This window comes from Manihot esculenta, chromosome 10 (genome assembly GCF_001659605.2).
Source record: "Manihot esculenta cultivar AM560-2 chromosome 10, M.esculenta_v8, whole genome shotgun sequence".
Classification (NCBI taxonomy): Eukaryota; Viridiplantae; Streptophyta; class Magnoliopsida; order Malpighiales; family Euphorbiaceae; genus Manihot; species Manihot esculenta.
In genome coordinates, this window is record NC_035170.2 from 4993651 (window position 1) to 5137829 (window position 144179).

Consider the following 144179-nt stretch of genomic DNA (forward strand, 5'->3'; position numbering starts at 1 on the left):
CCCGGCTAGACTCCGGTATCGGAATTCCTACCGTCCGGTGGAATCTCGGATGTCGGAAGCCTCTAGTAGGGTAGAATCATGTTTTCATAAAATGTTTTAAGGTATTTCATGGTTTTAAGTATAATGGAAATGAGTTTTTGCATGAAAACAACCTTGAAGGAAAACTCAAGTTCGGCCGCCGAACCTCAAGTTCGGCCGCCGAACATGCATGCCTTCGGGAGCGCCTTTAGGCCCCCGAAAGCATAAGTGAGGAAAGTCCAGGTTCGGCCGCCGAACATGGCATGCATGCGGAGGCACGTTCGGCCCCCGAACGTGGCCTGGCCAGCCACTATAAAAGGGTCCCTTAGCCGAAAATGGGCGAGCTTTTTCCCCATTTCCGGCCAAGGTGAGTTCTCCGCCACCCCCTCACTGATTTTGAGTCTTTTCCTTCAGATCTTTCGAGTTTTTCACTAGTTTTCATCTTGTTTTGAAGATTTCCGAGTTTTAAGCAAGTTTTGGAGCTTTGAGGTTCAAGAACCCAAAAATCTCCCACCTCCGAGTTTAGGACGTCTCTCTCTCGATCTTCAAGAGGTAAGAGCCGATCTTAAGCTCATTTCATGTTTAAAGTAAGTTTTATGCAAGATCTATGGGGTAGAATGCATGTTTAGCTCTTGGTTAGGTTTATGGGTTTTATTTGAGTTTTTGGACAATGTGAGTTGCTTGTGTGTTGTGGTTGGGGTTTTGATGGTTTGATGCCCCTAGGAACTTGTATGTTTACTTGTGTATGATTGAGGAATGTTGTAGAATAGGTTTATGCATGTTTGGATGAGTTAGGAGGCATAAATGCATAGGGGAGCTGAGTTTCTGCCATTCTGGGAGAAACCAGGTTCGGCAGCCGAAGGAACTTTCGGCCGCCGAACATGCTTGTGGAGGCAGCCTTCGGCTGCCGAAGCTTGCCCCCGAAAGGAGACTTTCGCCTCTGTCTGGGAGTTTCGGCCGCCGAAGGTGCCGCCGAACCTGCCTGACTTTCGGCTCTGGAGGGACTTTCGGCCGCCGAACCTGCCGCCGAAAGTGCCCTGTCCAGCCCTTTCTTGCATGTTTTTCTATGATTATTCCATGATGTTTTAGGGGGTTTTTGGGGAATAGTTTAGAGTTATGTTCACGTATGTTTGGTCCCTCATTTGAGTCCACCTGTGTAGGTTCGGACCCGAGGAACTAAGGACCCCCGCAGTGAGTCTGTTGCCCCAGTGTCTGGTCAGAGCTATCCAGAGGTGAGTGGAATAAACCTTTACGTTTAAAGTAAATAAATTTCAAAGTTTTGAGCATTGTTCATGCATCATGAATGCCATGTGATGAATTAGGTTGCTTGCATTAGAATTCACGAATATGTTGCATTGCACATTTTGATGTTGATGTGGATGAATGTTGAATGATCCATAGCCCTCGATCTATGATATGACGATATGATATGTACGGTACGGAAAGTAAGACCAGTGGGACCCATTCTACGTTCGCTGGCACTATGTAAGGGAAAGACCATGACCCATTCTACGTTCTGGCATAGTTGGACACTGTTATGTTATGATATGTAAGGGAAAGACCAGGACCCATTCTACGTTCTGGCACAGTTGGACCATGTAGAGGGCTATTGGTGACAAGTTCATCCTTGATGTAATTAGCTGTGATGTGATGCATTCCATGTTATCATATGTTTTAAATGTTTTATTATTCTGCTCACTGGGCTCTAGTAGCTCATCCCTCTCCCCTTTTCCCCAGGATTGCAGGTACAGGGTAGACCAGGAAGTTTACAAGAGTAATAAAGTCACGTGTATGTAATAGTTAGCGTGGACATGATAGATGTATTAATGTTATGTAAAAGTACAGTTTCAGTCATGTAATGATATTGAGGATTAGATATTGTGCTTGACATTGTGTATGAGATATCCCTTTTATTACATGATCAAAAATATTTTATTATGTTCATGAAAGCCAACTCATCTTATGATGTATCGCCCATTGGGGCATTGATGAGATCCCACAGAGGGATCATGATTATGATTATGAGTATGTTCAGGTTGAGTTGGATGTATGAAAGAAAAGTTTTAAATTTTTATGTATGTTGTTGATCATGTATGGGATTATACAGGTTTACAGGTTTCATGTTAGGCTTGCTACGGGTCCCGGCGGCCTTATGCCGACCTGGATCCTAGCGCCGGTAGCGGTCCGATTTTCGGGTCGTTACAGTATAGCAGACAAGAATACCTTTGCAGCAATTATGAATTGTTGTCTTAATACTACTAAGACAATAATTTGATGGCATTTTAGAACCGTTATAAAGAAAATTTATTTTTTTACTATGTATAATAATATAATTTAATAAAAAATATTTTTTATTCGCTGCGAAAAAATAATTAAACCATTACCTTAAACTTAGCAACGGATGACTCTGTATGCTAGAATTTTATTGAGTAGGTTTTATGGGGCTTAAACTTCCCTAATAGATTTATTAATTAGGTGATGGAATACACTAGAACTCCCTGGTATTCTGTGCTGGTTAACAGTAGTATTGAGGGATTTTTTTCTAGGAAAAAATGGTTTAAGACAGGGAATACTATGTCACCTCTCCTATTTGTGATTGCTATGAAATATTAGTTCAGGTATTTGATGGAGGATCACTCTCTTCTTTTAAGTTCTATAAGAACGGTAAATGTGAGAATTTAAACCATCTATATTTTACGGATGATTTTTTTCTTGTTCAATTTTGGTGAGATGGAATCTGAGTTTTTTTGGATGTTGTACTATAATATTTTCAAAATATGTCAGGCTTACATGTTAAAGAAGATAAAAAAACCTTATTTTCTTTGCTAATATTAACGATGAGGTTAAAGCTCAAATTTTACAAATGTCAAGTTTTAGATAAGACAGTTTGCCTATTAAATACTTGGGATTGCCTCTTGTATCTACTACCATAAAAAAGTTCATTATCAGTAGTTGATGGACAAAATAATTGTAAGAATTCAATGTTGGACTACAAAGCACCTCTCATATGCAGGGAGAGCTCAACTAATTAATGTTGTGTTGAGAAGTATGTATGTTTACTGGTGCAGTGTATTCTTTTTTACCTAAACTAGTTGTTAAAGAAATTGATAAGAGATGCAGGGCGTTCTTATGATTGAGTATGACTGAGAATAAAAAGGGAGGAGTAGTTGCTTAAAAAATAAATAGTCTGTAAACCCAAAAAAGAGGGTGGAGTAGGAATAAAGGAACTTGAAACTTGGAATAAAGCGGCGGTAGGGAAGCTTATTTGGGAGTTGTTAACTTCCAAGAGCTCCTTGTGGGCTATATGGGTGAGTAGGAATAAGTTGAAATAATTGAGTTTTTGGGGGATTACTAAACTTTTGGATGCAAGCTGAGTCTGGAGACATATTGTGAAGATAGCAATGTTTTGGAGACATATTGTGAAGATAACAATGTTTTGGAGACATATTATAAAGATAGCAATGTTTTGGAGCAGTTTTATGATTACAAACTGGGAAGGGGTAACATATCTTTTTGGTTTGACCCTTGGTTAAACGGTACTAGTATTTCTGATAAATTTCCTTACTTGAATTTTGAGAATGCAGATGTGCCTAAACATGGGAGGTTTAATGACTTATGGAGGCAAGGAGATTGGAGGCTACATGATCCTAGTGACATGGTTACTGTGGCAGTTTGAGAGAGGAGCTACAGGGTTGTTGATAGCTATGATGATTCCATTTCATGAAAGCTAACTCCCTCAAATAAATTTTCTATGGCTAGTGGTTAGAAGGCAATAAGGGAGCCAAATAATAAGGTAAGCTAGTATCAGTTGATTTGGGGTAGGTTTATTGTGCCGAGGTATAGTTTTATTGCATAATTAGTTTTGATGAATAAGTTAGTTGTTAAAACTAGATTGATGAGATGGAGAGTTATTAACAAGTCTATTTGCCAGCTATGCTTAAATGGTGTTGAAATAGTTAAACATATTTTCTTTGATTGTTCTTTCTCTTAGAAGGTGTGGACCATTTTTCACAAAAATGTAATGTGAACAGATCTATTCTGCGATGGAGGAGGGAGATAAGTTGGTTTGTGAGGAGAACTAAAAGGAGAAGTGGGCTGGTTGTTTGCAAGAGAATGAAAAAATGTAATGTGAATGGATCTATTATGCGATGGAGGGGGGAGATAAGTTGGTTTGTGAGGAGAACTAAAAGGAGGAGTGGGCTGGTTGTTTGCAGGAGAATGACTTTCAATGCGGCAGTTTATTTCATTTGGATAGAAAGTAATGCTGCTATTTTTAAGTAATAACCCCATATGTAAATAAAGTTATACAAAAAATTCTTTTTACTGTTAAACTGAGATTAGGTGATACATATAGGTCTATTAACTAGTGGTATAGAGTATCTGAGTTGAATTTTGCCTAATGTGTCGCTTTATATAGAGAATATTTTGAGGAGGTATTGCTTTTAGATAGTTATATCTTATTTTACTTTAGTTTGCAATAAAATATCTTGTTTACCAAAAAAATTTAGTAACGAAAGCAGATGTAATAATTCTCAAACTGTTGCTACTGATCTTTGACTACAGTTAAAGTATATACGATAACAAATTAGGGTCGTAGCCTTAAATATGTTTTTGTGGTAATGTGATTTTGAGAAAATTTAGAAGCATTATAATTTTTTAAAAATATATTGTATCCCCTTCATTTTTCTTTCTTAATTATTCACTTTTCCTAGTGATAAATAAATAGAAAGTTATTAAAATTAAAGGAATTGAGTGAGATACAGAATAATTTAGTTAAATTAAATGGCATATTCATTACCATTTAGATAATTTAATTATTTTTATAATTACTGTGCAAAAATATTTTAAAAACATATAAAATTAGAGAAAAGGAATATGTTAATATTATTATTATTATTATTATTAGGCAAAAAGTCTCTTTAAACTCTTATAAAATAGTCAAATGTTCACTTAAGTCCTGATCAAATTTTTTTTATTCATCAACATCCTCCAAAATTTAAAAACAGTAACTCCAACTATAGTAGTCAGAGGCCATGCTAACATACTGAAGATCACAGGAGTAATCACAACGGCCACAAAGGAAACCAGAGGCTCTAATTAAAAACAAAAAGACTTCCAAATTCCAAATACATAAAACTATGTACTACAATCCCAGAACAGAAAAAAAGATACTCCACCTTCCATATATGATCCAGAGAGAATGACAAAGAAAAGAAGCTAATTATACAAAGAGCAAAGGCATATTAAAGCCTACCAATGATAAGTCAGAGGAGAGTATGAACATCCAGCAGAGAAAAACCCAGGTTTGATAGAGGTTCCTGATATGTTAATACATGGAATGATAACAGCTGAGGTCCAGTGAGAAGATGAAAAGAAGATTGGAGGAAGAAGATGAGGGTGGTAATGGGAGCCATTCATATAATATTGTCCCCTTGAAGAACTTCATTAACATATATATATATATATATGACATATACAACTTTTCCCTTCTTTTAACCTATAATCTCATATCATAAGCTCATTTTTATTACAACCTTTTAGTTCGGTTATAACCAAATAACTTAACCAATTTGATAAAATTCGGTTATTTTAATTAGGTGCGCAGTTTAAAATTGAAAAATTTAACCGAATCGAATTAATGATTTTTTATTTATTTCGGTTGGATTTAATTTTTAATTTCAAAAATTTCAGTTATTTCGGTTCGGTTTAGTTTTGATAAGAAAAAAATTAAAAAAATCGAATCGAACTGATTAGTGATAATAATATGCTATTTTTAATAATATAGAGAAATTAGATAGATTAAAATATTTTAATTAAATTTTAAAATATTCAAAATAAATTGTAAAAAATAAAAATAAAATTATTAAAAATTGAAACTGATCAAATGAAACTGAATCAAATCGAATCAGACCGATTCAGTTTGTAATTAAAATCAATTCGATTCGATTTTTATAAATATTAAAATTTTGATTTATTCAATTCAATTCGGTTTGATTTTAAACCGAACTGACCGAATACTCACCCTTATGTTAAATTTAGTTAGATTTTAGCTGTTAATGTGATTTAAAAAAAAAAGTTGATTTCAATTATTAATTCATTTATTTTTGATTTGGTAATTCAAATAACTGAATTTTTACTAATGATTATAACTTTCTTAATAATATTAAAACTGTAATTATTATTTATATTTATGAATAAAAATTATTATTATATAGTTTCTATTTAATTATATAAACTATATTTTTTATTTTATTCAATTAATTTATTATATCCCATAATTAACTAAATATTTTAGTATCTCGATTAGATTTATTTTTTTTAATTTTAATTTTAATTTGATTAATATTTTAAAAATTAATGAAAATTTCAGTTAATTGAAAGTTGGATTTAGTTAACCAAATGTTCACCTGCTATTGTGTGTGTACATATATAATTTATTTTCAATAGCTTCAATTGGATTTGAATGTGATATTTTAAAGTAATTATTTTAATTATAATTCTTTTTAAAATGAAAAATTTTTAAATTAAAAAGGTAATTATTTTATTACAAATCATAGAATTATTAAAAGCAATCAATTGAATTTTATGAAATTTTTAATTTCAAATCAGTGATAATAAATCAAATATCATTAATTATATAAACTTAGCAGTTGATTCCCTTATTGATTTTTTTTTTTTCTTATGTATGAGATTTTTAGCAGACAGAAATGGATGGGTTGTTGCTTGATTGGGCTCTTTGATAATTCTTGCAAGAGAAAGCAATACATGATAAAGAAAGATGGAGACAGAGTGGACCATCTCATATGATCTCTCTTTCCTTAGAAGCAACTCCCACTATTAATTGAATTAATTATTGCACGTTTTGGGAAAAAAATCTATCTTTTGATTTTTTCTATTAAGTTTTTATTTATCTTTTTCTTTTTAATTTTAATTTAAAATATTAACAAAATCAAGGTATGTTTATGGTTATTTTATTTTAAATAAAGTAGCCATTACTTTATTAGGTAAATTAATTATATTTCATAAAAATTTATATTTTTAAAAAATATTTTGTAAAATAATATTAATTTTTTTATTCAACCATATTCTAAATTCGCTTAACACATTTAGAAATTTGATTTCGTCTTTTTCATTTAGGTGAGCATTCAGTCGGTTTAATTTAAAATTGAATCGAATCGAATAAATTAAAAATCAAAATTTTAGTATTTATAAAAACTGAACCGAACTGATTTGATCAGAAATTAAATTTAATCAAATCAGTTTGATTTGATTCGATTTGATCAATTTGAATTTTTAATAAATTTTTTATTTTTTAATCTTTATTTTTAGTATTTTAAATTTTAATTAAAATATTTTAACTTTTAATTTAATTTCTTTAAATTATTAAAAATTATATACTATTATCACTAATTGGTTCGATTCGATTTTTTTATTTTTTATATTAAAATCATACCGAAATAACTGCAAATTTTGAAATTAAAAACTGAGTCGAACTAAAAATAAATAAAAAATGAATTGAATTTTTAAATTAATTCGATTTGATCAATTTTTTCAATTTAAACCGAATACTCATCACTCATATTTAAAATATATGAAAAAAAATTTATTAAAGGGATTAAACTTTATGATGATCTGAGATCCAATAGAATAGGGTTTTTCAAGGGTTTTGTGTTACAGAATAAGGCTTAAAACTTTCTGAGGAGGGGACTCCTCTTTTATACATTGTCTTGCTTGCTGGTGACGTGTAAAGGTCTCTCCAGGATTGGGCCACGCGTCTCTGCCATACAGATTCGGGTGTATTAGGGTATCAGCTGCCTGTTACATGCGTAACGGTCTCTGATTCTCCTCATGCGTACGTTCGAGCGGATCTGCCAGGCTGTCTGGTGAGTACTGTTCTGGACCCCGGGCTGGGCCGAGAGTTGGGCTGGACGCTGGGCCTGAGAGGGGTCTGCTGGTCAGGGATCAGGCTGGACTGAGTGAGGAAGCTTGGTCGAGCCCGGCCCGGAAGCTGGAATGAGCCAGGCTTGTTGGGGGGTATCAAGTACGTGGGCCTCTGTGTCATGGGCCTTTGGCTGTGGTCAAGCCCCTGTTCTGGGGTGAAGAAATCCAGCGGTCATCAATTGCCCCTTCACCTTCTCGGGAGTTATTGCTCCAACTGCCGAGGGGGTGAATATCAAGAACCATCATGGCCGCGCCTGTTCGTGTCCAGGTGTCTTTATAATACTCTTGCATTTTTTTATCTTTGCGCAGTTTCTGAATCCTATCTGCTCTTTCCTCTTTCGGACTTTTCTTTATTCTCCGCGTTCTCGGTTATTTTTGCTTTCCTGTCATTGTTATCTGGACATGTCTTTTCTTTCCTTTCTCATGAATATCTTTGAAGGATTCTGACAGCATTAATTGAGAATTCGGCTCTACCTTGTCCTGCAAAACATAAACTTTTGGATATATATATTAACCTCACCTCTTTACCATTCCCAGGCACTTTGTTGGAACAGAGAGATTTTCTTGTTTTATCTGTGAAGGATCCATTTGGTGCCTTCTTCAAGCGGGCGAAGGCGAGCTTGATATTACATTGCTGTGTTGCCCCAGGAATTTGTTTTAATCTTACTTTTATCATCTCGACGGAAAATTGTGCTAACTTATCTCTGTTTTGGGACTCTTTCGTAGTACCTGAGACGAAGATGAGTCAATTCAAAATTTCAGAGGAGTGGATGTTACCTCTAAGGAGTTTGAATGTTGCTTTGGGGATCCGTCTGGTAGGGCGGTTGATGGGTGGGACCATTCGGCAAGTTGCTGAAATTATTTTGCCCAGATCTTCTGGCCGACCTCCCCCGTTGCTGCCTTCTTTGGATATAAATGGAAGGGGCTCAAGTGCTCGGCTTGTTGTTTTCTTTGATGTGAAGCACCAGTATTATTAGTCTCTTTGATGTGAAGTACCAGTATTACGCGAGACTGAGATCTGCTACACTCAGTCAAGCTTCTGCTGGTACCTTCACACGTTAGCCCGGCGATCCTCCTGAGGTCGTAATCTGAAGCCCGTGTTTTTTTATGCGTGATATACACACAGCATATGACATGTGAGTTTGTCACCCGTATCACACTTGGGCAACCGAATGCCGACCTACAGAGGATCCATGGGAAACGCTTATGAGGATTAACTTCTTGGCTTTCTGCAGCTCTTTCTGCCAAACTCACATATCGAGCTGCGAGAGTTTCTCCGAACCGAAGGCCGAAGTAGTAGGATAGGTGATAACGATGTAATTGTTGATGACGATGCATGTGGCTATGTAAATCCTTTAAGGATAGTCTTTCGTCCCGTAGTGTAGGCCTTTGTAACGTGCTGTAATGTGCTTTTCTTTTAATGAAGTTCTCGTTTTCGTTCATACTTGAGTTGTTCTTTCTCTACCATGGATGGAGTACTGAAACTGCTTTTCTTCGTAGCTTTAACTGAAATTTGTTTTTTCCGAGCTGAACTAACTGTACTCGTGAGCCGGACTTCGGACCCATTTAGCCAACTGGGCTTTCATATTTCCAAACTGGGTTGTCTGACCGATCTATGAGCTCGGTCTCTACTTAGATGAATTGAGCTTTGAGTCTCCTTCATCCGGGCTCTCAGGTGCGTTGTCCGAGCTAGACTAGCCGACCTGAGAGCTTTGTCTTTCGCTTAGTGAAATGAGCTCTGGGTTAGCTGGCCGGGCTCTCAGGTCATGTTGTCCGAGCTGGACTATTCCGACCTATGAGCTCGGCTTCTGATAAGTCGAACTCTAAGCTCTTAGCTCAGTATAGATCCGAGGTACCCTTGTTTTAACAAGTCAAATCTTATATATTCTATGTGATGAGTAGGTCTAACCTTTATCATGCTTTCATCTGCTTGCATCTTTGAGTTTTTCTTTCCATTTCCTTGATACTTGCCATGGATGTGGTGAAGTGATGAATCTTGTGGGTTACGTTGTCTTGGCTGGAGATCAGGTCTGAACAAGTTGGGCTTGCCTGGGCCTTTAAGTGATGGGCTATCATTGTGGACCTGGCCCTTGATAGATGTAGACAAGCCCAGCGATCATCCTTTTGCCCCTTTACCTTCTCTCCGGTTATTACTTAACCGTTGAGAGGGTAAACTTCGAGAGCAATTAATGATCGCGCCGCTCCAAGAAAAAACTGTTCAGATCAACGTTCCGTCTCATCATTGCCTTTCATTTCGAATTCCTTCTGTCTTCCGAAGAAATTAGCTCTCTTCTGCTCTCTGGCTTCCTGCGACTCCTTTTGCGTTTTTCACCTTATTGTGTTCTCAGGTACGCTCCCTTGTTCTTCAATGGCAAGTTCAAAGCTTCCTGATGTTGTTAACCTTGAGTCACGTATTACGTCTTCCAATATAACTGATCACATCTCCCGGAGGCTTCTAGATACTCCGTTGTATTTTATTCGAGCACCTCGTCCAAATGAGAGGATAGTTCTTCCCTACCCTCCCCCTCCTGGTTTAGTGGATCCCCAAGAGGGTCGTAGCATAGTGTTTTTCCTAAAGCAGAGAGAATTTGGTCTACCATTTCCTTTTTCCCCTTTCTTTGTTGAGGTCTTTGAATACTTTGGGGTAACTCCTCGAATGTTATCCCCAAATTCCATTTTATTTATGTCCTGTTTCGAGTCTATCTGTCTGTGTTGGGGTTTCACACCTACGGCCTGTCTGTTTGTTACTTTTTTCCGCCTGGTTAGGGCGAAGCAAAACTTCTATTACTTTTCCCCCCGCAATGGGCTATCTCTTCTTACGGGCTACAAGGATTCTATAAAGGGGTGGATAGAGAATTTCCTTGTGGCGGAGCTGAAACTAGGGTCCTGCCGATCGTGGGATGTGGGCCTAAGTTGGGGGGAGATCTTTCCGGGCTGTAATGATCTGCCCGAATTAAGTCTTATTGAGCAGGTTGGGCTGCTTCGACTGACTTCCGTTGAGAGGAAGTATGATGTCGAGAAGTGTATGTTTGCGGCCAACCTTAGGGATATCCAGGACACGGGTATAGTGCTTTGTCCGGCTATTCTGTTTCTTCGTTGTTAAGAATATCAGATAATATGCTGATTCTGTATAATTTCTTATTTTTTGCAGCTTCTGAGGTTAAAATGGACGGCATCAAATTCCCCAAGAACCTTGACCTGTCTCGGGAGAACATGCACGCAATTTTTGACGCCTTTGGGGATGGGCGTTCTGTAACTGAGATTGCTATAGAGCTAGCTCAGGTCGCTTCCTCCGAGAAGGTCAGCCGGCCTTCTGGTAAAGCTTCTTCTCGAGCTTCCAAGCCGAGCTCTCACAGCACTAAATCAGCTCAGCCATCTAGCCGTGGTGGGTTGAGCTCAAAGTCTACTGAACAAGTGGGACAGGGTGCTGCCCATTCTACTGAGGAGGTGTCAAGGGGAAAGTTTAAGTCCCCTGCTGAAGACAAGGAGACCTCTGGGACGGGGATGGAGATCATCCTCCTAGGGGGTCAAAGTCTAGAGGTTTCTGGTGAAAGTGCCCCTGCCCCTGTGAGGACTGAACCTGAGGGTTCTGAGGGCATTCCAGCAAAGATCGGAGGCAAGCGCCCAGCCTCTTCTGGAAAATCTGCCTCTTCTCCTGTCCGGAAGAAGTCCAGGGTTGCAACAGGATCTTCTCCAGCTCTTCCTCCCATTGGGAAAGGGAAAGGTGTTGCTGCTGACCCGTCATTGCCTTCTCCTGGCAATTCTCTAAAGACGTCGGGTATTACATCCGAGTCTCCGGCCAGTGCTGTTGCCGACCTTCTTAGGGAGCAAATGTTTGGTGGAGCCACAGAGGCCTCGGATCCACGCCTTCTTGCTCTGACCGGCCTTTTAGCCAGCTTTACCAAGGAGCAAGCATCCTTCCAGTCTCGCTCTCGTGAGGAGCTCGGATCGTCCATTAGGGAGATGCTTCTAATGGTAAGTCATTTTTCCCCCTCCTTTCAGTTTGCTTTGTTTCTTTTTCTTGATGGTTGCATTTTCATGTTAGGTGACGGGCCTCTTTATGGAGGTGGATATCCGTGATCGCTCCCTCCGGGAGTCCGTAGATCGCCGAATTGAAGAGGCACGTCTGGAGGAGAATATATCTGCCACCAGTGATGCGAGGGGCAATTTGGTAGCTGCTCGGGAGCAGATCCAGTCCCTCCAGGTGGAATTGCATTCTGCGTTGGAGGCCCTCAAAAAGGCTGAAGAGAAAACAGCCGAGACGGCAAAGCATACCTCGTCCTTAGAAGATGAGTTGTCTCGGACTCGCAATGTTCTCCAGGAGGCTGATGAGAGGGCAGCTACCTTGGAGGTTCGCTGTAGAGGAGTGCTAGAGCAGCTGTCCTCTATGACAGAGGCTCTCAAGGAGAGAGATGAGGCCGTTAGCCAGAAAGTTGAAGTCCAGCGCCAATTTGATGCCTTAAAGGCTGATTTCGAAGGACTTCAGACTCATCTGGAGGAAGTAAAGGCTCAGAGAGAGATGGCCTTAGCTCGGGTGCAGGTCCTTGAGCAGGAGTTGAGCACAAGCTCTGACCGTATCAGAGACTTGACTTCCTCGGCTGAAGAGTTCGACCTTCGCCAACAACAGCTGAAAAATGAAGTCAGAGTTTTGGAACGTAAATGTTTAGCCCTGCTTGAGGTGGTAAAGTATGCCGAAGAGAAGGCTCAGCGGAAGCGCGATCAGTACATAGCGGAGTATCAGGAGTCTGATGAGCTAAAGGGTAAAATTGAGCAGGCCTGTGAAGCTCATCTTCAGGACTACAAAGATTCTTCTGAGTTTGAGGAATTTGTAGCCGAGGCTTGTGAAGAACATCTTGATGAGTATAAAGCTTCTAGTGAAATGAAACAGGCTATCTTTGATAAGGCCTACCGCATGTATGTAACTGGCTACAATCGCGGTTTAAGAGAAGCTAGACAGGCTCCTGATATTCCTTTGGCCAAGCTTCGTAGGCGCGAAGTGGACTCAGATGGCGAGTCAGTGCTATACGGGGAGGATGATTTCCCTTTTCCCCGAGGAGATTGCCGGAGGGACCGAGATCGGCCAGCTGAGTCTTCTTCAGAGGGATCCGAGCTAGGGTCGGAGGAGGACGATCCTGATTCTGTGAAAGAAGGCCTTCACCCTGGGTCAGAAATTGCCCCTACTATTGAGAGCGCTGGTCCGAAGGACACCGAGCTTCCTTCAGGGGTGGCTGTAAATAGAAATAGTGAGGGTGGGTTTATTGATGTAAGTCCTTTAAGGACTATTCATCCTCCTTCCTCACCGGAGAAATAAATTGTAATAGTTATTAATGGAATATTAGTTTTCCTTTTTGTTTTTCATATTCTTTGACATTTATCTTTACTCTTCGTATGTGTGATGTAGACTTCATATGTTTATTCAGAAGCTCTAAATTAATCTTAAGTTGTGAGTTCAGCTCTTAGCTGTCGTCTGAGAGATCAAATCTCGTACCCATTTGATGGCAACTGTCATGCTAGTTTTTGACTTCTAGTCCTTCTTTCTTCGTTGTGACTTTGTATATTTATTTTAAATAAACTGATTTAGGCTTTTGATTATAGCCTTAGTATCCTCCTAAGGATTTATGAGTTCTTCTATGGAGGGAGCTCGGCCTTTGTTTTTGGCTTTCGTATCTTGATCTTTTGAAGAAATGAATCTATCCGAGCTAGGAGCTCGGTCTTGGGCTTATCGGTCCGAGCTGGGAGCTCGACCCTTTTTTTTTTTTTTTTTTTTTTTTTGGGGGGGGGGGCCCTGAAGTCCTTTACCAACTATTCTTACCTTCCGGAGGTCTTACGAGATCCTGGCTGTGCCGGGGTGACCTTGGGGCCTCACCGGCTATCCTTTATTTTGTTTTTCCGGGAGTTCTACGGGATCCCGGTCTTCTTCTTTACTGAGGTCTCTATGTCTGAGGGAGGTTTTCTTTTGCCAGGAGATCTTGGGGATCCTGGTCTTGTAATTCCGGGACGACCTTGGGGATCCCGGTCTTCTACCTCCAGGAGGTCTCTGTGTCTCAAGGAGGTCTTCTTAGTGCCAGGAGATCTTGGGGATCCTGGTCTTGCATCCGGGAGATCTTGGGGATCCCGGTCTTCTACCTCCAGGAGGTCTCTATGTCTCAAGGAGGTTTTCTTTTGCCAGGAGATCTTGGGGATCCTGGTCTTCTACCTCCAGGAGGTCTCTATGTCTCAAGGAGGTCTTCTTAGTGCCAGGAGATCTTGGGGATCCTGGTCTTGCATCCGGGAGATCTTGGGGATCCCGGTCTTCTACCTCCAGGAGGTCTCTATGTCTCAAGGAGGTCTTCTTTTGCCAGGAGATCTTGGGGATCCTGGTCTTGCATCCGGGAGATCTTGGGGATCCCGGTCTTCTAGTTTTGTTCTTTCTTTTTCAAAGAGAAGTAACATTCTTAATGGAGATAACATCATTGCGTAAAGAATGGCGTTATTTTATTTATTTGTGCCTTTCAGAGTACAATATTTTTCTTTACATATATTTCAAGGGAAGTACCTTTTTAAGTGCTGGATGTTCCAGGCGTGGGGCTCGGGGTTTCCTTGCATATCTTCAATTCGGTATACCCCGGGCTTAACCACTTTTGTCACCTTGAATGGACCTTCCCAGGTCGGTGCTAGCTTGCCTGCGGCTGCTCTTTTTCCTGTAGCTTCCAAGTTTCTTAAAGTCAGGTCTCCCACCTTTAAGCTTCTTTCTCTGACCTTTTGATTATAATATCTTGCCGCTCGTTGTTGATAAGCAGCAGTTCGGACTTGTGCTTCTTCCCTAACTTCTTCAAGAGCATCCAGGTTGCTTCTTAACTTGTCCCCATTAGTGTCTTCGCTGAGAAATTGAACTCGATGAGTGGGGATCTGTAATTCAACTGGAACTACGGCCTCTGTACCGTAAGCGAGTGCGAACGGTGTTTCCTTAGTGGGTGCTCTGGGAGTAGTTCGGAGTGCCCATAGGATACTATTGAGTTCTTCTGCCCAGTTTTCCTTTGCACCATCCAGCCGCTTTTTTAATCCTTGGAGGATTGCTCTGTTAGTGACTTCCGTTTGACCATTGGTCTGAGGATGGGCCACGGAGGAGAACTTATGCCATATGCCCACGTTCGTCGTGAAGGTTTTGAAAGTGTTGCAGTCAAATTGTCTGCCGTTGTCTGAGATAAGCACTCTGGGTATGCCAAATCTGCAGATGATATGCCCCCATACGAAATCTATCATCTTTCTGGCTGTGATTGTTGCTATTGCTTCTGCCTCTGGCCATTTCGAGAAGTATTCCACAGCTACCACTACAAATTTTCTTTGCCCCGTAGTCTTGGGGAAAGGGCCCAGGATGTCAATTCCCCATTGCGAGAAAGGCCATGGACTGGATATGCTTGCTTGAGGAGTGGCAGGGGTCCTGATGGCATTAGCAAATCTCTGACATACGTCGCACCTTCGGACAAACTCTTCTGCTTCTTTCTTAACAGTGGGCCAGTAGTATCCTTGCCTGAATATTTTGTTAGCTAATGTCTCTGCTCCCTCGTGAGCCCCACATAGGCCTCTATGTATTTCCTCCATTACCCTTGCAGCTTCTTCCGGACTTACACACCGGAGCCATGGGCTGGACTTCCCCTTTCTGTACAAAGTTCCCCTTATTACTTGGTAATTGGCAGCTCGAGCTGCTATCTTTCTGGCTTCGTCTTTATCTTCAGGGAGTTCGCCCTTCTCCAAATATTTCAGATAGGGGCTCATCCAAGTTGGGCTCTGGTCCACCTGCAGTACCGTGTTTGTCTTCTTGAAAGCAGGTGTGCGGATATGCTGTATGTATACTTCGTCAGGGAGCTGCTCTAATTCTTCTTTGGTCAATCGACTAAGCAGGTCTGCCTCCTCATTTTCATCCCGAGGTATTCTTTGAAATCTGACAATAACTCCCCGTTCTGCGAGCTCGGCTTCTATGGCTTTTACTTTATCAAGATAGTTCTGCATGATGGGGTCTCTGGCTTGATATACCCCCGTTACCTGGTTGATCACCAGTTGAGAGTCACTATTTACTTCGAGGTCGGTTACCCCTACTTCCGAGGCTACCAACATCCCATTCACCAAGGCCTCGTACTCGGCCATATTGTTAGAAGCCTTGAATTCTAACCGTAAAGCATAACACACTTTGAAGCCCTCCGGCCCCTTAAGCATTATCCCTGCGCCGCTGCCCTCAGATCCTGATGCTCCGTCTACATATAGCTTCCAGCTAAATTCTTGGGAAAGCTCTCGCTCTCCTTCCTTTCTAGGCATCTCCGAGGATGATTCTTCCTTCTCCTCGTTGAATGAGCATTCTGCTATGAAGTCAGCCAGCGCTTGAGATTTTATTGCTGTCCGAGGTCGGTATTCCAGACAGTAGGGGCTGATTTCCACGGACCATGCTAACATCCGTCCTGAAGTTTCCGGCCTACGTAGGACCTTCTTTAAGGGTTGGTTCGTCATCACAACTCCTTGGTGGCCTTCCAGATAAACTTTGAATTTCCGGACTGCTAACAACAAGGCATAAGCCAATTTTTCAATGTTCGAGTACCTGACCTCAGTGTCTCTAAGTACCTTGCTGATGTAGAAAACAGGTTTCTGCTCTCCTCCTTCTACCCTTACTAGTACCGCGCTGATTGCCTATTCTGAGGCTGCCAAATATATCAGAAGCTCTTCCCCTTTTATGGGACTGCTGAGCACGTGAGGCGAGCTAAGATATTTCTTAAGTTCCGCGAAAGCTTTTTGGCAGTCTTCCGTCCATTTGAAGTTTGGTACCTTTCTCAACTTTTTGAAGAATGGTAAACACTTTTCTGCTGACTTCGACATAAATCGGTTAAGCGCCACCACTCTCCCGGTTAATCTCTGGACGTCCCTTACGCAGGTCGGCTCTGGCATATTCAATATGGCTTCTACTTTCTCCGGATTAGGCTCAATGCCTCTTCCACTCACCATGTATCCCAAGAACTTTCCTCCCCTGATTAAAAAAGCACATTTTGCTGGGTTTAACTTCATTCTGTATTGATCTAACACCCCAAATATCTCCCTTAGATCTGCTATGTGTTGTTGAAAAGTTGAACTTTTAACCACCATGTCATCCACATACACTTCTACATTCCTGCCAATCTGGTTCTTAAAGATTTTATTCATTAATCGTTGGTAAGTTGCCCCGGCGTTTCTTAATCCGAAAGGCATAGCTTTGTAGCAGTAAGTCCCGTCTTCAGTTATAAATGAGGTTTTCTCCTCATCCGACTTCTCCATTGGGATTTGGTGATAACCAGACATAGCATCCAAAGAAGACATATAATCAAATCCGGCCGTTGAATCGACCATTTTATTAATATCGGGGAGGGGGTAACAATCTTTGGGGCAGGCTTTATTTAGGTCGGTGAAATCTATGCACATCCTGTATTTGCCATTGGCTTTTTTGACTAACACAGGATTTGCCAACCATTGTGGGTACATTACTTCCCTAATAAAGCCTGCTTCTTCTAACTTCTGCACTTCCTCCCGGGTGGCTTGCTGTTTTTCTCTTCCTACTACTCTCTTCTTTTGCTTCACTGGTCTGGCCTCGGGGAGGACATTCAATCGGTGTGTCATCACTTTGGGGTCAATTCCTGGCATGTCTGAGGGCTTCCATGCCAAGGTCGACGCGTGACCTCGGATCAGAGTCATGACTTCACCTTTTTGTTCTTTGGTGAGGTTGGCATTAAGACTGAAAATCTTGCTTGCATCTGCTTCTGATAAGGGGAAGGTCTCCAATTCTCCAACTGGCTCTGTCCGGGCTTCTTTTGTTTCATCTCTGACCTCCAGAACTTCCGAGTCGAGTGCTTCTCCAGTTGAGCTCGGTTCTGTTACTGTGGCCAAGTATACCGCCCTTGCTTCTTCCTGGCTGCCCCGAACCATTCCCACTCCTTCTTCCGTTGGAAACTTGAGTGCCAAATACCTGATGCTGGTGACAGCTTCAAAGCTAAACAACGCCGGCCTCCCTAAAATCGCATTGTAACTCAGTGGGAGTTTAACCACCAAAAACACCTCATGATGGGTGCGAGCTCTGGGTGCTTCTCCCAAGGTAAGGGCCAGCTTCACCTTCCCTTCTACAAATACCGGTGCTCCTCCGATCCCTTTGATGGGTGACTGGTCCCGAACCAGCTGTTCCTCCGGGATTCCCATCTGCTGGAAAACCCGATATGGCAATAGATTGACCTTACTCCCATCATCCACCAGAACCTTCTTCACCCGAAAATTATGAATGACTGCTTCAATAACAAGCGCGTCATCATGGGGCATCTGAATGCCCTGTGCATCTTCTGAAGAGAAAACGATGGCCATGGGTGAGTGTTCAAAGATCTGCATGACCTCGCCATTGCTGATCTCTCCTTCCCGGTTTCTCTTCTTTCCTCGACGGCTCATCCGTCCTCCAGTTCCTCCAACAATCATATTAATAGTCCCACTAGACCCATCATTCACTGGTCCAGCTCCGGTTCTCCTGGGCATCTGGGCTGCCGGACTGGGCGGAGGCCTCTGCCCCTCCGGTTTCTTCACAAAATTTTTGAGATGCCCCCTTTTTATCAATCTTTCAATCTCTGTGATTAACTGAAAACAGTTATTTGTATCGTGGCCATGTGTCCGGTGGTACTGACAATACTTGTCAGGATTCCTCTGATCTGCTTCCGACCTCATGGGTTTAGGCCACTGGAGGAACTCCTTATCCTGGACTGCCATGAGCACTTCGGCTCTGGAAGCGTTGAGGGGAGTAGGCTTCTCAGGAACCCAAGGGGGGAGCACTCGTGGTTCATGAGCCCTGGGAGGAGGGGGGGGCCTTTGATCCCTTCTTTCCCAGGCCTGCTTATATGGCTCAGGCCTCTTCCCACGCTTCTTCTCGTGTTTCTCCAGCCTTCCTTCCTCCGGGGCTTTCTCTTTTCCTGCCACCCCTTTGGCAAATCTACTCGTTACTAAGGCGTCATCCTGCCTTATGTACTTTTCCGCCCTCTTCATCAACTCGGCCAGTGAGGTCGGAGGTTTCCTGCTCAAAGAACCAAAGAACTCGGCATAGGTTGTTCCCTTTTGCATGGCCTCTACCGCCCTTCCTTCGTCGAGCTCGGGAATCTGCAGGGCCTCCGTATTGAAACGGGCGACATACTCTCTGAGAGATTCACCAGCTTTTTGCCTAACTGTTTCCAGATAGCTTGTCTTCCTATCTGCTGGCACCCCGGCTACGAACCGGCTACGAACCGGCTAATGAAGCGGAGGGCAAGGTCTCCAAAACTTTTAATGCTTCCGGCCTCCAGGCTGTTGAACCATGCCCTCGCTGGTCCCGAGAGCGTTGTTGGGAACACCTTGCACATCAGAGCATCTGACAGAGTTTGCAACTCCATGAAGGTCTTATAGTTCATGACATGTTCTCTCGGGTTTCCAGCCCCATTATAGGCCGCCATCGGCGGCATCATAAACTTTTTGGGAACGGTCTCCTGCTGCATTACCTTTGAGAAGGGAGAAGAAGTAGGCAAGGAGGTTTGACTCTGATCTTTCTTACCTAGCTCGGCTAGGAGCTGCTCCTTCAACCTTTTCAGTTTTTGGTTCATTTTCTCGTCTTCTGGGTTGGATCTTTTGCCCAAACTACATTCTTCCTCCTCTGTTTCAGTTCCCGTTTCCCTGGTTGTTTCAGCAGAATAGTCGTCCACCTCTTCATTTTCTATCATCTCTCTTGCCCTTCTCCCATGGATTCGGGCCTCCGGTTCTTCCTCTTCTCCGGCATCGTGGTTGTTAGTTTGGAGGCGGATAGAGGTGGGTCGGGGTTCATCGGTTCTGGGTTCCTCCACTACTGGGAGTGCGTTTACTGGGGTGCTAAGTCCCCTTTGTTGCATTATCTGCCCCAACCAGTGAGCAGTGGTTTGTAGCTGGAGAGCCATGGTTTGAATGTCTTGGTTAGACAGGGTCATGGTGGGAGTATTCCCTGCCAAGCCTGGCGAGGGATTAAGAGAGATGGGTGTTTGGTTATTTAACGTCGTAGGGCTAGAAAAAGAGAACTGCTGCCCCTCTTGGGCGGAGCTTAAGTCATTTGGAATATTAAGGTTACTTTCTTGGTGGTTTGCCATTGTGGATCTCAGTGGGGTTTGAAAGTGAAAACTCCGGTGATGAAAAGATCTCCTTCGTTTCCCACAGACGGCGCCAATTGATGATCTGAGATCCAATAGAATAGGGTTTTTCAAGGGTTTTGTGTTACAGAATAAGGCTTAAAACTTTCTGAGGAGGGGACTCCTCTTTTATACATTGTCTTGCTTGCTGGTGACGTGTAAAGGTCTCTCCAGGATTGGGCCACGCGTCTCTGCCATACAGATTCGGGTGTACTAGGGTATCAGCTGCCTGTTACATGCGTAACGGTCTCTGATTCTCCTCATGCGTACGTTCGAGCGGATCTGCCAGGCTGTCTGGTGAGTACTGTTCTGGACCCCGGGCTGGGCCGAGAGTTGGGCTGGACGCTGGGCCTGAGAGGGGTCTGCTGGTCAGGGATCAGGCTGGACTGAGTGAGGAAGCTTGGTCGAGCCCGGCCCGGAAGCTGGAATGAGCCAGGCTTGTTGGGGGGTATCAAGTACGTGGGCCTCTGTGTCATGGGCCTTTGGCTGTGGTCAAGCCCCTGTTCTGGGGTGAAGAAATCCAGCGGTCATCACTTTAAGTATAAAATTTTAAATTAAGAATACCTACATATAATATTTGCTAAATTTTAGAAGACATTTTATAAGAGTTCTTGAAATCAAAATTTCCCAATTTTATATGGCATTTAATTAACTACCACAAAATTAAATTCCTCCAAACTCTTCTTTTCCTTTTCTCCTAACATTTTAATTTGCAAAGCACAGAAGAAGAAGAAAAAAAAAACAGAAAGAAAGAAATAAAGAGAAAAGAAGGAAGGAAGAAGCACGTCAAAATTTAAAAAGAAATTAATAAATTAAATGCCTAACACAAAAGTAAGCTAAATTTTCTGTATTTTTATAATCTAGTCTAAATATTTAAATAAGCAGCTACATTTTGTAAAAATTATTTTCAAACTTTTTGAAAGTGTGAAATATTATTGTAAATTTGTCCAATTATTTTATTTTTTAATTGGTTTAACAATATCAATATTTTTTTAAATGAGATTAAAAAATATAATTTAAGACATCTGAAATTTATTTCGATATACTTAATATCGTGCAACAATATCAATATCTTTATCATCAATTATTTTTAAATTTTATTTTGATATTCATAATTTATTAAAATTTTTAACCATGGTTTTACTCGCATCATCTATCCTTATTAACACTAAATCTCATCACTATTTAATAGTCATTTATTATTAAAACAAAATTATGGATAAATTGATTCTCAATTTGGATGTAAAAAAGTTAAGAAAGGAAATTAAAATTTTGATTCTTTTTAATAAAATTTTAAAAATGTAAACTTTTGGATTATAACATCATAACATGAAAGGGTTGGACATATTTTTGTAATTTGACCTAAATTAAATATAATACCTACTTTTACCTAAATCAAATTTATATTTAGTAGACACTTGTGTATTGTGTGGATTTTAATTATATAATTATTAATTTTATTAATAAAATTAAAAAATAGTTTTTTATGATTAGGAGGGTATACTTTTAAATTTGTTTACAGTGATCGAAGTTATAACAATAAAAAAATTTTTTAATTTTTCTTATAAAATTCAAAATTAAAATTATCAATAAAAATACCTCCCACAAAGTTATTAAATTTTTTTACATATCCTTTATATCGAAGTTATAATAAAAACATTAAAAAAAAAAAACTTAAATTTCTCTTATAAAATTTGAAATTAAAATTTTTAGTCAAAATACCCTGCAAATTATTAAATTTTTTAACATATCCTCTATATTTATTTCGAATAATACTATAAATAAATTTTATTATTAATTAAATCACCATGATCCATATTATATTTTTAATTTCTAATATTGTGCTAATCTATAAAATATTTTTAATTTTTAATATTGTGCTAATCTATAAAAGTCAGGTTTATTTATAAAAATATATATATAATATAATTATTTTCATGACTATAAAGAGTATTAAAGGATCAAATCTGGCCGGTATGAAATCATCTAATGGTTTATTTTCTATGCTTTATCATGGAGTCCAAACAGCATCATTTTACTATTAATACTATAAAAATTAAATAGAAATTATTTTTTTATTATAATATCATATATTTTTATAAAAATAATTTATTATTCATTTATATTTATTTATTATTCTTACTTCATTATTAAATATCATATTTCAAAAAAATATGTTGTTACTTGTTTTTATATAAAAATTTATAAACTTATTTTTATATAAATAGTTTTAGAAAAATAATTTTAAAAATTAAGTAACAAAAATTAAAAAAACTATTTTTAATTTTAGATGAAATAATTTCCCACATAACGGATTTTTCTTTTAGATATCTTCAAGGTATAATGAAATTTATTTATTAAATATATAGATCTCATTTATTTATATTTTGATAATATTACCTAAAGTCTTAAGCCATTGAATGTCTAAGATTAAATCATAACTTTCTAAGGGCAAAAGCTACATGTCTGCTTGAAATGATTGCCTTTGCATCTGCCATTTGAAATTTCTATGCACATGCTTACACTTCAAGTCTTGACCATTAACGACCTCAACCCACAACCCATTAATTTCCTACACTTCCCCATTAGCTGCTTCACAGTACCTTCATTAATGAAATTATGAGTGCTGCTCGTATCTATAAGGATGTACAGTCTCATCTTCCTATAACTACCTAGTTTGGTTACTCCTAGAAGGGGTGGAGGGAGGAGCTTCCCTTTGGCAGGGCACCGACGCACTGCTGCGGCACCATCGGCTGCGCCGCTGCGGCACCTTCATCCTCCTTTAAAGCATTTTCCAGTCACCGGTACGGCACGTGCCCCCTTGCCGTACCCTCCTCCGCCCCTGCCTAGAACCCCACATTGCATTCAAAGAAAGTTGTCCTTCTTGCATAGCATCATCACTTTCTTCTATCTCTTTAACCATTGCCTCTAATTCTTCTTCTTCTTCAATAATCTCCTCCACTTGCAAGATGTATAACTACCTTTTCTTATATTTGTGGTCAGGTACATACCTTTCATCACACCAAAAATACTAATTTTTTTGCTCTTTTTTTCGTCCATCTCTTTACTAGTAAGGAAAGATTTGGTGGTTTTAGCAGTGTTGATTGGGCTGGATTTAGTACAAGTGCTTTGGTTTGGTGTTTGGTTTTTTATAATGGAGTTTTGCCTGGGTAACGTGGTAGATGTGGTTATGGTAAGTAGTCTTTGGTAGCTATTTTGAGAGTTGGGACTGTATATTGTCCTTCACTAATACCTACTTTTAGATAGATCTCATAATAGACATTCAAATAATCTTGCAAAGAATCACTCTGCTTCAAATTTCTTAACTCAGCTAATGGGTCATCAAAGGCATGACTTCCAAATCAAGCTCCCAACTGTCTCACATAAGCATCCCAAATCTGTATAAACTGCAGTTCCATGTGTCCTAATATAGCCTTAGTGTCATCGTATTGCTCTACCCTCCAAATGCATAGCTGCCATTTTCACTCTGTTTTCAGGAGCAATCTTTCCTATTTCAAAAAAATATTCACTCCTCAACAACCAGCCTTCCAATCCTTCTCCATTAAACTTTGGAAATTCTAACTTTGTGCTACTGCCCCAATGGTTTTTCCCATCTTTGTTACTTTCAACTTGAATCTGCTCTCCATCATATTATTATTCAGCAGTATGAGACCCTCCTCCTTAATGCTCTACTCTAGGATTGCTAATGATGAACTCTTTCAATGGTTAACTATCTCTTGCAACCTTGATTCCATCCTTGCCTCCCATCTCTTCTTAGATTCTAAAATTAAGTACCATTTCTTTCCTCCATTTATGCGACCTGGTTCCTTCAGCCATTTTCGAGCATTGTTAGCTCTGGTACCACACGAATAAATCACAAAAAATTTTAGGAGGTGATGACCGGTTTCTTCACCCCGATCTAAGGTCAGGCCCATTAGAGCAGCTTATAATCTGAAGGCTTCTAAGCCCCTCAAGAATCAGGCCCAGGCCCAGTCCATTCAGTTCAAAGACCGGGCTCCAGTCCGTTTCTTCAAACAGGCCGGCTTAGCTTTTCCGGCCTGATGGACAGATCCCCTCCGGGCCTAATTTTAACCTCATCCTCCGGCCCAGCTCAGAACCCGAAAGAGTTCAACCCTTTTGCCTTGTGGGACCATCCGCATGCGCGTCTGGAGAGAATCAGGGGCCGTTATGCATGGGACAGAGATCTGATTCCCTCGTACGTCCATATCAACGTAGCAGGAACAGATGGTCCAATGATACATGTTCAGTTAATATGTCACTAGCAGACAAAATGAAACATATAAAAGGAGAAATATCCTTCCTAGATCTAAGTTTTTCCAGTTTTACAAAACTCATTGCAAAATCCTATTTTCTGGATCTAGATCATCAAGAAGCACAGAGCAAGAAAATGAAGCTCTCTTGTGCAGATTCTAGTTATAGTATTCTGAATAATTCCAAATTACAAAACCAGCTCCCTATAACGTCTCTCCCAGAATCAAAACAGAATCACTCATTCTTAGGTAACAGTTATACCAGAGGCTAGTACATATGCCAATGTGAAATTTGTGCATTAATTATAGTATATATATTGAATACACAAATTTAGAAGCAAAGTTTAATCTAATAATTATTAAGTTAATTATAATATCAACACAAGCACCTCATATCTTTCCCCTCATAATTTTACGGTTGATTTGTAATTATTGTTATTTTTGTGGTGCTCCATTACTTGGAAAGGAATTTGATATTGGGGAAAAAGAGCTCATAATAACACATGCACATCTTAATCTTTTAAGACAAGCAACAAAAGACTTGACCAAATACCCTAAATTTTCTTACAAGCATAATAATTGCATGGAAAAAAAAAATAGACAATAGAGGATGAACTAACTAGGAAACCATCATAACCTTACTACAAAACCAAATATTCCATAATCCTTTAATTTCAACTCTCTCTCCTTTTCATGATTTTTAACAAACCAACCAACCAACATATGCTCTTGCTTCATCTCATTATTATTTCCTTTTGACAAAAAGTCTTCTCTTAAACAGTGGGGTTGCTCCTGAATGACCCAAGAGCCTTCACTGCACCAGCCCTCAAGATGAATTGGTGATAGAATGCTGCAATGGCTGCACCAATGAAGGGTCCAACCCAAAATATCCACTGCAAGAAAAAAACAATAATAATAATTTAAGAAGAAAATCAAGCACCCTTTTGCAAAAGTAATTAGGATAATTAATTCTTTCTAATGAAATATGGATCTGTATATGTGTACTGACTTGGTCATCCCAGGCCTTGTCCTGGTTGTAGATAACAGCAGCTCCTAGACTCCTGGCTGGATTGATGCCAGTGCCAGTGATTGGAATGGTGGCCAAGTGAACCATGAATACAGCAAATCCAATTGGAAGTGGAGCCAAAACCTAATTATATATTTAAGTAATTTGTCAATCACCAGTAGCAGCTTGAAATCGAATTAACTGATCATATCGAATCAGTTCACAAATTCAATTTGGTTTCAATTCAATTTTCATAAATATTTAAATTTTAATTTTCAATTTATTTGAGTATGTTTAATTTTAAATAAAATCTTGAATGTTCACTCCTAAGCAAACATATAGGTTTATGATGGGGACTTCATTAGATAATTAGGAATCTTCTCTTGTACATACTACTATAGCTAGCACATCTAAATCAGAAGAGCTAAGAAAAAACAATGCATCTCCATTGCAAAAAGGCCAAAAACAGTAGAATTCACTTATTGAAAGAAAGAAACAAGACGAGAAAATGGCACTGAAAAACCTTTTTGCGGCAACCACAAGCGCCAAAGGACCCACACGCATGCTTATGTTCATGTTGTTTTCTTATCTGCTTTATTATTATCTTTTCAAGTGGGTTAGAAAATTTAACTGATACCCATCTAATAATTTTTATAATATATCATCCCAATTACTTTTATTTTTCAATTTTTTCTCATTTATAAAATTTTTTGTGATTGTTGTCCTACCTTTTTCCATTATTGAAACTAATGAATGATAAAGCTTAAATCTTCTATATCTTGAATTTACATTTTAAGCATATCATCTTCTTTGTAATAATTTTTTTTTATTTGACCGGATATTCAATTCTATCTATTTTAGAATTTATAAAAGACTAATTTATTTAAATTTATAGTCGTTTCTTTCAATTATATCATTTTTAAAAGTCAAATTTAGATTTTATTTTAAAAGGTTCAACGAATTTTAAGAGTGTACGCTATCCTTATTTTTCTTTTTACATAAATTTGAATTTTGATTAAAATTAATATGTATAAGACTTTACTTTTCAGTTTTCAAATATACATTAATGGTTCCTACCCCCCTAACCCTAGAGTTCTAGTATCTTATATGAAGACTATTAGCATAATATTAACTTCTAAGCAATATTTGCAGTTACCTTGAGGCAAAGGCAAGAAATTAGGTTGTTATAACCATAAATTAAGTGGGGTCATATAGTAGAAGAATCAGTCATATTTTGCAAACAAAAATTATATTAAAAGATTTATAGATTTTTAATATTAATTCTATCGGAATCTGTCAATTAAGAATTAAATAAATGTATTTCAAAATGCTAAAATGCTTTTTAATTGGGTTTCAAAATTATATGGATGAACTAATAAATTTTTAAAAAAATTTAGGGATCTAATGATAATTCTTTCAAAATTAGGTTATTCTTGTAAATAATAAATTTTAATTTTTAACACATTAAATATAGATGTATTACTAAGTTACTGAATACATTTAAATTTAAAAAAATATATATAACTTGTTCGGGTGAAAAATTGAAGAGGTTATTAATTAGTATTTAATAGTAAAAAAAAAAAGGACAAGGGAGTTAATGAGAGATGTTTTTGTACGTACAGGCACATGGGAGTCTCTGGCACTCCTCTTGGGATCTGTGGCAGAGAACACTGTGTACACTAAAACAAAGGTCCCGATAATCTCAGCACCTAATCCAACGCCTGTGCTGTACCCATCAGCTAAAGTGTTGGCCCCACCACCATACCTCTTATAGTGGGACCTTTGGAACGCCTTCACCAATCCCACACCCGATATGGCTCCTAAGCACTGGGCCACCATGTACATCACAGCCCGTACCAACGAGACCTTTCGGGCCAGGAATAACCCGAATGTCACTGCTGGGTTAATGTGCCCTCCTGTACAGATTAGAAAAGTACGTCAGCCTCTGCTAAAATGCGCTAACAAAAGAAGAAAAGGTAAACTATCATTTGGTCCCTAGTTTTGCAACTATTTTGCTATAGTTACCAGAATATTAATGGATCAACTAAATAAATTAATAGACATGTATGTAATAAAATAAGAAAATAAATTGTAAATGTTTACCATATCTAAAAAGTAAATAATTAATTTATTCTAAAATATTAATGAAAAATAAATTAAAAAAACTTAATCATGAAAATTTGAATACTAAATTAATTTAATTTTTAAAATATAAAAACATATAAAAATTCAAATCAGCCCCTTAATTTTTTTTGTTATCAAAGTTCAAATAAACTTAATTTGATCTTTTTTTGTCAAACCTTAAACTTTATCAATAAATTCAAATAAGTCCTGATATAATAAAATATTATTTTTATAATTTTATTTACTAAGTTAAAATAAAAATTAAAATATAAAAAAAACACAAAACAAATTAGTCCTAATTTATTTGATAATTTTTATTAAACCTTAAACTTTATCTGTAAGTTCAAATAAGTCTTAATGTAATAATTTTTTTTTTTAATTTTAAAGATGAAAAGTTATTCACTATTTTTAGTTAAATAAAAATTAAAAATATAAAAGAACAGAAAAAAAAATACTGAATTATTTTAATATTTAAAATAAAAAATATTTTATCATTAAAAATAATATTTTATTATTTTAAGACTTATTTGGACGTTTAAATTTTGAACTGTAATTAAAACTTAAGGGTTAATTTGGACTTTTATCCGGTAATAAACTTCCAACAAGACAAGCTAAGGCTGTGTCCCTGTCCTTTGGCTAATGAATATAATCTCATCAACTTTTCTTGAGAAAATCTTTAAAGGGAAAATGCTTTTTGTTCTTTATTTTTTCCTTTTTTCAAGTTGAAAGGCAAATACTTTTGCTTATCTAGCTTAAGATAAACGGTTATAATATTCGTTAAAGATAGTGCAAAGTGAACCAAAGAAAATAATATTCTGTTTGTTTGTTTCCCAAGAAAATTTGATGAGATAACAAAAACTTCCAAGTACTCCTTGTTGAATACTGAATAACTAGAAAAATAATAAAAAATTCCCAAAAACCATTTTCCATTTGAAAAGAAGAGGGAAAGAAGAGGGGAAAAAAGAAGGAAAGAGAAGGAAAATCGTAGCTCACCGGAAATACCAGCAGTGCAGTAAACAAGAACAAAGATCATGCCGCCGAAAGCCCAAGCGATGCCTAGAATTCCAACTCCGCCACAAGAGTCAGAATTCTTAAGTGAAGGATCAGTCTGGCTTTTGTATCCAATCACAGTCAAAACAGTGATGTAAAGGAAGAGCAAAGTAGCTATAAATTCAGCAATCAGAGCTCTGTAAAACGACCACTGGGTGAGCTCAGCCGGATCAATCAATGGAGCCGGAGGTGGATCATGGTAATCTTTGGAAGAGAATGATCCTGGCTCTGTAATGCCCTTTGCCATGATCGATCCTTGTGCTTAAATGAGTTTCTGAGAAAACAAAATAGAAGTTCTCTGTACAGAGAGAACGCGAGAGGGAGAGGGAGAGAGAGGAGGATTGGCCTATGGACTTTGAGAGTGAGGATAGACAGGGGCAAAGCTGAAGGGGTATATATGGGAACCGGGGAGTGAGAGTTTTTTTTTTTTTTTTTTTTTCTCCCAAGAGAAAAATTATTATTTAGCGTTTGTGTAGTATAAAAAAGCTCATTCCATTGGTTTTCAAAAAATATATTAAAATATTATAATATTTTAAAAAATCATCCAATTAATATTTTTGTTAATTTTATTTTTATATATTAAAAAAATTAAAATATTTTAAATATAAAAAAACTAATTAATATAATTTTTATAAAAATTAAACATTAATTAATAAAATATTAAAATACTTAAACAATAAAACTAGTGGAAGAATTATTAGTAATTTTTTAAAAATTTTATAAATATTTTAATATATTTTTTAAATTAAAAGACTAATTAATAAATTTCTCTAATAATAAATTTTTTAATATACATGTATAATTTAATTATTTAGCTTTTTTTAGTTAAGTTAATTTTTTTATAGAAAAACTTAATTTTTTTATAAAAAAAGATTTTATATACTATAAAATCAAAATTTTTATTTTTTATAAGATTTTTATTAAAAAATTATACATAAACCCTTTAATTGTCAAATCCTAGAAAATGAAAGCAATGTAGCTTATCTGTCTATGAGCTTGACCTGATAACTTACTTTTGCAATTGAAGTAAGCTTTTACAACATGCCCTCGATTGAAGGGTAAGCTCTTTCCATGTCATATCTAAGAGAAGTTGTCATAAGCTACCAGACCTTTAAATTTTTTATTTTTAAATGAAACAAAAATTTTATTTATTAAACTCTAAATTTTTATAAAATAATAAAATTATACTCATTTAATTTTATAAATTTATAAAAATTCAAATTATAATTAATAAATTTAAAATATAAATAATAATTTGTGTAATTAATTTATATTTAGCAGCTCACAATTGGCATCCATGGGCGCAGCAGGTAAAGGTCAGCCGGTGGGCTCCACTGCTACCCACAAAGGATAAGTAAAACGATTCACAGTCACGACAGCCAGCACAGACCAATTAATGAACCCGACGTACAATTTATGAGTCCTAAAACGGTCACCTTCTCTGTTGTCAATTTTGCATGCGTGTCAACTTTTTATTGGGGTTTGACGCTGAGTCAAGTTACAGTATTTCCATGAAAATTTTCCATTTTTTCGTGAGTTGGGTTGTGATTGCGGGTTATGGGTTGTGGGGTGCAGGTATGGCTTTTCGAGTCTTTAGTGGATTGGGTTATAGTTTTTGGATTGTGAGATGTTTAATGATGATGGGTTGTCTCTTGAGATAAACTTTCTTTTTAAGCCCTTTTCACTGTTATAATTAGCTCATTTGGGCAATACATATATTTAAAAAAAAACAAAAACCAATCATTGACCTCCATTGAATAGAAAAAAGTTATTTGTAAAATTATATATATATATTTTTCATGATATTAAATATGAATTAACATATAGCAATTAATAAATAAAATATTTTCTAGAAAAAAGCTTATAATTTAATATGGATAAGAAAAGGAAAAGTAATTCTTTTTCATAGGCTAAAAGTATATATTTTTATCAATTATACCACTAACAAATAACAATTTAGAATTTTTTATACGATTATAAAGTGTATTTAAAGTATTAAATTCTCATATGAATATAAGTCTTTTAAAAATTGCAAAAAATAAATATTCTATGAATTTTCCACTATTATTATATTATCTAATACAAGATAAGACGTCCACTATTTCACGTTTTACGTTTGAAATTACAAATTTTGCAATAATTTTTTTTATTTAATTTTTTTTCTTATTTTTTCATTTAAATAAAAAATTTAAAAATTTAATTTAAAAATAATTAAAATTATACATGATTATTTGTAAAAAAAAGTCATACACATTTTTATTAAACTTCAACAAAGGGATGCACTGGCAAGTGATAGATGGTCATTCTACAGTACGCTTTGGCTACCATATTGCAAAACAGATCTGCAGGGAAACTACCAATGTGTCAGCGGCTAACCATGGTCCATATGCTCAGCTTACCTTGGAAGCCTTTTGGCAAAACATTTGGAGCATTAAACTCCCAAGCAAATCGGCTCTCAGCTATTTTGAATCCTTTAATGAAGCCAATGTATCTTGGCATATAGAGAACACCAGACCTGATTCTGCTAATTTATGGGAACCTCCCCCGTGGAGTTTTTTAAAGCCAATTTTGATGCTGCAATCCAATAGAGAGGCTCTGTAGTTATTTTTCGAGATCATAGTGGAACGATCCTGATTTGGACTTGCAAACTCTTCCCACACTAGACAGATCCCTTGATTCTGGAAGGCTTAGCTTGCAAAGAGGCTCTTATTGTTGCGCTCAACAGAGGCTTTCAGAAGGTTATATAAATTTATAACGGTCATATAAATTAGTAACGTTGTATCAGACATTCAAATTTGGTAGTTACAACCAAATACAAATAACCCATATGCCCACACCATCTAAATAATTTCCATTTCCTATAAATCTTTTTTTTTTAATTATATATATATATACTCATGTAATCACCACGTGAGCAAATAAAACTTATCCCTCCAAAGCTGTACGACATCTCCCTTTGCGTTTATAATGTTAGATCAGTATTTCTCTGTTTAATTTAAAATTAAATTAATAAATTAAAAATTAAAATTTTAATATTTATAAAAATTAAATCAAATTGATTTTAAATAAAAATTGTTTTGAATTGAATTGATTTAATTCGATTAAATAGAGTAATTTTTTTAATAAATTTTTTATTTTTTATATTTTATTTTTAATATTTTAAATTTTAATTAAAATATTTTAATATTAATTATAGTCTAATCTCTTTATATTATAAAAAATAATATATTATGATGGCACATTGATTTAGTTTGATTTTATTAATTTTTTAATTAAAATCAAAATAATTAAAATTTTTAAAATAAAAATTAAATTAAATTAAAATAAAAATAAATTAAATTAAAACTTTTAATTAATTTAATTTCATCAATTTTTTTAATTTCAATGAATACTACATCTAATTAAATGCGTTTTAAATACATTTGATTCAAATCTGTACCTCACATCTAGACCGAATGATATTCGGTTAAGATTCAAATAATTGGTCAAATTTAATTAATTTAAAAAATTAATCAGTTTAATTTTTTTTATTCGATTGTATTTTAATTTTAAAAAAACTAATGACTTTTGTTTAGTGTAGATAAAAAAAATTATATAAAATTAAATATAATTGATTAATTAGTAATATTTTATCATTTTGACAATATATAAAATTAGACATTAATTAAAATTAAAATATTTTAATAAATTTTAAAATATTAAAAAATAAAAAATAAAAAATTTAATTAATTTGATTAAATTAATTTCTCACATAATTCAATTCTATTTAAATTTTAAATTTTCAATTATTTAATTTTATTCAAAATTAAACCGAAACAATTATACACTCATTTCTAGTCATAAATTTAACACTTCAATTATATTCTCTTAAATTATAAATATAACTATTTTTGTATGGCTTTTTTCACTCGAGGCATTTAAAGCGTCCGAGCAACAGGTCAACAGAAACCAAACGAACCAGTGCACAACAGCAGCAAATGGGGGACAAAAAAACACAACAAATAAGCATGCATGTAGCAAGCAAAGCAGAAGAGCTCTCATGAGAAAACAAGAACAGAGGCAGCTCATACAAGAACTGAAGCGCACAAGCAGATGTCGCCGAGCTCTTGGCCAATCATGGGCTTGTCGGGGTGTGAATCGTTAAATCTAATGTTGCGATCTCGAGTTTCCAGAGTCACACCGATCGAACCCTCCTTGGAAGCCTAACCCTCATTAAATTTTTTTTATTAATGAATCTTTCAAATTTTTATTGGCCCCTACAACAGAACCCTCCTTGGTTTCCATCTTGAAGCTGCCAAATCCAATGACAACAGGATATCGATGAAGCCAAATGTTATTGCCGGATATGAGTTGAGTTCTAAATTTTTTGGTTGTGAATTCTTTTTGGGCATGGGTAATTTTCTGGATTAGGCTTTGTTATGTATACATATCAATATTCTTGTAATATGTTTCACATCTCTTGAATGCATGAAATTATTTGTCTTAGCAAGACCTAAAGATTGTTACTTTTTGAATGACTCAGCTGGATGTAGAATGAAGCTTCCATGTACTCCCCAAAATAACTTGCAGAGACGGTCTGTAAAAAATTTAAAATTATTTTAAAATTTTAATTTTCTTTTATCATTTTAGTTCGAATTTTAATTTTAAAATTTTATTATTTTAATTTGATTGAGTGTAATTTTAATTAAAAAAATAAAAAATTGAATCGAACTTATTATTAATCATAACAGTATATTATTAAAATTAAAATATTTTAATTAAATTTTAAAATATTTAAAATAAAATATAAAAAATAAAAAATTTATTAAAAATTTAAATCGAATCAGGTTGGTTTAATTTAATTTAATTTCTGATTAAAATCAATTTGATTTGATTTTTATAAATATTAAAATTTTAATTTTTAATTTATTGAGTTTGGTTCAATTTTGAACCGAACCGACCGAATATTCACCCTTATCTATTTGTGATAAATCTTATTTATCAAAATAATTATGTACTTGACTTTTTGTCCCGTTTGATTCGATTTAATTTTAAATCGAATTAATTGAATACGTACTCCTATCTATTTGTGATGAATGCTGCCTATCAAATCCATTTTCTATTCAGCTTTTCCTCCCATTCAATGTATTTTTTCATGTTTTTGACAAAAAAAAATGCAAAATAATGATAAAATTGATTAGTTATATGAAAGTGATTATAGAAACACTCAACCCCGGTTTCAATTTGATTCGTGTCGAAGCATTTCAATTGCTGATTTTAGTTCCAATCAATTTCGGTTTGAAAAAGTTGTGGTTCAATAATGATATGTTTCAAAGCGGATTTAGTTAGATTTTGATTTTAATATGATGATTTAATATTTTGTAAAACTATAACTACATTAAAATTTTACTTATTAGATTAAATAAATTTATAAAATCTACATTTATAATTTGTTATTTATTTATATATATAGTGTAAAAAATTAATTTAAAAGAATCAAAGATATAACATAGTGATTATTCAAAGTAAATAATGAGTTTATATTCGAAGTCAGACCAGTGTAATAAGGATTGAATCATATGTTACTCGGTCCTACTGATGAAAAAGAAGACTCGGACATAGTAGGTTTCAGCTTTTCGTAAAAAACTTGCTCTCTCAACTACAAGAGAAGACTCTACGGAAAATTAATGTTATAGAATACAATCCAACAGATATTCATTACACCTATAATCGCGGGATCCTTATATACTAGTATGTGTTAATCGATTTTTAGGAGATGTAATAACTAACTCCGTCTTCTTACAATATAAAAACTAATGATCACAAAATTTAAATTATATATTATGAGCATCTCATTACACTCGTCATTTTCTTCGGTTCAATTTATTGACTTGAGTATCGGAGTGGTTATCATATATACCAATCATCTCACTTTCTTTTTTCTTGAAGATTGACCACTCGCAATCATCTCGCTTTCTCTTTTTTTTTGCAGATTGACTACTCACAGCACATTCTCATTTCAACCACATCACGAATCAACAAATATAAACTAAAAAGGAAAAAAATATAATTTTAAATCAAGCCGATTTCAATCTTGATTCAAAATTATAAATCAAAACTGCTTTTTTAATAGATAATTTAGTTTGATTCAAGTATAGAAACTGATTGATCAATCTGGTTTTTATAGTTTAGCCAATCCGATTCGGACCATGTCTAGGACTAATCACATGTTCACATGCTAATACAGGAGAAATAATCAACCTGCTATGTAGAATAGAGCATTTACAAGGCGTTTTCAAAGTCAATTGTTAGGCAGAATACCAAGTTTCCATTACTTGCAATATTTCCAGCTATGTAGAAATAATCAACCAGGCGTTTTCAAAGTCAATTGTTAGGCAGAATACCAAGTTTCCATTACTTGCAATATTTCCAGCAGCGTGAAATCTAAAATTATTTTCTTGTGTTTTTTTTTTCTTTTTTTTTTTTTTTTCTAGTGGTTGGCTCTGATAAGCGAGAAAGTGTGTTTAGTGATGGATATTCCAAGAAACAATATCCGACTTTTGCTCAAAAAAGCTCAGCCGATCATCCTTTCAAGATTGTGTTTTTACTGCTGATTCATCTTTGAACTTTAAATCTTTGTCTCCACGACCTTGGCTGTCTTTCAGTGTCTTTGGCTCTCCTTCACCACCACTTAATTCCTATATTCCTTAAAGTGGTTTTGCATTTTTGGGCTTCATAGGTGTTTTCATGTTAAAAGAGGAGTTGAGATCAAGTAACTTTCATGGTTTATTTGGTTCAAAATCGAAAAAATCGATTGAAATAAAATGAATTTAAAAATTCAGTTTGATTTTTTATTTATTTTAATTTTATTTGGTTTTAATTTTAAAAATTTCAATTATTTCAGTTCGATTCGATTTTAATAAAAAAATCAAAAATCGAACCGATTAGTAATAATAATATATTATTTTCAATAATATATAGAGATTAAATCATATTAAAGTTAAAATATTTTAATTAAATAAAAATAAAATATAAAAAATAAAAAATTTATTAAAAATTCAAATTGATGAAACTGAATTGAATAAGATCGATTCAGTTTGATTTGATTTCTATTCAAAATCAGTTCAATTTGATTTTTATAAATACTAAAATTTTAATTTTTAATTTATTTAATTCAATTCGATTTTAAATTGAATGGACCGAATACTCACTCTTATCGATAGTTCTTGTCTGGTTCTCGAGTTTTAAAAGGGCTTGGAAAGATAAATTCGTATCCCTTCTACTGTTTTTGTATTGGGCCTTTGGGCTTGTTTATAATTGAAATCTTAATTTTCTTAGGTTTAGAAGCTTTTTGGGCCTTATACTTAGTTCTATTTTTAGGCTTGAGCTGTAGTCAATGAATTCCCATTATCTTCGAGCCAAAAAAAAATAATTTTAATGTTTCAATTTCTTAAGTTCTTATTAAAGAGAGTCTAAATGTTTCAATTTTGCAAATCTTAAAAATGAAAACTTTGAATAAAAAATTTATGCTAAATTTTTTAATTTAGTGATTTAGATGAAAAATTAAGAAATGTATTAATTTTACCCCAAAAACCAAGAAGCTTAATTTTTGTTTATTTTTTGAATTTTAGATTAAATTAAATTTAAATTGAAATTTCTTAAGTTAATGTAGGCAAAAAAAAATCAACTAAAGATTATAATAATAAATTAAATTTGGATGCAGTATGATTTGGTTAAAACTTACAAAAAAAAAACTTATGTTGTTTGACATTGTTGTTGGGTTGTTATTTGTAAAAATATTAATAAAATTAAATTTATTAAATAATAGAAAAAGTTTCACATATGAGTTTTATGAATTAATAATAATAATAGAATTAAAAATATAATGGTATTAAATTAATATTAAAAATATTTATTTTAGTATACTAATTTAATATAAATTTTATTATATTAGTACAAAAAGTAAACCATCTTATTTGTTAAATTTTAAAACTTAGTTATATTATTTTAATATTTAAATATTGTCATAAAATTATCTGATATTTTAGTATTATCTATTAATTAGATTTAAATATTTTCAAAATCATTTAATATTTGAATTAGTAATATATTTTAATATTAAATAATGTTATCTAAATTATTTTATATTTTAATACCATCTACTGATCAAATTAAATAATTTTTTTCAATTTGCTATAATTATAGTGGATATAACTAAATTGAATTTAAAAGATTTAACAATAAATTATAAATAGTCTAAAATTTTATTTCATCAATAAAATAATTTTTTAAATATATATTTTTATTATAACAATATTATTTTTATTATTGATATTATTATTTATCCCTATTCCTACTTCTATATGATATCATAGGTTATTAATAAAAATTAAAAACATAAAAAAACTTTAAAATTTAAAATTATAATATTTTATTTTATTTAGAATATTATTAATAAAAAGTAAAACTTTTAAATATAAAAAATATATACATAATTTACAATATTGAGTATAAAATTGAATGAAATATTTTAATATATATTATTTATATGTGATATTTTATATAATAGGAATTATTTATAATAAATATTTATTCAATATAATTTATTTAATATTATATATAATAAATATACAATATATTTAATTTCAATATAAAATTTAAATTAAAGAACTATATATTTTCTTAATACTATAAATTTTTAAGGACTATATGATAATTTATCATTAATTTTTCTAAATAAAATTTAGTCATTTTAACTGTAATTGTACCAAATTAAAAAAGTTTAGTTTTACAATTTTAAATATAAATGTGAATTCTTTTAAATTAAAACTTCAATTTCTAAATTTATTATAATTATAGTAATTTTTAAAATTAATTTTAATTATATTTAAATTAACTCACATAATATATTATATATTTTTATTTTTGCTATATAAATATTGATTAATTTGAATTAAATTTTAATTAAAATTTTAAAAATTTAATTATCTAAAATTTTTAATTAAAATTCTTATCTAAATATTAGAAAATTAAATATTTTATTATATAATTTAGAATTTTCATGTTTAAAATTTTAATTAAAATTTAATTTAAAATAATCAAATTATTTATGTGATAAAAATAATGATATATATATTATGTAAATTAATTTAAATTTAATTAAAATTAAGTTAAAAAATTATTATAATTATAATAAATTTAAAAATTAAATTTTTTTATTTAAAATTAAAAATTTAAACTATAAATATAAAAAATCATAAATTTATTTTCTTTTTCAACTAATAGACTTGATTAGAATATATTTTTTCTTTCGTTGAAGTACATTTTAGCCATCTATGCTAAACAATCCTCAAATGAACTGAGCCTCAAGTTGGCAAGAGCGCACGTTCGCAACACAGACCTAACTACGGTGTCGTTTCCTTAATTTCTGTGGAAACCTGCAGGACCCAAATCCATCAATCAGTTTGGAGAGTAAAGTATACTAAGTGCGATGGACCTGCGACCCACAATAACTCACCCTTATTAGCACAAGTCAAGCCAAACTGGTGTAGTCGCTTGCCATTGACATTGGACGAAGCTCTCTTCCTCCCTTCTGTCTCCCAATTCAACTCAAAATGCGAAGGAACCCCAACAATTCTTCTTCCAAATCGAAACCGTCGACCAGTCAAGAACCCGTCGGAGTTGATACAACTGCTGGTTTGATTAGTGGAAAGAAGAGAAGGTCAGGATTTGTGTGGCTGATATTGTTTGGAGTGATCATATACTCTTCATGGGCTGTTTACCATTACCAGTTCGAGAGTTTGCCTTCAGCTCTCACCGCTGAGCAGGCCGGCAAGAGGGGTTTCTCTGAGGTGGAGGCTATGAAGCATGTCCAAGCCTTGACTCAATTGGGCCCTCACCCTGTTGGGTCGGATGCTCTTGACCTTGCTTTGCAGGTAATATGGATTTGTGAGTTTGTTTTGGGAAAATGAGGCGGATTTTGTTAGTTTGGTATCCTAGTCCTTATCGTAATCCATCGTCTTAAATTGTATTATGCATCGCTACTTCGCTAGAAAATTGGATTATGAATGTGAAGTTGTGATTAGTGAATTTTGTTTTGGTAATTCTAGGTTGAAGAATTCATCTTGGACCGTGTTTAAATGAAAAAAAAGAGTCAAGTTTTCAGTGCTTCAATCTGCTAGTTAGTGTTAGTATCCATGCTGAAGCATATGTGTCACGGTTTCAGATTTTAGCAATAGCCAGGAACCGTGCGGCACTTGACTTGAACACCTTCAAGCCAAGTCAGCCTTAAGAATCACCCAATATCCTGTGAACATGAATACCCTGATTAGTCAATGTTATATAAATGAACAACGAAGCCAACAGACAGCATTCCATCAGAAGCCTCACAGTAGGTACAAAAGATAAGAACTGAATATGGAAATTCATGAACAGGCTACTTATTTTATTATAGGGGCAAAATAGTAATTATACATTATCATCGATGCAATCGTTACAATAATTCTCACCTCCCTTGTAGACAGGGGACGGTCTACAAGGAGTGAAGGCACAACTTGGATCTCCGTAGGCCTACGGTAGCCATCCCTCTGTCTGACAGGGGGGACGGTCTACAAGGAGTGAAGTCACAACTTGGATCTCCGTAGGCCTACGGTAGCCAACTGGGCCCAGCCCCAGCTGGTGGCCAACTAGTCACTCCCCCCTAAAGAGCCTTAAGAACAACTTGGCCTATGGCAGGAGGAGACATCAACATGTCTCATATGACACTCCCTAAAACAAATAAATGGAAAGGAATTACAACAAACTGTCTCGGCCATTATCTTCCTACTAATTTCTACTATTTTATCCTAATATTGCTTTCTAGGAATTCCAATGTTGGAAAATTACAGTTTTGGTCCCTGAAAACTCTATGACCCTGAAGCATATGCTTGTTATTCTCTTGCATGCATGTTGAAAATGAATGGGATAGATTTGTAACATCCTGTTTGCGTTTCAGAAGATATGTAGTGTACCATTTATCACTTCTGGAGTCTCTTGTTTAGTAATATTTCATTTTGTTTTAAATAACAGTCAGATATCAGATCATTGGTTTAAGTTTTATTCTATCATGTTGGTTTGGAAATCGGGAACAAGATAAAAGGACCTTTATGAACTGTTTCTAGTTGTTTCATGCAATCCATATGTTCGTTTTGGGCTTTCAATATGGACTCTAGTCCATAAATATTTAATGCTACTCTCTTTCCTTCTGCTTTTACTTGGTTATCAACTTTCATTATGACTTTTTAGCCATCCATTTCATGTATGATGATATGCTGACATATTCCTATAACATGCATTCCGCCACAGTATGTTTTGACAGAGGCGGAAAATATTAAGGAAACAGCTCACTGGGAGGTTGATGTTCAAGTGGAGCTTTTCCATGTAAAAGCTGGTGCAAATCGTCTGCTTGGTGGCCTCTTTAAGGGGAAAACACTTGTTTATTCTGATCTTAACCACATCATTCTAAGAATCTTGCCAAAATATGCATCTGAAGCAAGAGAAAATGCTATTCTGGTCTCTTCTCACATTGATACTGTATTCTCAACGTATGCTTTCTTTCACTTACAATCTAATAGTATCTTGACCTAACCTTTCCTTCCCTTTTCTATTAATTTTGGATGATTCTACATATATAAGCAAGAGCTTTTCTTTGAATAGTGTAGTATGATGATTATTTCTCTTGTTCTATCTCATGGTCCAAGCCTGTATGAATTTATGCAACCGCTACAAATAGTAGCATCAGACGCTGGGTTATACCATCAAATAACAAACTCTAAGAGTTCAGTTTTGAGACTAAACACTAATAATTCTTTTATGAAATTCTTGATTAGATTTGGAGGAGGTAAGAAAAATCTATGGTCTTACTAGAGGCTTCCAAATTATAACCAAGTTTGAGTTATGTATAGTCCTTGTAACTGTTGTCAAGAAGCAGAATACTGCATGATTGATTTTAAAACCTTATTTAGGTCTTAATTCAATGGATTGAAACAAATTAATATTCTATCATCATTTGTAATAAAGATTCAGGAAGAACTTGCCTTTTCTATATTAGGGATGGAGAAAATTTCTCCCAGAAAAAAGTTGTAGGAAAGCTTTCATGCTTTCTCCCTTACAATGTGCATTCAAGACATCCAGAAGTTGGCTTTTATGTAGCATCCTTGAATATCTTTGTTATGCTTTGGTTACATGATGTTTCAAGTTTGTTTTCACAGACATTTTTTTTCTTTTTTCTTTTTCCATTGCCTTCTTACTCAAATAGGTACTATGCATGTTTCAGGGAAGGGGCTGGAGATTGCAGTTCTTGCGTGGGTGTTATGTTGGAACTTGCTCGAGGGATTTCTCAGTGGGCTCATGGATTCAAGAATGCCATAATATTTTTATTTAATACCGGTGAGGAGGAGGGTCTAAATGGTGCTCATAGCTTTATAACTCAGGTGGGATGAGTTGTCAATGCTTGTACTCATTATGGTCTTTTCACCCATTTATACCTTGGTTTGTTCCTTCAGCAGCTATAAACTATTTGTTTAAAGAAAGAAAAATGTGGGTTTTTTCCCTTAATATTTTATTAGAAGCTTGCCGAACTTGGATCTTTTATATTTGATGTGCAAGATTATTTTGCAGTATTTCACCAAAAAAAAAGAATGTAAATGTTCTTTTATTATTGTTTTTAATTAACTCAAAGAATTTCTTTCTAGAAAGTACAAGATTTTATTTGTACTATAGTGAAAATTTGATTTGTTGATGCAGCATCCTTGGAGTAAAACTATTCGTATGGCTATTGATTTGGAAGCCATGGGTATTGGAGGGAAGTCTGGCATTTTTCAGGTATTCTTTTCTGAATCAATATGCTTTTGCTTTTTTCTGCTGCAATTTGATTAGACCACCTTTTTTCAATATGAATGTGGATTTCTGTGGTTTAGGATAGCAGCAAAAATTGGTTTTTCCTCCTTTTTTTTGGGTTGAATAATGTCTAAAGAGAAGGAAATGAATGTGTTTGATGTGCTATGATTCTGTTCCTTTAATTTAAAATGTATTTAGAACATTAAACCCTTTTATCTTGTATTTATCATTTTATCTAATTATGTATCATTATGCAACTGTTCTCTTCCACTTGGTTGTTCTATCATTCTCTCTGGCCTAATAAGTGTGGTTCTTGACCTGCAGGCTGGTCCTCATCCATTTGCTATAGAGAACTTTGCATTGGCAGCAAAATACCCTTCTGGTCATGTCGTAGCACAGGTTTGTGGTTTTGTTTTTAATGGTGTCTCCCATATGTCTATTTCTTTTTGATGGTTGATGTATTTGTGTTGCTTTAGTTGTGATTGTACAGGATCTTTTTTCATCCGGAGTGATTAAATCTGCCACAGATTTCCAAGTTTACAAAGAGGTTGCTGGTCTTTCAGGGCTTGACTTTGCCTACACAGATAACAGTGGTGTATATCACACTAAGGTCTTTTTATTATGTCCACACTTTTCCATTTTTTGGGGGTGTTCAGTATTCATCTGCCTGATAAGCTCCTTGTACGCTGGAGAAAGGAGTTAAATTATGGGACAACTCTTTGAGCTGTCTTGCATTACATATGATGGAACCTATATTTATGTTATCCTTATTTATCTAATCCAATGTAGTTTCAGTATCATTGAACTGAGTCTTGTAATCCACAGCCTAAAGTTTGGATTGAGCCTCAGACTTTTATTAAGAACTGAAATAATTTCTGCATAGTGGTAGACTGGCAGTGTATGTGATGACACTCTGTGGCGCACTGATGGTGTGGTTTGATGGCTGGTGGCCTTAGGAAGTATATTGTTGAATTTGCACCATTTTGATAAGGTTAACCCATGCAAGAGCTGCATGTTTGCGATGCAATGTCAAAATTGGTTTTGCAGCTAGCTTGCATTTGCTTAGATGCATGTTATTTCATATTTGCTCTATATTACTATTCAGAATATTAACTCCTCAACTGGACCTATTTTAGGTTGGGTATAGAAGAAACACATGCTCTAAAATAATCTAATTTGTCTTAAATAGGGAAGGGCATATGTAATAATTTGCTTTCAGGCTGGGATAATTTGTAATGCTAGCTTTACTGCCTTTGAAGCATGGTTACATAAATATTGATTATTATCTAGTGGCATAAATAAATAAACAAACTGCAAGGAATATATAATTATATATTTGTGTACTTGGAAATTTTGAAAAAAATTTCCTTGCAGAATGATAAATTGGAGTTCCTCAAATCCGGTTCTCTTCAGCATCTTGGGGAGAATATGCTTGCTTTTTTGCTTCAGATAGCTCCAACACCTCATCTTCCAAAAGGCAATGCAATGAGAGAAGAGGAAAAAAGTGGACAGGACACTGCTGTATTTTTTGACATTTTGGTACTTTAAGCTATTGAAACTTTAACATCATTTTGGCTTTGTGTTGAATGGTCATATAATGAACGTTTGCAGCTATTGTTTCTGATACCCTTCAATCTCAGGGAACATACATGATTGTATATAGTCAAAGGTTTGCAAGCATGCTTCACAATTCGGTGATAATGCAATCACTTCTAATATGGGTGACATCATTGCTTGTGGGTGGTTATCCAGCTGCTATTTCATTGGGCTTGTCATGTCTCAGTGCCATCCTAATGTTGATATTTTCAATGAGCTTCTCCATTCTTGTGGCCTTCATTCTACCGCAAATATCTTCATCACCAGTGCCCTATGTTGCAAACCCATGGTTAGTAATTGGGTTATTTGCCGCACCTGCACTCATTGGAGCATTGATTGGCCAACATTTTGGTTATCTTATTATTCAAATGTATTTATCAAATGTATACACCAAGAAAAAGCAGCTGTCATCTGTTATCCAAGCTGACTTGGTCAAGTTAGAGGCTGAAAGATGGCTATTTAAAGCTGGTTTTATTAAGTGGCTTGTTGTTCTGATCTTGGGACACTATTACAAAATTGGATCATCTTACATTGCACTCTTTTGGTTGGTTCCACCAGCATTTGCATGTAAGTGTACATTTAACTTTGTAACTGTGGGATAAGAAAGAAAATGAAATGGCCTTTTAATCTTTATGCCTTAGTTTTGAAATCTAAGGCAGGATTACTGTGAACAAATAGTTGCATGTGATGTACGAGAACTTTCTCACACTGGTTTGTTTCTGAATTTTGGAATGTTCAGATGGCTTGCTTGAAGCAACTCTAACCCCTGCTCGGTTTCCAAGGCCTCTCAAACTTGCAACTCTACTAATGGGTTTGGCTTTACCAATTATAATTTCTTCAGGAACTTTCATTCGGTTGGCTGTCACAATAGTTGGGATTGTGGTTCGATTTGATAGGTAAAGTTTATAATGTTACCATGTTGCTCATTTCCTCTTTAAGAGGCTATTATTTGAATTACTATCAAAAGTTAGTTTTTTGAGAACAAGAGAAGTTCTTTTTCAAACTATGTCAAATCTCTCTTAATAGTTGTGCTTGTATTGATATATTAAATGAAAGTAAAATGCCATAAAAGTAATTAAAGATATAAATTTTTATGGGGTGAATTATTCCTTTAGGTATGATGGTGATGGTTATATTAAGATGCTAGTGATGTGTAGCAACAATGATAGTTGTCGTGCTAGTATATTGCTGTAGGTTTGTTGTGACAGCATTGGCCATAATGAAGGTGCTGGGCAGTGGTGAATGGGGTGCAAGGTGGTATCCTTGTGGTATCATTATTGGTGCTGGTGGAGGTGGCAATAGCTTTTACCAATGATGGTTTGTGATACTAATGGTTTGGGGTGGTAAGTGATGTTCATTGATAATGACAATGTGGTTGTTTTGATGGCACTGGTGTAGCTAGCATACAGGAGCTGTTATCGGTGTAAAAATTATGATTGGATTTTCATAGTTTAGAACATGTGAAAAATAAATGGAGTTTTATATCGGCAAATAGTAGAAAATGAGGTTAGCTATTTTCCAACATGATATGAAGAATTGGAAATTTATAGCGTTAACAAATGGAGTTTTATATTGCTGATGGCCTGTTTTTGGTGGAAAATTTTTCTGAAGATGCATTAGTTTCTTTAAATTAATATAACCTAATTTTATAGATGGCACATGCTGAATATAGACAGACCTATTAATAAATTATATCAAACCCAAACCACCCGAGAGATAATTTATGGTGTTTTTGACCTCCATAAATAAGATATTGTTGTCTTCTACTCTTTAAATGGTTAGGATCTTCCATTTGCCAGATTATGTGCTATGTACTTTTTTAAGGTTGGGGTGGGGGAATATCTACCTATTCCCCTCGCAACATAGAGGGTAAATGCAAGCCATTGTTTCTAAATGCTGGAGTTCCATTGTTCAAAAAGTCCCAAAGGATATGATTTGGTTGCCAGTCCTGATTTGCTTGATGTCTAGAAATTGATTGGGTATGATTTATGGTTTTATACAGGAACCCAGGTGGCACTCCTGAGTGGCTGGGAAATACAATAATAGCTGTTTTCATTGCTGTTGTCATTTGTTTCACTCTGGTTTACATCCTTTCATATGCCCATCTCTCAGGTTTTTATTTATACAATTTATTTATTTAGTTGCAAGCTGAATTGAGATTTTTGTTAGACGGTGGCTCTGCTATAGGTGAAGTACTTTTGGCATCAGTAACTTAGTAGGTAATATTTGTAAAATTCACTCTAGCATAATCATGATCAATACATACTTTAGTATCCTCATCAGACATGGAATGAAGTAATGAACTGTCTCAACTGGCCATATTATATGTAGATGATTGAAGTACAAATAAAATAACCATGTTATGCTTTATTGCTAAGAATAATCTTGATTTTGTTATTAATTGCACTTATTATATTCAACTTAACTCAATGAAGCCTTAACTTAAACTAATTAGGTTGTTGAAATTTTTAAACAATTACCGTAAAAGTTGGATGATAATCCAAAATAAAGCAGTTAGTTAAACAGTTAATTCATGGTCAAAAGTTTCTGAACTCTGCTGCTATCAGCCAGTTTGGCATAGTGAATCTTAATCCTGTACGAATGTACTAATATAGTTGTGTTTAAGGTTGCTTTTTTCCCCCCTGAATATGGTTATCTAGAGCCTTCTAAAACAAGGGCAAAATTTGTAATCCTGTGAGTTTAAGGTTGCATTTTTCTGTTCATGAATATGCGCATCTAGAGCCATCTAAAACAAGGGCAGAAACGGTTCTGGCACATCATACATAATTTTTTTGTAAAACTAATTAATTCTTCTGTGGAATGTATGATAACTCATTTAACTTACACATTAAGGTTTAATGAGTATTTGATCATGAAATTAGGTGCAATTTTTTACATAAGTTATTAGGGTAGGACTTGGAATCAAATGTTACAACTGCTCTTCTTACTGTTGATGTCTAGGTGCAACAAGAACTATCATCCTTGGAACTAGTGTCCTGTTTGGACTCTCACTCATTTTAATATTATCTGGTGTGCTTCCACCTTTTACTGAAGATACTGGGAGAGCTGTCAATGTAAGCTTCCATATGTTTATTAAGTTGTGTTTTCCATGTTTTATTTCGCTTCATGTTCATTAAATTTCAATTTGATGAAATGGTTCCAAGTGTTAGTAAATTATAATTAGTAATTGTAAGTTTTCTCATTTCTGTTGACTCTGCTATTTAATAGATGAATCACCCGCTGAACTATATACCATATGAAGTTAGAGCATTTGTTGGATAGTTTTTGTGTGGCATGGGTAATGAATCCAAAATCTTCCTCTAAAACATTTAGAGAGAATAAAATAGTTTGTGGCTTCGCCACATATAGGATTGAATGGAAAGTTTTATATTCTCATTTACATCCTTAGTGATAGGGGTGTGTAGTTCGGTTCTTATACAGTTCAAGCTAAGAACCAAAGCAAGAACCGGAACCAAACCTCTGGTCAGTGATTGTTGGGAACTAGACTTAGAACTAAATTTCAATTAGGGTTTCAGTTTGGTTCTGTTAAATCCCACATCGGTTGTGGAAAGGGTAATGTGCCTCTGAGCGTGAGAGGGAGTGTTGGATTTCACATCGGTTGTGAAAGGAGTAATGTGCCCTTATATGGGCCATAGGCACTCCTCCCCCTTGAGCTGACTCTTGGGTGAGTTAGGCCGGCCTGGTCCAAATTTAACTTGGTATCAATCCTCCCATCCGATGCTGGACCTCCCATAAATATGTCACGCACCAGTAAAATTCTGGGCATGAGGGGTGTGTTGAATTCCACATCGGTTGTGACAAGGGTAATGTGCCTCTGGGCGTGAGGGGTGTGTTGAATTCCACATCGGGTTGTGGAAAGGGATGTGCCCCTTATATGGGCCATAGTCAGCTAGCTCTTAGGTGAGTTAGGCCCTGTTCCAAATTTAACAGATTATAAACAATTTTGGTACCTGTTTTAGAGAAAATAAAGATGGCAATAAAAAAATAATACAATGGCACAGGTGGTTAGGACATCTTTTTTTTTTTTGTCTTAGAAAAACTTTATCCTAATCTGTTTGCCAGAACTCAGTCTGGTTCTTTATTTTGTGATACTTGTGAGTATGCTAAGCATACTAGAACCTTCTATCATTTGAGTCCTCATAAAAACCAAATTCCTTTTGTGACTATTCATTTTGATGTTCGGGACCTATTCAAACTGTCTCATTATCTGATACTCGATGGTTTATCACTTTTATTGATTATTGCACTCGGATCACTTGAGTATATTTGATTAAAGCTAAAAGTGATGTCTTTTCTTGTTTTAAATCCTTTTACAAGATGATTTATACTCGATTTGATATTAAGGTGAAAATTTTAAGAACTGACAATGGAAGAGAATATATGGATAGTAGGTTTTTTGCTTATTTGGAGTCCAATGGGATAGTATACCAAACAAGTTGTCCTTATACTAGTGCACACTTATTTTATCAATTAAATGCCCCTCAAGGTCCTTGACTTTATGAGTTCTTTGGAGGTTCTACAAGGAAAGAATTTATACATTGTTCCAACAAAAGTATTTGGGTACAAAAGTATTTGAGTGTGTTTGCTTTGTCCATACTAGGACGGCGAGAAAGTTGGATCTCAAGACTCTTAAATTTGTGTTTGTTGGGTATTTTCTGACACAGAAGGATACAAGTGTTATCACCCTCATACTTTGTCAGTGTGGATGTTACCTTCAGAGAAACTGAATCTTACTTCAGTACCGTCCACTCACCTCTTCAGCGGGAGAATAATGAGTAAGAAGCAGTGATTTTTAATTTCGTGATTTTGAATGATCTGGTTCAAAGGGAGAGTTCTAGTAGACAAAAAGAGACATCTAATCAGGAGGTGAGAATTGAATGTTTGGATAAGCCGGATTTGCAGAGATATTCGAGGAGAGATAAGGCAAAAGAAGCTATTATGCAGCCTACTCATAATCAAGAATCTTTGATGAGTTATCCTCGATTCTTGAATGTTCCAATGATTTAGATAAACCTATTGTAAAAAGAAAAGGTGTGATCTTGTACCAAACATCTTATTTCTAACTTTGTTTCTTATGAATCCTTGTTACCCTCCTATAGAGTCTGTGTCTATTCCACATGATTGGAAAGAAGCTCTCTGAGATTCTAAATGGAAGAGAGTAATGATTGAAGAGATGAAAGTACTGGCAAAAAGTGAGACATGAGAGCTTGTCTCTCTCCCACCTGGGAAGAAACTAGTTGGCTATAAGTGGGTATTCACAGTAAAATATAAAGCTGATGGTACAATTAAACATATTAAGGTCAGATTGGTTGCTAAAACTTTCACCCAAACCTATGGAGTGGATTATCAAAAGACATTTGTCCCGGTTGCAAAAATAAACTCGATCAGAGTTCTGTTATCTTGTGCAGCCGTGCAGCCAACTTGAACGGGGACTTACTGCAGTTTGATGTGAAGAATGCGTTCCTCCATAGAGATTTAGAGGAAGAGGTGTTCATGAAAATTCCTCCTGGTTTGTTGATGAAAAGACACAAAGAAATGTGTGCAAATTGAAAAAGGCTCTCTATGGTCTAAAACAATCTTTCAAAGCTTGGTTTGACAAATTTAGCAGAGTCATGATGTCCTTTGATTACCAACGGAGTAATGCTGATCACACTCTTTAATATTTCCTAGGTATTGAGGTGGCCAGATCAAGAAAAGAGATTTTTATCTCTCAAAGAAAGTATATTTTGTTTCTTTTGGAAGAAACTGGTATGTTGGGGTGTAAACTAATAGAATTTCTCATTGAAATTAATCACAAGATGCTAGCAGGAATGAGTGAGTTTCTGGATATTGGAAGATACCAGAAATTGGTAGGAAGGTTAATTTATCTCTCACACACTCGACCGAATATAGCCTATTCTGTTAGCTTAATCAATCAATTCATGCATGACTTTTGCGAGACTCATATGCAGACTATCTTTTGCATTTTAAGATACCTAAAGTCTGCGCCAGAGAAAGGGTTTCTTTACTCCAAACATAGTCACCTCCGACTTGAAGCTTTACGGATGCAGATTGAGCAGGATCTCTCGATGACAGGAGATCAATCTCTGGTTACTGCACAGTTGTGGGAGGGAACCTCCTCACCTTGAGGAACAAAACAAAGTATTGTTGTTCGGTTAAATGCTGAACCAAAATATAGAGCAATGGCCTAAGGCGTGTGTGAACTTTTGTGGTTGCAGAAGTTATTGGAGGAGCTGAGGTTGATCGAGAGAAACAATATAACTTTGTATTGTGGTAACAAAGCTAACATCAGTATAGCACATAATTCAGTTCAAAATGATCGAATGAAGCACATTGAGATTAATCGGCACATTAAAGAAAAATCAACAGACGGTGTCTTGAGCCTAGTTCACGTAGCTTTTACCGGATAGCTTGCGGATGTGTTTACTAAATGGCTCAACAATAGAACCTACCGTAATCTGGATTTACAAATTGGGCATGTGTGACATTTATGCACCAACTCGAGAGAGATCGTTGACTTATTTGTTGATTTTTAGTGATATGATTTGATTATGGATTCTGGGCACAAATTAAGTCCTTAATCATCTTTATAATTATTTGATTATTTGCTTTCTTTTTAGTCGTAATTCTTTGTGTATAAATAGTAATATAAATCACTTGTAAAGATCAAAAGTGAAATATAAAAATACTATAAAATTCTCCAAAATTCTTCAACTTTAATATTGTGATGTTCTTATTTTGCAATGTGAGTAAGATTTTTTATACTGTTATTAGAACAAGATGAGTAACAATCTATATATTTCTGGGTAGAATCATTTTCAGTTGTAAAGGTACAAATAGATGTATGCTGTGTGTGTTTAACAGTAAAGCTAAAATAGTTTGTCGTGTTATAAATGCTAATATTAATCTTCAAATTTTGTTAAAATAGTTTTCTTTTGTTTTTATTTTTTGTTAGTTTATTTTCTCTGTGAAATGAGGGGGAATTGGGAGGGAAATTTTAGGAGTGGTATTTATTTTTTATTATTCAATGTATTTAGTAATGCATGTGTAGTGTTTGATGAAATACCTCAAAAAGAATGCAACTTTTGGTGGGTTTGAGAGGTTGATGGTGAGTGGTAGTTATTTAGAAATTTCTAAAGCTATTCAAGGGTTTTAGGTCATTTCATACTTTATTAATGGTAATTTTAACAAAGCAACTTTCAATTTGGACAGTAAAAAACTTAGGACTAAAGTTTTTGGTTCTAAAATAGAGGGACACATCTGTCAAGTAATTCCATATCTCTGGGATGAGAAGGTAATTTTCCCATATTTAAAAGTGTATTGTATAAACAATATGTTATCCATTCATATAATTAAGAATTATAAAGTAATTTAGTACATTTATGACAAGTTATTTTTAAAAATATAAAAATAAAAGATAATATTAAATTATGTACATTTATACTTAAAGATAACTTTTTTTTGATACTTAAAGATAACTTAATTATATATTTTTGTGCAATTTTAATTATGTATAAGTGTGTGTAATTTATTAAAATGATAAACATATCAATAATATAAATACATCTAAAACAAATGTACAAAATCACTTCTTTAGTTCGGCATGGTTTCAGGACGACTCCGATTCGATTCCTTATAAAGAACCAGAATCGAATCAGAACAGTAAATGTAAGTTTGGTTCGGTTCTTACAGTAGCCATTTTCTTTTGGTTCCGGTACTGTTTAGGACATTAGGAACTATGGATGGCCCTACTCAGTGAGACCAAATTAAGGAAATATGAACTGAGTCCATAAGTTTGGTCGTGGTTGAGTTGCCTGATATAGCATCTAAGGCATGTAGATTACATTTGTTTGAGGAAGCAAATCCTCATTCAGTACTTCAAAATGTTATGCTGTAGTGAATCCATTATCTCGTATGTGAAGTAGCCGCTGCTCTGCCTCTGCCAGTGAAGAACTTGAGATGAGATTTAAAAGAGTACTGATTTGTAATGCGTGAAATTAGGTTGCAGCCTGCAGGCATCTGCTTGTACCAAAAAAAAAAATGTTTGATCTTCTAATGTTGTTATGCTACAAGTAAAGTTATTTAGGCTCATAATTCCTTTGCTTGTTGCCTGTAAAATTTTCATTCATTCAGTTCCATTTTTTTTTTCTTTGGGAGGGGGTGAATGTTGCAATCGCTTTTTTATGTTTTGGACATTACTTCTTAACAGTGAATTCATGCTCCCAATTGTTATTATATGATTAGCAATTTCAAACGTGGTCCTCAGGTTGTGCACATTGTAGATACAACAGGAAGCTATGGTAATAAGCAACATCCTAGCTCGTATGTATCTCTATTTTCCACGACACCTGGAACTTTGATAGAGGAGGTTGAACAGATTAAAGAAGGATTCTCTTGTGGAAGAGACAATGTTGTTGATTTAGTTACCTTTTCTGTCAAGTATGGTTGTTGGGCCCACGAGGACACTAAAGGCGGATGGAGTGATGCAGATATTCCTACACTTCGAGTTAATAGTGATACCATAGGAGATGAAAGAATAACACAAGTTTCAATTGACACACAAGTTTCTATACGTTGGTCTCTAGCAATTAATACCAAGGAAGTGGAAGATTTCATCTTGACAGGTATGCAAAATTTAATCCTTGTGCAATTTAGGTTCTTTTTGTTTTCGGAAAATATCCACATTTTCTTATGTCTGTGTTACTTAGAAAATTTAGATAACAGAAAATTTTTTCAGAGTCAAAAGGAAAAATTAAGTCATTTTTTTCAAAAGAGTAAGTCATTTTGTATACTTTGAGTATCTTACTAAGATATTTATATATAAATTTATTAATGTATGTTGTTTTCTAAATTAAAATCAAACAATGAAAAATATAAAATAAAAAAATATTTTTCATGGAAAACATTTTTTATGAAATATTTTTCACAGAAAACATTTTCTAAATACAAGTTATTTCCCCTAAACAAACGGAGCTTTAATTTAATATTATGTTTGTTCCACTGAAAGTAATCCTCCACCATTCTATCTTCTCTTTCTCAAATTTTCAACTCGGAGTGCAGGGAATTCGGATGAATTAGTTCCATTTGGCAACAAGAGCAGCACAGATGGATGGCATATAATTCAGTTTTCAGGAGGAAAAGAAGCTCCTAGAAAGTTTGAGCTAACACTTTTCTGGGTGAAGAAACCCATGAAGTCTGCTCACAGTGTGGATGAACAAACGACGGAGGAGCAACAGCCGCTGTTAAAGCTAAGAACAGATGTTGACCGATTAACGCCAAAAGCTGAAAGAGTTCTGAAGAAGCTCCCTGAATGGTGTTCCCAGTTTGGGAAGTCCACATCTCCCTACAATCTAGCATTTTTGAGCAGTCTTCCTGTTGATTTTTAGGTAACTAATGTGAAGGAGCCTAATTTAAATGGTGTGTTATTCTCCTGTTTCTTGGATATTATACACTCAATATGTGGAGATAAAATAGGAAGGAAACAGAAAAACTCGAAATGTGTATTGTTTGAAGAGTAGAAAGTTAATAAAGAGATTTATGATTTTTTTTTTGGACAAAACATAATGGATTGGTCTGTGCTTGTGTTGTGTGTATTTATTACTAGCACTTTGTCTGGAGGTCTCATATTTCCTGTATGCATGAGATTTTGCAGTCTTGTTATGCATTTTTTTCATAATTTGGCCGATAAATTTAGTTATTATTCCTTTATTTTCTTAACAGTGGAAGAAGCTTTGTCTAAAATCAATCAAACACGTTTTCTTTGTCCATTGCCAATAAGAGTTTGTGAGAATCGGAAACGGAGTACATGGATGGACTCAAAAGACTTTGATAGAGGCATTTATGGGAGGCCTTAAGTCAGAGATAGCAGACAAGATTCGAATGTTTAGACCCGAATCATTGTAATGCCAAAAGAAAAGCAGCGAGAATGGCTAGCCGATTCCTTTCTGAATCTTCTTCGCTAGTAAAAAACCAAGCTCCACCCTCGAAGAGACACACTTTGAATGAAATACAGAAAAGGACCATGGGGTTGTATTTCAACTGCGATAAAAAATTTATTCCTAGACACCGATATCAAATGCCTCAATTGTTAGTTTTGGAAGGCGGTGATGAGTACTTCAAACGGAGATGAAGTGGAAGAAACTGTCAAAGTCCAGCTAGAAATTTCACTCGGAATTTCTATCCATGATAGAAGATGGAGAATTGCTCATGGAACCAGAGGAGGTGTTGGACACCTGTTGGGTCAAAAGAGGCTCAAGTTTGTAGAGCAAACATTGGTTAAGTGGAAGAAGCTGTTGTCCGAGGATGCGACTTGGGAAAATTCACAAACACTAACTCTCTATTTAGAATTAAAGAAATTCAATTCAATTAATTTTTTAAAATAATTCTTTCATTGAAAATAAAAAAATTTAATTCATTCTAATTTAAAAATATTTCATTTAAAAAAAATTAAATCCTTATAAAAATTCATAAAAATTTATTTAAATTATTTTCTTACAAAATGGATCATATGCCATATGCCATGCAACAAATATGGAAACTGCCTACAGATGCAACATTTATGACATGTAACTCGTTTACATTTCTTTTATTGTCAGACATGATCTTATTTTAGAAAGAGTATGGGCAGAAAAGTAGGAGTAATTATTAAAACTTTATTACATTTAAATCCTTTATGTTATGAATAAAGAGCAAGCTCATTATTCTCGAATCAAATTGTAGTCCATTCTCATCTTAAAAAAAGAATTTTATTTTCAGAAAACAATTTATAATTTTGACTGAGACGTATAAAGTTATATATAATATATGATTTAGATACTATCCAATTAGGATCAAATATTTAGATATTATAATGAAATCAAAATTTTAATTACAAAATTAAATGTGAATAATATTAAAAAATCTTAGATTGTAATAAATGATAAAATTAAGGGAAAAAAGATTTAAGTCGTACTTGTAAGATTTGACTTGAGAGATAAGTGTTAGATAATTATGAATTTAGAAGATTGATTTAAAAGATAGTTTTAAGAAAAAAAATTGTCGCCTAAAACATGAAATAAGAAAAAGACAATGATATTCTATTATTTTAGAAAATTTGAATTCAGAGGGATTAATGGTTAAAACTGTTTTTCTAAAAAATCTTAAAGCACATACGATCAAATATAAAACGGCATCGTTTCATTAAACCATTAAACGCATAGTTTTAGCGTTAGTAAAAATTAAACTTCGTTGTTTTGAACAAAAATAATTTTTTGTATGATTTCAAAACTTAAAAATAAATAGAATTTTAGCAATCTGATTTTAATAAAAATAGAATAGAAAATATGGTCATGGTCAATTTAATCAAAACAACAAATAATTTCCATATATTCAATTCATTTACATCATTCAAGATCAATCATTCCTAATTCTCTTCTTATCTTACAAAATGTATCTTAAGGGTTTTGTAAAGATATCAACAAACTGTTTTTTTCTAGGAGCAAATTCTAATTCTATATCTCCATTTTGCATAAAATCTCTTATGAAATGATATTTGATTTTTATGTGTTTTGTCCTTAAACGTTGGATAAGATTTTTAGTTAGGTTGATAGCACTGGTATTATCATATTTTATGAATACATGATCAACCTTTATATCATAGTCATTAAGTTGTTGCTTCATTCAGATAATTTGAGTAACATAGCTTTTAGCAGCTATATACTCAGTCTCGGTTGTGAATAGATGTATAGAAGTCTATTTCTTTCTAAACCAAGAGACTAAGGCATGACCAAGAAATTGACATGTTATAGAGGTACTCTTCCTATCTAATCTACTTTCAGCAAAATCAGAATCACGGTATCTAATAAGATTAAAATTTTCACATTTAGAATACCAAAAGCCAACAGATGATGCATTTATTAGATATCTAAAAATTATTTTAACAGTAATTAGATGAGATTCTTTAAGACTAGACTGTAATCTAGCACACAAACATACACTGAAATGAATGTCAGGTGTTGATGTAGTAAGGTAGAGAAAAGAACTAATCATACCTCAATATAGTTTCTGATCTACATCATTACCTTTTTCGTTCTTTTCTAATTTGATACCTGTATTCATTGGAGTTTCAATTCCTTTTAGCTCATTCATTTTTAATTTCTTCAGCATGTCTCTGATGGTACTTTAATTGATTTATGAAAATTCCATCCGCTGCTTGTTTGATTTGCAATCCAAGGAAGAATATAATTCACCCATTAAGTTTATCTCGAATTCATTTTGCATTAATTTAGAAAAATTATTGCACAAAAAATCATTAGTAGCACTGAAAATTAGGTCATTAACATAAATTTGGACAACTAAAATATCATTTTTTTTTTAAATTTTTGGTGAACAAAGTAGTATTAACTTTTTTCTCTTGTAAAACCATTTTCTAATAAAAATTTAGTCGTTCATACCAAGCTCTTGAACCTTGTTTCAATCCGTAAAGTGCTTTTGAGAGTTTGAAAACATAGTTTGGAAAAATTGAATCTCTAGAACAAAGGGGTTGTGCTACATAAACTTCTTCATCTATATATCCATTTAAAAATGCACTCTTAACATCCATTTAAAATAGTATGAAATTTTTTAAAATATGCAAAAGTACAAAGCATCTAATAGCTTTAATTCTAGCAACCAGAATAAAGGTTTCATCAAAATCTATTCTTTCATCTTGGTTATATCATTTAGCTACTAATCTAGTTTTGTTTCTAATTATATTTCCATTTCCATTTATTTTGTTTTTGAAAATCCATTTAATTCTAATAATGGATTGATTTTTAAGTTTAGAAACAAGTTGTCAAACTTTACTCTTTTCAAACTAATTTAGTTCTTCTTACATTGTAAAAATCTAACTTTTATCATTTTGAGCTTCTTCATAAGATTTAGGCTCCAATTTTAAAATGAAAGTAACATTACTGAAATATCTTCTCAATTGACCTTTGTCACCATTTTTTGATTTGGGCTATCAATAATATCTTCTTTTGAATAATATTTGTGATATTTTCAATTTTATGGAAGGTCTTCATGAATTTTATAATTGATTTGCAAATTTTCCACGTTCAGTTGTTGTTCCTCACTTCTTTGATCTTCATCATTTGGAATTTCTCCATGATCAATTTGAGTAGTATCCATTTGCTCATCTATGATTTTCTCACTTGTTTTCTCTTTGCTAAAAATCTGTTCAAGATTAGCTTCACAAATATCTTTTTTTAAAAAATAAAATTAGATTCATTAAATACCACATTAATGGATTCCTCAAACACCAAGCTTTTTCTATTAAAAACTCTATAAGCTTTGCTTATAGAAGAATATTCAAGAAAAATACCTTCAAAAACTTTACCATCAAACTTACCAAGATACTCTTTGTTTTTCAAAATATATAGCATTTGCATCAAAAGACATGAAAATATGTTATATTTGGTTTCTTAACTTTTCATAACTCGTATGTTGTTTTCTTTATGAATACTCTAGTTGTAACTCTATTGACAATGTAACATAATATATTAATGGCTTCAGCTCAAAAATATTTTGAAAGAGGATTTTTATTTAACATAGCTCTACTCATTTCTTGCAATGTTCTTTTTTTTTTTCAACTACTCCATTTTATTGTGGAGTTTTTAGAGCAGAAAAATAACGAATATGCCATGGTTTGAACAAAAGTTGTTAAACATGTGGTTTTCAAATTTTTTTCATGGTCACTTTTTAAAAATGTAATATAGTAACATTTCTCACTTTGAACATGTTTATAAAAAGTTTTAAAAATATTAAACATTTTATCTTTATATGCGAAGAACAAAACCCAAGAAAATCTTGAATAATCATCAACAATAAAAAAATATATGATTTTCCACCACAACTTTAGGAGTTATTAGTTCAAATAAATCAAGATACAATAAGTCTAAGGATCTTAATGTTGAAATTTCATTTTTGGTTTAAAACGGACTCTTATTTGTTTTCTCATTGAACACGTTTTACATGGATGATCTTTTTCAAAATTTAGTTTTAGTAAACCTCTAATGAAATTTTTCTTTAAAAGTTTTATAATCAAATGCATACTTGTATGACCTAATTTTCTGTCACAACTAGCTATTATTATCAAAACTAGCTAAGTATTTTTCTTCACTACTTTTAAAGCATTCAAGATCAAACATATGAATATTATCTATTCTAGATGCTATAAACAAGACATTATCATTCAAATCAAGAATTTCATAATGTGTAATTAGAAAATGTTACCTTAAATCCTTTATTACAAAGTTGACTTACATTTATTAAGTTATATTTCAAACTTTGAACAAGTGCTACATTTTCAATACATAGTTTCAGTCCAATCATTCCATTTCTAATAATTTACGCTCTACCTTTATCTATAAATCTCACAAATTCTTTTGTTTTCATCATCAGCTTACTAAATAGGGTTTTGTCACCAGTCATATGACATGAACATCCACTGTCAATATGCTTTTTATTTATTTTCTCTTTATGCTTTAGACAGACCTAAAATCAGATATCTAATTTAGGTATCCAAATTTTTTTGGGTTCTTTTCATATTAGCAATAGCAGGGGCTGTACCTTTTGGTAAATAGAATTTATTTACTTTTGTATTTCTTCTTCTTATAGGACATGAATGAACTATATAACCTTTTTTATTATAGTAAAAACATGTAATACTAAGAAAAGAAGATGATGAGGATTTCACAAAATAATTTATGTATTTATTATTATGATTTGTAAAGTCATTGTATCCAATTTTAGATTTCTCTCTGAACATTCTTTGTGAACCAAGCAGTAGTAGATCAAGAGATTATTTTCCTTTTATAAATTTTGCTAGATCATTTATTAAAGATTATGTTTTAATTTCAAGAATTTTATTTTTCTCTAAAAGCTTTTCATAATTTTATTTTGAAATTTCTAACTCTTTTTTCAGATTATTGAACAAAATTATTTGAACTTTGTAAAATTCATTTTCTTTCAGAACCATATTCAGAGAAATATTTTTAGACCTCAATGATATATTTTCAAGTTTTAATGATGCACATTTTCTTTTATATATCTTATATTCATCATAAACTTTAGCAAAAACAAGTTCTAACTCTTCTATATTAGATTGTTCAGATTTGATTACCTCAATGTCTTCTTCTTTTGAAGATTCAACAACTTCTTCTTCAAGAGCCATACAATAGAGATCAATTTCATTGTTCATCACTTGAACTTTCATTAGTTGCGTCCCAAACTGCAACCATAACTTTCTTTCCTTTATCTTCATTTTTCTTCTTTTTGATTTTTGGACAATTGGGTCTGATATGACCGGATTTGTTATACTCATAGCAAATAACTTCTTTTGGATCTTTGTGAAGATGTGATTGAGAATCATCCTTTGCCCATACTTTTTTATAAATCTTTTGTACTTGTTTTCGCCTTTTCTGAAAACTCTTTTAAATTTTCTTGTCAACATAGTTATCTCCTCTTCATCATTGAATATGCTAGAGAACTCACTTGTGTCTATCTTTAAAGTAATATATTTCTTTTTACCGTCTGTCAGCTTTTCTGATTTCAAAGCTATGCCTTTTTCTTTTTCTATGATCTCCTTTTTGAATATCATTTCATGGATAATTAATGATCTAATCAGCTCATCATAGGAGTACCTTGTAAATTCTTTTATATCAAATATGACTATGCTTTTTGCTTTCCAAGACTTCAGCAGAGATCTCAAAATCTTTTTCACTAACTCAGCTTCTTCAAAACTTTTTCCTAGTACTTTTAGAATATTGACTAGATCAGTAAATCTAATACTCATTTTAGCAATGGTTTCACCTGGTTTCATCTCAAACAGTTCAAAGTCACGAACCAGTAAGTTTGCTTTTAATTCTTTTACTTTATTTGTGCCTTCATAAGTCACTTCAACCTTGTCCCATACTGCTTTAGCAGACTCGCAATCTAAAACACGATTGTACTCAGTTACATCTAATACACAATGAACTATATTTATAGTTTTAGCATTTGAAAAGATCTTTTTCCAATCCGCATTAGTATATTCTTCTTCGGTTTTCTTTCTAATTCCTTCTGCAACCATAGGAAATTCAAGACCTTTTAGAATTTGTTACTGATAAGCGATTGTCGAAGCCGTAAAAAATAAACCTATTATCAATCAACAAATAAATTTGTAGATAGTGGCAATAGGGTCGAACCACAGGGATTTGACACCAAATATCTTCCTACTAATGACTAAGGCAAGTAAATAGCAAAAATAAAAAGGGGGTTTTGTTTTGAAGATGTACTAAAGCTAATTAACAATAGAAAGCAAATAATTTAAAGATGAGTAAATCAATAAGAGAAAAACTTCTAGTTGAAGTATGGATCTATTTTAGATTGTTTAGAATTGATCATTGATTCTTTAACACTCCTATTTATTTCAATAAATTAGTTTAGGATGTGAAAGACGCTTCTCACAATTCAAATTCCTCCTTAGTTCTAGTTTGATTAGGAAACGTTCGCTAATCAAACACTAGTTAACAAGTTGCCAAGGAACGTCCTTGGGGCTTTTAGCATCGAACAACTGTTAACTGCATTAAGACTTAGAGAAACCTAATTCTAACCTTGCCAACCGCGTGGTCAAGTTTAGATTATGCAACTTGATTAAATGAGTGTTCAAATAATCTAAGCAATTACGGACCTAAATTATTCAAACAATTGTTACTCAAACAATTAAAAGCAATAGGCCTAAATTGATTCTAAAAGCAAAGCAACAATTATAGAAAGATCAAATTGCATAAATATTGAAAGTAAATAGAAGTTTAACAATGGAGATTTAAATCTCCCAATTCATCACAAATCTGAATTTTCCAACTTCAACTAGAAAATAAAGTGTTTAGCCACTCATGGTGGACAAAATCACAAAAGAAAAGAAGAAGAAAAGAAGAAGACAAGCTGCTGTATTTTTCTGCAGAATTGCTGAAGATGAGATGCCCTTTGCTGGTTTGGAGGCTGCTCTTTTATAGCTGAAGAATTCCATCCATCTAGGGTTTTGAAATCCCTTCTTGATTAGGTTTTTTATTCCTCTTTTGATGTTGAATTTAATTGCAAATGGAATTCCTTAGGTGAGAAACTCTTTCGTGGCTCTTGGAATTGTGTTGACAGTGATTGAGTTGGATTTGGGCTTCTCAAAATTTGAAATTCTGTTTTCTGAACAATTTCCCGCTCTGCTGTCAATTTTTGCTGTCAGTGTGATCGGGGCGGTGATTTGGGCAGATCACTGCCCCAATCGCTTCCTGTGAATCAGTCCAGTTTTCAGCTTTCTGTCTCTGCTTCCTCCGCTTGATTTGGGCAGTGATTTGGGCAAGTTACTGACCCAATCACTTTTCTGTCATTTTCTGCACTTTTTCTCCAGTTTTCCAATTTCTTTCTTTTCTGTAAAAACAAGATAAAAATCATAAATTAAGCTAAAAAATGTGTAAATAAGCAATGATAAATATAATAAAAATGTGGCTAAATTATGCTTGATCAGTTACCATGCTTCTATATCAACAGATTGTATAAAATTTTTCATTCTAACTTTATAGAAAGAGTAATTTGTGCCATTAAAAAGAGATGGTTGTGTGATTGAATAGCCTTAGGCTAAAGGTGCAGGCATGCCAGCAAAATTAGAAGAGTTGGCCATTCTAGGATCTCTCTAACATATTTGAACCTCAAGCAAGAGAGTACAATTCTGATATCAATTTATTATCCTAAGATAAGTGATTATAAGGGGGTGAATGGGTCACTTTATCAATTTTTTAACCCTTACTCTAAGCTTTAATGAAAACTTATGGCTACTAATTCTAAGTGTGAAAAAGTGATTGCTTGAAACGTATATTTCAAAACAATTTCTTGAAGGATTTTGAGAAACAGCTAAACACAAATAAACACGTACTAAACTGATGCAGATAATGCAAAGTAGAAATTAAATTAGCAAGCTAATTTTATCATATTCTATCATCATTGATTTAAACTTATAAACACATATCTCATGTTAATAATGAAAGCTAAAAGAAAAGAGACTAGGGATAAGAAAATCAAACACAGAGATTTTATACCGATTCGGCAAACACAGCCTACATCCACTCTCTCAAGGTCCTTCCTTGAATCTTTACTTTACTAAACCTCTTTTACTAGGCAAAAAAATAACCTTACATACAATAACAAGCTTTCCAAGTGCTTGTAGACCTTTACAAGTTTGATTTAGTGCTCAAACTTCTATCTAAATTTCAATAGGTACTTAAAACTTCTATCAAGTGAATATACACTTGATTAATCTTATATAAGTTTTGATTTAGAATGAAACACTCTTAACAACTATCAACAATTACAATACAATGCTATTAAGATGAGAGAGAGAAAATTTGCAAATGAAGATCAGAAATTTAAATGAAAAGCTTTTAACACAAGAGGTTTTGAATGCTCTTAGAAAATCAGAGCTCTCATTACTCATTTATGAAGAGATTCAGTCTCTTAAATTGGTGTCTGAAAAAATTTTTCTTAGCTGCAGAGGTAGTTAACGGTAATAAATTTTGAAAACACTAGCCGTTAAAACATTGAGAATCGTGTAGACTAAAATTAGTTAAATTTGCAGACTGAAAATAGTTAGCTAAAATAAATACAGATAAAATTTAGATATCTAAATTTAAATTATATCTAAAAAATTAGATGTCTAAATTTAGTTTTCTAAAATTTTAATAAACTAAAACAGTAACTTTCAAATTCTTGCTTTTTGAAATAAAATTCTTCTTTCAGAGAATATAGAACGTGAATAAAATATTTTATCATTAGCATATCAACTCACTCTTTTACAATGAATCTTAAAGATTTATTTCTTCACTTTTTTCCTTTAATTCATCTTGTATTTTTATAAAAATCTTCTTCCTTTTTTATGTAGAGAATTCTTTTGATTTTTCAATACTTTCCATATACTCTATTTTTGATATTAAAGATTGTTAGATAAAACACAATTCATTAAATTTTAGTATCATCAAAATCAAGCTCTTTCAAAACGTATGAGACCAATAACATATATTACTTTATTTTTAAACCCCAAATAGTTGACCTTCTGCATTTTGACTTTTTCAATTTGAAAGTCTATTCATGGAAACATTATTTTTTTATTTAATCATAAAAAAATTTATTCTTTATAAATTTTTATTATCGTACCCTATACTAATTTAATTATTAGTTAAACTCTAAACTTACTCTATCGTTACTTTTCTTATTAGAAACTAATGAAATTGTCATACCATCTAGCCATTTATTGCCACGACATTCTACTATATCAATAAAATTCAGAGTACAATTCATAAAAATTTAAAAAAAATTCAGAGCACAATTCATAAAATTTTAAAAATTTATTTTTAATTGGTAAATTTTTAAAGTTCATGGTGAAATTATAATTTTTTTTAAATTTTAGTATTTTTTTATTATTTTTTCTAAAATTAAATTTATAATATTAAATAATAATTTTTAATATTATTATATTTATTTAATTTTATCAATAGTATATTAATTTATATTAATTTAATTTTGAATTAACTCACCTCCTAATTTTTTTTTTAAATTCACTCTAATTATTTTAATTAAAAAATATATAATTAACGTTATAATTGAAAGTAAAAAAAAATTATTTAAAAAATATTAAAAGAAAAATAATTATTTTTATTATTTTATATTCTTAAAACTAAATGATGTGAAATATCATTTTAGACAATATGTTTTAATATTTTATAATTAATATATATATATAATTAATTTATAAATTATAGTACTTGCCGTTGAGTTCAGGAACAGCAGATTGAAATTTAAATTAGAAATCTCTCGAGTTTCAGCGTATACTTATATAAAATATAATAAAATATATTTATATAGTTTTTTTTTTTTTAAGTTAGATGTAAATAGTTTTTTTATCTATTTTTATTGTAAAATTCTTCACTATAAATAAATAAAAATTCATAAGTATGTTTAATTATAATTTAATTACTATTATAACTCATTTCATAATATTCAAAATTTTTTAATTAAAATAATATTTTAAATAAATAAAAATATTTATGTTAATATAGTTACTATTATTATTTATATAAGTAAAATAATATAAAATATTAATGATGTAAAGTCACGCGAGTGTGTGGTCGGGTTTAACTAATTGGATAAACAATAGAGATACTTTAACTAAATTTCTTTTAACTTTTTCGAATTCTATTTTATTTAAAATTTGTGATTTGCTATTAATAAATTACTAGTTAATATATAATATTTTAAAATTCACAAAATAGTATTACGGTGATGTGTAAATTTAGTCAGAAAAGAATATATTTTTTTTTATTTTTTTTTTTTGTTTATTAGTGAAATCTAACCGTTTTTCTATTATAGTATTATTTGTTTCTGTTACTCAGATCTATACGTACGGAGACGTCAGATCCCTCTCTATGTCAGACGACTATTTAATTCTCCCGGCGCACATGCGAATAGAATTGCAAAGTGATTGGACTAGTTATTCTCTCTCACATCACATCACTAGATTGAATTACTTCCTGTTGGATCCATACTCATGATGGATATGACTTGCCCCATGTATCCGGATTAGAGCTTGCAGTGTTGGGTGTTGAATCGGTCTGCTTGCTTAATAGGTTTTGAGTTTGTAATTTTTTTTAGAACCCGACCTTGTCTCTAGATATATTGTATTTTTTTTATTGAGGTTAAGTAAATTGAGTTAATTCGGATACCAAACACAATTATATCTACTTTTCGGTAAATTAATTCTTTAGAAGTGTACTTTCTGAAAAATATATTTCCCAAAAAGTAGAATGTTTTAAACCAAACAAAGTCCTAAAGTTATCTATCTAAATTTATTTTAATTGATTTAAGATAACTCCAATCGAGCAACATTTTAGTTCATTTTTAAGTTTTTTTCAAATTATTTTATTTTTTTTCCTAGAAATGATTCATTTAAAATAAATTACATGATTTTTTTAAATCTTACATCATTTTAATTTTTTAATAAATTTTATAAATTAAAAAAAATAAATTCTTCTATTATAAATAAAATAATAATAATAAATAAATCAACTAAATTAAATTTATTCAAATAGAGGATTTAACTTTCTATTTAATCTCAATTTCGTTTAAAATGAATATTTTTAGGCTATATTTCTCAATTTATTAATTTTAGCCGAAAATTTAAGAAATTTAATTTCTTATTTTTCTTATTTTTGAATTAATTGAACTTAAATTCTAAGCTAATTTAGAAAAAAAATGTACTTGTGTATGAAATTGAATTTCCTAAAAAATACAGGAGTAAAATAATATATATAGACTATAATCGCTTATAAATTTATTTATGTATATTTTTAATGATTAATGTCATTTTTTCATGAACGTTAATTTTTTATAAAAAAAAATCACTAAAAATAAGATTTTCATTACATTGAGCAATTTCCACACTACTTAAAACGATAAAAGTTTATTTAAACATTTAATTAAATAAACTTAAAAATTATGTTTAAAAAGTGAAAAATGAGTTCTCAAAAAGATAAAATGAAAAATGAGTTTTTTAATGTCTAATTTATTTAATCCACTTGCTATTTGATAATAACCCGTGAGTTGTTTATTTAGGGAAAAAGTTAAAAGAAAATACCTTCTAATTTTACTCATTTTAATTTTAAAATTTATTATTTAATTTATATTAAAATAATACTTGTAATATCTGTGATATCATATTATTAATAAATAGCGATAATTTTTTAACTCTGTTAAAGATAATTAAAATATAATTATTAATTAAAAATTAAAAATATAAAAAATATATAATAGTTTCATTAAATTATATTTTTATTTTAGAATTTATAATTTAAATTGTATTAAATTAATACCTATGATTTTTATATTAATATATTTGATATATCTAAATATTACCGTTTTTTATTAAATATGTGATATTTTATATCTTAATTTAATATAAATTAAATCATATACTAAAGTAAAAAATCAAGTCACTTTTTTATTTTTTTATAATTTTATCAGTAATTAAATAATAATATAATATTTATTTTTTAATTTATGGAAAAATTATTAAATATGTTAAGATTTTAAAATAAACATTTTAGTTTAAAAAATTATATATAACTTTATTTATAGTTTAAAAAACTTTAACTTAATTGAATTTGTTTTATGAATTTTATACAGGCTAAAGAATATTAACTTAAACTTGATTGGTCCATTAAATGAATTTTTAATATAGATTGTAGATTTATTTTTTAAAAAAATTAAATGTTATAGTTGGCTGTGATTATAAAATTTCATATATTTTAATTATAAAAATATGAAACAATAAAATAATTCAAAATACCATATATTTTTGTCATATAGAATTGTCTTGTGATAACTATTCACGATTTGCTTTAAGCGATTGTTATATTCAGATAAGTTTTATTAAATTTTTTAAATTAAATTTTAAAATAAAATAATTGAAATTTTTAAAAATTAAAATTAAAATAAATAAAAAATAATATAAAATTAAATTAAATTTCTTAATCGATTAAATTCGAACAATTATTTTTCGATCGATTATTTTAACTTGTATCAAATAATACTTACTTTAGATAGCACATATTTTTTATATTATAAATAGAGATTTCAAATTTAAATTATGAGTTATAAAGTGTTTTTAATTTTAGATTTTACCTTCTTAATATACTTATATAGAGCAAATAAGTTAACCAGAAGCATACATATAAAATTTGTGAATAATTTACATGAATATTATATGTTTGATCCAATTTGTATTAAGAATTACCTTTTAAAACTTAAATGGTAAATAATTTAAGATATAATTTTTTTCATGAAAAAATTACATAAATTAATTTAGAAACTTAGAACTGAATTGAAAATATATTAAACTGAATCGGAATTTAAGAACCGCAAATCATTCTGTTTCAGATTCTAGTAGACCCGGATCAGAACTGAACCAAAATCACATATCTCCTATTTATAAGTCAAACCAACTGGTGTAGCGGCTCATCATTGGCACAACTCTCCTCTTCCCTTGTGTCTGTATCAAAGTCATTTCACAATGCGAAGCAACCTCAACTACTGTTCTTCCATATCGAAACCGTCGACCACAGGAAGCTCCAATATTGTGGAAGATGATGGTTTGATTAGTGGAAAGAAGAGAAGGTCAGGATTTGTGTTGCTGGTGTTGTTTGGAGTATTTATATACTCATGGGCTGTTTTCCGTTACCGGTTCCAGAGATTGCCGTCGCCTCTCACAGCTGAGCAGGCCGGCGAGAGTGGCTTTTCTGAAGTGGAGGCTAGGAAGCATGTCCAAGCCTTGACTCAATTGGGCCCTCACCCTGTTGGGTCTGATACTCTTGACCTTCCTTGGCAGGTACTGTGGATTTATGAGTTTGTTTAAAAAACGAAATATATATATATATATATATAAGATTAGTACTCAAAAATATTAAATTTTATTTTTATAAATTATCATAAACCTGTGTTTTTTTATGAAATTATTTAGTTTATTTTTATTTTAAAATTATTTAATTAAAATATTATTTATTTTATAAAATATTGATTTTTTAATCCTCTTAATTTAAACCGTCTTTTTAACTAACATTAAAATAGTTGGTTAATGATGTTTTTGATAAAAAAAATTTAAAAAAATCATTTTATTTTAATTAAATGATTTTAAAATATAAATGAATTAATTATTTTTTAAAAAATTCATAACATAAAATATGATAATCTCTAAATTTATTATTTTTTAATTTATATAAAATATTTTATTAATTTATATTAAATATTTTTTTCAATTTAACTTTTATAAAAATTTATGTAACTTTTTAAATTATATTAACACTTAAAATAAGTTATCGATAACATTATACAAAAATATTTATTGCTATGAAAAGTGAAATAATTTAATTCTTAAAATTTTATTCAGAATAATTTCATTAAAATTCAGTTTTTACAATAATAATTTAATCATTTAAATTTTATTTTCTTATAAAAATTTAATTTTTAAATTTTAAAAAATATATATATATTTAAGTATTAAAAAAATATTTAATATTAGGCTGCAATAAAATTTGTTGATATAAAATAAAGCTCTATGTCTATGATGAGACAATAGCCCCTCCACTTATGTTGGCTTGCCACTCCTTTTCACCGAGATTTCTTTTTTTGTCTATCGATAAGAGCGTCTTTCCTTTTAATGAAGTATGGACTTTATTAGAATTGAAATAAAAAAAATTGAGTATTTATTATGTAAATTATATTCACGATTTATTTTCATATTTAAATAAATAAAAAAATTAATAAATTAAAAATTAAGATTCGGGTTTATATAATGAAAAAATATTTAATATAAAATTATTATAAATATTTTAATATAAATTAAAAATTAAAAATTAAAAATTTAAATTAAAAAATTTTGTAAGAATTCAATTGTTCTTTTTTTTGAAAATTCTTGTTTGGATTAAAAACGAGGGAATTATGTATTGCTACTTCCGCGAGAAAATTGGATTGGGGGTTGTGATTACTTAACTTTAATACACGAAATTGGTTGAAAGAATTTATCTTGTCCCTGTGCTTGTTATTCTCTTGCTTGCACGTTGAAAATGAAGGGGACAGATTTGTTTGTAACATCCTGTTTGTGTTTCAGAAGATATAGAATGTACCATTTATCACTTCTGGAATCTCTTGTTTACTGATACTTCATTTTGTTGTTTATTTTGTTTTAAATAACAATCAGATATCAGATAATTCATTAAGCTCTATTTTATCATATGGGTTTGGGAATTGGGAACAAGATAACAAAACCTGTATAAACTGTTTCTAGTTTGTTACATCCAATCCTCCTGTTGAATCCCATGTTGATTTGGATAGGGTAATCTGCCCATTATAAGGTATTGGACACTTCAACCCATGCGCTAGCTTTTGGTGGTGAGTTAGGCTTGGCCCATTTTCTTGAGACCTCCTGTTTGGTTTCAGACTTTCATTCTGGAGTCTAGACCATGCATATTTAATACTACTCTCTTTTCCTGTTACTCGGCTATCATCCTTCATAATAACCTTTTAGCTATCCATTTCATGTACAGCCATATGTTGATACATTTATATAACTTGCATTATATGTTGATACATTCATGTAACTTGTATTCCACCACAGCACGTTTTGACAGCAGCAGAAAATATTAGGAAAACAGCTCACAGGGGTGTTGCTGTCCAAGTGGAGCATTTCCATGCAAAAGCTGGCGCAAATCGTCTGGACAGTGGCTTCTCTAAGGGGAAAACACTTGTTTATTCAGATCTTAAGCACGTAATTATAAGAATCTTGCCAAAAAGTACATCTGAAGCAGGAGAAAATGGTATTGCATCTGAAGCAGCAGAGAATGCTATTCTCGTCTCTGCTCACATTGATACTGTAATCGCAGGGTATGCTATCTTTCACTTCCTAACGACAATCTAATATTTATCTTGAGCAAACCTTTTCTTCCCATTTCTATTAGCTTTGATGAGTCCACATATATAAGCAAGTGCTTTTCTTTGCATAGTGTAGTGTATGATGATTATTTCTCTTGCTCTGTCTCATGGGTCCAAGCATGTATAAATTTATGCAACCACTATAAATAGATTATAGCATGAAGTAACAAGCTCTAAGAGTTCGGTTTTAAGACTAAACTCTATTAATTCTTTCATGAATTTCATGATTAGATTTGCAGAATGTAAGAAAAAGCTATGATCTTACTAGAGAGTAGAGACTTCCAAGTTATAGTATAATTGAGTTACGTATGGTCATTGTACCTTTTGTCAAGAAGCAGAGTACTGCATGATTTGAGTATAAATCCTTAGTTAGATCTTAATTGAATGAATTGAAATAACTGTACATTTTATAATCAGATGTAATAAAGATTAAGGAAGAACCTGCCTTTTCCATTGTCTTATTGGATGGAGGAATTTCTCCCAGAAAAAAAAAATTGTAGGAAATTTTCATGCTTTCTCCCATACACTGTACATTCAAGACATCCACAAGTTGGCCTTTATGGCGCATCCTTGAATATCTTTCATATGCTATGATGCTTCAAGTTTGTTTTCACAACCATGTTGTTTTCTGTTGCCTTCTTACTCAAATAAGGACCATGCATGTTTCAGGGAAGGGGCTGGAGATGACAGTTCTTCTGTGGCTGTTATGTTGGAACTTGCTCGGGGGATTTCTCAGGAGGCTCATGGTTTCAAGAATGGCGTAATATTTTTATTTAATACTGGCGAAGAGGAGGGTCTAAATGGTGCTCATAGCTTTATAACTCAGGTTGAATGCATTGTCAATGCTTGCACTCATTATGGTCATCTTCCCCAATGATACCTTGAGTTTTTTCTCCAGCAGTTATAAACTATTTGTTCAAAGAAAGAAAAGTGAGCTTTTTTTTCTGAATTTTTTATTAGAAGCTTGCTGAAGTTGGCCTCTTGCATATTTGATGTGCATGATTATTTTGCAGTAATTGCTCAGGAAAAAAAAAAAGAATGTAGATGATTTTTTTTTTATTAACTCAAAGGAATTTCTTTCAAGAAAGAATAAGATTTTATTTGTAGTACATTGAAAATGTTTTGTCGATGCAGCATCCGTGGAGTAAAACTATTCGTATGGCTATTGATTTGGAAGCCATGGGTGTTGGAGGAAAGTCTGGCATTTTTCAGGTATAATTTTCTGAATCAATATGCTTCTACATTTTTTGTGCTGCAATTTGATTTGGCACCTTGTTACGATATGAATGTGGAATTCTGTGGTTTAGGATTCCTGTAAAAATAGGTTTTTCCTCTCTTTTTTTTTTTCTTTTTTGGTTGAATAATAGCTAAAGAGAAGGAAATGAATGTGTTTGATGTGCTATGATTCTATTCCTTTAATATATTATGTATTTAGAATATTGAACCTTATATCCTTCTTCTCCACTTGGTTGTTTTATCATTCTCTATGGCCTACCAAGTAACTATGTTCCCTTTGTTGTTTATTTGTGGTTCTTCACCTACAGGCTGGTCCGAATCCATTTGCTATAGAGAACTTTGCATTGGCAGCAAAATACCCATCTGGTGATATTGTAGAACAGGTTTGTGGTTTTGTTTTCAATGGCATCTCCCATATATCTATTTCTTTTTTATAGTTGATATATTTGTGTTTTAGTTCTGATTGTACAGGATCTTTTTGCAACCGGATTCAGTTCTGCTACAGATTTCCAAGTTTACCGAGAGGTTGCTGGTCTTTCAGGGCTTGACTTTGCCTTCATAGATAACACTGCTGTATATCACACTAAGGTCTTTCCAATGTGTCCATACTTTTTCATTTTTTGGTTTTGGTATTCATTTGCTTGATAAGCTCCTTGTACTTTGGAGAAAGGAGTGAAATTATGACACAACTCTTTGAGCTGACTTACATCGCATATGATGGAACCTGTATTTCTGTTGTACTTATTTATCTGATCTCTTTTGTCTTAAATAGAGAAGGGAAACTTATATAATAATTTGGTTTGAAGCTAGGCTAGTTTGTCATGCTTTGCCGTCTTTGAAGCTTTGACTACATAAATATTGATTATTAGCTAGTGGCATAAATAAATAAACAAACTGCAAGGATTATATAATTGTATGTCTGTTTAATTAGAAATTATGGAAAAAAAATTCCTGGCAGAATGATAAATTGGAGTTCCTCAAACCTGGATCTCTTCAGCATCTTGGGGAGAACATGCTTGCTTTTTTGCTTCAGATAGGTCCAACATCTCATCTTCCGAAAGGCAACACAATGAAAGAAGAGGAAAAAAGTGGACAGGACACTGCTGTATTTTTTGACATTTTGGTACTTTTAGCTGCTGAAACTTTAACATCAATTTTGTTTTTGCATTGAATGGTCATTGAGCATGTCCTATACCTATAATGAAGTTTGTAGCTGATTTTTATGATTTACATCAATCTCAGGGGACATACATGATTGTATACAGGCAAAGTTTTGCAAGCGTGCTTCACAATTTGGTGATAGCGATATCACTTATAATATGGAATGCATCATTGCTTTTGGGTGGTTATCCAGCTGCTATTTCATTTGGCTTGTCAATTCTCAGTGTTATCCTTATGTTGATATTTTCAATAAGTTTCTCTGTTCTTGTGGCCTTCATTCTACTGCTAATATCTTCATCACCAGTGCCCTATGTTGCAAGCCCATGGTTATTAGTTGGGCTATTTGCCGCACCCGCACTCATAGGAGCAATGACTGGCCAACATTTTGGTTACCATCTTCTTCAAATATATTTGTCAAATGTATACCCCAAGAAAAAGCAGCTTTCATCTGTTAACCAAGCTGACTGGGCCAAGTTAGAGGCTGAAAGATGGTTGTTTAAGGCTGGTTTTATTCTGTGGCTTGTTGTTCTGAGCTTGGGAAACTATTACAAAATCGGATCATCTTACATTGCACTCTTTTGGTTGGTTCTACCAGCATTTGCATGTAAGGTTACATTTAGCTTTGTAACTGTGGGATAAGAAAGAAAATGAAATGGCTTTATAATTTTTTCATGCCTCAGATTTGAAATCAAAGATGTGATGTACAAGATAACAAGATTGTCTCACTGGTCTGTTTCTGAATTTTGGAATGTTCAGACCTCTTGGTTGAAGCAACTCCAACCCCTGCTCCTTCTCCAATGCCTCTCAGACTTGCAACTTTATTGATGGGTTTGCCTTTACCAATTACAATTGCTGCAGGAACGATTATTCGGTTGGCTGCCACAATAATTGGGAATCTGATTCGATCTGATAGGTAAAGTTTATAATGTTGTTACCATGTTGCTCATTTTCTACTTAGAAAGCCATTATTTAAATTAATTTCTTGTTTTCCATCAAAAGTAAGTTTTTTGAGAACAAGATGTTTTTGAACTCTTTCAAATCTCTCTTAATAGGTTGTGCTTGTATCGAGATATTAAATGACAGTAAAATGCTGGAGTTCCATCATTCAAATTGTCCCAAAAGATATGATTTGGTAGCCACTCCTGATTTGCTTGATGTTTAGAAATTGATTGGATATGATCTATGGTTTTACAGGAACCCAGGTGGCAGTCCAGAGTGGCTAGGAAGTGTAAAACTTGCCGTTTTTGTTGCTGTTGTCATATGCTTCACCATGGTTTATGTGTTATCATACGTCCATCTTTCAGGTTTTTATTTTTTGCGATTGCTTTTTTCAGTTGCGTGCCGAAATGGGATTTTTGTTAGATGATGGCTCTGCCATTAGATGAAGTGTGCATTTGGCATCAATAACTTCATAGGTGACATTGGTAAAATTTACTTTGGTATAGTGAATCATAATCCTATACTCATGCACTAATGGAGTTGTGAGTTTAAGTTTGCAATATTTTCTTGAATTTGGATCTCTAGAGCCTTCTAAAATAAAGGCAAATCATATATAAGTTATTTTTCTGCGGATTGAATATTAACCCGTTGAACTTAGAAATTAAGACTTCAATGAGTATTTGATGATGAATGTAGGTTCCATTTTTTTAAACAATTTATTGTAGTAGGACTTGGAATGAAAATGTTATAACTTCATTTGTGTACTACTGATGTCTAGGTGCAATAAGAACAATCATCCTTGGAACTAGTATCCTGTTCGGATTCTCACTCATTTTAGTATTATCTGGTGCCACTCCTCCTTTTACCGAAGACACTGTGAGAACTCTCAATGTAAGTTCCCATTTGCACATTAACTACAGTTGCGTTTTCCGTGCTTTACGTGGCTTCATATGATTACAAATTTCAAACATGGTTTCTCAGGTTGTGCACATTGTGAATACAACAGGAAGCTATGGTAATAAGCAACATCATAACTCATATGTGTCTCTATTTTCCGGGACACCTGGAAAGTTGACAAAGGAGGTTAAATACATTGGAGAAGGATTCTCTTGTGGGGGAGACAAGGTCGTTGATTTTGTTAATTTTTTTGCGAAATATAGTTGTTGGAGCCATGAGGACACTGAAGGTGGATGGGATGACTCAGATATTCCTACATTGCATGTTCATAGTGATACAAATGGAGATGAACGAAAAACTAAAGTTTCAATTGATACGAAAGTTTCTAAACGCTGGTCTCTTGCAATTAATACTAATGAAGTAGAAGATTTTACTTTGAAAGGTATGTTGAAACGCTTATTTCTATAGAAAATATTTTTCATATGCAAGTTATTTTTCGCATGGTTTATTATTTAGTCTAATATTATGGAAAAACTCATTAATTGGTCCCTCTTTACTATTTAGTCTGTATGTTATGAAAAAATTCACTTGTTGGTCCCTCTATTTTGAAAAATACACTAAAATATCAGAAAGTCTATTAATTGGTGTCTCTCTGTTAATTTTAGCGATTAAGTATTGCAAAAAAGTTTAAAATACTCCTAATATGGAGAGATTAATTAGTAGATTTTTTAAAAATCTGTGGGACCAGCTAATGAGTTTTTCAAAACTATTTAACGGCTAAAATTAACGAATGGACTAACTAGTAGACTTTTTAAAATATTTTTAATGTATTTTTTAAAACTGAGAAACTAACTAATGAATTTTTTCATACCATAGGGACTAAATAGTAACTTTTCCTTGATACTATTGCTAGTTCCACTTGAAAACAATTCTCCTCCATCCTATTCACTTTCTCAAACTTTTAACCTGGAGTGCAGCAAATTCAAAAGAATTAGTTCCATTTGGCAACAAGAGCAGCGTAGATGGATGGCATATAATTCAGTTTTCAGGAGGAAAAAGATCTCCTAGAAAGTTTAAGCTAACCCTTTTCTGGGCAAAGAAACCTACGAAGTCTGCTCACAGTGTGGATGAACAAGCAACAGAGAAGCAGCAGCCTTTGTTAAAGCTCAGAACAGATGTTAACAGATTAACTCCAAAAGCTGAAAGAGTTCTGAGGAAATTCCCTAAATGGTGTTCTCAGTTTGGGAAGTCCACATCTCCCTACAATCTAGCATTTTTTACCAGTCTTCCTGTTATGAATCATGGCAGCAGAATCGCTTGGGCCGATAGACAACCTGGTTCTTCCAAGGTTTATGTTAGGAGAAAGGATGAGTCAGCAAAAGAAGCTTCTGATGCCTCCAGGTCAGCAATGCCGTCGGAAAGGAGATGGAGTAGTTACTGAAAATTAAGACAGTATATATAGATAGTGAATAATTGGCAAGGCATACCTTTGATGTGCGAGTTATTCGGCTGTGCAGGCTGCAGCTGACCAAGTATTGTGTCTTGGTTATTGTCTTGTATTGATGAGAATTGTTGAGAATAATAAAGTAGTTTTGAGTTCTTCTGCTGTAAATTCAAGTTTCATTAATACAATCTAATAGCTTCTTCTATTTTTTTCTCTCTTTTTTTTTTTTTTTTTGGAACAATTGGCTTTGACTTAAATTTGTAGTCAATACCTTTCAGACTTGAAAACGACTTCGGTATTAATAAAATAAAATCTATTAATTATTTTCTTCTCTAAAATGTATTTTTGCGATGCTAGATAAAGATACTTTATATAACTAATCATTAATTAATATGTATGTTTAAAAATTTTATATTATTTTTTATCTTGTAGAGAATGGTAAAACATAATCTTATTTGTCAAAAAATAAAAAATAAATCCATCCAGTGTTGATTGACAAGATTTTTTTTTATTATTATTAACCAGATAATTTTCATCAACGATCTTTTATTTTTTTTATTGTATTTTCAATTTCATCACTCAATTTAAATTTATTTTTTAAAATTCTTTCAACTTTGATTTTAGTAAAAAAATAAAAAAAATATATTTTTTTCAATAATTTTTGTTTAATTTTTTTCTCTCTTTCAAAAAATACATATTAATAAGTTTTACATAAAATATTTTTCAATTTTAAATTTAAATACTATTTATTAAATATATTATTAATTTAAATAATAATAATAATAATATTAATTATTATTATTATTATTATTATTATTATTGAGAGATTTATTCATTCTGGTATTTCGGTTATTCTCTAATCATACTGTCAATCTTTAATAAAGTATACAAATTTAAAAAAAAAAAGCAAAAAAAAGTTAGGGTATTGAATTAATTTATTTTTTATTTTTTATTTTTTATTATATTATATTATTTTTATTTATTTGATTTTAAATAGCAATTTTCAATAAATATTTTAACTAGATGAAATATTTAAATTATTTTAACAATAGTAACTTATAATAATTATAATGTTAAAATAATAATAGCATTTAATAAATTAAAATTAATAATATTTATAGTAATATTTAAATTTATGAATTACGACAATTTAATTAATATTTGAATATTTATTTATTATTTAATTTCATGAAAAAAATAGAAGAGTAAAAAAAATTAATTTATCTAAAAGAATTAAAAAATTATATTTAATAATTAGAACCAACAAAAATTAATTTTATACATGATTTATACATGATTTTATTAGTGTAAATATATTATTGTTAGTAAAAATATCTAAAATTTATTAAATTTTATTAAAAAAAGATTAGATAAAAAATAAGTAAGGAGAAATAATATTTCAATTGCATAATTTGAAAACCTATAAGCTAAGAAAAAGTTTCATAGTATTTAATCAAAGTTGAAGGATTTTTGAAAAAAAAAATAAAATTAATTAAATTTTATATATATTGGGAGTAATTCTGAAGATACAATAAAAAGATGGGTATGTAATTTTCAAGAATCGTCGGTCAAATCTTAAGGATTAAAAAACAATTTCCTTTAAGCCTAGTTCTTCGTATAAAATATCTCTTAAAACTATTTCTAAATTTTGAGATAAAAATTAATTAACATAAAATATTCAGAAAATAATTTTCTCAAAGTTATTTTTTACTTTTTAAAAACGTTATTAACACTGCAATATATAAATTTAGAAAATATTTTTTATAGAAAATAATCTAAATTATAATTCTCATTCCCATGTGAACATCCAAAACCTGGACTTAGAATCCAATTTCAAGCATAGCTTCCACGGCTAAACTAGGATCTCATATCCATGTGAAGAATCAGCAGCCTGAGGCTCTTCTACTGCTCTGCAATCTGTTCTGTTGATGTTACTATTACAAAAACATGACTATTCAAAATTACCTTTAACATATTTTAATGATAAGAATACCAAAATAACAAAACAGACTTCTCAAACTGTTCATTAATTGCGTCTAAAATTGCACATTTTTTCGAACGAAACTCTAAATGGCTCCAAATCAACTCGTACACCATGCAGAACCAAAAATGCAATGTTTTTTATTATGGAAAAAGATGTGATTCTCTATATTTTCAATCTGGAACATTCACATTGTGACATTGTAGCACCATTGGCAAAACCAGAGCTAAGAAGACAAACTTCCTCGATGTCTAAATTGCCAAACATATCAGCCATGCTAAAACCCAGGAGGCTTGCACTTATGATGGCTGGATAAATTTGTCCAAGGCAGATGTATCAATAGCAGCAAACTCCTTGACTGCAGAAGCAACAGAAAGTCCAAGTTTCACGGCGTCCTCATTGCTCGGTGCCTACGTTTGGAATTACTTTTAGTTGCTATATATTCAATTGTTGTCACATTTCATGCAGAAAATGAAAGTGCTCTATACCTCAATGTTAAGGGGAAGCACAGGATCATGAAGCGACAGTCTCAGAAGGAACCACCCGCCGTAACCAGAAACTCTTACCTAGTTTAACAAGAAAAAGGGGGGAAAATGAGGATATTTGTTGAGACACCTTGGAAAAACCATACGTAAAATGGTTCCCAACATTATTACTGATCTGTGTCAAACTCACCCCTTCATAGTTAACAGGAGCTTTCTGAAGCTTTGGGTCTAAATCCACAGAGTTCTCCAAGTGGTTTAGCACTGCCTCTCCATATTCCCGGAAAGATCTGGATATTCTAATTGATCAGCAACTTCAGAGCCACAAAATTATACATGCATGTCTATTGCATAACCATATAAAAAGCCGTACCCTCCTTTAAGATCTGGATGATTCTGATTGATTTTCAGTCTCAACTCTACAGCAACTGCCGGTTCCTGTAGACCCTCTATTAGATTGGTCAATACTTTGCTGCCACCACCAACTCCTGAAGCTCTGGCTGAAGCTAGTTTATTCAAAAGTTTGACCTGCATTAGCAAACAGATGATCAAAAGAAGCAAATAAAGTAATCAATGGACAAAATATTACGCTCGAAGAATGCATAGTGTTATTTATAAACCTACCATGAGGTAAGCACCATCATCTAGCCAGTGATTTTCCTTGAGAGCTCCATGCCCGCTTGTTTCAATAGCCAGATGTGACTCCTCACCAATTGAGTTCTGTGGGCAATATCATGACCTTAGTTTCACAATTTATGAAGCAAACGATGTTATCACTTCAGTTTGTAAAAATTGTACGGAACTGAAAACTTGAAACACAAAAAGAAAGAAATTCTATTTTAGCAGCAATAACTATAGATGAAATGAGAAATGGCTGAAGTAGACACGTAGGAAAATCAGGATGAAAATGTTACAACCAGAAACGGACCAAGAATAGCTATTATATTAAACTCTGAATTAATCATGAAATTTTCAATATCAGTTTCAACTTTCAACTTAAGACAGTAGCAAGTCTAAGAAAGATGAAAAAGGCTTGCAGTACTGATCGATCAAAATCTTAAGCAACTCAAAAGCCATTAAATTAAGTCCTACAAGCCAAAAGGATTGTTATAAGTTATAGAAAGTAAATATGTTAATATAGGAAGTAAATATTGATAGATGGATCAGTTGCTTAATCTTAGGGATTGTATAATTATAGGCTTGATTTTCCTTCCTGTTTAGTTACTGTCTCTCATGTATAAATAGGTTGTAATCTCTATTGTGATATATAACAATAAATATTATCTTTCTACATGGTATCAGAGCCTTTCTCATAGAGATTTTTTTTCTCTTTTCTCTCTCGTAAAGTTTTAAAATTTTTTTTGGAGACTTAGGGCTTCATTCATTTGGGTTATCCATAAAGGGTAATATTTGGATCTCACCATCGCTGGAGTCACCACACCGACTCCTTGTCAGATTTGAGGTTTGTTTGCCGTTCGGGTGTTGGGTGGAGGTGTTTTATTTGGTACTGTTCATCGGCACTGTTCACGGTACTGTTCATCGGCACTGTTCACGTGGTACTGTTTATCGGTACTGTTCACGCCGGGTACTGTTTTCTGATTCTGTGTTTCTTTTGTTGCTATCGTTTTTGGGTTGGTTGTCCTTATGGCTGGAGTTAAAACCACCACCGTAACTGATGTGATTCCTATGATGACTAAAATCACGGAACACAAATTGAATGGAACTTCCGATCAGGGAATTTTGATATCTGCAGATGAGTATGCACAATTCATCCAATACCAGGCATCTATAAAATCTTCTAATTCCTCCTCTATCACTGCAATTGCCGAGTCAGGTAACTCTACTGCATGTCTTGTGTCTTCATCCTCCAAATGGGTTATTGATTCTGGTGCTACCGATCATATGTCAGGTAATTCAACCCTTTTGTCCAATCTTGAGTCTCATACATCGCCTTCTTATGTTACTCTTGCTGATGGCACTAAATCGTCTGTCATGGATTCTGGTCATGTCAACTTAACCCCTTCTCTTTCTGTATCCTCTGTGTTATGTCTCCCTAAGTTCGCATTTAATTTGCTTTCCGTGAGTAAACTCACTCGTGCATTGAATTGTTGTGTCTCATTCTTTCCTGATCATTGTGTTTTTCAGGATCTTTCGACGAAGCAGATTATTGGTAGAGAAAGTGAGTCAGAGGGTCTTTACGTCTTGGATCAGCAACTACCTCGATCTCCTCGATCTCTGGTATGCTCCACGCGTTTAACACCTTTTGATGTTCATTGTCGTTTAGGGCATCCTTCTCTCTCGGTTTTGAAGAAGTTATATCCACAGTTTCATTCTTTGTCTATTCTAGATTGTGAGTCTTGTCAATTTGCCAAACATCATCGTTTACCTACACTGTCTCAAGTCAATAAACGAGCTTTGTCTCCCTTTGAGTTAGTCCATTCAGATGTTTGGGGTCCTTGTCCTGTTGTGTCTAAGTCTGACTTTAAGTATTTTGTTACTTTTGTTGATGATTTCTCTCGTACTACTTGGTTATTTTTAATGAAGAGTCGTTCAGAATTATTCTCTATTTTTTGTGCATTTTATGCTGAAATCCAAACCCAATTCAATACTTCCATCCGTATATTGCAAAGTGATAATGCTAAAGAGTATCTCTCTGGGGAATTTCAATCTTATTTGTTACAAAAAGGGATTCTTCATCAGTCCTCTTGTGTTGCCACTCCTTCAAAAAATGGAGTTGCTGAAAGAAAAAATCGACATCTTCTTGAAGTAGCCAGAGCCCTCTTATTCCAAATGAAGGTACCTAAATGTTTTTGGGCTGATGCTGTATCCACTGCTTGTTTTTTGATCAATCGCATGCCTTCCTTCGTCCTTCATGGTGATATCCCTTATAACATTTTATTTCCCACTAAATCTTTGTTTCCTATTGAGCCACGTCTTTTTGGTTGTACTTGTTTTGTTCGTGATGTTCGTCCACAGGTTACTAAATTGTATCCCAAATCACTCAAATGTGTCTTCCTTGGCTACTCTCGACGTCAGAAAGGGTATCGTTGTTTTTCTCCTGATCTGAATCGGTATCTTGTGTCTGCGGATGTAACATTCTTTGAGTCCACTCCGTTTTTTCCGCCATCATCTGTTTATAACACCCAGGAGGAGGAAGATGACCTCTTGTTATACATTGTTCGCTCTTCGTCTCCTCAGACTACTCCTACACCTTTCGCTCATGTGCCAGGTCGCCCTCCCATCTTTCATGTGTATTCCAGACGCTTAGAGGACTCTGACTCCGTTCTGCTACCCGCTTCTTCGTCGACCGATCCTGCTCCTACTGATCCTTCATTGTCTGATTTGGATTTGCCCATTGCTCTTCGCAAAAGTAAACGTACTTGCACTTATCCTATTTCATCTTGTGTCTCTTATGATCAATTATCCTCCTCTTCTCGTTGTTTTGTCACTGCTTTAGATTCTATTTCAATTCCCAAAACTGTTATTGAGGCTTTGTCCCATCCTGGTTGGCGTGCTGCAATGGAAGAGGAAATGATGGCCCTTGACACTAATGGTACTTGGGAGTTGATGTCCTTGCCCCCAGGAAAGCAGGCTATTGGGTGCAAATGGGTGTTTGCAGTGAAAGTAAATCCTGATGAATCTATTGCTCGCCTCAAGGCCCGTTTAGTGGCCAAAGGTTATGCACAAACTTATGGAGTTGACTATTCTGATACATTCTCCCCAGTTGCCAAGCTCGCATCTGTCCGATTGTTTATTTCCTTGGCGGCTACTCATGATTGGCCTTTGCATCAACTGGATATTAAAAATGTTTTTCTTCATGGTGATCTTCAGGAGGAGGTTTATATTGAGCAACCACCTGGTTTTGTTGCTCAGGGGGAGTCAGGTAAGGTTTGTAAACTTCGAAAATCGCTTTATGGCTTGAAACAGAGTCCTCGGGCATGGTTTGGTAGGTTTAGTGAGGTGGTCCAACAGTTTGGAATGAAGATGAGTAAGTGTGATCACTCAGTGTTTTATAGAAATTCTGATAGTGGAGTAATTCTGCTTGTAGTATATGTGAATAATATCGTTATCACAGGAAGTGACATTGCTGGCATCACATCCCTAAAAGAATTTCTTAAAACACAGTTTCATACAAAGGATTTGGGTTCCTTGAAATATTTTTTGAGAATCGAAGTTATGCGGTGTAAGAAAGGCATCTTCTTGTCTCAAAGAAAATATGTTCTTGATTTGTTGGCAGAAACAGGAAAATTGGGTGCTAAGCCTTGTAGTGCCCCAATGACCCCTAACCTTCAACTTACCACAGAAGACAGTGAGCCATTTGCAGATCCTGGAAGGTATAGAAGATTAGTTGGCAAACTGAATTATTTGACGGTGACTCGTCCTGATATTGCATATTCAGTGAGTGTGGTAAGTCAGTTTATATCTTCTCCTACTGTTGCCCAGTGGGATGCTCTGGGACAGATTCTTTGTTACCTTAAAGGGCCCCAGGGCGAGGCCTATTCTATGGTAACCATGGGCACTCAAATATTGAATGCTTTTGTGATGCTGATTGGGGAGGCTTGAAAGTTGATAGGAGGTCAATTACTGGGTATTGTGTTTTTGTGGGAGGTAACTTGGTCTCATGGAAAAGTAAGAAGCAAAATATGGTCTCCCGTTCTAGTGCTGAATCTGAATATCGAGCTATGGCACAAGCCGTTTGTGAAATCTTGTGGGTACGTCAACTGTTGGAAGAAGTTGGGTTCACAAATTCGGTGCCTGCTAAGTTGTGTGATAATCATGCAGCTATCCACATTGCCTCCAATCCAGTATTTCACGAGAGGACTAAACACATCGAAATTGATTGTCATTTTGTTCGTGAAAAGGTCCAACAAAAGATAATATCAACAGAATATATCCGAACTGGAGAACAATTAGGAGATATTTTCACTAAAGCTCTAAATGGGACTCGAGTTGATTATATATGTAACAAGTTGGGCATGATTAACATTTATGATCCAACTTGAGGGGGAGTGTTATAAGTTATAGAAAGCAAATATGTTAATATAGGGAGTAAATATTGATAGATGGATCAGTTGCTTAATCTTAGGGATTGTATAATTATAGGCTTGATTTTCCTTCCTGTTTAGTTACCGTCTCTTATGTATAAATAGGTTGTAATCTCTATTGTGATATATAACAATAAATATTATCTTTCTACAAGGATCAATGGCAATTGCTCAAGGCTAATCTTTTTTCCAAGGTGCATCTATCCTTCAGAATTTGCTACCATAGCCGCTTTGTCTTTCCTTCTCCCCTTTAACTATCTCCCTCCCTCATTTTATATATTTTCTTCCAATAAAAATTCTTGCAACATTGATTTTCATTCTCTTCATCCTCTCACTCTTAATAGTCCCAGTTATCACTAACACACGGTCCTCTTAAGTATGTATGCCCTTGACTACTTGCTTATATTAAAGAACTGCAACAGCAAGTTTCATTACAGAAATGTTAAATCTAACAATTAAGGGGATGTTTGGTTTATAAGTTGGTTAAACCTATTTTTAAGTAAAAATTTACAAGTAATCAATTAGTGTTTGGTTTGGCTTACAAGTTAAAAAGCTTTATGGCTTATTTATATATTTTAAAACTACTTTTTGACCAAGTAAGAGACTATATTATCCTAATATTTTTCTAAAAGAAAAAAATCAACATTATCCTTATTTTAACAACTGTAACACTCGATGCATATTGTTTTTGTTCATTTTAATAAATTAAGTTACTTTCAAAACCCCTTTTAATAAAATACTTAAACTACTTAACAGTTAATTTTTCAAGTAATTTTACAAAAAGAAAAATTGCTTATTTTTAAATTGATAATATATTTAAGCCGAAAGCTAAAAGTAAGTAGTCAATCCAAACACCCTTTAAATAGTCAAAATTTAATCCACTTCAAAATGATAAATAGTTCATGCAACACGTAGATCTACCATACATGCACAAGAATGTAGCTTATGACAATAGCAACAATCGATCATGCCATTTAACAACTCAGCCAAGTCAAACAAGCACATACTCATATTGCAAGTCCAGATGAGCCAAGACTAGTATTAATAGCTTGCAAGCATCTTGGCTTATTGGCAGCCTATGCAAAAGGGCTACAACAACTTCAACCAATTGAGATGGAGTGATTATTCAATTTTCCTCAAGTGAACAAGGACAAGAAAAATGTCATTTCTGCTCATGACAAAGTTAAGGAAATGCTTACATGCCGAGATTAGGAGCATAAGAAAACATTTCAAGAAAACAACACATCTACTTTATTATTACCAGTCCAATATTCCACTTCCAATTCATTGCATAAGGGTCAAGCTCATGGAATGAACATCATATTGTATGCTTTCTTGACCATGCAATTGTCCCAAAATTTACTAAATTCAGATATTTTGGAAGTTAAACTTACCAAACGAATAGCTTCATCAATGACATTTTTATAGCCTCTTTTGAAGCGATGGTGCTTTCCCCCTATAAGAGATTGTAGATTATAAACAAATTCAAGTACAAGGAACAAAGAATGTGGCAGTTCTGTTTTCATATACCAAGTTTCTTTTCAATAAATGTAGTCAGGCCATCTGAAGTCACACTGTCTGTAACAATAGTTGTTCCTGGATGCTAAAGAGATGAAAAGAGCAAAGCAAATTGAAAAACCCACAACAAGACAAAAGAAACATCTCTTAAGACAGCGAAAAGAGGGAGTTCTTACTTCCTCCAGAACTATTGCAGATATCAATGCGATAAGACGATTCCGGTTGAACTCACGACCAGTAGAGTCCACAGCAGCAGATCTAAAACAAATAATTACGTATTTTAAGTAAAAATTAAAAAAAAAATACCGAACTATGTTAAACAAGTGCACAGACCTGATGATGATTACCTGTCAACATCAGTATCAAATATGATGCCCAGATCAGCCTTGTTTTGAAGGACTGCTTGGGTGATAGCTTTCATCGCTGCCTTATCTTCCGGGTTGGGAATATGATAAGGAAATAATCCTGTTTTCAAATATGCTCTTAATAACAAGTTCATATATCAATACCAATAACAGAAATTTTGAGATTTCAAATTACCATCCGGTTCCAAGAACTGACTGCCAGAAGTGATAGCCCCTAAAGGCTCAAGAACTTTTGCCTATGAAAAATTCAAACAAAGTACTAATTATCACATGGCAGACTTCAGAACAGTAAATGTAGAAATTCTGTCAATGAATAATGCCTCTTCCTAATATCCTAACATAACCAGCTTTTCTTAGTGCATGGCTGATGAGATAAACAACGTCCAACACAAGAATCACAGCAACACATCTTCAAGTAGAGAGCCTTCAGCCAAAGAGCAGCTTTATACAAAAAGGATAATTTTACCACATAAGATGCAGAGTTTTTGCACTTTAAGAATTTTATGTTGCATAGTTTATCATGTGAATGTAAGAAAGAAAATGTAAATACCAATTAGATGGGAAATTAGATCATGCAAGTGATAATACACACATCCTTGTGTTAATTGAAGATTGAAACTTAATGCAAATAAAGCCAGTTTACAATTTGCAATGCTTCATATAAACTATCTTTGGGCCAATCTTCTCTTGTCAGTTTTCACAGGATAAAGGATGGAACCTTTAATAATAAGCACATATGTAAAATGCAGACAACAGTTTTCTTAATAGCTTGAAAGGCTAAGCCTATTAATTGTTTAATATTAAGGTGCCATTAGATGTGCATTTCAGTGCTACAAATATGTAAATGAGGGCCAAATCAATCTCAATACAAGAATGAGAATTGAACTTACAGCGAAAAATCCTCCTGCTCCATTTCCTGCATCAACAATTATATGGAACCCCTCCAATGGCTTCTCTAAGAATTTAACAATGCCAATCAACAATTAGAGAAGGGGATCTCACCTTAATAGAAAAATAAAAAAAAGTAAAGCAAAGGAAAGCCATACTGGTAAATGACATTAAACAAATTTTTATGATGGAAACAACAAACTAGAACTACAGAACTCAAATTTTCACAGAGGATATACCCATCCATATTGCATATTATACGGTGGAAACAGAGTTGTTAATCTGTGAGTGCACTTTTCATTTTTGTAACTGTTTCAAAGAGTTATTACCAATATTTCCTGCAGCTTTACGGACTGCTTTCACAAGATCAGCTGTGTATACAGTCATGTAATCTACTTTCTTTACTGATTCAGAAGCCAGTCTTTTTGACTTTGTTAAACTTTCATCTGTGAATTTATTATATACATCTGCAGCCCGCTCCAAAATCTCTTTAATGTCAGCCTTCCCAAGCCCTCCAGCATTGGTGAAGAATTTGAAACCATTCCGATTGTAAGGAAGATGGCTAGCTATTTCCACCAAAAACAAATTCAAAAAATCAAGTGTCAGTTATGTAAGTTGAAAATAATACTAAATCAAGAAACTCTACTCACATATAAAAAGAAAATACAAATTTACTCAGAAGCTCATAGAAGGGAAAAAGGGTAACCAAAAGCATTGTTCCAAAGGCCATTATCATAGCTGATGAAAGTTTGTAACTACCAGAACAATGACTTCAACAAATACCTGTTATCATTATAGCCCCATCAACTGGACACAAAAAAGCTTCATCTTCAGTGAGAGTGCTATTAAACATTGCTGGGGTGGATGCCAATCTACAAGGCATAGGTTATTTATAAAGCTAAGAAACAGAAAATTGAGAGAGAAAAATCATTGAATTTGTCACATATTCTAGAAGGAAGAAGAAGGGGGTTAATAAGTGACAGTTATTAGTAGAGTTTTGAAGGGAAATAAGTTGACTCAAGTATTGGGGGAAATAAGTACAGTTACATTCAGATTCTTGTATAAAAGGAATTGTACCAGAAAGGCATTAAATAATAAATAAACAACTGCTTTCCCTCTCAACGCTTCTACTTCTCTTCTCACCTCTTTCTAGATTCTCTTCTCATCTCAACTGATCTATTCTTTCTCCTTCTCATCCCAAATTCTGTCAGTCCAGAATTTTTATCACTTGACAGAATCACAGCTACAGTTTGAATGTAACACCCATCCATTTGTGGGATAAGCTCACATTTCAAAGCTTAGAAAGCGAAATGTAGACATCAGAAGAAGTGAAAAGCCAACATTTCAACAAATATAAAGGCCCATAATCTATGCAAAAGATCAACCAACTATAGTTTCCCCGTCATATAACATGTCTGTTTTGAATGGATCATTACAACTCAAGTTTCTGCAATCCAATGACTCAACACTTCAACCATATCAAACAGGCACCATATAAAGTCATTTGGGTTCAAAACTACTGAACTCTTATGACCTCAATAGACAAAATGTCTCACCAACATACCATCAATAAAAAAGAAAGGAAAAAGTATCCACCCACCCATACTGAACAACATCCAGACCTGCACCTGCAATTCCTCGAGAAACAGCATCCTGCAAGTTAAAACATCAAGTTCTGAGTGATTCAGATGTTCATTTCTGATGAAATTCTAGAACATAATAGCTCTAACTATGTTGGTATCTGTCATAGAAATACAAGGACAACAGTGATGAGAAGAGAGATCTATTAATATAAATTTTTTCCGGAGGTCGAATTATGTGCTTCCGAAATATTTTTGAAATTACACTGCTAAAATTAGTGTGTTTTCCACAAAGAAAGAAGAAGAGTTAATAACAAAAACTTTTAGCATAAAACTCCTAGCCAACACAAAGAAAATAAGCTGAACAAAATCATGAAGAAGTGTGATTAACATGGTTGGAATTGTTATGCTTATAAGAATCTGTATTGCGTTGCCAAGAGGCATGTGGTCATTGATGATTTAGGCCCAAAACTACCAAAGTGCATCATGATGCCAATTGCCAACAGAACAAGCAACAAATGTATTCAAGAAAGACCAATAAGAAGCGTGCCAATTCAGAATACACAAGGAAAAATTCATAGTATCAGATAAAGGGAACAAGGAATATGCACCTGTAGCATTTGTGCAGATATTCGGGAATCATGACCAATAGAAACTCTCAAAGTCTTAGACGCATCAGCCTTTTTCTTTTCCAGTAACCACGCTGCAAAGCCAGCTGCAATTGCCTCAGTAACAGGTTCAGTAAGGGTAACAGGTTCGCCCTCAACACCAGCAACAGCCACACCTCGAATATCACTGTGTTTTCATCAGGAGATTTTTTAAAAAGAAAAAGATAAACCTCCATACAGAAAGTTTACCTAAAATGTCTAAGTGTTGTTCAATTTATGCTTTTGAATTCTGTTATCAAAGATAATACTTGGACATCTTGACTAATAAAAGAAGAAAGCACTCTTTGTGGAACTTGGGGAGAAAAAATAAAGCACCTCTTTTCAGTATGTGTTAGTTTAGTACATAGTTTAGATATCCACCAAATTAGCCCTTACCAAAGGTTCATTCAAGTAAAGTGGCATAAATTAACAATGAAAGTAATCAGCTGAAATTTCATATGAATGAGAGAAAAGAATTAAGGGAATAACACTATATATATAGGTTGTAAAGCACTTATTTACATATCTAACTTCCTTTATGTCTTGCCAGAATAAATCCACACTGAAATAGCATAGCCAACTTATAGCAACTCTTACAAGTTATACATCAGAAACTACCTGCAGAAAATCTCTGCACTCCTAACCATTCCCTCATATAGGAAATTTCAGTAGCAATCCTTAGATTAGGGTTCCCACTGAGGAAAAGAGAGAAATTATAGAAGAAGAGGGAAGAATATTAGGGAGAAGATAGAAGAGACGAGATAAGAAGTAGAGAGAGAGAGAAGTAGCTGATTGTTATTGGATTCTTGAATGAATTCCCTGTTACAAGTATTCTCCTACTTATACTCTCAGCTACAATAACGGCCACCAATAACTGTCACTCCCAGAAGCTCTAGCAACACCTCTTACTAATTTCCCTCCAAAACTAATCAATCCTTTTCCCTCCAATTATTTCCTTCCAGATCCATCTCCCCTCCTTTTCCACTTCCCCTTCTATAGGTGACAAAAACTTCAGAGGATTGTCATGTGGACAATGTGAGAACCACATGGAAAACATTCATGGATAATCCACATATTAATCATAGGATGAAAGACAAAGAAGAAAATATATAAACCAGGAACATAAGCACAGAGTGATAAGCAAATTACAAAATTTATAAGTTCGCGTACGCAATGGACACAGTTTCCTCACCTGCCATTCTGAAGCTTCAGGAAATCAACTTTGTCTAGATGTGGTATTGCAGTTGTGGACGAAGCAGCTGCAAGAAGAGTCCCAAAAGAATGATTTAAGTGCAAAATATAGAAATATGAAAACCTTATGACTTTCAAAATTAAAAACTAGAGTGAGTGCCACTCCACATCTATGTCTGTCATGACAACTAGAAAAATATATGCACAAGCATAGATTGAATACAGAAATATGTTGATGAATCATGACGATCAAAGAAACTGGAATGTATTCATAGGAGTTCAAAATGCAATTACTACTCTTTATATCAACCTGGATAATAAGAGTCTAGAACAGACCATTGCAGTAAACATTTCCACGGTTAACAAAACCCCTCTGATATTGTGGTAATTTGTGCATTTGCATGGAAGATATGCTAGTCCATGCCAACTTGCCTCCACAAAAGGGAAGCGAGTTGCAGGTATAAGGGGCACATAAGTCCCTTCGGTATTGGGTCCCGGACAGCCTATTCTGAGCTACAAAAATATTTTGAACAATCTTCCCTGACATTGCTGCATAAGAATTTGGAATTTTATTAGATCCCATATCCGTAAATTCCTTATTCAATATGTTGGAACCATGTGTTGTTAATGTTGCAGATTTTCCTAGCAATGCTAACTTTTTCCATTCTTCATTACATATAAATAAAGAGAATAAATTGATTAAAAAAATAAACACAGCCCATATAGAAAAGGTTATCATTCTTCCTTTAAATTGAATACTTGATTCCAAATTATGCAATCCTTAATCCTTACACCAATAAATTAAAAAAGAAGAATTACACAGGAAGAAGCTAAAAAGAAAATCACATCAAAAAAGCTTATCTTCGCATAACAAATATCAAAAAGTCAACAAACAGTTCAAATCAAAACTAAACCAACTCGTGTGCCATGGATTTACAGCAAAGAGAAGCTAAACCTTTCAACTAACATATAGGATTATAGAGTAGCCAGTGAAAAGGATAATTTGAAATCAACTCGGTAATTGAATTTGAAACGGTGAACGGAACTAGAAAAGAAAAATAATGAAAAGAAAATGCAGAGTAATGAAAATTACAAGCACCTGCCATTTGTTGGCTGCAAAATTAGTACACCAAAAGGGGATTTCGTCGACGAGAATTGCGAGAGAGACGGCGAGAGAGAGACAGCGAGAGCGAGTGAGGTAGGCGGAGAACTGATTAGAAAAGAACGCTAATGGAAGGGTAGGTGGCGGTGCTCCTCAATATTCTATTCCACAGAGCTCTGGGTTTTTGTACCATGAGGATGCTCACATTCTTGTTCTTCCACGTGTTGCTCTTGGATATTAGATTTTCTTTTAGAGGATGGACATTAGATTTTTTTTTTCTTTCTTAACAATAGGCATAACTGGAAAATAAAAATAAAAATTAAAAATTTTGAATTTAAGGAAGTTTTTATTTGAGAAAAAAAATAATTTAGTTTTTATAAAAAAATTCATGGTTGATTTCTTTATTTTAAAAAACATATTAAAATGAATATTTAAAAAATTTATTAATTAATCTTTCTATTAATTTTAACAATTAATTATTTTGAGTTTTTATAAAGTTTATTAATTAATTCATTCATATTAGAGATAATTTTATATTTTTTTACTATATTTAATATTAAAAAATTAATAAATAGATTAATTAATAGACTTTTAAAATATTAAAACATTTTAATATATTTTTTAAAATTTAAAGACTAATTAATAGATTTTTTCATATTAAAAAACCTAAATAATAATTTTTTATTTTATTTATTAATAAATTCTACTTTAGTTTTTCTTTAGTGCTTAACTAGATATACTTTTAGTTTTTTCTTATCGAAAGTAGGAACTCATATTAATTGAAATAGATATACAAGTATATAAAATTAATGGGGCAAGCATGAGGCATACTAAATATAATTTTAAAGTTTTAAGTCAATAGGCTTTAACATAGTACAAGTCAAAAGTTCGTAAAGAAAATTCCAATCTCATAAAATCGAAATAATCTCTAAAAGAATAATTATCAGTGAAATCAGGTAGAAGAGTAGCGGCTAAAAGAAGAGTAGATGAGTCTTTTAGTCTTTTCAAAAGGAAACTTTTGCTAAAAGACGAATAGAAGACACTTAACTAGCTTTAAGGATGTATATTCATCTTTTCATAACCACCGTCGAAGGCAGAAACTAGAAGGAATTCTCATAACCACCATCGAAGGCAGAAACTCGAAGGGATAAAGGTAGTACTCATTGGCATTATTGGTCAACGATTTTCAAAAGAAAACTTTCGCAAGAGACGAAAAAAAATACCTAATTAGTTCAAAGACTGATAACTCATCTTTCAATAATCACCATCGAAGGTAGAAATTAGAGGGAATGAAGGTAGTGCTCATTGGCATTATTTGTTATTAAAAATCAATTATCATGTTTCGACTCTATGATCATTGAGATACCTATATTAATATAACATATTTCCTCTCTCCAAGAACGATACCTTTAAAACCAAATGCAAATGAAAATACAATCACATAAGTAAAAATATATAAAATAGCTACTATCTATTTGTGCAGAATCAAATTCACTCGAATCAAAGAAAACTCTATCTAAAAATATATATTTTTTATAAAAAAAACAGACACGTTAACGGTATATCTTACTCGGATATGAGGAGGGAGAGACTTACTCTCTGGTCAAGAAAGGAAACTCTTAGCATATTAGAATGATGAATGAGAGCTCTAAAAACCAAAAAAAAAAAAGAAAATTACAATTTTATGTATAACAATGAAAACCATAAATCTTTATTTATATAAAGTTTCTCTTAACCTCTTAACCTCAAGAATATAAGTGGTAAATCATAAAAATGCATAAATATACTTTACCTTTTTTATTAGATTTGTAATTCATAACTTATTTTTTTTAATTAAAGTGGGAGAGTTATTCTCAATAGATAGAAATTTAAATAGGATAAATATATTTATTTATTATTCATAAATTAAATAAATTTTTAAATTAAATAAATTTTTTAATTAAATTAAAATTTAACCGTCTAACACTATAAATAGCAATATGATTGGTTTATTACGTGGCTTTTGGATTTACTTAATTATAGAGAAGGCTTTATATCTATTGTGGTGAAGAATTTTAACCTAATTGTGAAGAAGGCCTCTTATTTATATTATAGAGAAAGACTTTTATATAGTGTAGTATAGTCTCATAAATACTAAATATTCAATTTTACTTTCAACTTTTAATTTAACTTATTTTTATTTTGTTATCCTAATTAAATCATAAATTTCAATCAACATCTATTTTTCGTAAAAAAAATAAAATTTTGCTAAATTTTTTTGATTTATTCAAAAATTAAGAAGCTAAAAAAACAAAGAAACTTAATTTCTTGATATTTTTTTATTCCCTGATATATTACACTTAAATTGAAACTACTGAATTAATATAGATATTTTTTTTAATTATTTAGATGCACGCATTGAAATTTATATCACAATTTTTATTTGCCTTTTTATTTGTTATCATGCATATTTATGTTTTTTAATCTTTCTAATAAATTTGATTTGATTTGAAAAGTTTGTTTTAATTTAATTTATTATAATCAATTAAATAATATGATAAATTAAATATTAATGAATTTGTATTAAAATGTTTTAAGATTTTTTTTTAAAAAAAAAAAAACATTATCATGCAGTCATTGCAGCATATTGAAAATTTGGAAAGTGGATTAAATAGTTTTGAGATTTTTTTTTTTAAAATGGGGATTGGAGATGTAAAATCTAATATCAGATTTACTCGTATATATTTATTTAGCCCGTAAAAAATATAGAGATTTATTTAAACTTATTTCTATTATATTTTATGATATGTTTTTTCACCTACTGAATTTTAATGATATTTTTATATGTTTTTGTTTGAAATGCCAAATTTTGATGGTATTCAAAAGAAATGAATTTTTTTTAAAAAAAAATTTGTATTTGGCAAAATCAATAGTCTCTTGAATTCTTGTATAATTGATTTTGAATTAAAAGTAAATTTTGTCAAAAATTGGCTAGAATTTTGCAAGAAATGATTAGGTTATTTACACTAAAATTACTTAATTAGCTCTTGAAAATTTTTTATATTTTTTATTTTAATTTTAAGTTTATTTATTATTTTAAATTAATAATTGCACTTTATAAAAATTATTTTAATTTAATATTCACTATTAATACTTAATACATTTATAATTAATATTAAAAATTTATTATGTTATTTTTATTAAAAAAATAATTTTTATATTTTTAATGGTAAAAAATTATGTAAAATTCAAATTGTAAATGTTACAAAAATATTAATAATTTTTTTTCATGAATATGATAATAATTGTTAATAATAAGAATAAATATTTATGCACTCACAATAAAAAATATAAATCTATATCGGTTGAATTTTATATCTATTTAAAATAAAAATAATATATCTTTTATTTTTAAATATTTATTTTTTTAAATTAATTTTTTTTAAATAAATTAAATTTAATATATCAAAATTTTTTATAAATTTATTATATTTCAATATAAATAATAAAAAATCAATGTAATTCTCTCGTCCCACGAAAATAACCCATCAATCACTTGTTAAATTCAATGCTTTTTGGTCTGTTATCACATGTTCCCAATATAAATTTGTACTATGTTTGGATATTTTGTGATGAGAGCAAGAAAAATAAAAGAAAGGAAATATTTTTATTTTTTTTTATTTTGAATTTAATTTGGTGAAAAAAATAAACAAAGAAAAATAAGTTTATATTATTTTCTTTTCTCCTTTTATTCCCTTTTCTTTCCCAAACAAAGAAAATCCACCCATTATTTTCCTTTTCCTTTACTTTCCTCCTATCCAAACAGAGGCTTAGAGTATATTTTATTATTAAAGTACCCTTATAGAAAAAATTAAATTTAATTTTAAAATAATTAAAAAAATAAATAAAAGTTATGAGATGAGACAGGTAAAAATAATAATAATGGTTGGATAGGGTTGACTAATTGAAGCCCTAATTTTATCTCTGAAAAAATTTCTCGGGATCGATTAAAATTTTGTTTAATATAAAGCTGATAAATAACTGGTTATGGAAATTGACACGTGCAAATAAACGTAACTCTTGGATCTTGCACCACTACTTGGTAATATAAAAAAATTTATTAATTAATTATTTTAATAGAAAAGTTTAATAATTATTTAGGAGTTGACACATGTGCATTTCTTTCGTTCGTGCGATGGAACGCGGTCTCTTTAAATTCATATTTTAATATATTTGATAAAATATTTATTTTAAAAATATTAGTGAATACTAAAATAATCTCTTAATTTTTTTTAAATAAAACTTTTAATTATTAAAATAAAATTTAAATTTTTTTAAAATAGCTCAAATATGGCGTAAGATTATAAATAGCCTTCAAATTTTAAAATGAAATAAATAAATCATTTTAACTTTTTGAGATAAATGAAGTAATAGAATTTGCTTCAATTTACATCTAGATAAAAACCTTTTAGGAAAATTTTTCTAATGCATGAGATTTTTATTAATTATTTTATATACTCGATATATGTAATATTATAATGGGATTATGGTATATCACAAATTGATAATTTACTTTTTATTTAATTGTTTAAAAAATTTGAATGACTTATATATATATATTTTTTTTAAAGACTTATGTACTCTACGAGCGTAATTGATTTATTAGGGGTGAGTATTCGGTCAGTTCAGTTCAAAATCGAGCTGAACTGAATAAATAAAAATTGAAATTTTAGTGTTTATGAAAATCGAACCGAACTGATTTTAGTCAGAAACCAAATCGAACCGAACCGATCTGATTCAGTTCGATTCAGTTCGATTTGATCGGTTTCATTTTTAATAATTTTTTTATTTTTTACACTTTATTTTTAATATTTTAAAATTTAATTAAAATATTTTAATTTTAATATGATTTAATTTCTCTATATTATTGAAAAAATATATTATTATTACTAATCGGTTCGATTCGATTTTTTCAGTTTTTTTCTGATTAAAATCGAACCGAACCGAAATAATCAAAATTTTTGAAATTAAAAACTAAACCGAATCAAAATGTATAAAAAATCAAACCAAAATTTTAAATCGATTCGATTCGGTCAGTTTGAACCGAATACTCCTCACCTCTATGATCTACCATTCAAATTTAAATGTTTTATTTTATTTATTTTGATAGTTAAAAGGTTTATTTGAACCTAAGATTTTCTAAAAAGTTATATTAAATGCGCTAAAATACTTTTTGTCATTTATTATAAAAATTTAAGGGTAATTATAATATAATTTTTGAGATTTCATAAAACTCACAATTTAACTTTTATCATTTTAATTATAAATTATTGAGTTTTTAAGGTTTCATTTTATTAATAAAATAATCATTCTCATAGAATAGCTCTATTAAAATTCACTATTAAATTATAATAACTTAATTTTTTTTATTAATTTAATCCCTTTAATTTTAATAAATTATAATAATTTAGTTCTAATAGTTTTAATATTTATAATAATTTATTCCCATTACTTTAAGTTGACTTTTTCAATTTACTAACTGATAATTAATAGAATGATTATTTTATTAATAGAATTAAAATTTAAAAATTAAATTATTTATTATTAAAAATGTAAGAATTAAATTGTAGATTTAGTTAAATATTATGGACTATATTATAAATTATTTAAAATTTAATGGAAATAAGTTCAATTAAATTTTTTTATTTTTGTTCAAAGGCTAAATAAATCTAATATAAAATTTTAGATCAATTAAGCCCATATATTTTTATTAAGCGTTAAATAGATTTTAATATAAAATAATATTATTTTTTAATAATAAAATATTTTTTAATAATATATTATTTTTATAATTTAAAAAATAAAAAATATAATATATTAATTATCATAACAAATTTTAAAAATATATAATATAATAAATAATTTTTAAGATTATAAAAATAAATTTTATCATATAAAAAATATTTTATTATTAAAAATAATTTTTTTATTAAATGATGACTTATTTAGCTATTAAATAATAATATATAGAAATGATTAATTTAAAATTTAAAATTAAATTTATTTAATTTTTTAATAAAAATATAAAAATTCAATTGAAATTATACCTAAAATTTAATTATGACGAAGTAAAACGCTAAATAAAAAAATCGGCACATCACGTGCGGGTAGATATGAAGAATGTGTCTTGTCTGTTATGTACGTGGGTTGCCTTTTCCTCATCTGGGAGTTTTAATCGCCGCTGTTTCTCATCTTCATTCAAAGCCTCATGTCACCTTTATGTGTTTGTTGACTTTATGTTTTTTTTTTTTTTTTAACTTAAAAAATTAATATTTTATATTTTAATTGAATAATAGATAAATTACATATTTCTTACGTAAAGTAACGTTCCATTTCTTGGCATCCCAAGAAAATACAGCAAAGACAAAGGTAGTAATTAAAAATATTAGAGATATTTTATTAAAAAAAAATAGAGATATTACAAGTTAATAGTATATTTAAAAATTAAAAAATATAAATTATATAACATAAATAAGACAAGACAGTGTATGACACTTATAAATTTAGTCTGGTGTTAAATACATCTAAAATAGACTGAGTCTGATAGTAAGTATATCTGAATAAATCTGAAATTTTTCAGTAAGTATATCTGAATAAATCTGAAATATTTCAGATTTTACTCCTCCAACCCTTAACCTCCATTTCATAAAAAAGAAAAAAACAGGGCAAGGTATGGCTATCATGCCATTCCATGACTTATGAATCTTTGTCTGCTTCAAGTAAAACTTGCAAGCCCTTAATCTTGATGATGATAATACATAGTTGCTTTTTCTCAAATTTTCAATGCTTGGAAATAAAATGTCACCACAGATGCTTGTAGACACAAGGCAGACATCTGAAGGGATTTACAATACAAGTTTGGAAATCTTTTCAACAAAGGGTCCATGTTTCTAGCTTGTGTAATTTTATAAGCAAGAAGAAAATGATTCATAAAAGCTTTGCGCAGTGAAATCAAGCTTCACCAATTGATATAAAACTTATTTCATAAGAAAGCAAGTTAAAGAGTTCTGCTAAGGATGTGAACTACAATATTCCAAAATTGGATGAAGTGGGCTTCTCCCACAGCTCCCAATAAACAAAATAAGTTCAAAGTTACAACTAAAAGAAAGGGTTCACAAACTGTACATTTTTAACTTAAAGTTGCTCATTCTCTATCTTCCTATGTTGTCGCTGCTTGAATCTGTAAGAATGGTTAACCTCCTTGCTGTCTTCAAAAACTCACTGCCATAACAATTAGAAATAAGATGTCTTAGCCACGCTTATAACAAAGAAACAACCCAAAAAGTTAAGGACTAAAATGAAAATTTACAAGAAATTACCTAAAGGGCTCATCTCCTGTGTGTTTTACGGCACCTGCTGCATCCCGGTAAAGCACGCTGCTCAGCGTATCTGAATTCTCAATGCTGAACATGTTCGCCAACTTTTTATACAGCTCTTCATATGAACCGAGTACTGAGAGGTCAAGCGTTCGACCCACATCTTCTGATTCCATGAACACCTTGCAATGACCAGTATCCAAGCTAAGATCAGTTTTCTGGTGATCTTTGTACCGGGGAGACCCTTCATCTGAAGAATTTTCCAGCAGACCAGTCTGATGAAATACAGAACCATCAGAAAGATTTGCCATCTTCTCAGGATTTCCATCGGATGAACTATTTCCATTTGTATCACCAGAGCAGCTTTGAGAACTCTGCTGGTCAGGGAGAATGAGTTGACCGAACAACATTATGTGTGGTACCTTAGTTTCACTGTTTCCCTTCAAGCTCAGTGTGGGATTCCCCATTGTTAACAAGCAAGAAATTTTCTCTTTGTTTTCAGCAATGCCCATGAAGTTGCGATTAGGGATTCTAGAAGTTGGTGCAGCATGATCAAGATGCTTAATACCAGCTGGAAAAAGAGTTGACTGCAGCTTTTGGAAGTGGAAATCTGCTGAAGATAGTTCAAATTGAGCATGCCTGGCTCCCTGTATGCCTGCAGGAATGTTATCTGAGACACTGCATAAGGGAATGTTTGAACCGAGAGGATTGCCGGTAAGTGATGGCAGTGGAAGCTGGCCAATTAAGGAAAAGTCGGGGGATTGTGGAAGTCTCAACTTTTTCATTGGAGGTGCGAAGGGTGAGAGATGAACAGAGGGCATGTTCGATACCAATTCAACCAGCCATGGACTAACTCGTTTCACATTCTGGAGTAAATCTGGCTCATCCCATGCAACCTGAAAGGCAAAATTTATTACAAAATGATGTTTAGAAAGAAAATTACTTTCAGAATCAAGTAACTTAAAAATTGCAAAACATTGGAGTGGAGGATTCATTAATCATGAAAATGATCAGCTCAACTCGACAGGGCAAATATTGTATGTCAAGTCCAGTGCTGCAAGTCAATATTCTCATAATTTATACAATTCAGTGATCTGACAAAAAAATTCAACAAAAATCTGAATCATGCATTTGATGGCAATATCCTTGGAAGCACATCTCTCTAATGATGGTTAGATTCTTGAACCATTCTCAGGCTGCATACTTGTGATCAGTTATTAAGATGCTTCAATATAAACAGCTGTGCAATGACAATAATTATCAAGAACTGGTACTGTTTGAGAAGTCATATGAACGATATGGACATTCACGTCAACAATCCACCCTAAAAATAAAAATTGTGCTGAAGTTGAGTAACAGTGCTAGGTTTTCATGAGCACAAAGATTTCATCAAAAGAACATCTTAGCATGTATTACCAAAGAAACACACTAATAAAAAATTTCAGGAAACTTAACATTTTTGAAACAATGAGCAGTATTCATGTTTTCTGATGAAAATGCAGATCAAAACAACATCAAGGAGTAATGGATTTGTCCATTATACAGAAATATGCAGTTCTCCTAGACAAAATATATTGAGTGAGGAAGATGTTAAAAAGCAAGGAGATCCAAGAAATAAAAGATCTGCAAATATTAGAATCTCTCAATGCTAAATCAGAGGATATAAATTACCTGTAGGAGTCTCCATGGAGAACTAGGCCACCGGATGCGATCAGCAACCTGCACAGAAGATATAGTTCCCATGAACCAGCTAATCCTAGATGAATCCTCTGTTTCAAAAGCCATTTTGAATCTCATCCCTAAACACCATTGAATCTGCATTGAAGCCCTCACAGCAGACGCCCTAACACAAAATTCTGGAGTACTTGCTCTTGGATAGTAAACAACCTCAAAAGGCTGCCCATTAGCAGCAAGAGTTGCAGCCTGAATAACAGACTCAGGCCTCAATTTCCCCTTCATATCACCATTAACATTCCTCCTCATCAATTTACTCTCATCTTCCCTCAGAAATCCAGAATACCCACCAAATGAATTCCACCCAGATGGACACTCATTTCCACCACCAACTCCTCTCTTGGCACGCCGGATTCCCACACAGAGATCCCCATTTTCTGCCCTTAGAAACACAATAGAATCCCCAGCTACAAGTTTCTTCTGGTTCACAAAATTACTCCACCCAGTAGTCAACAAATGGCGACGGGGAGTCCCTCTATAGATATGCCTAAACTTCCAAGTCTCACCATGAACATCCTTGGCAATAATAGTCTGCACAGGAGGCTCAGCACTGTAATCCAACCTTGGAAATATAGTTTCAGCACAATAACGAGGCACAGAGAACCCACCACCATTATTAGCATCAGATTGTGTCAATGTCTTGGCAAAAGAAGCAGGCTTCTCTTGTTGAGGAGTTCCATCAAACAAAACATCATCACTGCCATCCTCCATGAACTCCACATCTCTATCACTCAAAGGGATTAATCTAATTTTAGCAAAAACTTCATCAGTTTCAGGATCTGCCAAGTACTTAATGGCAGATACCTTGCAAGCGATCATTGCAGGAATCTTGCAATTAGCAAAATCTACATTTCCTTGGGCGTGTTCGGCATGCCCCTGAGGAAAATAGAACACTTTCGAGTTCACAGGAGGCACTTGAACCATTCCACCAGCACAAGCATGCCATAATTGTGAATCTAAGCATTTCTCTGCAACTCTTTGTGATTTCATAACTCCAAAGTCTCTAATCATTTGCCTAATTTACAAATTATGGAATTAGAAGAATACCTGCAAACAAATAAATTAAAACCCACAAAACAAAATTTCAGATTGAGTAATAATTCTTCAAAAACAAAAATCTAGGAGAAAACCCAGGAACAAAATAGGCACCTTTGGTTAAGCTTTAAGACCTCGTAGAAGAACCCAAGAAAGTTTGGAAATTGAAAATCCTTGGAGGCAAGCAAAAAAGCTAAGAGGAAGAAACAGGAGAGGGAAAGGAAAGGGGAAAATGGAAAGACAGAGAAAGTGAGAGATGAGAAAAGAGGTTGAAGGAAGAGGAAAGGGGTAGGTTTTTGAAGAGGGAGGAGTGTGGATGTGTTATTCTTCCATGGCTATGGGTCACAAGTCCACCCACCACTGCCAAATACTCAGGTGAATTTGATCCAATCAATGATCTCATTTATTCTCTCTTTTTCCTAATTTTTCAATAATTCATTTTCCACTCTTAGTTTTTTTATTCTTTTAGCTACTCACACTTACCCTCTTACAATAAAAGGATTTTAAAATTTTAATTCGATATTTTTCTATAAATTTTTATTTTTTAATTGAAAAATATTTTTAAAAAATAAAATTACATATAATTTTATAAAAATGTATTTAGATTTTTTTATATTAAATAGAGAATTATTGAAAATAACAATATTAATAGTTTATACATTAAAATATATAAATTTATAAAAATTATATTTATGAATAATATATTTTTAAAAAATAAAAAAAATTAAATCGGACCGATTTTCACAAAAAATCAATAATTTAAACTGGTGAAATAGTTGAAATAGAGATAAAAATAGCCCCTAATATATGATTCCGATTTGGATTAAAAAAATGAGATCATTTAATCTTTTAGGTTTCAAATTTATCTGATTTGGTTCAATGTTCGAATCGAATCGGCCTAAACATCCAACTGCAGCACAGTTGCTTTAGGGGGGTTAAGTAAATTAACCATGGTACTTGGTCAACATCAACACCCTTTCTTGTCACTGGTTGTTGAGTGTGCGATTTTTTGGTCGGATGGACACGATTTGATCACAGTAATTGTAGGGATAAGAAAACGACACATATATTGAAATGACTCATTTACCCTTCAAAGATTAGGGTTAATTAATCCTAATTAATTAATTAATTAATTAATTAAGCTTTTGGGTCTTAGTCTTTAGTGGGGACATGGTCGTTAATTTTGTCATGACTTGGACAATGAACCAATGTTATAAATTAAGTTTAAGGGAATTTAGTTGGTGATTAAGACGGTGACGTTTGGATTAATGACAAATTAATAATGATGATTATATGAGTTGCATGAAAAGCCAAATCATCCGGCAATTTATCACCATCTCGGTCGGTCTAATTATATCACGATATTAATTCTACAATGCTAATTTTCAAATAAAACTAATTGTTAGACTTTAAGATGAAATTCAATTTCTTCTGGAAAATGTTTAATTATGATTCCATAGTAAATATTGAAAACAAAAAAATAAAAAAGTCATACTTTATATATAAAACTTATTATTAAAATATAAGAAAATTTAGTAATTAATCTAAAAAAATAAATTAAAATATTTTTAAAAATTTTATAATTAACTACTCTATCAATTTTCTTTATTTTTATAAAATTGAGAAATTAGCCAATAATTTTTTATATAATAAAAATTAAATAATAAAAAATTTAACGATTAAAATTAATAAAATAATTAATTAATAAATTTTTTAAAAATTTAAAAATATTTTTATATATATTTTAAAATTAAAATACAAACTAATTAGTCTGCATAATATAACAACTAAAATTTTCATATATACAATATAAATTTAAAACCATACCATAAATTTAAAACTATAAGGTTCAAAATATCTAAATTTATTAATTTAATGACAGACCAATAGAGGTAGGAAGAGCAATTATTTCTAAAATTTTATTTTTTTTTAAGGAATAATTATTTTTTAGTCTTTGAGGTTTAACGTAATTAACACTTCTGTCCCTCTATTTTGGCGACCCAACACTTAAGTCCCTCACTTTATTTTCTATCCAAATTCATAGTCCTTCCGTCCAAAATAGCCGTTTGGAACACGTGAATTGACAAAATTAACCCTCACTAAACCCAAACCCAAATGCCTCTTCTTCTTCTTCTTCTTCTTCTTCTTCTTCTTCTTCTTCTTCTTCTTCTTCTTCTTCTTCTTCTTCTTCTTCTTCTTCTTCTTCTTCTTCTTCTTCCTACCCTTTCTGCAACTTCTTCTTCTTCTTCTTCTTCTTTTTCTTCTTCTTCTTCTTCTTCCTACCCTTTCTGCAACTTTTCTTTTTCTTCTTCTTTCTTCTTTTTCTTACCCTTTCTTTTTCTTCTTCTTCTTCTTCTTCCTACCCTTCTACAACTTCTTTTTCTTCTCTTCCTACCCTTTCTGCAACTGGAGAAAACATGAAAGAGAAAAAAAAATAAAAATTTCACATTGAGAGAAGTGTATTTTTTAAAAAAATTATCATCTCTCACCTTTGCCTTTTTGACCAAACGGTTTAAATGGACGGAATTACTATGAATTTGGACGGAAGAGAAAGTAATGGACTTAAGTGTTGGGTCGCCAAAATAGAAGGACAGAAATGTTAATTACGTTAAATCTCAGAGACTAAAAAGTAATTTTCCATTTTTTTTTAATTAAGAATAAATTTAAAATGAGAACGTTTTAAAAAAATTCTAAAAAATAAACAAAAACAAAATTTCAACAAATAAATAAAATGTTAATTTGACAAACTTAAATAAAAATACTAATAATTTATATTCTAAAATTTTCAAAAAAAGATTATTAGCCAATTAAATTAGAAGTTAATAACTTACATTTTCAACAACCAAAAAAAAAACTTAATAACTCATATTTTTATTTTTTTTAAATAAAAATTTTAATTATAAGTAAATACAATGAAAATACTATTTTTTTTTAATTTAAATGATGCATAAAAATTGAGTACGAATCGAGAAAGAACAATAATAGTGAATATCTCAAAATAAGTAAATGAAGAAATTTGAAATTTTATGGATGGAAAATTTATTTGAAATCTCATTCATTTTCTAAATAAATATTAATTTATTTATTTTTAATTAATTAGTATAAAAATTTAAATTTAAAATTCTAAGAAATGATATGAATTTTTTTATTTTTAATTATAGGACTTAAGTTTTGATTTTAGTATGGAGCAACTTTAAAATTAAAAAAAAATGTTTTGCTCTCATAAATCTAATTAAGGTGAATTAAATTAATCAAATTAGTAAATTTCATATATGAAATGGTATATAAAAAATTTAAATTTAAACTGGAATGGTAAAAGTATTTTTATGTTAAATCTTTGTCAAAGAATTAATTGTTATGACATAGACATTGCACCAATCAGGCAAAAAGAGCAATGAATTGAGCGGAGACCACTTGTTTTTAAAGAGAAATTATGCCATTTTATAGCTCAAGTAATCTTTTAAATCATGACTTTTATCTTCCATTATTAGTATCCAAGCTTAGGCAATTAAAATTTTCTTGGAAGAAAAATAAAATAACAAGAAAATAAATTATAATTTTTATTATTATTTTTCTTTTATCTTATTTAGATAAAAAAATAAAATATCAATTAAAGAAAAATAAAATATCAAAGTCTGGGTCTCATGAATACGGTATACTGAGCGAGTACGTTCAGCTTTTATGGGGAAAGGAATTCATGTAGGTGGATAAAATATATCCCACATCGAAAAGAGATTAAAAGGGAGAGGGTCTTATAAGTCTATGTCTAAGATACTCCAATAAATGTGTTTTGGGAAGACTAAATTCCTTGACCCAGAAACAGAAGACAATATTTCAATTCCTTTGATAAAAAACGGACAATATTTACTGTAGATAGAAAAAAGTTTATAATTTTACCTACACATTTACAATTTTTTTAATAAATTAATTGTGTTTAATCTGATTTAGTTTAATAATTATCACTCAGATTTAAATTTTAATTCACATGCTTCAGTTTCCTACTGTAAAAAAACAAATAAATAAAATTAATAGGATTAACAAGAATAACCAGCAAGTAAATATTTAATTAAAATATTTATATATTTTATAAAAATCAAATTCATTAGTTTTTTTATTAATAATTAAGAATCTATTTTTTTAAAAAAAAAAATCTTGAAAGAGACCCTTTAACCAGACATATAAGCTACAAACAGTAGGAAGTGAAACCAACATTGATAAGGACATAAACAATTTGGTCTTCACCATCCAATTATTTATTTATTTATTTAAATTATTATGTGACCTCTCAACAAGGTTTGTTGGGGTCATTTCCAACCTTTTCAAGCTCTTGCTTAGTCTTCACAACACCCAACTTACTCTACCCTAACCCCATTAATAATATAAATTTGTTTTAAAAAATTTCTCAAATAAAATCAAATTTTATTTATTTTTATTTATATTCGTACTATTTATAGTATTATCTAAATTAATGATTTAATTAAAATATAGGATAAATTGTTTGTACAGATATTTTAAATTTCTCATTTATTTCTTTTTTCTTTAAAGTGTACATTTATTTCTTCTTATTATTTAAAATTTAATTGATATAATATAATAGCTTCACATAATTCATTTGTTGACGCTCAAAAATAGGAATATGTGACAATATTTTAATTGCATAATGTTCCGTTTTATAGATATTTTTTTATTAAATTTCACCGTTCAATCCAAGATTTTATAAAAAGTTATCATTAATGGATATTATATATTAAATCTCTATTACACCAATGATACGAAATCTCATTTTAATTAGTCGATACTAACTAAATTTTGAGGAGATATAATAATTTATTCTATCTTCTTAAATTATAAAAACTAATAATCGCAAAAACTAAAATATACAGTTTTACATAATTATTTTTAAATTATAAATAATTTTTTCTATTCGCTCTTTGTTCAGTTCACTGAGTATTATAGTGATTGTCATAAATACTAATTACCTCACATCTTTTTTTTATAAAATAATTAATTAGAATACAATTTTATTTATACCAATTTCACAATTTAATTTCTCCATTAAATTAAAATTTATTCTGTCTTATTTTTTTATTAATTATTTTTAAAATGACTAATATACTCATATATATATATATATATATTATTTAGACCAATTTTACAATTTAATTTCTCCGTTAAATTAAAATTTATCTAATATACTCATATATATATATATATATATCTATATATATATACCTCACATCTTTTTTTTATAAAATAACTAATTGAAATACAATTTTATTTAGACCAATTTCACAATTTAATTTCTCCGTTAAATTAAAATTTATTCCATCTTATTTTTTTATTAATTATTTTTAAAATGACTAATATACTCATATATATATATATATAGTTTTTTAATGTTTTAATTATGTAAAAATTAATATTTATATCCCTCAAATTCTCAAAATAAATAATTTAGTCTTTATATTTTAATTTTATTAAATTGATTTCATTTTTCATGAAAGGATCTTTAATTTGATATAGTTAAAATATATGATTAAAATATTAGATTTTAAATATAAAAATATGGGTGTTAATTTTGACATATTTAAAGGATTTAAAAGTAATTTTTTTCAAAATATAATTGTGAATATAAAATCAATTATTTTGATTAGATTTTTGGATGGAATTGATGTGATGTTGAAAACAATGGGTAATAGTACATGGAGCCTCTCATGGAGAAATTGTCCAAAATTTTGCAACTGGTTTCTTCTGGTTGTTTTTCTTAATATGGGCCTTTGATGGGGACAAATTTAAAAGCAGACAAATTTTGATAATTTCTATTGGCTATTGCAATTAATTTTGATGGTCCCTTTTCAAATTATAACTTTTTACATTTTAATAAATAGTATTAAACCCTTCTCAAGTTATCTTCAATAATATTAAACAAAAAATTTATATAAAAATTGTTTATTGAAAACTCAAATAATTTTAAACCTGAGGTAGATTTATAAAATTTTATAAATTTTATAAAATTTTTAATTTCAAATAAAAATATCACGTTAATGCCACCTTTATTTATTATTATAGTGTTCAGTGGCGGAGTCAGGAATTTCTCTTTGGTAGGACATCGGTTGCGCCGCTACGGCACCACCGGCTGCACCGCTGTGACACCTTCATTCCCTGTAAAATATTTTCCAATCGCCGATACGGCACGTGCCCCTTATCGTTCCCTTCACCTCTGATAGTGCTAATATAGTAGATGATATAAGATACATAGATATGTCACATTATGTCAGCCTTACAAAAGATGTGTTGCAACGTGACATGCCACGTCACTTTCATAGCTAATGTGGTGCCACCATAGCAACTGATATTGGTTGCATATCATCATATTTTATGTCAATTATTATGGAGTACTTAAACGTAAAAATATGAAAGTATATATCTTCAATTGTAAAAAATTATAATTTAAGTCCTAAACATTAAAAGTAGGGATAACATTTAGAATTAAAATTAATTTACTTTTAATTAATAAATAAGTCCATGGAGAAATTCTGAAACCTCAGGCAAAAGCTATTAGATTGTCCTTTTCTGTCTTTGAAATAATCGGAATCCTTCATCACTGACAATCCTGTAACTGTCAGAATAGCACCAACCAAAAACTCAGCTAAACAACAAACAATACGGCTATGGTAAAAAAAAGAGTCAGAAAGGTTAAAAATAAAGAAATTAACCGGCCCAAGCATTTGCTAGCGTGACAGCTAGAGGACAAACGAGTGAAGAATTTTTCCATCACTGAGAAGAAATAATAATAATAACTGAGGGCCTGAGTGGGGCCCATTAGAAGCTGTGAAAAAGTCGTCAGTGATGGGACATGACGCGTGGGAAGGAAGAGAGCGGACCCCACAGCAGAATCTGTGTCGTTACTTAGAGTAGTAGTGAAAAGTGTTTTTATTTCAGCTTTGTCCGACGTAAGAATTTTTTTTTTTAATAAACGTCAGTGACTTTTTTTTAAAAAATAATAATAATAAATTTGAACGCGTGCGGGTTTTTGTATTTTTCTGGGTTTGGGACTCCGGCCGGTTTAACCCCTTTCATTTGGCCCAATCCACTTTTGAATTTAGATACAATGTGTTTGAGAGAAAAAAAAAAACATTAAATTATTATTTAATTTTAAAAAATTTACTAATTAATTTTTTTAATTTTAAAAAATATTTTAATATATTTTTTAAAATTGACAAATCAACAATTATTAAAAAAATTTCTCAAACCATATAAATTAAATAATAAATATTTAATAATTAAAATTAATAAATAAATAAATAAATTATTTTTTAAAAATCTTAAAAATATTTTAATATATTTTTTAAAATAAAAAAATAAATTAATAAATTTTCATATGTTACAGAAATTATAATTTCATCATTATATAAATTCATAATATAATGATGAAAAGTATATCAATGTCAAGTATTATATTTAATATTTATATAATTAAAAAAAAATTGAATTACAATTACTTAAATTATATGATATAATAGCTTAAGAAAAAAATCATTAAATTAAATAAAAAAATTTAAAGATTAGTGTAATAAATTTATTATATTAAATAAATTTATATTTAATAAGCAGATCAATAAAAAATTTGTATGAGAAGGATGGTCACTAATTTTGTTTACCTGGAAATATATAAATAAAATAATTTTTACTTTTAATAAAATAGAGGAGAGAAAAAAATGACAGAAAAGTAAAAAAAATAAAAAAATCTATTTAATTTTAAATAGTATAATATGAAATTACTCTATTCATTTTATAATTATTATCATTTTTCTATTTTATTATCTCAAAATTATTATTTATTTTCATTTATATATTATAATTAACATATAAATTACTATTAAAAATTTATTTTATTTTATTTTATTTTAAATATAATTTTTTATTAATTTTTATTTTTAATGAATATTTAAAATATCTCTTAATTTAATAAAATTTAGTATTTTTAATATGAGTATAATTGATAAATTAATAAAAAAATATTTTTTAATATGCGTAAAAAGTTGATAATAATTATAAAATAAATGGAGTAGTTTCATATTATACTATTTAAAATTAAATAGATTTTTCATTTTATTTTAAATATAATTTTTATTTTTTAATAAATATTTAAAATATTTTTTAATTTAATAAAATTTAGTGTTTTTAATATGAATATAATTGATAAATTAATAAAAAATATATTTTTTAATATACGTAAAAAAAATAAAATAAACAAAAATTATTAGTGAAAAGAATATTAAATTAATTTAAATTAATATAATTGCTACTTTATCACTATGTTATACTATCACGTCAATGAATTTCAATGTATAATTGATAAAAATTTAAAAAATTAAAATTTAATTATAAAATTTTTTAAAATTCAAAGTTTTTTTTTATCATTTTATCTAAAATTCAAATTTATAATATTAAAAAAATATTATTATTATAATATATTTTTTAAATTTTATTTATAATTTTAAAATATTATTTTATATTAATTCAATTTCGAATTAATTTAACTATTTTTTAAAAATCTACTCTAAATAATAGTTTAAAAAAAATACATCATTAATAATATGGTTGAAATAAAAAAAATATAAATATAAATAGCAATATAGTTGTAATCGTACTCTATATTAATTTAATGTCTAATTAAATTCTATATTTCCAATATGCTTTTTTAAATAACTTTTTTTTATACTTTTTAACTAAAATAATAATTAGAAAATATATTTTAAAAAAATAATTTAAGAGTTAAATTAATTTAAAATTAAATTAATGTAAATTTTAATTTTAAGTAAAATAGCATAAAAAAATTTAAATTTTTAAAAAAATTACAATTACACTTAATTATTAAAAAAGAGACACATTAATTGAAATTAATGCACCATTAACACTGTTTCACTTCACATTGAATGTTGGCATTGCCACACATGGGGACACGTTAGCGGAGGTTGCTCAAGTACAGCTCCAGCTCCGGCACCGGCTCCGGCGGTGTCTTTGCTTTCATATTAAAAGAGTGCCATTTTCATGAATGTTTTCTCTTTGGTAAACCCAAAGTTGGTATTAGCAAGTCAACCCTTATTAAGTGGAACTCTGCTCTATAATTAATTAATGCCATTACCAATATTTAATTTTGCATCTCCTGCCATTTTATTTTAGGAAAAAATTATTATTTTATTTTTATATTATGAAAAAATTTATTAATGGGTATTTTAATTTTAAAAATATATTAATTTTAGTTGTTAAATTTTTAATTAAAAAATTTTTTTATGAAAAAAATAATAAATTTGTCTGGATTTTATGAACCTTTAAAGTAATTAAAACTTTCTGTGGGTAAACCCATTCTGACCAGAAAGGCCCAAAATCCAACTTCCACTAGTTTTCAAAACTCAAATTCACCATTCAAGAAGCTAGTTTTTCCACGATTAATTATTTATAAAAAGAAAATATTTAATAAAACATTGAAATCATAAAATAATATTTATTTAGAAATTAAAAACATTTCTTAAAATAAAAGATATTTTAGAAAATATTTCACTTATTGAAGATAAATAAGGAAAAAAATATATAATGAAGCGTTGCAATCATAAAACGACACTTATTTATAAAAAATTAACAAAAATATATAAGAAGTATTTAATTTTTAATATAATTTTATTAAAAATAAATTACATTTGTTAATTTTATTTTTTAAAAAATATTAGATATTTTTATTGATATTTTAATTAATTAATAATATGAATATATATATTTTACTATTATTTTGATATTTTTTTTAATAAAAGAAATTGATTTATTGATATTTTAAGATTCAATTATAATTTTGGTTATTTAATATTTCGCACATATAATTAAATAATAATATTTTATAAATTGGTGAATTTAAATTTGATAATTTTTTAAATGGTCACGAATCTTAAAGAATTAATATTTAGTGAATCTAAAAAGAAAGGAAGGTAAATAATCTTTTGCTATATTATCTATCTATGATTTATTTTATATAAAAAATAAATAAATTTTTATAAATTATTTGAAAATAAAAATTCTTTTATTGTAAATGAAGGGTAAGATTGGATAAATGAATTTATTTAAATGAGGATTAATGATTAAGTGGTTTGAAAGTGTGAATGGTTTCATTATGGCATATGGGCCCAAAACTTGCTTACTCATAAAGTAAATGGTTTCAGAGGGAAAGCTATGGGCTACCTGTGGGCTTTAATTTTGTCCACATTTTATTTGGATATTGATTATGATTTAGGGGAATATTCGGTCAGTTTAGTTTAAAATTAAATCGAATCGAATAAATTAAAAATTAAAATTTTATTATTCATAAAAATTGAATCGAATTGATCTGATTCAGTTTGATTTAGTTCGATTTGATCAGTTTAAATTTTTAATAAATTATTTTATTTTTTACGCTTTATTTTTAATATTTTAAAATTTAATTAAAATATTTTAACTATAATATAATATAATTTAATTTCTCTTTATTATTGAAAATAATATACTATTATCACTAATTAATTAAATTTAATTTTTTTAATTTATTTTTATTAAAACTGAAATAATCGAAATTATCCTATTTTAATAATTTTGTGCACATTTTATATAGGCATAATAAAAATTAAATCGAACTGAACCGAAATAAAAAAAAAATTAAATTAAAATTTTAAATTAATTTAATTCGATCGATTTTTTTAATTTGAATCGAATACTGCTCGCTTCTATAATGCCCGTGTAAAACTCTATTTTCCTATTAATGTCTCCGTCTTGAAATCAAACAGTTTCATTGTGAAGCATAACGTAGTACAAGTGTTTGAAAGAATGTCACACCTTATGATTAAATGTTCAATCCAACTTAATAATAATAAATATTAATTTGAAAGTTAAATAAAAAAAGAATGGTTGGTTCTATTCCCAGCAATGCAAATTATTAAGAATGATGACGTTGCATTTGGTAGTGTTGGGTCAGATGGAGACGTTTTGCCAAATGCCCTTATAACTTCATAACAACCTATTGGGCTAAATTGCAAAATAGGTCTATCTCTTTCCTCCCATTTTGTAATTTTCACTTCTTCTAGTACTTGTTGCAAATTACTGCATGGTACAGTGAAAATTTTCTTTCTTCAATTATATAAATCAGCCAATGCTAATTGGAGGGTAATGCTTGGCTTTGCTTGGGCCTCTATGAGAAACCGAAGGAAAATTGTACATTATCATTACGTTTCTGAATTTTTATAAAATTAATTGATTCGTTTTTATTTCAAAATCACTCAAATTAAAAATTTTTTTTATATATTTTACAAAATTTAATTCTTTAGTATTTGTTAAAAAAATTATTAATGGATTTTTTGGCAGAAAAATTAAAGAGCTTAATTTTAACAATAGAGTTGATAATTTTGCCTAAGAAAATGGCATTTCATGGAAAGATCTCTCTCTTTGGTGACAGCACATAACAGCTGCTCTTATTCTCTTGGCACTCTCTTTGATTTCTTGGACTTGTGAAGATAATTTGCATCAAATTTATTTATTATTATCATTATTGGTATTATTATTCCCATCAAATCAAAGTTGAAATCTTGCAATTGACCTTAGGAATAAATTCTGTTTTCATCAACCCATTTGCCCCACAGTGATGATACTTTCTACCAACTAATCATAAAACCCATAAGCAATCACCAGGATTTCACAGGCTAATTTACCAACTAATCAAGATAATGCCTATTCACCAAATCTTGAGATTGAATGTCCAATCCATCACAGTAGATTTAAAAGATAGTCATTTTTTTTTATTTTTTAAATTTTTTTTGTGCAATCTGTTTGAATTTTTCATCTATGCTAATGGAATTGTCCTCGTTGCAATAAGCAATACACACACAAAAGATGAACTTCAAATGGCAGCAAATGGGGAATCTTAAAATTGGAAAGGAAACACAGGGAATGGAAGAAAATTGTAGATAAGGCATTACAAGTTTTCAGAATTTTCTACTAACAAATTGAACTGCAAAAAGAATACCCATCAAAGAAAAAGGGGAAAAAAAGGAAAAGAATGCAGGAAAAAAAAAATAGAGAGACAGACACATACCCTTAATTTCTAATAACCTTAAGAACCTACCCATGACTAAAAGCCTAAAACTTTACTATCATTGAACCTTCCATTTGGCTCTAACTCTTTTTTCTCAGTTCCTTTACTAGCTAAAATATTGTCATCTATGCTCCTATTTCCACCCATTCCATCCCTGTACAAAAAAAACAATTAACAAAGAAGCGAAACAACAGTAAGCAAATGGCGTAAAATAGCGAAACTAAAGAAGCAGAACTTGGAGAGAATCCGACTGGAATCACATGTAATCCATTGCAAGGTTGCTGCTATTGTTCGGAATCAACTCCGGCGAGTTGCTCATCATCGCAGCATTTCCAGCAATAGGGAGTTTGTCGATGCCTTTGCCTCTCATCTCCAGGACTTTCTTATGGGAATTGGAGTGCAAAGATGGAACGAAGGTTGGACTCGCTGCAGGTCGATATTCAGGGAAAAGTCTGCCTGACTTGTAGCGAACACCACAAGCATTACAAAGAGTTTTAGGCCCCATTGGTCCTGCCCTCCATTGTGGTGTTTTAGTTATCTCACAATGCATGCATTTCCTAACTGCTGCTTGTGGTGTTGAATTTTCGTTCATCTCCGCAGGGCCTAATGGAACTGTGATCTTGATTTTCTTCTTCTTCTTATGTTCTAAGGGAACTTGCCTTGGTAATTTGATCAAAAGTCGCGACTCAGCATAATTTTCAGAATCCGAGGGGACCTTAAGTGTGGCAAAGGGCTGCTGGGACTCGGTGACAGAGGAGCTGGGGGAGATGAGTTGCATAGTCGGGCGGGGAGTGAAGGTAGCAGGACGAGGACGTTTGCTACGAGCACGTCCACGCCTGCAAGAGGCAATGATTTCAGGGCTGCGTGGCGCAATCTTCTCGCCTGAGCAGGAGCTGCTGCTTTCTAGGACAGAAACTGGGCTGGAGGTCTGGAATTGGTGGTGAGATGAGTTCTTATTCGCCGAAGAGGACTCTTCCTTATTCATTGTGAGGCTTCCTCCAGAGAAGGAATCCTCAACAAAATTTGATAACCATTCCAGCTGAACTATATCTTCATACTGCAAAAAAAAACAAATTCAAATTAGAGATTTGCCATTTCCCAAAACAAAATTAAACCAATTAACTTCCACTGCATTCGAATTCAAAACCTCTCAGCCCAATGAAAGCCCACATAATATAAAATTTTTAATTTTTAATCATAATTATATTTTCTTAATTCATGAATTTCTTTTTTTTTTTGGGACAAAGAATATTAATATTATTATATTTATAGTAACAACTTGCACATGGGAATAATTCACTTTTAAGAGATCACATGACAGGCCACGCGACTTCCATAACTGAACCAATAATTTAAAGAAAGGCCAATCCACCATATCGCCGACAAAATATTTCAAATGACCAAAAAGCCCCCAAAATAATCTACGAATTGACTAAAATACCCTTTAATCATGAACATGGTAAAAATATTTTTGTTTTTATTTTTACCTTAATTACGCAGACTGCTAGCCTGACAACTGGCAACGCAATCAATTGTAAAACAAAAATACAAAAACATAGATCACATCAACACTCATACGTCATCACATTGAAATCCAACGGCTCACATTAAACCAAACCACCAGAAATAATGAAAATTTTTAAAACTCACCGGAACGGACAACTCCGCCGAGAGATCAGAGGCGCTATTGTTAGAGAACACCGAGTCGGAACACGGAATTGAGTCTGACTGAGTCGACCAAATGCTGGGGAACGAGTTGGCGTTCGCGTTGTTATTTTTAGTGGTGGTGGTGCAGTCGGGACCAGAGAGACAAGCCTCGATATCGTCGGTGGGGAAGTCGAGGAGGTCGTCGATGTGGTCGAAGAAGCTGCCGCAGTCTATTTCATCCATGAAATTTGCTGGTCCAATCATGGTTCTTTTTTCAGACTGCAATTTCTTTATTTTCCTGGAAAATTTTGGAGATAAATGAGTGTACTTAAAAGGGGTTTTCGCAATTCTGTGGGTAAATTTTGTTTGGTTACTGGGAAACTGTGTCAATCCAGAGTGTGAACCGTGTGGCAAATGCTAGTTTTTTTTTTTTTAAATTAAAAAATAAAGAAAATCCCATTTCAAAAACAGCGGTTAGAATCAGAATTCTGAAAATGAAGGAAATTCGATTCTGTAATTCCCAGAAGTTCTCAGAAACGGATTCTGTAGCTCAAGCCAGCTGGCCATTAAAGTAATCGTTAAGGGTCAAAAAGGGCAAGAACCAAGAAATGAATCATTATCTACTTTACCTTTTATAAAGATTAAAGTTCAAGATTGTTTTCTTTTTCATTTTTTCTTTTCTTTCCTTTTCTCTTCCCAAGAAAATGCAAAAAATTGAACAAGGAATTTGATGGGGGGAAAATATCAAAAGCTGGTTCAGGATTGACCTCTGAAGAATGGAGGAAGAGAAATTTGAGGGAATTTAGAACAATACCTTTTATTAATTTCCCAAGAAATGAAGAGGAAAATCCTCTGTTTTCCAAAGAAAATTATCTCCAAATTCCTGCAAGTCATAAATCAAATGCAATTATGAGAAATTGCTGCAAACAAAATCTTCCAAATGTGTAAAATTATGCAATGTAATGAACCTGCTCCCAATTAGCCAAAAAAAAAACAAAACACACACATACACACACATTTCCCTCTTTAAAATTCTGTTTGCTTGCTACCCCACAAACATTTTCATACTTCAGTTTCAAAAATGGATATGGGTGTAAATTGGGCGTTCCCTTTTCCCAAGGTTTCTCAGGAAACAAACAGAAAAACCTCTAAAACCTTATTAGTGGTGACACAATGCATGCCAATACTAGACAAATAAGAAACCCAGAAATTTAAAACAGAACTCAAACATTTGCAAGAACAAAGCCTGAGCTCAAAACTCTCAAACCCTCAAAATGCTGAACATTAATCAGAAAACAAAACCCCAAAATTCCTCCAACATAAAACCCACCACACAAAACAAAACTCTAACAGATTGCCATACAAAAATCATATACCTCACAAAGAAGCAGCAGCAGCAGAAGAAGAAGAAGAAAGAAAGAAAGAAAGAGTAGAAGGGAAGAGAGAGAGAGAGAGAGAGAGAAAGGGGGTTTTGAAAAATGAATAGAGAGAGAGAGAGAGAGGAGTCTAAAGTAGAGGTAGAGGGTGAGGGGGAGGGTGAGGGAGGGGTATATTATGGTAGGTGAGAGTAGCCCTTCATTGCTAGCTGTCTTTTACACTAACACTGTCTTGATGTTGAAGTCTTTTCTTCTTCTTCTTCTCTACAGGGGACCCATTTCTTCTTCCTCCTCCTCCCACCGCTCTCTTATTATTAATTAATTTTTTATTTTAATTTCTGGGTTTTTATTTAATTTTTGATGATGTTTAAATGTTGGAGGACCGACACAGAAAACAGAACTGAAACTCTGTTGATGTTGCTATATATTCTCACACCTGGATAAATTTGTCAGCTTTTAAGTTTTAACCTCTGCTTTTGTGTTTACCTCTGTTAAAAATTTTCCAGAAACTCAGAATTTTTTTGGGCTTTTGTAAGTAAATTGAAATCAGTCTATTGATGTTTGATTTAGTACAAAATCCAGTCTGATGTTGTTGCTAAAACTTGCAAATGTTGTCTTTCTTCAAGTTATTTACTGCTGAGATTCAATTTTTTTTACTAGATATTTTTTATTTCTTGCAATTGTTTAGTTTTTATATATATTTAAAAATTTTATTATTTAATTTTTTGTCATGAAAAAATTATTAATTAATTTTTATTTTTTTATTAAAAAATATATTAAAATATTTATAAATTTTTTAAAAATTTAATTAATTAATTATTTTATCAATTTTATTCATGGCATGTTTTACTGTTTATTTCTTTTTATATAGCATAAAAAATTTATTAATTAATTTTTAATTTTTATAAAAATATTAATTAATTAATTAATTATTTTGTATCAAAAATATTTTAAATTTTTATATAATCTTTAATGTTAAAATAAACGCATGAGCTAATTATTAAATTTTTTCTTAAAATTGATAAATTAATTAATTAATTAATTTTTATATACTATATGTATTAAATATTTTTGTCCTTTTTATAATTCAGTCCGGTGGATTTGAATATCTGTAAATATTAAAATAACTCAATAAATTAAGAATTATATTTTGAGTTTTAATATAATTTAAATTTAAAAAATATTTTTATAAAGTATCAAATAATTAATATAAAATTAACAAAAAATCAATTAATTGAATTATAGAAAATTATAGAAAATTAGATTTCATGATGAGCATTATTATATTCAACAGTAAAAATATTATTACAATAATAATAATAAATCAAGTGTAAGTCCAAGGATAATTAAAAATAGTGAAATTTTTATAATTAAAAAAATTATTTATATTTATATAATCCATTAATTATATTCAATTTTAATTATTTATATAAAAAAATGAAAATCAAATAAGTCAAATTTAGGAGAAATAACACGGAGTTCAGTTGAATATAATCTAAACGGCCGTCAAGTGCTCCGCTGATGCGCAGCCTTTGCCGCCAGTCATGCCCTTAATATTATTTTCACTCTTTCTTCGCAATAATCAAAATTAGGTATACAATTTTGTCTTTTTATTATTATTATTATTATCAGCATTTAGAAAAAAAATTAATCCCTTTAACTCCCGTTAATCTCGCAAAAAAAATATTTTTTTTAAAAAATTATTATTCAAAATATTAATAAAAACTTTATTTTAATGAAAAAAATAAATTACATATATAAATTTTATTTATTTTTTTATGATTTTTATCACGAGGATTTTAACTTTGACTATTATTTTATTTTTGATTTTCATGATTTACTTATTTTATATTTTTATTTTCAATGGTTGGAGGCAATATAAAAATGAATATAATATTTATAATGAAATTAATATTTATTTGTATTAAGAAAAATTGACTAAATTTGATTGTTATGAATAAAAAATAATAATAAAAGCGTGTGTATTTGACTAAAATTTGTCTGAATAGTGTGTGGTGTAAAGTCATATGTACTGGAAAAAACAAAAGCGTGGTATCTGCCAATGAACTGGAAAACGTTTCCTACACATACTAGGTTTTTCTTTTTTGGCTTTTTACTGAATTTTCTTCTATTTGATCAAATGAATGAAAAAAATTAATTATTTCAAAATTTAATTTAAAAAAATATTTGTTTATTTTAATAAAAAATTATTATAAAAATTAATTAATTTAATTTTTTAAAATTTTAAATTAAGGTAATATAGTCCATTTGAATATTGTCACGAGAGTTATTAGCCGTTTTAATAGTAGATGGTTGTTCAGACAGTAATTAATAAAATGTTATAAAAGTAATTTTTTATAATTTATTTTCTTTAAATTAAAATATTAAATATTATTTTTTAAAATTATTATTGAATAAAATTTTAAAATAAATTAAACTCTATTTATATTTTTAAGAACAATGACATCTCATTATAGTGTATAATTTTCTTAAAAAGAATTTTTATTTTTTATGTTGATATTTTTATTTATTAATTTTCTTAAATATTTTAAAAATAAAAAGTATAAAAATATTTTTTTTGGAATAATATTAGAATATCCCTTAATAAGTGCACCGACACTTTTTGGTGAAATAATTTTTTTTTTTGAAAAAAATTATTGTGGGTTAGAACTAAACGAAGCCTTTACAACCAAAATAAAATTATTAAGCGATGATCTAAAATTATTTAAAATCATTTTTTTTCTTTTTTTTATACGTTAAGTTTCCATCGGTTCACATAAAATAATTTATACTTTAAAATATATAAAAAAAAAATATTTTTGACGAATAATATTTTTATAAAAAATATTTTGCAATATTATAACTTATTTTCTTATCTAGTTTTAATATTTTGCAATATTAAAGAAAATTTTAATTTTAAGACATTTAAGTATTAATTAAGAGTTTTTAATAAATATAATTTTAAATTAATTTATACATTTAACATTAAATAATTTTTAATAATAAAAAATAATGGTTGCTTAAGAGTTTTTAAGACTTATATTAATTATCAACCATCATTAAATTATTAATTTATATAATCAATAATTTTATAATTTTATGATTTAATATTATGGATACAATATATTTTTTTAAATATAGACTCTTGGAAATTGGGATTTTTAAAATTTTTTAACATATTGATTATCAATAAAAGGATTATAACTACTAAATCATAAAAAAACTTTCTAATCCATCAAAAATCAATAATTATTTTGAAAATTTAAGGAAAATAAATTAATACTATTAAAAACTCTTTAATTCTTATAGTTAATAAAATTAATTATGTAAAATTCATCTATTTTGATAAATAGATTAGTTAATATTTTTTTAAAATAATTAACTATATATCCTCTATATTTATATAAAAAATTATTATTTAATCTTTATAATAAAAAAATTCATTAATTAATTACTTAGTTTTGAAAAATATATTAAAATTTTATTTCATATTTTAAAAAGTCTACTTATTAGCACTTTTATTAATTTTAACAGTTAAATATTTTATTATTTAATCTTTATAATTTTAAAAAATTTATTAGTTAATTTTTTAAAATTTTAAAAAGTCTACTAATTAATCTATTCGTATCAGATGTTTAAAATTTTTAAAAAATCTATTAATTAATTTTTTCGTATCAGATATATTTTAAATTTTTATAATATTGAATAGTTAAAATTAACAGAAAGATTGACCGGCAGATTTTATAAAACATCAATGACATTTTAATATATTTTTAAAATAAAAAATTAATTAATAAATTTTTTTATACTATAAAAACTATATATTAATTTTTCCTTATATAAATTATTGATAATGTGTAAAATAATTAATATACCTTTATCCTTAATTAATTTCTGCAATTTTAAAATACAACCATTCAATTTTTGTAATTAATCATTAATTTTAAAATCACACCTATTTAATTTCCACCCTCCAAGAGTGAACTAAATAATCAACAGTTTGAAAACATAGAAATTAACTAATATATTTTTAAAAATTAAAAAAATTAAATAATTAATTATTCTAAATCATAAAAATAAATAAATAATTTGCCCATTGAGCTCATAAAAATGATGGCCTCACTCTCACTCTCACTCCCCAAAATCTCCATTCACTCACTTTTTCACAAACTTGAGATGTACTCTTTGTTGGCTGCCTCAATCCCTTCTAAAATACTCTCAATTTTTAAAAGTGTTCAAAATGGAAAAAGAAAATTGTGTTTCTATGCACTTTTCTTTTCTAACTAGACTTGGGTTGCACTCTTTGAATCACTTCCTTCAAAAATACTTCTCAACCTTGGAAAATAAAATTAATAATTTTATATTTTTAAAAATTATAAAATAAATATAACATTACCGATCAGATTAATTTTACTCACAACTTAATCTGATAGTAAGTGTATATGAGATATGTTTAATACAAAAAATTTAAATTTCAGTATCAATCAAATAAAATAAAAATACAAATAAATAAGGTGAGCTTTTGTAGGTGAGTTTTAACTTGTAAGTGGTAGTGATTAATACTTCTTTTTGCATATATTTGATTGATACATAAAAATTTATATGATTGGCAATTTATTTCTTCCCTTTAAAGAGAAGTGGGGAAGAGGTGTTATGTCCATCCCATAAAATAAATAAATAAAAAATAAAAATAAAAATAAACATAAAATACCCTATTGGAAAAATTCAATTAATATGTATATATTAAAGTAAAAAATACAATTTAAAGTTTAGTTATAATTAAAAATTAAGTTAAAAGTTAGCTAAAAATAATTGAATAGTCATTGTAATTATGCCATAGGCATGGACTCAACATATTTGACTATGAAGCATTTAGCTATAAAAAATATTATATAAAATAAATTAATAATATAGTTAGTCTTTGATTTGTTAAGTAAATTTGTTATATATAGTTGGTAATTCATTGTCATTAATTAATTTTATTTTTATTTTTTAATTTTTTTTCCATCTCAGTGTCTAGAAGTTGGTTGTCACGTACACATGGGGTTTGATGGACGACACGACATTGCAACCTTCCTAAAATTTTATGACAATTTTACCCTTAGTTATAAGAGGAGAGGGTTTGGTCACAATTTATAAGGGCATTATGGTAAAAAGAAAGGTGAGTCGGTGATGTGGCAGTACCCGGCGAAATAAGCGGAGAGAGGGTGGCACTCGCACATGCAACGTGCGTGCATGCAAGTGCGAGCCCATGTTCATGTGGGACCCTTCTCTCATTTCGCTTGCACGTTCAAAAGTCCATCATCTCTCTGACCCTCATAACTCAGCCGGATCTAACGTGTCGGAGTGCTTTTAGATTCTATGTCTTACCGTGTTACCGTGGAGTCCTCACACACTGAATAATTATCTCCTGCCATTTTAATTTCGGTAAATTGAAGGTTTTTTCACTAATTTTTCTTATTTTTTTATAATTAATTATTTGATATATAACTAAAAATCCTTAAACATAATTTTTTTTAATTTTTGATTACGTAAATTATAAAGAAAATAGACGATTAAAGATAAAATGCAGAAAATAAATTATTGTTAATTAATAGCAACTTGGGAATTATATATTAATTTTTTATATACTTAAATTAAGTAGCATGTGACAAAGGATGCTGAGCGTCACGTGACAGTGTATAGGGATTTGTGCCGCTGTAAGAGTTGTAAATTGGTTTACTTTTGTTGGATTTGGACATATAATTGGGTGCCATGTTGTCAAGATTGACTTTAATTAGACGAAAATGTCCCTGGAGGAATTGTTTATATTTTGGGTATTTGGTTCCAGATGATGAAATCAAACGTTGGAGGAATTTCGAGAGGGGTTAGATCATGTGGAGAGAGTGGGGCCTAGTGATGCACAGCCGTACAAGACAGAGTCAGCGACAAATGAGATCTCAGAGGGTGGGGATGGGCCCCCATCGAGACTGTGGACTGTGGAGTATGCCTAATGCTTTGTTTGGGGAAAAACAAATTGTAGAGAGAGGAAAGAAAATAAGAGAAACGAAAGTGAAGAGAAAAAATCGTGAATTATTTAAAAATTAAATATCAAGTTAATTAGCGATCGCAATACTAAAAATCTCATGAATAAAAAATAAATTATTTCTCTTTATTTTTTTTTATTTTTGTCCATTTCAAATATGGTGTAAGCAAATAAGAAAAGAAATAAAATAAAATAATTTGGGGGGATAATTCATAGAATCATAGCTGTTATCCAAACCTTTCCGTGTTGCCATTTTAAAAAAGAGAAAAACAGCTGTTGTCTAAAGCTTTTCAACAGGAAAATAAGGAACAACATTAGCAAAAAGAAAAAGGAAATTAAGGAACAAAGGGCAGTGGCCTCTGTTTCTCTCTTTTTTTTTTTTTTTTTGTTAAATTAAATATATAAATAAATAAATCCGGCGGTGGCCACAACCGTGTGATCGTCACTAGCGGCCTTTTTCAGACTATACGTGTGTTTCTACGCAAGTGTAGATGTACGGTTAGAAACGGATGCGTGTTCTTCAAAAAGTGTATTTTTTTTTAACATAATTCTTTCACACAATATATTATATAATAACTTTGTAATATCTAAATTAATTTAGATAATGAAAATATTATATAATTTTATTCTACAATAAATAAATAATTTATTAAAAATAAAATAATTTCATTAGTGAATGGTCATCAATTAATTTAAACATGAAAAATATAAAAGAGAAAAAGAAAATTGATAGACAATTTAACAACTGGAAATCTGCTGTAACATACTACAATGACATTTTTTCCTTAAAAAATTTAATAATTTTATTAAAATAAACAAAAATTTAAATTTAGTCCCCATAAATAAAAATTATAAGATTTTAGCAACGCTGGTTTGTACTTTGCAAGTTGACGTCCAGTTTTGATCAAGTACTCCTGAGCCTACGGAATAGAAAGCAACAGTAGGCCCACATCCACCACCAATCACGATCATTTAATCAAATCAACCCCACCATATTACATTATTCTATGATGCAACCAAAGTTATCCTTCTCAGACCAAGGGCTGACGCTCTCTAATCCCCAAGCAACCATTTGAATTAAAACTCTTAACTCATCTCATCTGATTACCGGTTATGAATCTACCGTGTCGGTGTCGGCAGTTACCCCCACCGACAATACACCGCTGCAGCAGGCTACATCACCTGAAATCATTTAAGGGGGTTTGTGCCTTGTGTTTTTTCGGGAACCAGACCTAGATAATATAATTGGATAATTTTCACCGGTAATACTTCAATTTCGGGACGTAACATGCTGATACACAATAATTAATTTATAATAAAAAATATTCAAAATTTCATTTTGATAACTTTAAACTATTTTTTTTTATCAGGAAGTAATATTTGTATTGTAAGATTATAAATACAATAAATTAATAAAAAAATAATTGCATCTCTTAGCACTATAAAATTATTAGTTTAGTTTTACACGAAGAATAGACAGTATATTATTTATTTTTGGTATAAATTTTTGAGACATAATAATCACGTTTTAAGTTTGGCCAATCATTTATTTTTTTGTCACTTCTCGATCAAAGACATAGAAAAATATTTAGTCCCTTTACTTATATTAAAATTAAAAATATTTTGTTTGATCTCTTCAAGTTATGCCAAAATTAAAAATATTTTATTTGATGCACTCTTCATAATGGTTTACTAGTATTAACTAAATAACATGGTCAAGAAAGTTTGTTCACCAGATTTTCAGTGTTCTATTTGTCAGTTTGAATTGAGACTTTGAAGCATATTTTTTTTAATTGTTTTTATGCTCTGCTTAATATGGTTTTTTAGTCATTGCGTTTATAAATCTATTTCTACTATTTTTTATAAAATTCTCTTATGGTGGGAGGCTTTGTTGACACAGTCCGAGATAGAAACAGAGAATTCTTGGTTGTTGCCTCCACATATATGAAAAAAATGAAATCCGTGATAAAAAATATTTTTTTCTCAATATTTATTTTCTTTTCTATTTAGGTAATTTTGAGTGTAATTCCTTTCATATTAATTTAATATCGATGACTAATGGTCTTGAACTACTAGCCACATAATAATCCATATTAAAGAGGCTCGGACCAATATAATATAAGCCCGTAACGTGTCACATAAGACGGAATTTGAACCAGCCAAAATCTAGTTCTGTGGACAGGATAGAGCTCGAAGAAATTTAGGGATAGTTAGACCCGACCAATTATCAATATCCATACGGAAGCAAAACTCGTAATAATAAGAATCGTGTCTTAAAAGGACAAAAATAAATTAAATAGCCGTCTGATGAGAATTAGAACCTCATATTCATGAATAGGCTATCTGTGTGAAGGTAGTAGTCGGGTCAAGATGTAGGACGGTGGAGGCAACGCTCGAAAAAGACAAAAGGAAATAAAAATAAAAGGGAGAGAATAATCAAATTAAGACCAAGCTTACCAAAACACAGATAATCCTAGACTCATCTCGGATATTGGAACATCAATTGACGTGGTCTGTAGAAATGAAGGGATCTTAATATCACTGGAGTTCTCATTCAATCACTGAGATCCACATGGCCAATCATAGAGAAAACCATATAGGCTCACATAAAACGACCTGAGCCCAACCCTAGAAAGTCCATTGTTCTCATTCTCTAGTCCACCAACCCTATCACTTGCATTACCAAACCACTCACCAAGCTCAACCATAGCCACGCCTCATACCCTACTATCTGTTCAAGAGCTTCAAAATATGGCCAATTGGTTAAGTCAAATTTTACAGCAAAGAGACCCCCCCAAGTAGGCTGAGTGAGATGGAAGGGCCTAACAATAGTGAACCCCAATCTACCTTAAACTGGCAGAATCCAAAACAAAGCAATAAGAGGATAGAAGAGGAGGATGAAGAGACAAGAGGAAGAAAGGAACTAGTGGCACAGTCTCGAAGTAGAATAATAAGGGATCTCATAGAAAATGATGTGAAACGAAGTTTTTCATCCGAGCTTGAAGAAGAGTCGAAAGGTGAGGAATCGGGAGGGAGCCACTGCCGCAAGGAGAAGAGGCCTAGAAATGATTCAGGGGTTTACCAAAAGTAAGAGAAGTTAAAGGAGCAATTATTAGTGGAGCTTGGAGCCAGGGATAATGTCAGTCCGATGTTTCAACTTCATCATCCTTCACCAAGAGGATCCAACTTGAGACTATACTAAAGAAGTTTATGATGCCATGTTGGCTGTATACGATGGAGTAGAAAATCCACGGAATCATGTGTTGAATTACAAGACCTTTATGGAGTTGCAAACACACTTTGATGCTTTGTTGTGCAAAGTCTTCCCCATGATCTTGACAGGACTAGCTCAGGCATGGTTCAATAGCTAGAAATGGGAAGCGTGAGGAACTTTGTCAATCTAGCTAACCTATTTATTGGTAGGTTTATTTTCGGAGTCCCGACTAGAAGAAAGACGAGTTATTTAGGGACAGTCAAACAAAGGCAGAATGAGTCCTTGAGGGAGTACATGGCCAGGTTCAACTTGAAATCCTTATAGATACCCGAGCTAAACGAAGTGAGAGCAGTAGAGGCCATACAGAGAGGAATGACCTCTCTAGAGTACTTTAAGTCCTTGTGTAGAAAGCCACTAAACACCTTATCAGAACTGACAACGAGGGCTGAAAAGTATATAGGGCAAGACGATGCCCTAGCCACCAGTCGATTTAAAGAGGGTAGAGGCATCGATGATAGAAGAAAGGATATCTCGGAAAGGACAGGGGTTTAAAAGCGTTGCACAAGCATAAATGGGAGAAAAAAAGACCAATGACTATATCAAGCTTGAGTGCTAGCGGAGGTTACACCGGTAAATGTATGATGAGTTGAAGTACTCATGGCTGTACGAGATAAAGACTACATACATTGGCCTAAACCCCTGAAAGCCAACCAGAAATGGAGGGACCAAGAAAAGTATTGCTAGTTTCACAAGGGCATGATACAACCAACTATTACCAATTGATACATGAGATTAAAAGATTGATCAAGAGAGGTCATCTTCAAAACTTTGTAAAAAGAGGGCGGAATAGAGGTTGCAGCCAAGAGGGACTAGATAAGGAGGCAAATTAAAGCGCCTATGAATGCCAGTTCCAATAGCATAATTAATATAATAGTGGGAGGAACCGATGGCAGGATGAGCCGAAGAGAAAAGAAGAGGGGGAGGAATGGAATGAAAGCGGCATGGAAGTTATGCAGATCATGGAACACACTCCAATGACCATTTCTTTCTCCCTAGAGGATGCACAAGGAATACAAATGCCACATGGCGACACTCTGGTTATTGAAGCAATAATCCACAATTTTTGAGTTTGAAAGGTGCTAGTGGATGATGGCAGTAAAGTGAATTTTGTTTCGTATCGGGTCTTCTAGCAGATAAAAATATTTGAGAAACAGTTGGTGAAAGATCAAGCCCCAGTCAAGGGAATAAGAGGTATCCCTGTGGCAGTGGAAGGAAAAGTGAAGGTAGCTCTCACCTTGGGAGAACCTCCTCTATCTCAGACACATTACTCTGTATTTGTAATATCCGGCTAGACTCCAACATCGTAATTCCTTCTTTCCGGCAGAATCTCGGATGTCAGAACTCTCTAGAAGGGTAAAATAGGTTTTTCTAAAATATTTTCATGTGTTTTAAGGTTTTAAGTAAGAAAGAAATTGAGTTTTTGAAAGAAAAGCACCAAGGAAGGAAAATCAGGTTCGGCCCCCGACCTCATGTTCGGCCGCCGAACATGGTGCAGTTTAGGGAGCACCTTTGGCCCCCAAAGGTGGTCTGGCCAGCCGCCTATAAAAGGCCCCATGTCCGAAAATGGGCGAGTTTTCTTCTCCATTTTCGGGCAAAGGAGAGTCCATGCCCGTCCATGGTTAGTTTTGATGTTTTCCTTCAAACCTCTTCAAGTTTTGATAAGTTTTCATCTTGGTTTTGAAGATTTTGAGCAAAAAATAAAGTTTTAAAGCTTGGAGACCCCGGAGCTCGATTTCTCCCTATTTCCGAGTTTGGATTGCCTCCCCTCTCGATCTTCAAGAGGTAAGTGGAGATCCTACCCTTCTTTTATGTTTTTAGTAACTTTTGAGGGGTTTGAAGGGTAGTGGATGCATGATTAGAGTAGTTGTAAATGTTAGGGTTTATGTGAGTTAAATGATGAAATGTATGTTTAATGTATGCTAAATGTTGATGTTGTTGGGGTATAGGCTAGTTTTAAGCCCCTATATGCTTAAAAATGTGTGTATGCATGCTTGGGAGTGTTGTGTATGAGTTTGGAGAGTTTGGGAGGAAAATGTGTGTGAGAGGCTTGAGTTCTACCATTCTGGAAGAACTCAAGTTCGGCTGTCGAAGCCATGTTCGGCCGCCGAACCTGCCTGGGGAGGCAGTTTGGCTGCCGAACCCTACTCCCGAAAGTTTGGACTTTCGGCTCTGGAGTGGAGTTTCGGCCGCTGAACCTGCCCCCGAAGGTTGGTGAGTTTCGGCTCTGGAACCACTTTCGGCTGCCGAACCTGCCGCTGAAAGTGGCTGAGTTTCGACTCTGGAGGGACTTTCGGTCGTCGAACCTGCTGCCGAAAGTGCCATATTCAGCCTTCCTTTGCATGTTTTCTATGAATATTTTATGATGTTTTAGGTGGTTTTTGGGGAGATGTTTAGAGTCATGTTAGTGTATTTTTGGTCCCTCATTTGAGTCCACCTGTATAGGATCGGATCAAAGGAACCGAGGACCCCAGCAGTGAGATAGCTGCTTCAGAGTCTGTTCAGAGTCAGCCTAAGGTGAGTAGAATGGATCTTTCTGTTTCAAAGTAAATAAATTTTTGAGCATGTTCATGCATCATGAATACCATGATATATGCTAAGTTGGTTGCATTAGAATTCACGAATATGTTGCATTGGATACTATGATGTTGATGTGGATGGATGTTGGATGACCCATTAGCCCTTGATATGATATGATGACGATGATACGGTATGGAAGTCCAGTGAGGCCTATTCTACGCCCCTGGCATAATGTAAGAGAAAGTCCAGAAGACCCATTCTACGTCCTGACACATTGGAATGTTATGATATGTTATGTTTAAGGGAAAGACCAGAGACCCATTCTACGTCCTGGCACTGTTGGATTATGTAGAGGGCTATTGGTGACAAGTCCATCCTTGATGTGATTTGTCTGTGATGTGATGCATTTCATGAAAGCATAGATTTTAAAATATTGTTTTACTATTCTGCTCACTGGGCTCTAGTAGCTCACCCCTTTCCCTTAACCCCTAGGTTTGCAGGTTCGGGATAGATCAGGAAGTCAGCAAGAGTAAAAGAGTTATGTATGTAATAGTTAGTTGTGGACATGAAAGAAAACGTATTGTAAAGTATTGTGTAATGTTATGTATTGTACAAAAATGTAATGAGGTTTAGTATTGTGCTTGGCCCTAATGTAATGTTAATCCCTTTTTGTACATGATCATTATGAAATATTTTAATGTTATGAAATGTTAAACCAAGCTTGATGTATGATATGATGCCCCACTAGAGCATTTGATGAGGGCTCTAGTGTGGGGTTTTATGTTTATAGTTATGGTGCATGCACAGGTCAAGTTTGGTAGATGGAAAGTTTAAAATTTTTTATGTATATGTATGATCATGTATGAGATTTATCAGGTATGACAGGTTGTATGTTAGGCTTGCTACGGGTCCCGGCGACCTTAAGTCGATCTGGATCCTAGCGCCGGTAGCGGTCTAATTTCGGGTTGTTACAGTATTCTTGGTAGTAAATTGCCACTAAGTTACAGTGCTATCTTGGGAAGGCTGATATTGTATGACTTCGAGGCCGTGACAAGCATTAGATACCTGACCATGAAATTCCCAACTAGCTATAAAATCGGCATTGTTTGAGAGCGCCAAAGGAAGTCAGAGTTGTCTATTAGGCCACAGTGGAAAAGTGATTACCAAGGAAGAAAGAGATTAACCCTTAGGTTATAGAGGTCCAAGATGAAGGAAAGGAGGGCAAAACTGAACCCATAAATGAGCTAGAAGCTTTCCCATTGTCGGAGCAGGAGAACGACAAGGTTTTCGATATAAGCACTGGCGAAGGAAGAGAGGGCCATGGGCCCTCATGAAATATTGCAAATTTTTTAAAGGGTAATAGTGTAATTTCACACTAAACAATAATAAAATAAAACTCCTTCCAAATGTTTTTTCCATTAAATTTCCCCCTACAACTCCATTCATACCTTTTATCTCTTCTTCTTCCATTATTTTTCGATCTACAAAATTTTATTTTAATCATCTATCTTTATTTTTCAAGTTTTCTGTTTGGCATGTTTAATTAGGGCCAAAGTTATTTATGATTATTCATATAATTTTTTTTAAATTTTAAATAAATAAAAAATAATTAATAAGCGCTTGAAATTTTTAAAATTTTATTAATTCATCCCTATTTTAAAACTAATCAACTAAAAAACACTTTTGTATTTTATAAACTCAAATTTATTTCTTCTATTAAAAAATGCATTAACATAATTTGAATATTTATATTGTTTAGTCATAAATTTGTATGTATTATTTATTTTTTATAAATTTAAAATTTATACTATTTAGTATATCTAATCAAGATTATACTGATAAATTTTTACTATATTTCAACGCATTTATAAGAGAAATTATTCATTCATTTTATTTTTTTCATATACTATTTTTTATTATTAAGAAGTTATTATTTTTATTTATGTGATTGAAATTATATATTACACTATTTAAATTTAGAAAAATAAAATTTAAATTTTTAAAAAATTTTATAAATATTTAATAGTTAGAATATTTAATAAATTTTATGAACTATTTAAATTTAAGAATATAAATTGTAAATCTATAAAATATGAGTTTAGATAATGAGTTAGATTATTTAGACTTAAAAATATTTAAAATATAGATAAAAATTAATATTTCTATGGATTATAAATTAGATTATTAGAATTATAAAATAAAAAATTTTAAAGATTCTTTGCTGTAGATAAAATGATTCAATTTGTAAAATTTTTTATATAAATATTTTTTTTAATTGCTCCACTTGAATTTGGTTTTTTAACTTAAAAATTTTATTTTTATATGCATGTACATAATTTTTTTTTTTTTTTTAAAAAGTGAATAGAATTAGAGATTTGACAAAATAAAATTGGGCTCTTATGTAAGATTTTTGCATCCATCACTGAGTATAAGCTCAGGTTTAGAATAGATCTAAAAGGCAACAATGATGGCTTTAATCAGAAATCATGCGTAGTTTTGTTTGGAAGCCTTCAACATGCCAGGAATCAAGTATGAAGTAATGACTCACAAATTTAAACGTCTTCCTTAATGCAAAGCCAGTAATCAAAAGAAAAGAGTTTTCGACAGGGAGAAGTAAGAGGCCATGAAAAAGGAAGCAAAAAAGTTAAGGGAAGTAGGGTTCATTAGAGAAGTCATGTACCCACAGTACTAGTTAGGAAGGCCAATAGAAAATATAGAATATATATAGATTTCACAGGTCTAAACCAGTCCTAAAGATTGTTATCCACTTCCAAATATCAATAAATTGGCTGAATCCACGGTCGGCTTTGATTATTTATCGTCTTTGGATGCCATGTCTGGTTACCACCAAATTCCAACGGATAAAAATGACAAGGATAAAACTTCTTTCATTATAAAAATGGGGCGTATTGCTACAGACCCATGCCTTTCGGCCTAATAAATGCAAGACCCACGTACCAACGTCTAATAAATAAAATCTTTAAAAGTCAAATAGGGAAAAGTGTGGAGGTAAATGTTGATGATATGGTAGTCAAGAGCCGAACCTTCAAACAACACTTAGTCGACCTGGAGGAAGTGTTCTTGGTGTTACAACAATATCAGATGAGGTTGCACCCAACAAAATATGCGTTTTTCATTCGAGGAGGAAAGTTCTTAGGTTACATGGTTAACAGAAAGGGCATAGAGCGAAATCCAAAATAGGTAGAGATCATCTTGAACATGACTGAGCCAACTTGCATGAGGGATGTGCAAAGGCTCAAGGAATGAGTTGTGGTGCTCAACAAGCTCATGCCCAAGTTGGCAGAAAGGTGTTTACCTTTATTTAAAAAGTTAAGGAAAGTACCTAACTTCGAATGGTCAAAGGATTGCCAAGAAGCTTTTAAAGATCTCAAATAATACTTTAGCTCCTCACATGTGCTTAGCAGTCCTTTAGTCAAGGAGGAACTCTTGATTTATTTGGCTGTATCAGAGCAGGCAGTAAGTACTGTGTTGGTGAGAGAGGAAGGAGGGGTTCAGAAATCGATTTTCTATATTAGTAGAGTACTCAAAGGTGCTGATTTGCTTTGCTATTAGCAATAAGGAAGTTTAAGATGTATTTAGAGGACCATCAGAGGATAGTGATGACAAATCAACCTTTAAAGAAGATCTTACACAGATCAGAGACTTCAGGATAAATGCTAGTCTGGTCAATAGAAATAAGCATGTATTGTCTCATTTACTGATATTAAACACCAATCAAAGCACAAACTCTAGCAGACTTTGTAGCCGAGTGCTCATTCAGTACTATTGAAAAGGAATAGAACAAGGCATCTCCTCCGCTAGAGGAAGGAGAAATAGAGAGTTGGGCTAAGCCTAAATTTATGTGGAATCTATTTATGGATGGGGCATTTGGTTCACGGGGAGTGGCGCTGAAATCCTTTTGAAAGGACCTGATAGATTCAAGGTATGTTATGCCTTACGATTTGACTTTTCAGCATCCAACAATATGGCTGAATATGAATCCTAATGGAATGCAAATAGCCATGGAAGTGGAAGTGTCTGATCTCAGAATAAATAATGACTCGCAGTTAGTGGTGAACCAAATAAATGGTGTGTACCAGGCGAAAGATCTAATTATGCAGAAGTACCTGAACAGGGTACGAGCATTAGAAAAGGAATTGAACGAACAAGGGATAGTGATTCGGTATGAGCAGATACTTCGAGATGAAAATGAAGAAGTAGACTTGCTTAATAAACTATCGATGGAAGAACTGGAACAACTCCAAAATGAGGTGTATATACAGCAAATATGTATCCCAACCTTCAAAAAATCAGCTTCAATAATGCAGATAGATGAAGAACAAAGCTTGATAAGCCTATACATAGAATACCTCAAGGCAGGAAAGTTTCCAGAAGATAAAATGAAAGCTTGAAAGATCACGGCTAAGGCTGCTAATTATCATGTGGTAAAATGAACTTAATACCAAAGAGGGAAATCTATCCCGTGGTTAAGGTGAGAAGTTTAGGGCCAGAAGAGGCATCAATAATAATAAAAAAATACACCAGGGAATTTATGGGGCTCATGAAAGAGCTACTATGCTAACAAATAAATTTTTTTGACAAGGCTATTATTGGCCTATAGTGAAGAAGGAAGCAAGAGATTTTGTGAGAATGTATGATGTAATACCCGGCTAGATCCTGGCATCGAAATCCCGACTTTCCAGCGGAATTTCCATCGAAATTTGGAATTCAAAGATGCCGGAGCCTTCTAGAAGGGTAAAATGTGTTTTCTAAAATGTTTTCTAAAATGTTTTCACATGATTTTATGGTTTTAATGCAAAAGAAATTGAGTTTTGAAAAGAAAAGACCAAGGAGAGAAGAACTCAGGTTCGGCCGCCGAACATGGGGCTGTTTAGGAGGCACGTTAGGCTGCCAAAGGTGGTGGAGCTGTGGAGACAGCTTAGGCCGCCGAAGGTGGTTGACCGGCCACCTATAAAAGTCCCTCAGATCGAAAATGGGCGAGTTTTCTCCCCATTCTCGAGCTAGGGTGAGTTCATGTCCTCCTTTGGTTGATTTCATGTTCTTTCTTCAAATCCCTCAAGTTTTCATGAGTTTTATCTTTGCTTTGAAGAGTTTTGAGCTTAAAATCAAGTTTTGGGAGCTTGGAGACCCAAAGAGTTTGTTACCTCCCATCTCCAAGTTAGGGATCGCACCAACCCTCGATCTTCAAGAGGTAAGTGTGGATCTTTGCTTTCCTTTATGTTTTAATGAAGCTTTAAGGAGTTTTGATGCTTGTGTGAGGGTAGATGTGCATGTTAAGGTTTATGTGGGTTTTGTGCTCAATGTATGTTTATGTGATATTATGTTGAGAAGTTTAAGTTAGTTTATGCCCTATATGCATGAGGGAGTGTGTATGCATGTTTGGGAGAGAGCATGTGAGGTTTTGGGTTGTTTTGGAAGGTTTGGAAGCTGTTTGTGCATGAGGAGGCTGAGTTCTGCCTTTCTGGAAGAGCTCAGGTTCGGCTGCCGAAGGGACTTTCGGCCGCCGAACCTACCTGTGGAGGCAAGCTTTTGGCTGCCGAACCCTACCCCAGAAAGTTGGACTTTCGGTTCTGGAGGGGAGTTTTGGCCGTCGAAGGTGTCGCCGAACATGCATGAGTTTCGGATCTGGAAGGAACCTTCAGCCGCCGAACGTGCCGCCGAAGGTGCATGGCTTTCGGCTCTGGAGGGACTTTCGGCCGCCGAAAGTGCCCTGTCCAGCCTTCCTTTGCATGATTTCTATGATTGTTTTAAGATATTTTAGGGGGTTTTTGGGGAGTTGTTTAGAGTCTTGTTAGAGTGTGTTTGGTCCCTCATTTGAGTCCACCTGTGTAGGATCGGACCCGAGGAACCGAGGAGGCCAGCCGTGTTAGCTGTTGCAGAGTCAGTCCAGCGTCTGCCAAAGGTGAGTAGAACTAACTCTAATGTTTTAAGCATGTTCACGCATCATGAATACCATGTATATGTATTAGGCTGTTGCATTAGATTTCACGAAGATGTTGCATTGCATAATTTGCTGTTGATGTGGATGGACCAAGGTGACCCCAATAGCCCTAGATATGATATGTTAATGAAGTCCTGAGGAGCCCCACCGAGGGCCGGGCACTAATGAAGTTCTGAGGAGCCCCTTCGAGGGCCGGGCACTAATGAAGTCCTGAGGAGCCCCTTCGAGGGCCGGCCACCATGTTATGTTACAGAAGTCCTGAGGAGCTCCTTCGAGGGCCGGGCACAGACAGAGGGAGTTTTGGTGGTCATGTCCATCCGTGATGTGAAATGTTTGTGATGTGACGCATTCCATGATAGCATATGATTTATTAAACTGTTTTTCCCTGTTCTGCTCACTAGGCTTTTTAGCTCACCCCTCTCCCTAACCCCCAAGTTTGCAGGTCTGAGGAAGATTGGGAAGTCTCAAGGGTTAATGTCCTGTTTATGTAATAGATTAGCATGTTAGCGAGGACATGTATTGTAATGTAATGTAAATTGACATAATATATTGTAAGATAATGTAATCTAATGAAATGTAGCGTATGGTAGATTTACGTTTATGGATTAGTATTGTGCTTGGTCCTAAGGTCTGGTTAATCCCTTTTTTGTACATGAAGTATGTTATGTTTTAAATGATGTTGTATGAGAAACCAGGCTTGACATATGTAATGTGGACCACACTAGGGCATTTGATGAGGGCTCTGGTGTGGGTTATATGTTTAAGTATGTTGAATGTTCAGGTCAAGCTTGGTATAGTAAATGTTTTAAAGCTTTTATGTTTATGTTTGATCATGTATGGGATTATACCAGTTGTACAGGATGTATGTCAGGCTTGCTACTGGTCCCGGCGGCCTTAAGCCGATCTGGATCCTAGTGCCGGTAGCGGTCCGGTTTCCGGGTCGTTACAGTATGATATCTGTAAAAGATTTGCAAATGCAATCAACGTGCTGCCAACACTGTACTCAAAGAAAAATTTCAATCAAGGCAGGTGCTGATTTCTAAAATTGACCCCTGTCAATAAATAAGTCGAGTTGAGGAATATCACAAATAAAGAAAATCTCAAACTTAGCAAATATCAGCCTTTGATATCAAGCAAACAAAATAATTATTTAATTCACGGGGTCAATTTATACCCAATACAAAAATTAGTTCCATTAATAAATTAGATTCTTATTAGCAAATAAGCAGAGCTTGAGTACTTACTCAAAAAATTAACTTAAGTTAGTTGGTTGTAAAATATTAGTAGATAGTGGCTAAGTCGTGACCGAAGAGCAAATTAAAGTTTCCAAGTATAATAAAATAAAATGAAGCTCAGATAGTATCATAGATGATAAGATTACATTAATGGCCAAAAGAGGATTGAAATGTTATTTCATTGTTTAGCTACATCATTAGAGTTGACAACAAAAGCAACAGGAGAAGGGAGAGCAAAACTAATCAAATCATCATTACTGGGAGGGGTTAGTTGTTCGTTGAGTAGCGGGCAAGAAGCAAGGATCCTTCGGGAGGAGATTGTCATCCTCTCCATTATGGACCTCGTCACCATCGGAATTGAATTCAGGAGCTCGCAAGTCAGACAACAGAACGGATGGGCATCTCATGCAGCTTTAAAACCCTGATTATAGCCTATGGAGAACATCCGGAAGGCGTCCTCGTAAATATTTTTTCACAGCTCCTCTAAAATCTTGAACTTTTGCACTCGCTCCTTGTAGGTGTGGCTAACCCTATCTTTGGCAGCCTTAGCATCCCTCAGCAAAGAAGCATACCTACCTTCTAGAGTGGAGACTTCGTGGTGAAGTTATTGTTGTTGAAGTTGAGAATTCTCCACTGCGAGAGTTAGGCTTTTCACAATTGAGCGAGAGCTTTATCCCATTGGAGTTCTATTGCAGAAGCCCACTAGGATGATAAGATGACCTCCTCCCTTAACTCCTCAAGCTGCCTGGTGAGATCTGCAACTTATCCTTTAATGTTTATAATGTGCTCGTGAGACATTGTAGTAGCAACAAGTTCTCATCTTGTCGCACCTCCTCGATATGGTAATCCATAGAGCTTTGGATAGACCAATTTTGAGCATCGATCTCCATGAAAGTTCCTAAGGACTGTCAAAAGGAATAGCGATGTCAACAGACCATAAATCTAAAGTATCGAAACAAAAAGCGATCAACATATCATAAGGACGACTCTCTCAAATTATCCCTAAGAGTCTCTAAGGAGAGTGAACTACAAGCGGATTGCTGCTTGGTGGAGTAAACCAGATTGCAGACAACTTCAAGAAAGCGAGGATCAGAGAGGTTAGGCAACCCATCGAAGACTTTATTACATAACAGTTCTGTTATAGAGGCCATCACCAAAGCCGTTATCTGGGGCAAAGGACAGGTTCTCCATGACCTTTTTTCCTTTATCAGTAAAAGAGGGGAAGTCAGCTCCTGTAATACCCGGCTAGATCAGGCATCAGAATTCCTACCGTCCGGTGGAATTCGAGGATGTCAGAGGTTTCTAGAAGGGTAAAAGAAAGGTTTTCTAAAATGATTTCAAGTAATGTTAAAGGTTTAGAGGGGGTTAGGATTGAGTTTTGAAGAGAAAAGACCAAGGAGGCAAAATGCAGGTTCGGCCGCCGAAGGTAATGTTCGACCGCCGAAAGTGCTTGAGGTTTGGCTTCTGAAACTCCAAGTTCGGCCGCCGAACGTTGCATGGTTTTGCATGCGGTTAGGCTGCCGAAGCTGAGTCGGTTTGCCACCTATATAAACGCCTCCAGTCGGTGAAATGGATAAGTATAGCTTGTCTTTTCACTTCCAGAGGTTAAGAAAAGGTCCTCCATGAGTTCTCTTCATGTTTTTATCAAATCTTGCAAAGGTTTGATTGGTTTTAATGTTGTTTGAAGGTGTTAAGCTAAAAAGAGTAGTTTTGAGGTTTGGAGAGTTTGAAGGAGAGTTGCTCCATATCTCTTAGTTCAGATCGTTCATCTTCTTGATTAAGAGGTAAGTGAATATCCTGAATTTCTTGTGATGATTTATAGAGGTTTTGGGTAGAGTTGCATGAGTAGGTTTCAAAGTGTGTTTTTGATGGTTTATGGGTGCAAGCATGTATATAGATGTTCTATGTGTTGTTTGTTGGGGTTTTAGGTAGTTTTGGACCCCTTTGTGCATATACTAGAGTATATGTATGTTGAGGACTTGTGGTTTGGATGTGTTGGGTGTTGCAATGGATTGAGGAGCTTGGTTGCCATCGCGAATGAGTTCTGGATGAACTCAAGTTCGACAGCTGAAGGTACATTCGGCCGCCGAACCCCTTGAGGAGGTGGCATCGGCTGCCAAAGCTCACCCCCGAGCGTTTTGAGTTTCGGCTCTGGAAGGGGGATTTGGCCGCCGAAGGTGCCGCCGAAGGGTAGATACTTTCGTCTCTGGAGTGTCTTTCAGCCCCCGAACCTTGCCCCCGAAAGGGTTCGGCAGCCGAAAGGAGAAATTCGGCCGCCGAAGGTGCATGAGTTTCGGCTCTGGAGAGGACATTCGGCCGCCGAACCTGCCGCCGAAAGTGTTCTGTCCAGCCTTCTGCTGCATGCTTTATGTGATTGTTCTAAGAGCTTTTAGAGGGGTTTTGGGGAGTTGGTTACGAGTTGTTTATGAGTTGTTCAGACCTCATTCGAGTCCATTTGTGTAGGATTGGACCCGAGAGATTGAGGAGGTCGTCAGGGTTAGTAGAGGCAGTTCAGTACCTGCTAGAGGAGCAGAGGTGAGTAGAACTAAACTTAATGTTTTTACTCTGAGAAATGATATATATTTGTAGCATGTTTCATGCATCATGAGTTTCATGAATATGCAATAGGTTGATTGCATTAGTAGACACGAATATGCTGCATTGCATTAGTTATTGTTGATGGGGATTGGACCCAGGCGACTCCAATAGCCCATGATCTGTTATGGCTAGATAAGGCCTGTGGGAGCTCCATAGGAGGGGCCGGGTGCTAGTTCATGTAGTGACCTGGGAGTCCATAGGGGCCGGGCACCGACAGAGGGAGTTTTGGGGTCATGTCTAATCCGAGATGTGAAATGTTTGTGCTGTGACGCATTTCATGAGAGCATGTAATGAATGAACTATTTTCAGTGTTTCTACTCACTGGGCTTTAGTAGCTCATCCCTTTCCCTTAACCCCAGTTTTGCAGGGTCAGAGATAGCCGTGGGAAGACAGAGACAGCAGGATGTCAATTATGGTATTGCTTGTGTAATAGAGTAGTGGACATTATGTAAATTAAAGAGATATATGTAAAATGATGTAATAGAGTGTACGTTAGTGTGTGATGGTTTAGTATGTGCTTTGCCTAATGTATGTTTACTTCCTAGTGTATGCATGTATCCTGTTTTACGTTTCTTGATGAGAAATGTGTCAAACTAGGCTTAACGTATGATGTGTTTATAAAACTCCAGTGATTAGGGGAAAAGGGTTAGAGTTCCTTAACCCAGAAATCTGTGAGGGAAGAAAGGGTTCCAATCCCTTGACCCAAGAGCAGGCCGTGAGGGAAGAAAGGGTTTCAATCCCTTGACCCAAAGCGGGAGCTAAGGCTAACCTGTGATATGCTGACCCTATGAGAGTGGGTTCTATGTTTTCAGGCATAGGGCATGGAGGTTGAGCGTTGTAATACCCGGCTAGACTCTGGTATCGGAATTCCTACCGTCTGGTGGAATCTCGGATGTCGGAAGCCTCTAGTAGGGTAGAAATATGTTTTCATAAAATATTTTAAAGCATTTCATGGTTTTAAGTATGAAAATTAAATAAGTTTTTGCATGAAAAGTCTTTGGAGGAAAACCCAGGTTCGGCCGCCGAAAGTCAAGTTCGGCCGCCGAACATGCATGCGTTTTGGAGGCACGTTAGGCCCCCGAAAGCCTGAGTGAGGAAAGTGCAGGTTCGGCCGCCGAACCTCATGTTTGGCTGCCGAACATTGCATGGATGCGGAGGCACATTCGGCCCCCGAATGTGGCCTGGCCAGCCACTATAAAAGGGTCCCTTAGCCGAAAACGGGCGAGTTTTCTCCCCATTTCGGCCAAGGTGAGCTCTCCGCCATCTTTGCTCAATCTTGAGTTTTTCCTTCCTTTTTCCATGATCTTTACAAGTTTATAACTTTGGTTTTGAAGATCTTTGAGCTTTGAACGAGTTTTGGAGCTTGGAGACCAAAAAGTTGGAACTTCTCCCATCTCCAAGTTTGGATCTCCTCAACCCTCGATCTTCAAGAGGTAAGAGCCGATCTTAAGCTCAATGCATGTTTTAAGTAAGTTCTAAGTGATTTTATGGGGTAGAATGGCATGTATAGGGTTGTATGAGTTTTTAAGCAAATGTTAGGTTTTATGTGGTTTTTGAACAATGTGGCATGTTTGAGTATGCTTGAAGTGTTGTAGTTGGGGTATTTGTTTGTTTGAGGCCCCTAGGAGCTTGTATGCATGTTTTGGTTGAAGTTATGCATGATTTGAGAGTTGGGAGGCGAAAATGCTTAAGGGAGCCAAAGTTTCTGCCCTTTGGCAGAAACCAGGTTCGGCAGCCGAAGGGAGTTTCGGCCGCCGAACATGGCTTGAGAGGCAGCTTTAGGCTGCCGAAGCTTGCCCCCGAAAGTTGGAGTTTCGGCTCTGTCCGAGACTTTCGGCCGCCGAAGGTGCCGCCGAACATGCATGAGTTTCGTCTCTGTCTGGGAGTTTCGGCCGCCGAAGGTGCCGCCGAACCTACCTGACTTTCGGCTTTGGAGGGACTTCTGGCCGCCGAAGGTGCCGCCGAAAGTGCCCTGTCCAGCCTTTTCTTGCATGCTTCCTAGGAGTATTTTGAGGTGTTTTTAGGAGGTTTTTGGGGGGTATGTTTAGAGTTATGTTCTTGTTGTTTGGTGCCTCATTTGAGTCCACCTGTGTAGGTTCGGACCCGAGGAACCGAGACCCCCGGTTGTGAGATAGTCGTTCAGAGTTCGTTGTTAAGCTTCAGTCACCAGGTGAGTGGAACAACCCCTTAAGTTTTAAAGTAAAGTAAATGAATAAATGAATGAATCATAAAGCATTGCCCATGCATCATTATGCCATGCAATATTTCAGGATGTTTGCATTAGAATTCACGAATATGCTGCATTGCATAAATTGATGTTGATGTGGATGGTTGTTGGGTGATCCATAGTCCTCTGATGTTATGTTATGATGATATGTTATGAAAGACCAGTGAGGCCCATTCTACGCCCCTGGCACTATGTAAGAGAAAGACCAGCGAAGCCCATTCTACGCCCCTGGCATTTTAGAATGTTATGTTATGTAAGAGAAAGACCAGTGAGGCCCATTCTACGCCCCTGGCATTTGGAGATGTTGAGGACTAATGGTGACAATACCATCCTTTATGTGATTAGCTGTGATGTGTTGCATTTCATGAAAGCATGAATAAGAAAAGAAAGAAAAAGTTGAATAATAATATACCTAAAAATGGAGGAACAACAATAATAATAAAATGAATAATAATATATCTAAAAATGGTGGAATTAAAGCAAATGTTTTTAGTTTCTGCTCACTGGGCTTTTTAGCTCACCCCCTCTCCCCTAACCCCAGTCTTGCAGGTGCAGAGTTGATAGAGAAGTCAGCAGAGTAAGAGAAGTTTATGTAATAGCTTAGCTGTGGACATGGTTTGTTGATAATGTAAAAGTATGAGATGTAATGTAATGTAAGTTTGATAATGTGCTTGACTAGAGTCTGTTGTATTCCCTGTACACATGGTCTTGTATGAGATATAATGTTTTTATGATGCCTATGTAATCCAAGCCTATATTATGTTATGTTACCCCATTGGAGTATTTGATGAGGACCCCAATGAGAGGTTTATGTTATATTTGTGCATGCACAGGCTAGGCTTGGCAAAGAAATGTATGAATGAAAGAAAAGTTTTAATTTTTATGTATGATTGTTGACCATGTATGGGATTAAACAGGTTCACAGGATGTATGCTTGGCTTGCTACGGGTTCCGGCGGCCTTAAGCCGACCTGAACCCTAGCCCCGGTAGCGGTCCGGTTTTCAGGGCGTTACAAGCGTGGTCAGAGATCACTGGTGTGGGCCTTGAGGGCTGTTTCAGATTGGTATATCTAAGTGTTTTTAAGGTTAAGCCTGGTAATTTTACAGAAAAAGTTTTAAAGACTAATGGTCTAGTTGGATCATGTATGGGATTTATCAGATATACAGAGTTCAGGTTAGGCTTGCTACGGGTCTCGACGGCCTTAAGCCGATCTGGATCCTAGCGCCGAGCAGTTTGGGGCCGTTACAGAGGGGTACCGGTTTTCGGGCTGTTACAGATGGTATCAGAGCATAGGGCCTCAAAAGTACGGTGTGTTGTGCATCTTTGTCCAAGGATTAGAGATATCTCACATCGGAAAGAGGTTCGTGTAGAGAGTATAGCAAGGCAAGCACAATAAGTAAAATCATGTCCACTAGGCTGTTGAGTTTTGTTTTGCATGCTGATGTGGAATGCCATGAATTTATGCATGTGCATTAATGTTATGCTATGTATGCATGTATGTGTTGTAGGTTCATGTATTTTTATATGAACCATATGTGTACTAATGTTTGTTTGCTTGTGTGCTGTTTGTTTTTCAGAAGAAGCTAAGATGAGTGGAGCTAGACGATCTGTGGAATCAGATCCGTCTGAAGGGTCTGTTGATGAGAAGAGAGAAGGAATGGACCTAAGGAGAATGTCAGGAGATAGGAGAGAGGTAGAATTAGATGTGCAAAGAAGGGATGTCGGTATGCAGGTGAATATGGATGAAGAGTCGTTAGAAGATGTTCAAACCAAGGAGTCCAAAATTTCTGGTTCAGGAGAAAATGATCCCTCCACTTGGAGTATAGCTGCCACAAGAGGCAAAACGTGGGGGAGAAGCAGTAAGAAAAAAGTTAGAGGCTTGAGATGGTCAAAGAAGAATAAGAGTCTGGGTTATGGTGCTGATTCAAGTTCTGGTGTAGGCAGAATAAAATGTTTGAGGTGTGGAAGGTTGCATAAGGGAGTTTGCCTGATTGGGACAACATCATGTTTCAGGTGTGGACGAGAAGGACACATAGCACGTGAGTGTCCTACTGCGCCATGGATGGCTCAGTCCCAGCAGACTTTTGCAGGTGGAGCGGCTCAGGCCAGTAGGCAAGGAAGAGAGGCAGACACATCAGATCCAGTGGTGCCAGGTATGCTCACTTTGGAGAGGTCTGATGTGTATGTTCTTGTGGACCCTAGAGAATATCAGTTGATATGAGAGTAGTAGAATGTAGCAGAGTTAGATGTTCTAAAGTGAAAGTAAGAGATAGAGATTCAGAGAAGAGTTATTAGCTAGAGGTCAGTGAACCAAAGAAGAGGTAGAGAGAGTGTTGTGGCCTTGGGTTTTATAAGTCCAAGTATAGGGAGAGTAATCTCTCATCTTTAAGTGCAACCCCTCAAGAGGAGTTAAGTGAGATAGAATAGCATACGAATCAAGAAGAATAAGAGGAGTTAAGGGAGACAGATTAGAGTAAGAGGAAGAGAAAAAGAAGTAAGAGTAAGCTTAGGAAGAGGTTAGAACCGGTCTGAGTTTAGGGCAGTGGTTGAGGCAGAGGAAGAGGGTGAGCCCTTTTCTTCAGTAGATTCCCGAAGGAAGTTCCGTTAGCATTAGCTCGGATCTTCACCCTGACTCAGCAGGAGGCTATCACATCGAACACGATGACGTCAGGTACGTTCACTTGGGATGTTCGGATGTGTGTGCTGTTGTTGGACCCTAGTGTTTCTCTTTCCTTGTTGCCTTGAGAGCCAGTAATAGAGTGGGTTTGATGACTTATGGGCTTAGCGTGTTTTCTCTGGGTTAGTGGACCCGAGTATGATCCATCTGCGGCAGAATCAGTCAGTCAGTTTAGTTGAGAGGTTGTGATGAGTAGATGTCTTCCAACTGACCTTCTGGTTCTAGAGCTGACTGTGTGATGTCATTCTAGGGCGGATTGGCTAGCTACTCATAGTACTATTTGTGTCTGCAGAGACAAGGTAGGAGAGTTCAGAGCTTAGGATGGATCAGAGGTAGTCCTTGGTGGGGACAGAGTATAGGTGCCTAGAGGTTTGATGTCAGCCCCACAAGCTCAAAGTTTGCTCAGGAAAGGTTGTCAGAGGGTTCCAGCTCTTGTGCGCAAGGTTAAGAGTCAGATCAGGGAATCAGCCTCATTGCCCGTTGCTAGTGAGTTCTAGATGTTTCCCAGACGAGCTCTCAGGTTTTCCATCTGTCAGGGAGTTAGAGTTTGGAGTAGGAGTGGTATCTGGACGTGGAACCATTTCTTTCCTTTCCCTACAGAATGGCACCTGCAGAGAAAGGTAGGAGTTAGGATAGTGTAGAGGCTTGGTAGATAAGGGTTTTATCCGACTTAGTACCTCACCCTGGAATGTTCCAGTATTGTTGTGGGAAACGAAGGATGGATCCTTGAGACTTTGTTGTGACTATACGCAGTTAACACGGTCACTACTAAGGACCAGTTAAGAGTGCTGATTTATTAGAACAGCTAGTAGAACCTAATTGGGGTTTTAGTGAAATCAGAGATTTGGGTGTTACCTGGTGAAAGTTAGAAAAAAGGCCAGATTGATTAAGAGGAAAAGAGAGGAATAAGGATCAGAGTGCGCAGCGGAAGCTGTGGAGTTCAGGAGAAGGTTAGGGTAGTGATTATGGCATTAGTGTCAGATCGACGTAAGGTTTCTAAGTAATCAGAAGTAGAGAGCTTAGGAAATCTCACCTATATGAAACAGTCAGTGTGAAGAGTGATAAGGAGACCCAGGAGTTCTCTCTTTAGAGAAAAGTGTTAGGTCTTGCTTGCTTCTTTGTTTGGTATGTGAAACATTCGAGGACGAATGTTTTTAAAGGGGGGAAGAATGTAATACCCGGCTAGATCAGGCATCGGAATTCCTACCGTCCGGTGGAATTTGAGGATGTCAGAGGTTTCTAGAAGGGTAAGAGAAAGGTTTTCTAAAATGATTTTAAGTAATGTTAAAGGTTTAGAGGGGGTTAGGATTGAGTTTTGAAGAGAAAAGACCAAGGAGGCAAAATGCAGGTTCGGCCGCCGAAGGTAATGTTCGACCGCCGAAAGTGCTTGAGGTTTGGCTTTCGAAACTCCAAGTTCGGCCGCCGAACGTTGCATGGTTTTGCATGCGGTTAGGCTGCCGAAGCTGAGTCGGTTTGCCACCTATATAAACGCCTCCAGTCGGTGAAATGGATAAGTATAGCTTGTCTTTTCACTTCCAGAGGTTAAGAACAGGTCCTCTATGAGTTCTCTTCATGTTTTTATCAAATCTTGCAAAGGTTTGATTGGTTTTAATGTTGTTTGAAGGTGTTAAGCTAAAAAGAGAAGTTTTGAGGTTTGGAGAGTTTGAAGGAGAGTTGCTCCATATCTCTTAGTTCAGATCGTTCATCTTCTTGATCAAGAGGTAAGTGAATATCCTGAATTTCTTGTGATGATTTATAGAGGTTTTGGGTAGAGTTGCATGAGTAGGTTTCAAAGTGTGTTTTTGATGGTTTATGGGTGCAAGCATGTATATAGATGTTATATGTGTTGTTTGTTGGGGTTTTAGGTAGTTTTGGACCCCTTTGTGCATATACTAGAGTATATGTATGTTGAGGACTTGTGGTTTGCATGTGTTGGGTGTTGGAATGGATTGAGGAGCTTGGTTGCCATCGCGGATGAGTTCTGGATGAACTCAGGTTTGGCAGCCGAAGGTACATTCGGCCGCCGAACCCCTTGAGGAGGTGGCATCCGCTGCCAAAGCTCACCCCCGAGCGTTTTGAGTTTCGGCTCTAGAAGGGGGATTCGGCCGTCGAAGGTGCCGCCGAAGGGTAGAGACTTTCGTCTCTAGAGTGTCTTTCAGCCCCCGAACCTTGCCCCCGAAAGGGTTCGGCAGCCGAAAGGAGAAATTCGGCCGCCGAAGGTGCATGAGTTTCCGCTCTGGAGAGGACATTCGGCCGTCGAACCTGCCGCCGAAAGTGTTCTGTCCAGCCTTCTGCTGCATGCTTTATGTGATTGTTCTAAGAGCTTTTAGAAGGGGTTTTGGGGAGTTGGTTACGAGTTGTTTATGAGTTGTTCAGACCTCATTCGAGTCCATTTGTGTAGGATTGGACCCGAGAGATCAAGGAGGTCGTCAGGGTTAGTAGAGGCAGTTCAGTACCTGCTAGAGGAGCAGAGGTGAGTAGAACTAAACTTAATGTTTTTACTCTGAGAAATGATATATATTTGTAGCATGTTTCATGCATCATGAGTTTCATGAATATGCAATAGGTTGATTGCATTAGTAGACATGAATATGCTGCATTGCATTAGTTATTGTTGATGGGGATTGGACCCAGGCGACTCCAATAGCCCATGATCTGTTATGGCTAGATAAGGCCTGTGGGAGCTCCATAGGAGAGGCCGGGCGCTAGTTCATGTAGTGACCTGGGAGTCCATAGGGGCCGGGCACCGACAGAGGGAGTTTTGGGGTCATGTCTAATCCGAGATGTGAAATGTTTGTGCTGTGACGCATTTCATGAGAGCATGTAATGAATGAACTATTTTCAGTGTTTCTACTCACTGGGCTTTAGTAGCTCATCCTTTTCCCTTAACCCCAGTTTTGCAGGGTCAGAGATAGCCATGGGAAGACAGAGACAGCAGGATGTCAATTATGGTATTGCTTGTGTAATAGAGTAGTGGACATGATGTAAATTAAAGAGATATATGTAAAATGATGTAATAGAGTGTACGTTAGTGTGTGATGGTTTAGTATGTGCTTTGCCTAATGTATGTTTACTTCCTAGTGTATGCATGTATCCTGTTTTACGTTTCTTGATGAGAAATATGTCAAACTAGGCTTAACGTATGATGTGTTTATAAAACTCCAGTGATTAGGGGAAAAGGGTTAGAGTTCCTTAACCCAGAAATCTGTGAGGGAAGAAAGGGTTCCAATCCCTTGACCCAAGAGCAGGCCGTGAGGGAAGAAAGGGTTTCAATCCCTTGACCCAAAGCGGGAGCCAAGGCTAACCTGTGATATGCTGACCCTATGAGAGTGGGTTCTATGTTTTCAGGCATAGGGCATGGAGGTTGAGCGTGG

General features: G+C 32.9%; 7 protein-coding genes across 12 annotated transcripts; 2 read left to right on the forward strand and 5 right to left on the reverse strand.

Moving 5' to 3' along the window:
• Window positions 1–24873: 24873 nt before the first annotated feature.
• LOC110625281 (aquaporin PIP2-1) lies at window positions 24874–28936 on the reverse strand. Its single transcript, XM_021770890.2, has 4 exons — window positions 28506–28936; window positions 27009–27304; window positions 25392–25532; window positions 24874–25275 (listed from the first exon to the last, which is right to left on the reverse strand). Exons 1-4 carry the CDS (start codon window positions 28807–28809, stop codon window positions 25156–25158), a joined length of 861 nt encoding a protein of 286 aa, XP_021626582.1. The 5' UTR covers window positions 28810–28936; the 3' UTR covers window positions 24874–25155.
• A 9118-nt stretch (window positions 28937–38054) lies between these two features.
• Window positions 38055–52593, forward strand: LOC110624616 (endoplasmic reticulum metallopeptidase 1). 2 transcript variants are annotated; one of them, XM_021769823.2, is made up of 13 exons: window positions 38055–38476; window positions 39885–40123; window positions 40855–41011; window positions 41325–41402; window positions 41742–41816; window positions 41908–42027; window positions 42792–42956; window positions 43058–43580; window positions 43753–43909; window positions 45016–45125; window positions 45975–46087; window positions 51301–51658; window positions 52095–52593. In XM_021769823.2, the coding sequence occupies exons 1-13, from the start codon at window positions 38156–38158 to the stop codon at window positions 52418–52420; spliced, it is 2742 nt and encodes a 913-aa protein (XP_021625515.1). In that variant the 5' UTR covers window positions 38055–38155; the 3' UTR covers window positions 52421–52593. The 2 variants fall into 2 exon arrangements, with proteins under 2 accessions (XP_021625515.1, XP_021625516.1); XM_021769824.2 differs by lacking the exons at window positions 38055–38476; window positions 39885–40123; window positions 40855–41011; ... (3 more) ...; window positions 42792–42956; window positions 43058–43580 and adding an exon at window positions 44208–44356 and having other exon boundaries at window positions 43783–43909.
• Window positions 52594–57945: 5352 nt separating this feature from the next.
• On the reverse strand, window positions 57946–59121 carry LOC122724921. Its single transcript, XM_043961150.1, has one exon. It carries the CDS (start codon window positions 59119–59121, stop codon window positions 57946–57948), a length of 1176 nt encoding a protein of 391 aa, XP_043817085.1.
• A 6943-nt stretch (window positions 59122–66064) lies between these two features.
• Window positions 66065–74303, forward strand: LOC110624498 (endoplasmic reticulum metallopeptidase 1). The gene is made up of 13 exons (XM_021769679.2): window positions 66065–66456; window positions 68242–68507; window positions 69225–69381; window positions 69690–69767; window positions 70100–70174; window positions 70263–70379; window positions 70750–70914; window positions 71034–71556; window positions 71709–71865; window positions 72147–72256; window positions 72670–72782; window positions 72873–73230; window positions 73766–74303. The coding sequence occupies exons 1-13, from the start codon at window positions 66142–66144 to the stop codon at window positions 74227–74229; spliced, it is 2898 nt and encodes a 965-aa protein (XP_021625371.1). The 5' UTR covers window positions 66065–66141; the 3' UTR covers window positions 74230–74303.
• Window positions 74304–76186: 1883 nt separating this feature from the next.
• On the reverse strand, window positions 76187–89227 carry LOC110625013 (phosphomannomutase/phosphoglucomutase). Of its 5 annotated transcripts, none has more exons than XM_021770495.2 (18): window positions 89029–89227; window positions 88266–88478; window positions 87931–87997; window positions 86703–86886; window positions 86112–86164; window positions 85295–85383; window positions 84841–85077; window positions 84514–84578; window positions 83799–83859; window positions 83606–83723; window positions 83435–83516; window positions 83271–83343; window positions 83135–83196; window positions 77320–77415; window positions 77069–77223; window positions 76889–76985; window positions 76702–76779; window positions 76187–76623 (listed from the first exon to the last, which is right to left on the reverse strand). In XM_021770495.2, the coding sequence occupies exons 1-18, from the start codon at window positions 89033–89035 to the stop codon at window positions 76513–76515; spliced, it is 1848 nt and encodes a 615-aa protein (XP_021626187.1). In that variant the 5' UTR covers window positions 89036–89227; the 3' UTR covers window positions 76187–76512. The 5 variants fall into 5 exon arrangements, with proteins under 5 accessions (XP_021626187.1, XP_043816999.1, XP_043817000.1 ...); XM_043961064.1 differs by lacking the exon at window positions 89029–89227 and adding an exon at window positions 85655–85808 and having other exon boundaries at window positions 88266–88446; XM_043961065.1 differs by lacking the exon at window positions 89029–89227 and adding an exon at window positions 85655–85808 and having other exon boundaries at window positions 88240–88373.
• A 6800-nt stretch (window positions 89228–96027) lies between these two features.
• LOC110625310 (auxin response factor 18) lies at window positions 96028–99525 on the reverse strand. The gene is made up of 4 exons (XM_021770925.2): window positions 99270–99525; window positions 98058–99167; window positions 96390–97282; window positions 96028–96291 (listed from the first exon to the last, which is right to left on the reverse strand). Exons 2-4 carry the CDS (start codon window positions 99129–99131, stop codon window positions 96222–96224), a joined length of 2037 nt encoding a protein of 678 aa, XP_021626617.1. The 5' UTR covers window positions 99132–99167; window positions 99270–99525; the 3' UTR covers window positions 96028–96221.
• An 11598-nt stretch (window positions 99526–111123) lies between these two features.
• Window positions 111124–114398, reverse strand: LOC110625083 (GATA transcription factor 8). The gene is made up of 4 exons (XM_021770608.2): window positions 114291–114398; window positions 113729–113797; window positions 112918–113212; window positions 111124–112324 (listed from the first exon to the last, which is right to left on the reverse strand). The coding sequence occupies exons 3-4, from the start codon at window positions 113176–113178 to the stop codon at window positions 111524–111526; spliced, it is 1062 nt and encodes a 353-aa protein (XP_021626300.1). The 5' UTR covers window positions 113179–113212; window positions 113729–113797; window positions 114291–114398; the 3' UTR covers window positions 111124–111523.
• Between the last annotated feature and the right edge of the window lie 29781 nt (window positions 114399–144179).

Coding starts and splice junctions, on each gene's coding strand:
- LOC110624498 (XM_021769679.2), top strand. CDS start 66,142: ATGCGAAGCAACCTCAACTACTGTTCTTCCATATCGAAACCGTCGACC. Junction 68,508..69,224: donor ATTGATACTGTAATCGCAGG/GTATGCTATCTT, acceptor TGCATGTTTCAG/GGAAGGGGCTGGAGATGACA. Junction 71,557..71,708: donor GGTTCTACCAGCATTTGCAT/GTAAGGTTACAT, acceptor TGGAATGTTCAG/ACCTCTTGGTTGAAGCAACT.
- LOC110625310 (XM_021770925.2), bottom strand. CDS start 99,131: ATGATTAGAGACTTTGGAGTTATGAAATCACAAAGAGTTGCAGAGAAA. Junction 97,283..98,057: donor CTCCATGGAGACTCCTACAG/GTAATTTATATC, acceptor TTTGCCTTTCAG/GTTGCATGGGATGAGCCAGA. Junction 96,292..96,389: donor ACAGGAGATGAGCCCTTTAG/GTAATTTCTTGT, acceptor TTGTTATGGCAG/TGAGTTTTTGAAGACAGCAA.
- LOC110625083 (XM_021770608.2), bottom strand. CDS start 113,178: ATGATTGGACCAGCAAATTTCATGGATGAAATAGACTGCGGCAGCTTC. Junction 112,325..112,917: donor CGGCGGAGTTGTCCGTTCCG/GTGAGTTTTAAA, acceptor TTTTTTTTGCAG/TATGAAGATATAGTTCAGCT.
- LOC110624616 (XM_021769823.2), top strand. CDS start 38,156: ATGCGAAGGAACCCCAACAATTCTTCTTCCAAATCGAAACCGTCGACC. Junction 41,012..41,324: donor CTCATAGCTTTATAACTCAG/GTGGGATGAGTT, acceptor TTGTTGATGCAG/CATCCTTGGAGTAAAACTAT. Junction 42,028..42,791: donor GTGGTGTATATCACACTAAG/GTCTTTTTATTA, acceptor ATTTCCTTGCAG/AATGATAAATTGGAGTTCCT.
- LOC110625281 (XM_021770890.2), bottom strand. CDS start 28,809: ATGGCAAAGGGCATTACAGAGCCAGGATCATTCTCTTCCAAAGATTAC. Junction 27,305..28,505: donor CTGCACTGCTGGTATTTCCG/GTGAGCTACGAT, acceptor TAATCTGTACAG/GAGGGCACATTAACCCAGCA. Junction 25,533..27,008: donor CCAGAGACTCCCATGTGCCT/GTACGTACAAAA, acceptor ATATATAATTAG/GTTTTGGCTCCACTTCCAAT.
- LOC110625013 (XM_043961063.1), bottom strand. CDS start 88,512: ATGGGATCTAATAAAATTCCAAATTCTTATGCAGCAATGTCAGGGAAG. Junction 83,517..83,605: donor TTTGATACTGATGTTGACAG/GTAATCATCATC, acceptor TATTTGTTTTAG/ATCTGCTGCTGTGGACTCTA. Junction 76,780..76,888: donor CTCCTGTTAACTATGAAGGG/GTGAGTTTGACA, acceptor TTGTTAAACTAG/GTAAGAGTTTCTGGTTACGG.
- LOC122724921 (XM_043961150.1), bottom strand. CDS start 59,121: ATGGTTGCAGAAGGAATTAGAAAGAAAACCGAAGAAGAATATACTAAT.